Source organism: Protomyctophum parallelum (assembly GCF_964188405.1).
Source record: "Protomyctophum parallelum genome assembly, chromosome: 7".
NCBI classification, from domain to species: domain Eukaryota; kingdom Metazoa; phylum Chordata; class Actinopteri; order Myctophiformes; family Myctophidae; genus Protomyctophum; species Protomyctophum parallelum.
Genome location: NC_139705.1, coordinates 21,850,653 through 21,969,897, shown reverse-complemented (window position 1 = coordinate 21,969,897; position 119,245 = coordinate 21,850,653). Strand labels below are relative to the sequence as shown.

At 43.7% G+C, this 119,245-nt stretch overlaps 5 protein-coding genes across 13 annotated transcripts; 2 read left to right on the top strand and 3 right to left on the bottom strand.

Annotated features, from left to right (window-relative positions):
• Positions 1-977: 977 nt before the first annotated feature.
• Positions 978-6,599, top strand: dhh (desert hedgehog signaling molecule). The gene is made up of 3 exons (XM_083769181.1): positions 978-1,995; positions 4,995-5,256; positions 5,387-6,599. The coding sequence occupies exons 1-3, from the start codon at positions 1,687-1,689 to the stop codon at positions 6,169-6,171; spliced, it is 1,356 nt and encodes a 451-aa protein (XP_083625307.1). The 5' UTR covers positions 978-1,686; the 3' UTR covers positions 6,172-6,599.
• A 5,099-nt stretch (positions 6,600-11,698) lies between these two features.
• Positions 11,699-55,198, top strand: kmt2d (lysine (K)-specific methyltransferase 2D). Of its 6 annotated transcripts, none has more exons than XM_083770021.1 (55): positions 11,699-12,327; positions 14,774-14,856; positions 15,842-15,953; positions 16,077-16,279; positions 16,738-16,835; positions 16,931-17,093; positions 17,186-17,357; positions 18,084-18,198; positions 18,343-18,521; positions 18,641-18,957; positions 19,452-19,574; positions 19,727-20,559; positions 21,084-21,197; positions 21,294-21,410; positions 21,675-21,779; positions 24,703-24,884; positions 25,330-25,494; positions 26,300-26,409; positions 26,551-26,592; positions 26,696-26,887; positions 26,984-27,172; positions 27,291-27,413; positions 27,822-27,940; positions 28,640-28,763; positions 29,118-29,204; positions 29,577-29,657; positions 29,755-29,913; positions 30,052-30,121; positions 30,427-30,668; positions 31,123-31,196; positions 32,014-32,068; positions 32,206-33,827; positions 33,920-34,087; positions 34,187-34,323; positions 35,939-37,626; positions 38,014-38,134; positions 38,263-38,347; positions 38,459-38,525; positions 38,620-38,852; positions 40,025-43,093; positions 43,194-43,343; positions 43,600-43,764; positions 44,142-44,289; positions 44,493-44,562; positions 44,653-44,825; positions 45,430-45,557; positions 46,426-46,558; positions 46,681-46,802; positions 46,935-48,315; positions 48,412-48,548; positions 49,052-49,182; positions 50,165-50,450; positions 50,791-50,864; positions 50,952-51,060; positions 51,932-55,198. In XM_083770021.1, exons 2-55 carry the CDS (start codon positions 14,808-14,810, stop codon positions 52,022-52,024), a joined length of 15,204 nt encoding a protein of 5,067 aa, XP_083626147.1. In that variant the 5' UTR covers positions 11,699-12,327; positions 14,774-14,807; the 3' UTR covers positions 52,025-55,198. The 6 variants fall into 6 exon arrangements, with proteins under 6 accessions (XP_083626147.1, XP_083626145.1, XP_083626146.1 ...); XM_083770019.1 differs by having other exon boundaries at positions 27,807-27,940; XM_083770020.1 differs by having other exon boundaries at positions 26,548-26,592.
• A 2,041-nt stretch (positions 55,199-57,239) lies between these two features.
• acvr1ba (activin A receptor type 1Ba) lies at positions 57,240-78,182 on the bottom strand. Of its 2 annotated transcripts, none has more exons than XM_083770188.1 (9): positions 77,995-78,182; positions 64,761-64,997; positions 64,376-64,630; positions 63,875-64,105; positions 63,443-63,610; positions 62,297-62,468; positions 61,625-61,749; positions 60,394-60,524; positions 57,240-60,123 (listed from the first exon to the last, which is right to left on the bottom strand). In XM_083770188.1, exons 1-9 carry the CDS (start codon positions 78,059-78,061, stop codon positions 59,998-60,000), a joined length of 1,512 nt encoding a protein of 503 aa, XP_083626314.1. In that variant the 5' UTR covers positions 78,062-78,182; the 3' UTR covers positions 57,240-59,997. The 2 variants fall into 2 exon arrangements, with proteins under 2 accessions (XP_083626314.1, XP_083626315.1); XM_083770189.1 differs by having other exon boundaries at positions 62,297-62,453.
• Positions 78,183-80,142: 1,960 nt separating this feature from the next.
• Positions 80,143-100,663, bottom strand: acvrl1 (activin A receptor like type 1). 3 transcript variants are annotated; one of them, XM_083770029.1, is made up of 11 exons: positions 100,447-100,663; positions 92,730-92,801; positions 91,566-91,595; positions 90,765-91,007; positions 87,940-88,139; positions 87,689-87,788; positions 87,304-87,450; positions 86,524-86,799; positions 86,178-86,375; positions 84,233-84,363; positions 80,143-82,329 (listed from the first exon to the last, which is right to left on the bottom strand). In XM_083770029.1, the coding sequence occupies exons 2-11, from the start codon at positions 92,797-92,799 to the stop codon at positions 82,183-82,185; spliced, it is 1,542 nt and encodes a 513-aa protein (XP_083626155.1). In that variant the 5' UTR covers positions 92,800-92,801; positions 100,447-100,663; the 3' UTR covers positions 80,143-82,182. The 3 variants fall into 3 exon arrangements, with proteins under 3 accessions (XP_083626155.1, XP_083626154.1, XP_083626153.1); XM_083770028.1 differs by lacking the exon at positions 100,447-100,663 and adding an exon at positions 99,144-99,567; XM_083770027.1 differs by lacking the exon at positions 100,447-100,663 and adding an exon at positions 98,906-99,566.
• A 2,340-nt stretch (positions 100,664-103,003) lies between these two features.
• ankrd33aa (ankyrin repeat domain 33Aa) lies at positions 103,004-114,250 on the bottom strand. Its single transcript, XM_083768570.1, has 5 exons — positions 113,759-114,250; positions 109,301-109,676; positions 107,755-107,884; positions 107,281-107,421; positions 103,004-104,661 (listed from the first exon to the last, which is right to left on the bottom strand). The coding sequence occupies exons 2-5, from the start codon at positions 109,562-109,564 to the stop codon at positions 103,886-103,888; spliced, it is 1,311 nt and encodes a 436-aa protein (XP_083624696.1). The 5' UTR covers positions 109,565-109,676; positions 113,759-114,250; the 3' UTR covers positions 103,004-103,885.
• Between the last annotated feature and the right edge of the window lie 4,995 nt (positions 114,251-119,245).

Genomic DNA, 119,245 nt, shown 5'->3' with positions numbered 1-119,245 from the left:
TCAGCAGCAGGATGCTTGTCCAAACGGATCTGACTTTATGTCACTTTCAATATGGGCTATTAATATCTGAAGCCAGTGGTTCCCAAACTTTTTCACGTCAAGGACCCCTGAATTGACACTAATTAGCCTGCGGATCCCCCATTTGAAAATATATGCCAGGGACCGCCATAAGAGAAGATTTTTACGGCTCTAGCTGTGATTCTCAACCTGTTTAATTTCAAGGACCCCCCGGTTTGACATGCATTAGTCTACGGACCACCATTTAATGGCATTTCTATATCTGGGACCCCAAATTTATATTGTAAAACTCTGAGAGTGTACAAATGGAACCAAATGGACCACTCTCTGAGTTACAGACCCATGAGGGTCCATTTGGTTCCAAACTATCATTTAGCTGGGGACCCCCTGGAACTGGGGACCCCCTGGAACTCCCTCAAGGACCCCTAACTTTGGGAACCACTGTCTTAAGCACATGCATGGAGTCATGATAGTGACTGTGATGAACAAACAGACAGGGTTTAGTGGGTTCAAACTAAGACCTTTCTTCTGTTGACATAACTGATATCTGGGGGTTGTATGGACATAGAAGTAGGCTAGAGTTAACGCAAGATAAAATACAAATGCCCTATGATCTAATTTATCAGCTGTCACAAATCTCTGGAAATTATAGGACTATACTTGTATGACCTCTTTTGTTTAGCTAGCCAGTCAGTATGTGGTTAATGCCAACCACACTGAAAACACTGAAAAAGTCTATTATTTTCTTATTTAGCCACGCTTAAAATGTATAGGCTATAGGGGGGGGGGGGGGTAAATCAAAGCCTAGACGTAAAGTAGGTAATCATAATGTAGCTTGTTGTAAAGCTGAATTGGAGGCGTGTGCTGTCGCAGTGGGAGCGCGCAGAGGAAGGGAGGGCAATCTTGTCCAGACGCTAAAAGACCCAATGGCTGGAGCACGGTGGCCAGGAGCGCTGGAACGCGACAGGAGACGGTGGACTGACAAACACCACGCGAGAAGAAGCGCTACTGAATGGATGAATATAGGGTGACAATGTCACTGGAAGTGGAACATGAAGAGTGCTTTCAGAGGTAGTCTACGCAATCGGAGTCGGTGCGTGTGCGTCATTTCTGCCTTGCCATTTCCAAGGAGGAACTGCCGTCAGGTGCCAAATATAAGCGGGGACGCGGTATAAGTGAATGGAAGCCCCCGAAAAGCACCTGCGTCAGGAGTCAGGACAGGTACATTCGAATGAGGCACGAAGATGACTTGCAGTTTACCACTCAGTGAAGCGTTCGAACATCAACTGACCACTTGAATAATCTGACAGCCACGATATGCGTCCTTAGAAAAACGTCAGTGAATATACTTGTATAAAGTTCCATAGACTTTTAGGTCGTGATATCATATGACCTAAGGTCAGAATTATTTTGGAAAACAAGACATCAAAGTAATTTTTTTCCCCCGTCAAGATTGAACAGAACTAGGTCAAGAAGTCACTGCTGAATGTCACAATAATTCACATTTAGTCCGATTTATTTATTATTATAACCCATGATCTGGAATGGACCGAGATTTGACCCTCGACATTCAAATGCTATCACTCTCCTGGACCTCCTGGGTTGTCACCGCCACTGTGGGCACTGCCACTGTGGGCCTCTGATTCCACGGATCCAGAACTTTCACCAATGAAGCAGTACTCCCGGTGGGCCCGCCTCGGCCTGCTCGCTGTGTGTACATGCGCATGGCTGCTTGTTGTCCAGGGATGCGGACCCGGACCCGGTTATGGCATCCGCTCCAGGCCTAGGAAGCTCACAGCCATGCACTACAAGCAGTTCGTTCCCAACTTCTCCGAAAACAACCTCGGGGCCAGTGGGAGAGCAGAGGGCAAGATCACACGCAACTCGGAGCGCTTCAATGAACTCGTCTGCAACTACAATCCAGACATTGTCTTCAAGGATGAAGAGAACACCAACGCGGACCGCTTCATGACTAAGGTGAGACTGTGTGGTAGGCTATAGTGGTCACTGGTCAGTTAGGTGAAGTTCAAGTTACATCTCACATTTTGATCATCATTCTAGGTTATATGTTTACGCATGTATGCAGACAGTTACACATGCAGGTGGCTGTGGTACCACCAAACAATTCTTTCCGTTGGAAATCAGTTATTTTTGGGCAGCTACAATCAAGTAATTAGGTTGTAATGATTTGGGCTTTATCGAGTGGCTGTTGATACTTTATTCTGGAGGATGCTCTCCTCTCCGTCAAATTTAACTAATACAACCCCTCTGATAACCAATTAACTATTTCCCTGTGTGTAGGAGAGTAGGCCTACCTTTTACACTTCCAAAGCTATGTGCTATGCTTCTCCAACTCAAAGCTGAAATGCAAAAAGATGACCTGTTTGCTCTGCTGTACTCTTAAGTCTAAAACTACCTTTTCACACCAAGCTCTGTAACACATAAACAAATATTCAACACAAGGTCTCAGCGATTTAAACACACTTCCACTCCCTCTTCGCAAGATAAGAAGATCAGGATGTAATTCAACACTACCTTCCAGGAGACCAAGTTCCATTTCCTTTTAATCTTTAACCACACAGTCTTTGTTATCTGTAATACAATTTGTTTAGGAGGGAAAGGCAGGTGAGGCACTAAACATGAATCTGTACTGTTTATTGGACCAGGAATGTCATTTTAAATATAGAGTCCAGCAGAATTGGATCACTCCCTGGCCTAAATTAGTTTGCATCTTTTAATCAACATCCCTACTCTCTGAAATATACTGAGTGAGTCCTTTTAGATCAGGTGGCGATACCCTCCCTGGAGTGACATGACTGTGATTATTTTGTGATGTGAATCTGTGTTCCTTCTCCTCCCCGAGTGATTCTATGTGATGGAAATCTGTGGTTGCATATGTTTGCCCTTCCCGGTGCCCAGTGTGCGGATGTTGAGGGTGTGTGCGTGCGTGCATGTGCCCCTTTCTTGCCCAGATGTGAAAGACACTCTTTGTGCGTCATTTGGAGACTCAAGAGGGGTCGCCTATACAGAATTCCCGCCTGCTGAAGTAATGGCACCGTTGGAAAAGCCGCTATTGTAGTTCCGACAATGTAACGCCTCTCTTCAATGGCATTGCGAGAAAAATGTACCCAGTTTGTTTTCTGGCCCTCTCGCTTTCTCACTCTTGCTGTCACATTCCCAAGTGCATGCCCATACATTCCTCCCCTCTGCCCTCTCCCTTAGTCCCAACCTTGGCTCTTGACTCCCCTACTTCCTTCTCACCCAGCTTTCTCTGTCTTTTCTCACTCCTTCCTTCTGTCTCTTACCCCCCCCCCCCCCCCTGTCTCTCTCTCACACTCCATCTCTGCGTTCCAACTCAGCGTTCTTTTCCATATAATGGTCAAATGGTGAATTAAGTTAAAAGAAAGTTTCTATTCAGCAAGAGCAGACATCAGGCCACAAGACCTGCCAAGACAACACCAAGTCATGAGTGAATATGCTTTAAAAAGTCGACAATGAGTAGAGTGTAGCACCTTGGATGCTGACGTCATCATTTTTTGCCAGCTATTTTGTGACAATGCTGACAGTCTTATAACATTAGGGCCCACGGGGGTGTTGGAGTTGCTGTGTTAACATTTCTGATCAAATGTCTCAGGGGTGACACTGAGAAACTCATTCCTGGAACAGTCTGGAAAGAGAGAAAGAGAATGGCCTTGATTATTCTGTCACCCTTCAGAAAATGCCAAGGAATGTGCCAAACTCGCTACAGTAGCTTTGTTCTTGGTTGTTTGAGTAAGGAGCAGTGGAGATTGGCCTTTAGCAGAAGAAGGAGGAATTATGTGCGTCATCCGACAGACCTGGTCTACTGAAAATCCTATTTTTATTGTTGCAAATGTTGCTTTATTATAATTGTAGAGAAACAGGAAACTGAGGTCAGGGAGAAGGGAGACATGCAAGACATGACAGGAGGGTGATTCGAAGATATTCGGGTCCTTGGGACTTACTAAGAGCATGTGGATGTGCACTAACTGGCTGAGCCACCAGGTACCCCTTCTGAGTTAAAATAATACTCAGGATTTTGCAGAAGATCACAGTCAAGGATGAGGACTACAAATTGCAGATTCAAACATTAGTAGTTACAGTGCACTGTGGTGCAATACATAGTAGGTTAATTTTCGAGTCTCTGCTTTTCCATTTCCTAAGAACACAGTCGAGGCACTGCAAACAGTGCCGTGCACAGCAGGTTAATTTCTACTCTAGGCTGTTTCATTTCTTGATAATAACTGATGACGAGCATCTTCGTGATTGCCAACACCTTATTTTCCGTCATCATATGTTTCAGTCATCAGTCACATTGCACTTACACCAAAATGAAATTATGATGACCATCAAAAACACTAATAGGGCTATATCTTGCGCCACCCCTTACCCCTTATTCATAAACATATTTGCCATTTTTTACTATTTTGAAAAACCTTTTAAAATAGTCTACATGCTCACAACGTGTCGATGTAGATCGGCTAGTTGAACTATTTTAAAATATTTTTCGAAATAGTGAAAAATGGCAAATAAGTTTAGGGATCAGGGGTAAGGGCAAGATAGGGCCCTTTAAATGTCACAGCATTTAGTGTGTTTGAGCAACATTAAAAGTCACAGCATTCAAATTCATCATTCAACTACAGCTTAAATAATTACTATCCAGCTCCATATAAGACCCATCTCTGTCTGTCTGTCTGTCTGTCTGTCTGTCTGTCTGTCTGTCTGTCTGTCTGTCTGTCTGTCTGTCTGTCTGTCTGTCTGTCTGTCTGTCTGTCTGTCTGTCTGTCTGTCTGTCTGTCTGTCTGTCTGTCTGTCTGTCTGTCTGTCTGTCTGTCTGTCTGTCTGTCTGTCTGTCTGTCTGTCTCTGTGTGTATGCGTGTGTGTGTGTGTGTGTGTGTGTGTGTGTGTGCGTGTGCGTGCGTGCGTGCTTGCGTGTCTCCCTCTCTCTCTCATTCCAGCGGTGCAAGGACTGTATTAACAGGCTGGCGATTGCAGTGATGAACCAGTGGCCAGGGGTGCACTTGCGAGTGACAGAAGCATGGGATGAGGATGGACACCACCCCACTGACTCTCTGCACTATGAGGGCAGAGCCGTGGACATAACCACAGATGACAGAAAGACAGACAAATATGGTCTTCTAGCTCAGCTGGCTGTAGAAGCTGGCTTTGACTGGGTGCACTATGAGTCCAAGTACCACATCCACTGCTCAGTTAAAGCTGGTGAGTTTTTAAGGAGTACGAGCTCACTCAGAGAGAATTATACAGTTTGCTATGATGTGTTGAGTCACACTCATCATCACAATGGAAATGTTGCATTTTCAGTCCTTGTCTTGTTTGTTGGTGTTTTCAGATCACTCTGTGACAGTAGAGAAAGGTGGTTGTTTCCCAGGCTGGGCCCGGGTGACTGTTGCTGGAGGAGGGCAGAAGGCCCTGTCATCACTGGCTCCTGGAGACAGAATCATGGCCCTGTCTGGGACAGGTCATGTGGTGTTCAGCCAAGTAATTCTGTTTCTGCACCAGGACCAGGACAGCAGGTCCACTTTCTTGACTCTGCAGACAGAACAAGGCCATAGACTAACCCTGACTCCCCATCACTTGGTTTTTCTAGCCCCCCATGACAAACTCCACCACAGCGAATATCGGGCTTGGTTTGCAAGCAGAGCCAAGAGAGGTGACTATGTGCTCATCCATGGAGCAGGCGGTCGAATACAACCGTCTCGAATCGTCTCAGTTTCAATAGAGGAGGGAGTGGGTGTCTATGCACCATTAACAGAAGATGGGACTTTGTTTGTTGATGGAGTGCTGGCATCCAGTTACGCACTGGTTGAGGACCACAGCCTTGCACACTGGGTTTTTGGACCATTTCGACTTATCTCCTCCTTTTACCAGATGCTTTCGGGAGAGAAAACTATGACAGCTCACACTGAGACTCCATTGCAAAGTAGCACTTGGGTCCTGGACCAACTGGGTATATTTGGAAATAATAACAGTCTAAGCTGTATTGACAATATGACTTTACCTTTACAAATGGACGCTGAAGATAAGCAAAGACAAGCATCACATGTGCACTGGTATGCTAGACTGCTGTACAGTCTTGGGCGCACGCTTTTGGACTCAAAGTCATTTCATCCCTAAAAGCCTTCAGTTAATCACTGGTACATGTGTCCTACTGAAAATCGTTTACTGTGTAGATAGATTTACACTAATGCCTTCTGTATTCCCTGTTACTCTGCCTTTCAATAAATGTAAAGCACTGGAAGGGCTTGTTTGAATCTATCCTACTGGAATTAGCATTGTAATGTACAGTAATGAATTTATATTTCAGTCACATTTTTGAAAATGATGACACAAATGATCAGAAAAGCCTATTTGTAAAAACAAATACTCATAATTAATGTATTATAATTCATTTGTACATGTTATGTGTTTAAACTACTTCAATACATGCGTAGGACAAGTCATATTCTCAATTATTCAAATGTAATAAGAATGAGGTCTTTTTTTAAAGAAACAATAAAAGCTTTATTTTTGTACCATATGAACCATAATATATAAATGTTTCAATTTATAATTGTTCAATTAATTACATGTATGTCCTACCCTTTTATGTTATTAAAAGAAACACCCCACTACTGTATTTGTTTAGTTTGAGAGTAAATTGACCTTATTAAGGTATTGTTACTTTTTGCTTCGCTTGCGAAACATGCTGCTTGCTATATGAAAGTCTTAAGAAATATCACTGATCAGGATTATTTTAGGAGTCATTGATTTGAGTAATTGTTTGTGTAACAGAGGGTAAAAGCCCCGCTCCGTGGAAATGTAGACCAAAGTTAATAAAAAGCCAAGCCACATACTTAATATTCTTACACTGTACCCTACCACCATGTCTTTATCATAGTTATACTGTAGCTTGCCTTGTATCAGTGTTTCAGAAGATAACCCTTTTTACCCTTTCTTTGAACACAAGTATTTTTAATATTCCAAGATTGTGGGCAGGTTTTGGTGATGTGTGCTCTATGATTGGATCCGTTTTTATCTCCCTACAATACATTAGCTCCAAGGCAAGTTCTCCATTTGAACCAGTTGGTACAATTATTTTAGACATGTTCAAAACACTGTTACCAGATTTGTTACAATATGAAACTAGGCCTTTATTAATTATCCTACATGTCTTTTCTGTCTTTATAATAATAATAATTCAAACTGAGCATTCCCATATTTGTAAGAATATGTTAGGCAAGACAAGCAGAACAAAACAGTTGCAGGTTCCCGGATTGATACCCGGCTCCTCCTGGCTGCAAGTGTCCTTGAACAAGACACCCCCTAACGGCTCTTGATAAGCAGGTTGGCGCCCTGCATGGTTTCCTCCATCATAGTCTTGTGTGAATGGGTGAATGCAACTAATGACTATTGGAACTCGCTTTGGAGAAAGGCACTATACTCTGACATATAAATGCACCATTTGCCATTTACAAGAAGTAATATGATGTTATACACCACCCCCTTGTGGACATTATGCAATATGCCTTTGAGATGCGTTTGTGTAATTCCATATGAAAGGACATTATCAATATACAATTTAGTGGGAAAAAATAAACAATAATTATTATTATAATAATTATAATAATTTTATAATAAAGTTTAATTTGTATAGCACCTTTCAAAACAAAGTTACAAAGTACCACAGAGAATCAAAACAAAAATAATACACATCACAATATACTTTACACAGTATGTGTGCGTGTGTGCGTGCAGCCGTGCATGCATGCAGGTGTGTGTGTTTCAAATACACTGTTAATTAATCATATGTTTAATATTTTCTTTTATACTGACATTTCATTTTAAAGTGTAATCTCTCAACTGTTATTTTACTGGCCAATATGTGCTCAAAACACATTACGTAAATCAACCAAAGGCTGACTTGACTACTTTAGTAGTAGTAGTAGTTGTAGTAGTAGTAGTAGTAGTTTAGACTACTGAAGTAATAATTGGACTGTGTATTCTTGCATATACATTTATCAGAAATTCAAGGCATGTAGACAAATTAAACCTAGACTTAAGACAAAAAGTACATTTTATTGTTCCATTTTATGTGCTGTTGTAAACAGCTGTGGAGGTATTTCAGGGGATTATCCTTGAGATAGAGGAGGCAGATGGGAAAGCACCCACTCTCTTAACTGGCCAATGGGATAAGCATTGTGACCTAATACCAACCTCTATTTACATCCTTTGGCCAATCACTGAACAGAGAGTCACGGTCTTCCAACCAGTCTCAGCCCCCCAAAAATCTAATCCAATCTTGCTAAAGCTGAATGGGGAGTTAACTAATCCTGTCAGGGGCACCAGTAAACCTATTTTCTAAATTAAAACCTGTACACCCATCGATTGGTCCACGGCTTTCTCACAGATTTGATGACAAAAAAACGAATAAAATAAATTTCAAAGCCATCGTGCTTGAAAAATATAGCCAAAAATAGACACTCAACACTAAAAATAGACCTTGTAATCCTTAAAGCATCAGTTTTATTAGCATAAAACCAAACCAGGATATACCACTGTCCACAGCACAGTAGGCTCAACCTAGGGGTTCATTATTGCTGTATTTTCAACCATGTGAAATCAAGTGTAGGCCTAATTAAAATCTGGATCTTCTATATATCTCCAGTGTAATTCTACAGCTATATTTCTAGATCAACCAACACATTCCTTTGGGTTTGCTGCTGCATAATTGTGACAGAAATAAAGGCAGCTATTAACAAGTACAGCTGTCTAAACTCATGCTCTGAAACGACCACCATGAAATACAGCTTGGGGTGTTGGTGCAACTTGATGTTGTGTATCCAACATATGACCGTGGTCCCATATCATCCCCTAGCCACAGAATAATTTGCTTCTTAGAAACCATGGTGACTCTTTATACAGCAGTGAAGTATTACGAGTGGTTATTTATATCGTGACAATAATGCACACTTTTAGCCAGCATCATGCTGCATACTTCTAGTATCTTCTCTCTTGCAAATACTCATTTACAGGGCGCACGTGTGTGTGTGTGTGTGTGTGTGTGTGTGTGTGTGTGCGCGCGCGCATGTGCGCGTGCGTGTGTAGTAGACAGACAGACAGACAGACAGACAGACAGACAGACAGACAGACAGACATGTAGGTCTAAAGATCTAGGCTATATAGGAATCTATATAAACTAGACATCTAGGAAGTTCCCAATGTCAAGGAATATTAAGGCTTGCATAAAAGTTGAATCATTATTAGTCTTTCTTGAGACTGTAGGGCTTGGCAATCCTAGTTAAACATTGTATGTCACTGTAACCTCTTGTGAATTCAAAAGTCACGTAGTCATATAGTTTGTTTTGCAGCATAGGACTTTGGAATGCAAAGAACATTCACCATTTAAAAGATGGTAACTATATACAATCTATTTTAAATTCTCTCTCTACATAATCCTGTTTTCTTCATGAGACCCGAAACAGAACCTGGGACCCAAACTAGTGAAAATGGCAGATTTACAAGCTCACAACGCAAGCATGTAGATCTGCTATTTTCACTGCTTCTTCAAAAGTTTTATTACATTCATGGAATTCCTTTGGATTTTATTAATTTATTTTGAAAATAAACGTACAAATAGTAGTAGGAAATAACAAAAAAGAATACTCACGACCAATAACAACTGGGTGCGCGGCTCACAAATGAGTCCGACCCAGGGTTTGGGAACCACTGGTCTATAGGCTACTCTCAGACACAGAAGCCCCTACTCATGCATTGCTGCAGGAAGGTCACTGCCCAGGATCAGCTGCAGATCAGCCCACTTAACAGGTGCACATTCAGTGCTTCGAGTGCAAATAATCTGCTAGCCATTTGCTAAATTCTGACATAACCTTCTGTTGTTCCTGAGGATCAGTCCAATGACACCCAAGCCATGCCTTAAAGTAAACGGTAGATTCCATTTAGTTATACAAAATAATCCGAAACACATTTAAAATTTAAAATCATGCTGAGTGTCTTAAGAGTTTTTCTTACAACTGGTCTGGATGAGATTTTGCACACTTCCTAGTTCCTACTAAGAAACACTAAGAAACACAGTTTCTAGGGGAAGGCAGATCTCCCTCCGTCTTTAATTCCTTCACTCCATTCACTTGACCTATAAACTCTTGACCCAGTAGGCAGTATGTGACCTCTACGTGCAGACTGCAGAGAAATGCAACACTGTAACAGGAAAAAGTTATTTATTTATTTTATAAATGTGTGTTTTATATAGGTAACCTTATGTCACTTCACACCCTATTTGGGGACGCATGGATTTAATTAAAGGTATATTCAGTGATTTCACTTAATTCCAAATATCACTTATTTTTTTGTTTTGTTGTGATAATCCTCCCTACTATAGAGTGTGCTGGCCATATAAGGAGTTCCTCCCTGTCCCCAGTTAACCCCTGGGGGTCAAAAAACCTTAGGTTTCGTTTTTGACTCTCTATCCTGATTGGACGAAAGGCTGGGTCCCACAGCCAAAAACGAAACCTAAGGTTTTTTGAGTGAAATCACTGAATATACCTTTAAGAAAAGACTATCCACTTTAATATATTAAAATAATCTAATAAAATATCATTTTTTTTTACCTCAAAGTTGGCAACTATGATCCAATGTGTATAGCCTTCCATTTTTAAGTGGTGTAACCACTTCATTAAGTAGCTTTGTGTGGCTGCCTGGGTCTGAGCATGAAAATAGCATTTGGTTGGTTTTCAAAACCAAGTGTCAATGTTGTGCAGCCTAACACATACATATGAACTGTATATATGATGATTTCAGGTGTAACAGTACAGTACAGTACAGTACAGTACAGTACAGTACAGTACAGTACAGTACAGTACAGTACAGTACAGTACAGTACAGTACAGTACAGTACAGTACAGTAGAGGGACTCCCTGGGGACCCCCACACGGAGTTGCACCACTTACTTCACACAGGTGTGATTTTTAAGTTAGTTTAAGTTCTGTATCCCAGGTGGGAAATTTGGGGAATTATATCATAAACTGGTAACTGGATGGATGGATGTCAGCAAAGGGCAGGGATGGAATGGTGAAATAAGTTAGATATTTTATTTTTGTCTAGTTTTTCATGTTATTGTGTTATAGCCTACAGTTATTATAATGAAGTGACTCTTAATCGAGCTCAAGCATACATGCGCTTCAATGACATGGTGTGCAGATCTAGCACGCTGATGTTGCTTTGGTCCGACAATCATTACAATCTAATGAAAAATGGCTTCCCTGATTCTGAAAATCTAATGACAACTATCCCCACCAGTGGTCTCCAGATTTAAATATTACAGTATTCCATTCTACAACCATTGTTGTAGCCTACTATACTATACATTGCCGTCCTAACATTACCTGCACTGAACCCCGGAATAAAGATCCACTAATAAATAGTAAAAATACATTCTTGTTGCAGAGCAGCGCCCGTTTGCATGAATAAATATTTCACGTCGTTATTAGCTAGCGATAGCTGGCTGCTAACCACTTGGAAGAACACACTCGTGTGTGTGTGTGTGTGTGTGTGTGTGTGTGTGTGTTTTCGCACGCGTGTGCGTACGCGCGTGCGCGTGTATGTGGACGCACGCAAACGCAGTTCAGTGAAGTGAAGTGATGTTGATGACCCATACAAGGGTACCCATGGCAAAGTTGAGCTGCAAATCTAGGTAGATTCATGTCCGGGAACGGCTGAAACTTTGGTGGGGAACTATTTATTTATTGACATCTCAACTAAAGTTCGCGGATGGGATGTCAGATGGGGACGATTTTAATTGTGCAAACTTGCAGCGGCTTGCACGACCTCGAAGAGAGCGAGATTCCAGAACAGAGCTGGGGCTAGCTAGCTTAGTTAGCCTCCAAAGCTAGCCTCACCACAGTTGGGCAGTTGTTGAAACTTGGGGGGCGCAGCAACTTGAAACACCCCCCCCCCCCCCGGCCCGGGACGTCCATGGTCGGCGGCTCGCCCCGGAGGCGCCGAAGGATTCTACTGCGGGATTTGAAGCCGGTTTCGACGCGTATTACGCATGAGTTTGTCGCTTAGCTGGCTAGCTAGCTTAGTTAGCGCATTAGAGCTAACGTTATCCATCCAATATTGCACTTCCCCCCACTCTGCTCTCCCTCAAGCCGGCTAGCCACAGCCTCGGTCCCCCGGTAGATAGATGCAATGAGACGACAGGCAGCACTGTGGGGAAAAGCTGCGTGCTTGGCCGGTGCTGATGTATGAGGAGGACCGGACATTTCCACTGTAAAGGTGAGAAGATGCTGGGCTTTTATTGAAAACTTCTCCAGAGTACAGAGTAGTAGTACACACACACACACACACACACAAACCACCCTGACCTTAAACCGATGGAGGAGGGAGGGAGGGGGGCGCTGGGCAGGCTAAATAACACAGACTGTAAACACTTTATAGACGCTCGACAGCAAAACAACGCAGTTGCGACGCTCCAAAGTGTCGACGCGAGTCGTGTCGACACTTTGTTCGGTGCGACATGACGTGATTGTTCTTCGGAGCGACGAAGAATCACGAATATGTATCCTAAATCTACCCTCCGACATGTTAGCTCGTGCAACACCGGGTCGCGTCTACTTGCTGGGATACTAGCAGACTCCCTCCTTCCTTCCCCCGGTCATCATAACGCGCATACACACAACCTGCGAACTTGTGTTTCAAATGCTCGGTGGTTGTGTTGCTTTTGGTGTTTGTTTGCACGACTCGGGTTGTTGTGACCCGTTCGGGGTACGTGCAGTCAGTAGCTGCTGAAATCTGATAAATGGTCCTTCATTAGGCAACTGTCACAGTAGTACTCACTGGGCTGTAGGCTATCGCCTGGAACGGGACAAATCCTTTGATGTCGGTTGTTTACATTGAGCGACACGGCGATTAGGTTGCAGTTGTATCGCGTACACTCAACACTGTCTTCGTTGTGGTTCTTATGTAGTTGAAATGTGTTTTCCACCTTGCTGTTGTTTATATTTTTGCAATATAAATAAACATGGCAAACACTAACTTGTTGGTTGATTATAGCGATCGTTTTACCATGTTATTATGGAGGTTATAGCTAACTTCATTGTGACGCCTTGTATTAATAGACCTTCTTTATTTAAGCATTTAAATGGATACGTTTTGGTTGAGTGTATGTTCATTTGGAAGTGTGCTGTTACTGTGTTGGATCCGCCCAACTCGCTTATCACATAATGAAATCAGAAAGTCGGCACGACCATCTTAGATATTAAGGAGCATTAATTTAATTAGAATGTATGTAGACATGCAGACGCACAGAGTTGTTGTTGCACGTATTGTGTTAAAGAGTGTTATAACTGAACATTGGTCTTGCGTTCCTTTTTGCCAGTAGTATCAGTGAACATTTTATTGTATAATTTTGTGGGAATGGGAATTCACTTGGATACCAATTCGTTTTTATTGCAGCTATGATGACAGTCAAGTTGAACACATGCCACATCACATTACCAAAAACAACATTTGTACACCCCAAACTTGTATTTTTGTGATGTCAGCATCAGCAAGCAGCACGATGTTTTGGGTATGTGTTGATGGAAAAGAAAGATGGAGAGCCTGTGCATGTGTGACGTTGTTAGTACATTGGGAGATTTGATGGCGATCGACACTTATTTGGGGGAGATACTTGCTAATGTTCGCACTAGCTGTCCCGGGGCATAGCCAAGTAAAACATACCGGGGTGTATGTGAATTCATCAATTGAGTTGGTTGCTCTCTCTCTCCAGTGTATCGGTTGTAATTTGCCGCCGTTATGGGCCCAATAAATCGACATTAGCTTAGCTAAACCTAACCTACGTCAGCTGCTGGGCACAAAATGGTAATCTCCTTGTCCGCTATGGTCTCATATTCGGTATTTTTTTTTGTTAATGACTCGACTCCCGGCGGCGGAACGATGGTGTTGAATGGCCGCGGTTCAGTACGAAATGAGCACAGCTGCAACAGGAAGTTCTTTATACGGAAGTTGTATTTTCTTTGTGTATCCCGTTTTATGGTTGTTTTATTTATGAAAACAACATTTTAATTTCTGCCTTTTTTTCTATCGTCCATGCGTTAGCTGTTCCGGTTTGGATTATGCATTGCTGGGTAATCAAGTACCTAAATGGTTCAAATGAATTCTGCATGATTTGTGTGCTGTGACCCCCGCGCTATTTTCATGAGAGTTGGCATCGCTTTGCCCTGGTCTTAACGAGAATAATGCGTCGAAGCGGAATCAACTCAATTGAGGCCATAACAACCACATTTTGTATTTACATACATTCTGTTGTTGAGGAATAGACACGTGTTCTCGTTGCTTTTGGATAGCTCCTAAAGTTAGTGCATAGTTTTGTGTGCCATACAGGGACTTTAAATATTTTCCTCTTTATGTTTATTTTGTACTTAAATGTATGTAGTTAGCTATTTCATTATTTTTATGTTTATATGGTCATATAGAATTGCACATCACATAACTAAGTTAACTAACAAATTTGTGATGCGAATCAATCTAGATGTGATGTGATGTAATCCAATCTCCCAATCATTTCTCGAGATGTGCAGAGGTCACATCACTGACACATTTGTGACATGATCACTATAGAGATGAACCTATAATAATTCTATTTCTATGCCAGGAACAGTGTTTTTTTATTCAGTATTTAGTATTATATTTATTTAAATGTAACTCTTTAATGTTGCAGATCTCTCGCAAGGAGGTCAAATTCAGTAGAGGGGATGGACGAGCAGAAATCAAACTGCGAAGAAAATGACTCTGAACCTACGGGTAAGTTTGTTTGTTTTCACTTCAGTTATGCTGAGAAAGAACGGGCAGATGTGTTGTACGTTGTTGTACTCTGTTGAGTACGTTGTTGTACCCTGTTGAGTACGTTTTCAGATGTGTTGTACGTTGTTGTACCCTGTTGAGTACGTTTTCAGTACAGAAATCCTGACACGTTCATCCCCTGAGTTGCGGACGTTTTTTTTCTATGGAGAATTAGGTCATCTTAAAATTGTCTCGTATAAAGCATTGTGGTCCAAAAATAAACAAACTGTCTCAGCGATATCGGGAATGTGGCACTGTGTAGTTTACAATAGTCAGTCACTCATATTTGATCTATTTCTAGGGGAAATGTAACTAATTCGACGGCAGTAACATTAGCGATTTCTCACTGCCAGTTGATGCTTCATAGCCATATGAATATAACTGCCAGGTTTAGGATTAGGTATTTTTGGAACACAGTTCTTATTTGACGTGCTAAAGAAAAAGTCTATGGGAATTCAGAATGGGGGAAAAAAAAGCGACCCAGGTAGGATCATGTGTAAATTACTTCAGACTTTAGTGGTCTATAGTCTATACTAGTATACACCAGACAGTGGAGAACAGCAGTAGACTGCCCATATATGAAGTAACTTTCAAGGATATCCAACTCAGGCAGATATACTGTACATAATTATGTGAGATAAAGAGCAAGGAAGGGGAAATATGAATGAGTAGATTTGCTTTACTCCCATTCAAACTATGTTTAATTCATACAACAACATACAGACAAGTACTCTCAAGGTTCAAATGTGCAATAATCATTTTAAACATTATCATGCAACAGTAAAACAAATACATGGAAAAACAAAAACAAATTAGTTTTGCAAGCATGTAAAATATGAAAGCAGTAAAGCACCCTGATGGCAACAGAGAACACCTACTAAAACCCACAGCAACATATTACACATGCAGAATTTTAGTAATAATATCCACACATGCACATTTACAGCTGATGACAGAGCCCCTGCAAAGCAGCCTCTCTCCTCTGAGGTGGAGTCTGAAGCCCCTCCTGCTGTAGAGGATGTGTCTGATGCTACTTCTGCCACTCCCAGCACACCCGTGTAAGTATAGCTACCTCACAAATACCCCCAAGGCCAATATGAACAGTTATGCATTCATAGCCCCCAAAGGGAAACAAACAAACATGCAAAAAAACATGTTTTATTTTACCCGTGGCAATGCAGGGAGTGTGTGAGGGCCTGCGCGCTCTGTAACTGCGTGGATCGCAGCCTGCATGGACAGCGGGAACTCCGACACTTTGGGCCATCTTCCGAGCAGCCGACCCTGGAGCCCGCAGCTTCCTCATTGCCAGGGCCTGGGAACGATGACCTGTCTTCCATTGGGTTTTCCGACTCGTCCTGTTTGGCAACGCTCTTCGATGACTCAGGTGTGACTTCATCTCAAATCAATATCACGATTATCTCAAACCTTTGACTCAATTACTATAAATTATTAATTAACGTTATTATTTATTTATTGTTAAACGAAGTATAATACAGGGTTAAGCAGTTAATCCGTTTTTTTTTATTATGAGCTGAATCGTGTATTAGAATGAGTTTGTATCGATTTGTTGATATATAATATATACATGTAATAAAAAGCACAAAAAAACCTGCTTCTCTATTGATCGGTTAATTGCCCAGCCCTAACTCAGGTTGGTCTCCAAACATTATTTGGCAGTCATCTTCGGCACGATAGATAGATAGTGCATATGATACATTGCTGAATAGAATAGAGTACATCATTTATCAATTTTGATTTGTGATTATACAGGCCATTGTAATTATCAATTAGTATTATTTCCACCAGGAGATCACATTCTCATCATGGTTGTTTTGTGAACAGGGGGTTGTTGGGTCCATCACTGGTGTGCAGTGTGGTCAGACGGGGTGAAGGAAGAGCTGGAGAATGTGGACAAGGCTGTTATCTCAGGGACACAGCGGGTGAGTTCGCTGGATCCACAGAAGTAGGAGGCAGCTTGGATGAGTGCAAATATACAGTATTTGAATTGTTTTATATGTTTTTTTTTTCCCTTTAGCTTTGTGAATACTGCAAAAGGCTGGGTGCAACTATCCGATGCCATGCTGAGGGCTGCTCACGGTTCTACCACTTTCCCTGCTCTGCGGCAAGCGGATCCTTCCAGTCCATGAAGCAGCTGGCGCTCCTCTGTCCAGAGCACATAGACAATGCACAGGAGTTGGGTAAGGAGACCCAACTGATTTCACCAAGCTGATAAACATCCTAATTGTCGGTGCATCGTCTCTAAATGGCAAACGTTTTGTGTGTTGTATAGCTGGCGAGGATGCTTGGTGTGCGGTGTGTGACTCTGCGGGGGAGCTCCAGGACCTGCTGTTCTGTACGGGTTGTGGCCAGCACTATCATGCTGCCTGTTTGGAGATTGGTGCCACACCTATCCAGCGGGCAGGATGGCAGTGTCCAGACTGTAAAGTGTGCCAGACGTGCAGGTGAGTCCCACCTTCCATATGTTCCTGGACAGTTCATGATGTTTAACCCATTTAGACCTGAGCTTGATTCTACAAAATGCCTTCTAAATCCTAACCGTCTTAAAACCTCTGTGTCTATGTCAGTGGTTCTATTTCACGTCAGAATTATAATAATTTGGCCACGGACCCCCATCTGAAAATATGTTGTTCCAACTTCCAGGGACCCCCCCAGAAGCAAAGATTTGAGTTAAAAACGTTCCTCTGAAAGAATATATATTCAAAGATTTGCGCGACATTTTCAAGATTTTTCAAAACCGGTGACAACCTCTTTTTAGTGCAGAGCACCGACCTGTTGTTTACACATTAACACCAGCATTAAATTGCTCCATATGTTTGTTAGATGAACAAACTAGTCTCCCATCTGCTATTACCTTTCCATAATGAGTGATAGAATAGTGCCAGAGCCTTTTTTTAACAGGTGGGCACTCAGCGCAAACGTTAATTCTTTGCATAATATTTGCATTGCTGATTTTGAAAGTTTTTTTCCTATTTTAAAGGATTATTTTTCTCTCTACCTATTACAAAAAAATCACACCCGTGTGAAGTGAGGGGCGCTCTTAGCATCGTACATCATCATGACATAACGTGTCGATTTGCTCAGACACATACGATGTAAATTCTCATTCTCATTCATCCACTGTAAACTAATCATGTATAATTTATAATCATGTGTCCTTATTTATCCAGGCAACCAGGTGAAGACTCTAAGATGTTGGTATGTGATGCCTGTGATAAGGGCTACCACACCTTCTGTCTACAGCCAGCTATGGAATCTCTTCCCTCTGACCCATGGAAATGTAGAGTAAGTTCTTTTGATAAACACCTATCAACAAAAGGGTCCCCCTAGCAATTTTGTTAGTGTTTTTTGCCACTTAACATTTGAAAGGAAGGTGCTAGTATGTCGTATGTGTGTGATGAGTCTTTCACTCTTTCATGTCTATCTCAGAGGTGTCGTGTGTGTACGGAGTGTGGCGTCCGTGGACTGGTCCTCCCAGGCTCGGCCCAGTGGTTTGACAACTATGCTGTATGCGAGGGCTGCCAGCGTCACCGCAGCTCTGTGTGTGGTGTCTGCAGCAAAGCTGCCAACCCATCTGCCTCTCTGCAATGCTGCAGCACGTGTCACAGGTCAGCAGCGCAAAACCGGAGAACAAAGAGCCTTCATCAACTTGATATAGGCGGATGAAATTTACATTTTCGCATTGAGACTTTCGCATCTCAAACCCTGTTTCTTTCCAACTCCTCAGGTGGGTGCATGGTGAATGCGCTTCTTCAGTGACACCTCCAGAAGAGAAATGTGTCTGCCTGCTCTGTCAGGAAGCCCAACAGCAGCTGGCTGTCACTCAAAACGGCACAGGAGAGACGCAAACCAGAGAGGCGTGTGAGGAGGACACTGAAGGACACGTGGATTCGGTGGATGAGATGACAATCCAGACAGAGGCCGTCGAGGCCAACACAGAGGAGGCGGGTCCATCGGAAGTGACAGTCGGACAGACTGGGACGTCGGAAGATGAAGTCCTGCTGGCTGAGGCCGTGGCTGATTGCGAGGAGCCCATGGAGTTGGGTGAGTCTACATTGTCAGATACTTGAATGTGTCCTTATATTATCACCACTTTACCAAAATACAGCTGAATGGAAGTTAGAAGGTTTTTGACCATTAATGTGGAGATAGGTATTCTTTCCGTCTGATTTCGTCATTCTAATCAAAGGGAGACAAACCAACTCCACAAGTTTAAGTTAGGTGATTTGACCGACGGTGTCAGAAACCAATAGAGTTGGGAGGTTTAGTCAGAAGCACTTTTAGATACTTTTCATTGGTTCAATATTTGGAAAACACACACACACACACACACACACACACACACACACACACACACACATACACACGTAAAATGTGTTCAATAGCACTGATTTATAAAAAAAACTAAATGTATAAAAAAATAGTTGAAAAATTACCAGTAGCTGGTTTTTGCCCGACAGCGACCAATGCCGACTATATGTATGTTTGTATGCATGTACACATGTGTGTGTAAGCAAGTGTGTATTCTATGGATTTAGGGGTGGAGGCTGAAGTTGTTGAGACTGTAGAGGTTGAGGAAAACACCATGGAGGAAGGCCTGCAGCAGTTGGAAACGGAGCAAGCCATTTCAGAGATGGCCACTGGTCCACCTGAGTCTACAGGTAAATACTCGTCCCATTATAGAGATAACATCATCTTTTGTAATGAACCTGTCGCTGTAGTTGATAATTTGATGATAGCGTACGTAATGATAGATGCACCAATGAAAACACTAATCATCCCGCCCCCCCTCCCATACATTCCTTCACCCCAGAAGAAGAATGTGGAGAGGCAGAACAGGGGACCTCTTGTCTACCTGTTGCTGAGGAGAGAGCAGGAGAGGCGGCCAGCCAGCTGGCCCAGGCCAGCCCCCCACAGGACTCCATGGCAGAGACCCAGTCTAATGCTTCTAAAGCACGAGCACCGCCGGTGTCACAGCAGGGCCTTGAGAAGATGGAGCAGCAGGAACCCTCATTAGAACAGAAGTCAGGGGAGTTATCAAAAAGCAACTCTGAAGAAGGCACGTCTGCAACGGAGCTGTCGCTTGATGAGGCTCTACCAAAGCCCTCGGTTCCACCCGCCTCCCCTGCAGAGGCAGACACTGTGCTCATGTCGATGGATGAGACGGACCAGGCGGACGGCGCTCCTTGTCGGGACGCCGGCTCTCCTCTCTCCCCTTCTTCTCCCACACCACCTTCCCCGTCGGCGGACACACAGGAGGCCGATGCGGAGGAAAGGCTGCTACCTCAATCCGAGGAAGAGGAAGAGGAGGACGAGGACGATGAGCAGGTGAAGGAGGAAGCAGAGCACAGGGACGTGACGATCAAGCAGGAGCCGCGGGACCCCCAGGAGGAGCAGGACGTGAAGCCGGACCTTCTGCTGGACGACACGTCCAACATGAGCCACGGAGACGAGAGCAGCAGTGGCTTCCTGGGCTCTCCGGCAGAGGCTGACCCTCAGCTCTCAATGGAGCTCGTACCTTCCACCCGCTCGCGTGCCGACTCCCTGCTCACTGAGACGGACGACTCGTTGCCCTTCGACACCTTAAAGTGTGACGGAGATAAGGTGAAGCGGAGAGGCTCCCCGGGTCGTTCGCGGATCAAACAGGTAAGGTCTCTAATGTTTAATGACATTAGCCTATTGTTTAAATAGTGAAATGCTCCTCAAGGGCCGTCCATACTATCTACGACCATCAAACTTTTCGTCGGAAAGCTCCGGTACAACTACAACATGACGTCACTCGCAACTTCTGAAACGCATTCCTCCGAATTTTTGTTCTGAAAGCTGCACTCCCATATGATGTGACTCTCCGAACTCTACTTCGGAGAAGAAATTAAAGTCTGGTCTTTCCGACGAAAAGTTCGGTGGTCGGAGAGAGTATGGACTGCCCTTTAGTGTTTGACTCTTGATTGTAAAAATGTGTGTAATTGATTAAACGTTTTTTCAATGAATTAAATTGCTGCTAGATAACACATTGCACTCTGATTGAGGCAAATGAAACCTGAGGATTTAACTGAGTAATCTCCTTTCTTCAGTTGTATCGTATCTGTTCCATCCTAGTAGCATGCGATATCCAAAGGTCATGAATATGCCAATTCTAATCACTGCCAATAATGTGGCCTGACTTTCAGGGGCGGAGCAGCGGTTTCCCAGGGAAACGGCGGCCTCGAGGGGGTGGTGGAGGAAGGGGCCGTGGCGGGAGGTCAAGACTGAAAGCCATGGCCTCCTGCATAGATGCCTTCTTGGTACGCTGAAACACATGCAATGTATCTCACTGGTGAATTAATGTCTTTGCATGTGTATCATGTTTCCCAACTGAAATTCTGCCTGCAAACCCGCAGCTAAGCATGACCACAGAACCTGGACTGAGTAGTAAGGAGGAAGAGGAGGAGGAAGATGACACCATGCAGAACACGGTGGTGCTCTTCTCCAACACTGATAAGTTTGTCTTGCTCCAGGTACAGCTTCCCTTCCTTCTTGACATTTCCACTTGCCCTGTGGCATTTAAAACCCATTCGTACTTTGGCAGCGTGCCAAATATAGCCGATCAACAAGCGATGTTGTGAGCTTGTAGATTGGCTAATTTCATCGCGCAACCCAAAGTATAAATCAAGCATGACTTAACCAAGCACCACAGGTGTTGGCACAATTTTGTCTTTAACGCAAACTATTCTCTTCCTTGTCTTTTTTTCCCCTCCCCAATCCTCCCTCTGATTTCACAGGACATGTGTGTTGTGTGTGGCAGTTTTGGAAAGGGAGTGGAGGGGCAGCTCTTGGCCTGCGCTCAGTGTGCCCAGTGTTACCATCCGTATTGCGTCAACAGCAAAGTAAGTATAGGTCTTTTATTTATTCTTACCATTCAAACCAACGTGAACATCCGTGGGGTGAAATGTCATTATTAGAGAACGACTGATGCCAGATTTGTCATTCCGATAACGATTTTGGAGAGTCCTGGACCAGTGATTCTCAAAACTTTCAGGCTGCAAAATTTGGTATTAAATTGTAACTTTAGAAATGTGCAGATACCCTATGTTGTATGTTTATTGTTGAGTGAGAAAAACAATATTAAGCTAATCATCTGGGGACCCCCATATTTCTTTGGGAACCAATGTCATAGACCAGTGGTTTTCAACCCTTTTCATATCTCCACCAGGCCGAAGGCATGGGGAGAGAGTATGTTTTGCACTCAGTCCGTCCATGTGTCCGTCCATCCGTTACCAGCTAATCTCCGGCACCGTTTACTAGTGATCGACCGATAATCGGCCACGGCCGATTATCGGCTTCGATATTCATGATTTTAATTAATATCGGTATCGGTGCTAAAAACAAATAATCGAAAAAAAACGGCCGATTATTATATTTCTCATAAATGCGCAAACATGGTGAAACAACCACTTTCATTGAAAATCCGGTAGAGTACGGTTGTAAGGAAATGTATAGCTGCGTGTCTGTCGACTCCCAGTGCGCCACCACCGGAGGAGTAGACACGGCTTAGCGCCGCTCTACAGACTGACGTCTCCTCTCTCACACACACACACACACACACACACGGAGTCAGAGAGAGGGCCACTGAAGGGAGGAGAAAGGATTATAGGCTACTAACCTTGTAACCATAAAAAGCTTTGCTGTTTTCATCTTCAATTAACCAAAATAAAATCCACACGTGAGAGGACAGTCACAGAGAGCAGTGGTAGAACTACGTTAGCCAAGCTAGCTGCTGCCTGCTAACGCTGCAAAACAACAGCTGTAACAAGTTTTATTGATTGCCTGTTGTGTCCGTGTGTCCGTGTGCGTGTGTCCGTGTCCGTGTCCGTGTGTGTGTGTGTGTGTGTGTGTGTGTGTGTGCGCGCGTGTGTGTGTGTGTGTGTGTGTGTGCGTCAGCCAACTGAAGGACAACGTTTTTTCCCCCCATCCTGACCAGCCTAATATGATGCATGTTGGCTATAATTAGTTGCCAATAATTTTATTGTTGGCCAGTGTTTTGAGACATAGTCTTTTATTGCTATGAAATGAATGGTAAAAACAAATTCTACATGCATTAAAAAAGTGGCCAGTGATCTTGAAAGTGGCAAACAGGGTCACATGGCTTTGGAGAGTTTGGGCAGCAGATCTACAAGCTCTCAACATGTCATGCTGCAATGTGTTGTGGGCTTGTAGATCACCAATTTTGATAAACTAGTAGTGCCTCTACAGCCCATTGGGCACTGACCTACTTGGAACGATGCAAGTTGGAAATGAATGCCCCACCCAGTAATTATGTCTGTCTCCCTTTTATGCCCATATATGGAGTTATTTGTAAGGCATGCCCAAATAGGGAGTATAGGGAGCCAGCTTGTGGAGTTCTGTCTTCTGTGTCAGGCATGCCCAAATATGGAGTGCTGTGAGGTCAGAACAGGCCAGCTCCATATATGGATGCTGGGCATGGGCCCGGTCTAGAGCCCGGGCAGGGGCCTTTTTGGGGCGGTTCTGGACAATTACACACACACACACACACACACACACTTGGTGCATTCATAGATAAATATATAGGTAGATACATACATAGATACGCAGATAAGCAGATATGCTGCTACAGTACATGCAATTAAAAAAAAAGCTGCATTTGATGGAAGTGTTACTGAAACGATGTTGGTGCTTCTTGCACTTCCTTTTTTATAAGCGATAAATATCAATAATGCATTTCAAGGAATTCTTGTGTTGGAATTTATGTTACTGTAAAAACTTTTTTTTTTACTTAAATAATCGGCTCATAATATCGGCTATCGGCTTTTTGATTTGTCCACTAATCGGTGATCGGAAATATCGGCCAAAAACCATATCGGTCGATCACTACCGTTTACCCGATCCATGCCAAACATTGCACACACACTCCCTAGATGCCAACGATGAACGTCTGCCCAAAGTTTTCCAGAACGGCCTGTTATAGCGCCACCAGGAGGCCGACTTTTGTAAAACACATTTTTTGCTATTACTACTCCAGAGTTTGTCCAAAAATCCCGCAAATCGTTACACAGTATCTCTATAGTCATGTGCTCAAGACGGATCTGTCCAATATTTCATATTCCATCCTAATTGGCTAACATTGGCTTTCAAAGTTTGCAGGACTAGCCCGTTTTGAACAAAAAGCCTCAAATCATTAAGGCAGTGTGCAATTTATGTGAAATCTTTCACCCACTTTCCTACTAGGCTGAGGAATATATCCCACTCTTTTCACATTGGCCTGTTATAGCGCCACCAACGGGTGGATTTTTGAAAAACACATTAGCACAAATGGCATCCTTTTCACATTGGCCTATTATAGCGCCACCAGGAGGCCACAACCTGGTGGAGACCTGTGCCCCGAGGGACACTTTATCTAGTTAGTACATTCTCTAATTGTGTAGAGTAAGACGTTAAAGTTCTAATAAGGGTCCGTTTACGTTTATACCAACTCTCCATCATTTAGCTGGGGACCACCTGGAACCCTCTCAAGGACCACTGGTGGTCCCCGGACCACTGGTTGAAAACCACTGTCATACTCATAGGCCACTGATGACTGATTACAGATGTTTGCAAAAAAAATAGTAGATCTTTGACAAGAGTCAATTTCACCTATAATTGCCAATAGGAACGTCAGGTTGAAAGTAGTTACAAAATTGACTGCATAATTGCTGATACCGATGTTGTCCAAAAAAAGTCAAAACATGTCTTCCATATGGGACAAAGTGGTATATTGGTGTGGCTCTGGTCATGACATCTTTTTCTTTGTAGATCACCAAGATGATGCTCCGTAAGGGCTGGCGGTGTTTGGAGTGCATCGTGTGTGAGATGTGCGGGAAGGCCTCAGACCCTTCTCGCCTACTGCTGTGTGACGACTGCGACGTGAGCTACCACACCTACTGCCTGGACCCGCCCCTGCACACCGTACCCAAGGGCGGGTGGAAGTGCAAATGGTACAAAACAAAATAAACCCTCTTGAGGTGGGACTGCATTGCCTTGATCGGCCTTATACGCAGCCAAGTCCTCTGTGGTCATTTATAACCCGAGCGTGTACAAAATGTAACCAAATGGACCCGTAAGGGTACATGCACACTAGGGAGATAGAAGCGGATAAATGAAGACTGAGGAGTTTTTTTTTTACTGTGTAACTTTGAATGGGGTCAAATGGAAATGAATCCATCCCAATTTGCATATTATGTAAAATGTTTGTGCCTCAGCTCTTCATTGGTGATTCAGAGGCCCCAGTTCTTTGCTTCTTGTTACTGTAGCAAAAAAAAGGAAGAGAAACAAAATCCTGCTGCAGTTCTTCGTCTCCACATATGCTTTAGTAACTTTTGACATCCAATGGGGAGATGAAATGGGTTTCTCATGCATGTTTCCGGCGCTGCTGCGTTGCAGGTGTGTGAGCTGTATGCAGTGCGGCTCCAACTCACCGGGGTTCCACTGTGAGTGGCAGAACAACTACACCCACTGTGGTCCCTGTGCCAGTCTAGTCACCTGCCCCGTATGCAGAGAGAATTTCATGGAGGAGGAGCTCCTGCTTCAGTGCCAGTATTGCGACCGGTGGGTACCGCTCATTAACCCATTCTGACCTGAGATCAGATTCTAAAAATGTCTTCTACATCCTGACAGTTTTCTGAAAAAGCCATGTTTCTATGTCAGTGGTTCTTCGATTTTTCAAAAATAGCTGACCTACAAGCTCGTAGCGCGCCGGTGGCGCGCTATGAGCTTGTAGATCTGCTATTTTTCAATAGCTGAGGCAGGCAGAGTCTACAAATGTCTGTTTTCTGAAAAGCCTAATGTTGCTATGTCAGTGGTGCTCAGACCTTTTCATGTCAAGGACCCCCAAAAATGGTGTGAGTATTATGTATTTGACCGCGGACCCTATCTCAAAAAAGCTTCTGGATTCTGGAGTTAAACATTTTCGCCTTGGTCATAATTTTGCTCAATTTTATTATTGAAAGGATAGCAGCATCTCATTTTACAGGGGGTCCTTTAAAATATATATTGAAAGATTTGCACACAAAAAATCTCGATCTTTCAAAGATTCTTTCTACAAGCTTCTAATCTATGAGCTTGTACGTGCTATTTTTGAATAGCCAAAGCATTTTAAATCTAAAATGACACGGATGCTTTCCCGGTTTTAACAGGTTAAAGACGAGACGCACACGCACAACAGACAGAGTGGCTGGTGGGGGTTCATTATATTTCCGCTAATTAAGACTAGTGGGGAATAGATTATTTATGTTTGGAATCTTATCATAAATTATTCCATAACATCTTTCATATGAGGATGCCATTTACGATGTAACAAGAAGGATGCGTGTGTCATGATTGTGTGTTTATGTGTGCGCGTGTGTCTACGTAGATGGGTGCATGCTGTGTGTGAGAGTCTGTACACAGAGGATGAGGTGGAACAAGCCTCCGATGAGGGCTTTGCCTGCACATCTTGCACCCCCTATGTCCCCAAACCCGTAGGTAAGTGCAAGGCAATTTTTTTTGTTACTTTCGTGTTCCCTAAACAGTGATTTTTTTTTAAGTGTTATAGAAATGTTTACTGACTGCGTTGTTTTTTCCTTTTCTCTCTGCCCCCAATGCTGTCATTTTTGTTCACAGTAGTGGAGTCGACTATAATGGCTTCCATAAAGATTAAAGAGCCAGGTTTGTTGAGTGTTTTGTTTTAATTCATTACAACCAAATAACATCAAATTGACCTGCTATTTCCTGATCTCACTGAAATTTGCAAATGTGATTGGCCACACAGAGCCCCAGTTTTACCGGTTGGAGGGTGTGTGGCTGACCGAGTCAGGCATGTCCCTGCTACGCAGCATGTCCATGTCTCCTCTGCACAAGAGACGTCAGCGGCGCTCCCGTCTGGGCACCTTGTGTGGCGAGGGTGGTCCTGATGGCATTCTAGAGCTTAAAGAAGGAGAGGGAGATGGGGATGAGGGCAAAGGTGTGTATATGTGCACGGTTTTCACAAATTCATCAACGTAGGAAACGGTTTTGAAGTTGTTGTTTATCCTCTCGAACTTTTCCCTTGTCTCTTTAGCTTGTGGAGAGCCCATGGAATGCGAACCTAAGATGGAGAACCCTGGTAGCCCAGACAGGGAATGTGGTGCTGACAGGGACCTGGGTGCAGATGGGGGTATTGAGGGCATGGCTGATTGTGAGGGCCTCAAAGGGGGTGCAGAAGAGACGGAGGATAGCAAGAAAAGGAAACGGAAACCCTACAGACCTGGTATGTTTAATAAAAAAAGACACCAAATAGGCCATGAGCACAAATACTGTTGTGTTTGTTGCCCTGCCAATGTTAACACATTCATATGCACTATTTATTTTTGCCATATCTCTTCCAGGTATTGGAGGCTTCATGGTGCGACAGAGGAAGTGTCACACACGAATGAAGAAAGGGTTTTTCGCACAGCTGGCAGGGGAGACTACGTTAGATGGACAGCCACTGGAGAGAACCATTGAGGAAGGTAAGCGACGCAACCAGATTGTTTGCTTTACTATTGGACAAATTACAAATAAAAATGTTACACTATCATACTAACTAACATTGTTAGTACTACATTTGCATCTTCATCATACAGACACACACACACACACACACACACACACACACACACACACACACACACACACACAGTTAATGACAGCTCAAAACGTATCTTTTAGATCGCCTGCAGTTCAAGAGCATGTTGTGAGCTTGTAGATCAGCTATTTTTGTGAAAAGAGCTGACTTTTGAATTTCATTTGCTGCATATTTCATGCTGGTAATAGAACATCAAAATAAGGTGGCACCATCTTGTTTGTGTGGCTTGGCATTATGTGAATCACCTTATTTTGAAAATTTGTCTCCTAAAACGAAGGTTGTCTATCTATAGGACCCCACCCTGACACAGACAATATCATGGATCCCAAACCAGCAGAAGGGGAGGAACAGAAGAAACGGCGGGGCAGAAAGAAGAGCAAACTTGAGGACATGTTTCCAGCTTATCTTCAGGTTTGTGATTATATAGGGTTGGGAGATATAAAGTTTTGATCATGTGGTTGACCAATCGACATGACAATGGCCCATTGGCCATCACCGATGATGTCAAATAGCGAGGAGTTGACAGTTGAGTCATGTCCTGAAACTCACTGAAAGCAATGTACTGTGTGTCAGAAGAGTATACTCAAGGCACTGTACTGTGTCGACACAATTTCCTTCTACACCAAACCTCAAGAGTCTTCGCTGAAAATAGCCGATCTGCAAGCACACAATATGTGAGCTTGTAGATCTGCCATTGTTACTGAACGTTTGCCTACAGAATAGAGTCACTACTAGGGTTTAGGTGGTGAAAATGTGGAGGTGTGTATCTTCACTTTTTTTCTCCATTACTTGCGTTTCTCTACCTCCCTCAGTCACTTCTCTGGTTGTCATAGCTGTTTGCCAAGCAGCATAGCAGTGTCTTTGCAGGTCAATGGGACCATAACTATCATCGCAACGTCATTGTCCACGTGAGGTTGGAAGCATTGATGAAGAATCGTCAACGCCCAGATCGCTATGCGTCATCGAATCTAACATTTTCCACACCTCCTATTAAAATGTAATATCAGCAAGGACTCTTACTTAACATCTGCAGAAGGCCTTTGTAGAATCGGCCTCAGGTCTTAATGGTTTATAAAAAAAAACTTCAAAAATCTTGATCTACCCCTGCAGGAGGCTTTCTTTGGGAAGACACTGATGGACCTAAGTAAGAAAGCTGTCATGGTGCCCCCAGTGCAGAGGCCAGGAATGTGCCCCGTCAGACCTGCACTAGGGACAAGACCTTCTGCCCCGGAGGGTAAGACCTCTGAGTTGACCCCCCTACGAATGGAACCTCTCAGATGATTTGTCACATGGTTCAATACATAGTGTCTGCATGGATTAAAGTTCTCAGTTGCCACAACTGATTTGGATTAAATAGCAGTCAGCATGTCTTTTATGGAAGCATGAAACAGCGAAAATAGCCTATCTACGGTAGATGTGTAGTTTAAGATTAAAGCAAGTGGTCAAGCTAGCAATATGTTCAGATGTGCACAAATCACACATCAGATGTGCACAAATCACATTAGGACTTGGTCATGCAAACGTTTTCAGTCGTGAGAATTTATTTAGCTTTAATTAATGTGTCTGACTTGCATATTTGTGTTCTCAGCTGAGGCAAAGGATCGGGTGGTGGAAGCTACTCTGTTTCTCAAGCAGGAGGGAGGTGAAACACCCCTAACTCAGGGAGAGGGAGCAGGTGAGTCTGTTTTGAACAGTAACGGTGTTTTGTTCACTAGCCGTTATGATAATGAGGCTAGTGACCAACCTTACATGAGCCGATATAACACGCCACAATTTAGGCTAGAAATACATTTTATTGCAATTATGAGTTTAGTGTATTTGGGGAAGAAAGTTATTTTATTAATTTCCTTTGCGTCTTATAACTCCAGCTGCTGCAGTGTGCAGTTTTGGCTTCTGTAGACATTCCAAGTGAAATATTTTGAAATGGCTAATATGCCAAGTAATTTAAGGACAAGGCAGACGTGTTTTAGTATGTATTTCATATAAAGCAATAGAGATAAGCTTGTATTTGTTTTTATTATTCTTATTATTTTTCATATGTTTGTAGGAGTTTCTGCACCATCTTCATCTGTGATGGACCAGGCCTCAATTGATACTCACGACTCTGATACAGAAAAGAAAAGTGAAGGTAGGGTTTGGGGGCTTATTTGGAAGCACTACATTAAGAGAACAATTTCATATATAAAAAAATAAATAATCATTTAAATGTACACCGTATGCCCTAGGTCTTCCTCAGGGGGTGGAGAATCAGGACTCTGAACAGTTTTTCCGGAAGGTTTTGGGTGTGTCTGAAGTATCTACTTTGGAGGGCATGAAGCCCATTCTAGAGGGCAACAAGGGAGAGCTCAGCCGCAGTGCTTTGCCACAGAGACCTCTCCTCTCAGGTGAGCGTACAGGGAGAGGGATCAATTATTGAACCGGTCTGAAAATCATCACCACTTGTTGGGAGAACTTTGTATAATGTGGCAGACGTTTGATAGGTTTCAAGTAAGTTTGTCTTGACACAAAAAAATATTTTATAGGGTCCCTGCCCTCTGCTGGAGTGATGGACGGTTTCCCAGGCCTTTCTCAGTCTCCATTCTTTGACATGCGGTAAAAAAAGCAATTCTACAATGCTCCAAATGTCATATTGTTTTACAAAGGTCTCTCAGAGAGATCATGCAGTGTTTTGTACATAACAAATGACCCTTGACATGCGTTAAAAAAGCAACTCTACAATGCTCCAAATGTCATATTGTTTTACAAAGGTCTCTCAGAGAGATCATGCAGTGTTTTGTACATAACAAATGACCCTTGACATGTGTTAAAAAAGCAACTCTACAATGCTCCAAATGTCATTGTTTTACGAAGGTCTCTCAGAGAGATCATGCAGTGTTTTGTACCTTGCTGCTGTACAGGGACCGAGGAGGAGGGCTCTTCAGTCCAGATGGTACAGAGGAGAGCCCCTGGGCCACTCCCTCTACTCCAGCCACCCCTTCCACGCCACCCACCCCCACTGAGGCTGAGGGCGACGGGCTGTCCTACAACCAGCGGAGCCTCCAGCGCTGGGAGAAAGACGAGGAGCTGGGAGAACTCTCCACCATTTCCCCTGTGCTCTTTGCCAACACTAATTTCCCCACGCTCAGGCAGGATTATCCAGGTGAGTCTATGGCAGGGTTCCTCAAACGTTTTATATTTTTAAATGTTTTTCAGGCCAAGGACCCCCACTACATGTTGTATAAAATTGTGTTGCAGATTAAACGTTTTCATAGATTTTATAGACTTGTTTAACAACACTATCATTGTGTAGTGTTGTGTTGGATGCATGTTAATGTGTATTGTAGATCTGCCGTTTTCGGATAATGTTCCCCTCAGAATAGGGAAGCTAGGGTTCAAGTGATTGATGTAAAAAAGAAAAAGATTCTATCCTTCTGTATTAACTCTGAGGACCCCCTAGGGGTCCCGGACCCCCTTTTGAAGGTCTCTGGTCCATGGGAATTGACCTAAAGTTCTCACTGGCATTGGATTTATGCCTCTGACTGAACCAGCAATTTGACATACAGTAGTCCTTAAATCAACCCGTGATACAGCGCTTTGCGTTTACTCTGTTTCAGACTGGGCCAGTCGTTGTAAACAGATCATGAAGATCTGGAGAAAGGTATCGGCTGCTGACAAAGTTCCTTTTCTGGTAAGTTGTCTGAACTTTTCATTTTAAAAGCCATTGGGAAGTCATTATGTAATCCTTTATTTTTAGTGCATATATGTACTTAAAGGGACATGAAACCCTAGGCTGAGTGTTGTAGTATGTTTTCCTGCACAGTTTTAAAATTATAGACGGGTAAAATCATGGCAGGCTGACCCTATACCAAAGAAAGATCTTTATTATTCTCAAGATGGCCAATCCCACGACTCACGAGAGTGTGTTGCTGACACAGACGGGTCTTGAACAAAGATGATAATGGATGATAATGGAAATTATCTTTATACATTTATGTCTGAAAAATCCCATTTCAACGTCAACATCTTTGGAACATATGTGGCTTATGAAGAATATCCAATATTCCAGTCCAATATTCCAGTCCAATATTTCCTTAATTGACCATGGGGGAAAATAATCGCTGCTCATTCAGGCCCCTTTAATTACCTCTATCCTTAGTCAAGTTAGAAAGTTATTCTCTGACTAAATGAATGCCCCACATTCAGACACACATGCCTGAATGTGTGTCTGTCGTGGACACTGAATGTATTACTGAAGTACCAGCCCTCTCTTTCGGTTTACACTCGTATGGAATAAGTCGGTGGAATTCAAACGGTTTCAACTGATTTAAAGTTTTGTTCTCTGGCTACGTGGAAGTCAATACAAGCAGAAAATAGCCTATTTGTAGTGGATAATCGTGGCCTACACAAGAGTATCACACCACTTTAACAAAATTAACTTCACAGCAGCTTCAAGGGAAACGTCTGCAAATATTTGTAATTTCTAATGGTTGATTTTTCATCTTTAGCAAAAGGCCAAAGATAACCGAGCAGCTCAGCGGATCAACAAGGCACAGAAGGCAAGTGGAAGCTTCACCTTGCATTATGAAGAATGAACTGTACAAACTCTACACTGAACCGTGTAGAATTGTTTGTATCCAGGCCGTTCTTTTGATCCTTTTTCTTAGAGCTGTTTCTATCTCTGCTCCTCTCACAGCAAGCGGAGAGTCAGGTATGCAGGCCGATCAAGGTGGAGCCAGGGCGGGTGAAGACAGAAAGGCCCAGTCTTCACCTCCAGATCCCTCCTCCTTCAGGATCCGTGTCCACCCCTTCACAACCCAGCTCTGCAGAGAGTCCCTTTCCCTTTCACCCGGATTCAGGATCTTCTCCCGCCTTTTTCCCCGACGGTCCTGTCAAGACTCCGGGGTCGGCTGAAATCCGGACAGATCCCTTTGCCAAGCTCCCGCCTCAGTCGCCCCATCCTCAGTCACACCCAAGTAACGCCTTTTCCCAGGCCGGGGCCAGTCCCTTGCAGGCCTCATCCTCAGGTTATCCCCCTTCCGGCCCACAGGGTCCTCCTCAGGGACGTCCGGCCAGCCTCGGCCCTTTCGACATGCAACCAGGGACCCCGGGAACGCCTCGGCGGGCCCAGCAGGTTGACCCTTACTTCAGATCTCAGCTGCAGCAGCAACAGGGTCACCTGACACATCAAAGCTCTCAAGAGTCCTTAGGACCCCCAGAGAGCCCTCGGTCACGGGGTGGTGGGCATGGGGAATCACCTCTATTCTCCCCACCCCACAGCACCCACTATGGAGACCCTTTCAGAGGCCAGTCAGGAATTGGACGGCCAGAATATGTCTCAGCCGCATCCCCTTCCGCGGTGGCCTCCTCACCTGGTGGTATGGGGCAGTACAGGGCCGACATGAGTGCACCTTCTCCCCGCTCTTCTTCGGTCGGACGGCCTGACCTAGCTGCTGGCTCCCCTGCTGGCATGCTAGAGTCCGGGGACGGTTTGTTCAAGGCACCTATGACGCCACGGATGCACCAAGGGGAGGGTGGGGCACTTCATCCAGGAGCTTCCCCCGGCCACCCTTCTGAGAGTTATAGGCAGTCTCCCTCCGCTCCGTTCTCTGACCCGTACGGCCAGCCACCGCTCACTCCGCGACCTCAGTCAGGTGGTAGTAGCTCCCCTGTTCCCCAGAGACACGCTATAACCCAACCGGAGCCCTGCTCCAGGGTGCCCTCCAGCCCCCAGTCACAGAGTAGCTGTCAGTCTCCTCTCACCCCAGGCGGCCACTCCAATGACGCTTACTCAGTCCAGTCTCCTGCTACCCCTCGTTTTCAGTCTCCCGACCCCTACTCGGCGCAGCCGCCCTCGAGGCCTCAATCTAGAGACCCTTTTGCTGCTCTCCATAAGCCACCTCGTCCCACCTCTGCTGCCCCGGATGGAACTCCCAGTTACAGAGGCTCACCACATCACAATAATCCACCGCCCTCTGCTCCGCCCACCAACAACCCAATGGGTGATCCTCTTGCTGGGAAGCCCTCAGCTCATCCTTCATACAGTCGCAGTCCCAGCTATCAAATGACCCAGCAGCCAGCACAGATGGCTCAGGCTCAGCTACAGCAACCTCAGCAACAAGCACAGCAGGCTATGGGGGCAGATAACTTCAACTCCAGGGTGCTGCCGCCTGCTGGACCACAGGGCCCCACAACTGTCCGCCCTCCAGAGGCATCTCATCAGCCAGCTATGCCAGGCACTCAAGAAATGCCTGACATGTCAACAGTGCTGGACCCCGCCTTAGTGGGCCTCAGCCCCTCTGAATTGGAGAAGCACAGACAGGTATATTCATTCATACACAGAAGATCTATGAAAAGTCCATTGTCATTCAGGTTAAAGATGTGCCACTAATGAATGTTACATTTACCTTGCAGCGCCAGAAACTGAGGGAGTTCTTAATTCGACAACAAATGCAAAGGAACTCCCTGAGACAAGAGAAGGAGGCTGCTGCTGCTATCAGTGCTGCCCCTGGCTGGCCTGGAGCAGAAGTAGCAGGCTTTCAACAAGACAAGGCCCATAGGGCACCGCCACCTTATCCACAGGTACACATTTGTTGTTGCGACAAACATAACATTAAGCGTGTGTAGTTGATGTTTACTGCTGTTTATTAACTTTGACTATTCTATTGGTTACTCTTTTAGGACCGTATTGCTGCTGCTGCTGCTGCAGCCCAAGCTGCTCTGGCAACCAAGATACCGATGACTGTTGGCATGGAGGACAAGCACATTCGTCCTCCACCTCCAGGAGCCCCTGGGATGATGGATCCCAATGCACTACGGTAAACATGTTCAATTAGTGAGGCTTGTGTTATACTGTTTTATGTAGCGCATTGTCCTTTAAATCTTTGTGTAAATTATAATTCTTATTAAAAAAAAGGACGTATTGTGCGATGAAAACAGAAAATACATTTGGTGGCATAATACTTGGACATAACACACACACACACATTTCTTTTTTAATGAATTTAATACTTAGGACCCGAATGTAAACAAGACTGCAAGGCTATTCTTTTAGACAAAGTGTTTGACTGTACTCTGTTGCTGTTTCACATTTCTGTCGAATAAAGTATTCAATCAATTTATTAAGCAATCAAACCAAACATTTCAAGCGATTTGACTGTTGCTGACAGATTTCCAGTGTTGGAGTCTCTGACAGTTTGTTTAAAACAGGAAGCAGAAATGTAGGCTACAGTGAATGGAGAGTCCAGTCGACTGTCTGCAGAACTTTGCCATTCGTAGACCATTGTACTAAAGTATATTATAGTGTATCTCATTTCATAGATAAATGGCTGATCTGTGACTGTATTCGTGTGTCTGCTATCTATCTGCGATGAACCACCCCGGTCTAGGTCCGCAGGCCGCTCATCTGGCCAATAGGAATTTTGCTCATGAGCTCACTGAGCAACTCTTCTCATAAGACGAGTGACAGATGTAACTGCATTCGTTATTTCTTCCCAAGATACTTTTACATCATGTAAAATGATATCTTCTATGAAAAGAATTTGACATCTACTGAAACCCATCTAGCTTAATCAAAGCCTTCCAATGTGTGGTAGATGACGTGGAATCGTGTCAGACTCGATCCTTTCAAATGCATTTTCAAAATGACTTTGATCCGGTTTGGTGTACGGAGCAGCATAGTGTCTGTGCCGCTAGCGCTCCTTTTATATCCTTTTCCCGACCCAAACTTTTAATTGGAGGATAAACCCCTTGAGATGCATCGTCTTGTTTTCAACGGGGTCCTCGAGCACAACACACACACAGTGAGTCAATGAAAGGATCTAACACACACACACACACACACACACACACACACACCAATGAACATTACATCAACAAGAATATAAACATACACATAAGGGCTCTCCCACCATCCCAGACCACACTACAGCTGCTACCCATGTCATCAAAAGAGAGAACGAAGCCCAGGCCGTGGCGTAACGGTCTGGGCACCGGACTGGTAATCCAGTCGCAGTGTGCCGCGGGTTCGACTCCCGAGCCCGACACGGCCTTTACTGCATGTCATCCCCCCATCTCTCTCCCGTTTCCTGTCAGCCTACTGTCTGTCCCTTCAAAAATCAATAAAAAGGCGTAAGCCGCAAAAAAAAAAAAAAAAAAAAAAAAAAAAAGAGAACGAAAAACAAATACTCTCAATTGTATAATGTAGTAATCAAGGACATGGGGATTTAAGAAAAGCAAGCAAAGAAGTCTTGAAGATATGAAATGAGGTAATTGATCTAAGTAAAATAGGTTGCTTATTCCAGTCTGATGGTGCTTTTAAACTTAAAAGAACGTCACTGGCTGCTTAGTTTGATTCCTGAGACCTTGTTTGAGCATTCCTCAAGTGCGCCGTAATATATGTTTTACACATTTTCTTATGTATTTCTCTTACAGACCATCAGGGCCCACACATCCCCAGGACATGTATAGCCGTGCTCCATTCCCTCCTCAGTGGCAAGGCCATGCCCCTGGTGGTCCACGGCGGTTCCCACAGCCGGGCATGGAGGCTATGGGCCCTAGGCACCATCTGAACCCTGCTGTCAACATGCAGGCAATACAGGGCATGGCAAACCCTCGTACCATGATGCCAGGTTCAGGAGGAGAGGCCATGCAAGCCATGGGGCAGGGACCCCCGCCACAGTTCATCGAATTGAGGCACAACTCCCAGAGATTGGCCCTGGGACCCCAGTTCATGCCCAGAGGGCCCCAGGCCAGACCACGTCTCTATATCCCTCAGCAGGACATGACAGCACCTTACGCTCATCAGCAGCATCCCATAGCTCAGACTGTTGACACTCAAGTAGAGGGATCTAATGACTCACAGCTTGGTGGATTATCCATGTTACTGCCACAGCAGCAGCAGGCTCCTGGCCCCTCACAACAACAGCAACAAGTCCAGCCTCAGGTCACCAGTGCCAGCGCCAACACTCCTAGCATTCAACAGCAGCCTCCACCACCCAGTGCTGAGGCCCAGACAAGCTCAGTGGACCCCAGTGATGACCTCCCGGAGCCTGACCTGGAGGGACTGGGCGACGCCCCTGGAGACGGAGGGGTAGAAGACGAGGATGACCTGGGCAACCTAGACCTGGACACTGACAAAGGAGATGATGACCTGGGCAACCTGGACAATCTGGAAACCAATGACCCACACCTGGATGACCTGCTCAACAGTGACGAGTTTGACCTGCTGGCTTACACAGACCCTGAACTAGACCAAGGAGACCCCAAGGACGTGTTCTCAGACCAGCTCAGGTTGGTGGAAGCCGAAAGTGTCAAAGTGGAATTTAAGCCCAAGGTGGAACCAGGACAGAAGTCACTCACCACAGCCCCTACTGGGGGCTCGGCTGCTTCACAGCCGCCCTCTGCAGAGACTATAGGTAACATCAAAATCAAGCTGGAGGCTCCACAGACCACAGTGAAGGATGAAATGGGCGAGGCTGTGTCCATGCTACTTGGTGCGACAACGCCCAAGAAAGAAAATGGGTCTGCGTCACTCAGTTCTGTTCGGCTTGGAGGACTTCAATATCCTTTGCCAGGCCAGGGTGATCCCCTGTCTTTCACCCCGGCCACTCATCACTCAGACATGGGGAATGATCTGCCTGATGTCGGGGGCCAGCACTCCCCTGCTGTGGATCTGGCCAAGGTTGAGAGCTCTTTAGATGGCGAGTTACCTCTTCTGATCCAGGATTTACTGGAGCACGAGAAGAAAGAGCTTCAGAAGCAACAGCAACAACAGCAGCAGCAGCAACAACAGCTGAGCTCCCTCCACCAGGAAGGCATGGCTGCTCATATGCATGGCATCCCAGGACAGCAACCTACCCCACAGGCACCTGCTCACATAATGCTGCAACAGCACCACCGCCCACCACCCCAGGCAATGATGGGCCAGGCGGGGATGGTACCCCGACCACCACACATGCTGCTGCAGCAACAGCAGAGGCTCATGGGACCTCACATGGCCATGGCTCAGCAGCAAGCAATGATGAGGATGGGAGCGATCCATCCAGGTCTCAATCATCAACAGCAGCCACAGCAGATGCTCAAACAACCCCCTCTGGCCAACAACTTCTTTCCTGATAAAGGTAATCACAACTAGAAAGATTATATGTGGTAGTTTGCATATACAGTACCTCCAATGCCAATGCTACTCAATTGTCAAGATATGCCCTTTACAAATGTACAATATTCCAGCACATTTGTTCATTGGCTGGAAATAATGAGCTTCCCAGCACCCATTTTTGTTTAGGACAGTAGTAGAGGGTTTACCTCTATCTGCTGATAGGATGACATTTAATTGGTGTTATGGGAATCCATGGTGTTGTCTTAATTTTTGTGAGAAGCCAATCTAACTTCCCGCAAAAATTACAAATCGCAAAATATCCTTTTAACAGACTGTGTTAAAGACTGCCATCAGTGGCATTATATATACTAATTTGGTTGTGTTTCCCCCCTACTTGTATGTATTGCAGATTTAGACAAATTTGTTACTGACGACATGGATCCCATTGCCAAGGCAAAGATGGTAGCGTTGAAGGGTATCAAAAGAGTGTTGGCACAGGAGCCAATGGGTGTCCCACCAGGCATAAACAGGTACTTGTATTATATGTCTATTCTTTCATTTATATGACTTTTACTTTGGATTTGTGCTCATCATATGGTCACGAGAACCCCATACCAGTACAGCCATTTGTTCTGATTTCAATTGTGTTCTTTCCCAGGCAACAAGTTTCTCTTCTTGCCCAGAGACTGGCATCTGCCCCAGGAACAGATGCACAGAGTCAGCTTGCATCTGGACCACCTAAAGTATGTTTTGTTGTTTTTGAAATTATATAAGCCAGTCAGTTTTGCTCCTACTGAAACATGGATGTATTTTGTGGTATATGTGGTTGGTATATTTTCTGTGTGTGTTTCTAGGAGGGAGAAACCAGTGATCCAATGCTGTCAAAGCCCAATCCGCCCCAGTTTGTGCAAGGAATCATCAGTATGTTTTAGTCAAAATATGACTTCATTTGTCAGAATGGATTCCTCCATATTGTTTTATAAATGTCTCATAAACTGGTTCTCTTCCACTTCAGATGACGCTGAACAGCACCAGTATGAGGAATGGCTTCTTCACACTCAGCAGTTACTCCAGATGCAATTGAAGTTTTTAGAGGAACAGATCGGAGCTCATCGCAAGTCTCGCAAGGCACTGTGTGCCAAGCAGAGGACCGCTAAGAAAGCTGGGAGGGAGTTTGCAGAGACTGACGCAGAGAAACTCAAGCTGGTTACAGAAGAGCAGAGCAAGATCCAGAAACAGCTGGACCAGGTATGTAAGCAAGCACCGCAGTGCAATTCTTTAGGCTTCAAACATTCTTTGTTGTTTCTGAACAAAGCTCTGAATGTTTTCTTTCAAAAAATCACACCTGTGTGAAGTGAGGGGCGCTCTTATCGTCATGATGTAACATGTCTATTTTCTCTAATTGTCTATTGCTTCATTGTTAATGGGAATTTATTTTGTGTATGACCAAAATAGCCAATTTGCTCGTCTACATATCGCGTAAATTCTCCATTCATTGTCAATTGGGAATTTAACAAAAATACTGATTTGCTCATCTACATTCTACATATGATGTAAATTCTCTTTTAAAAATATATATATAATAATTTTTGTTTTTGTGGCTTTCGCCTTTATTTTATATATTTTATGGAGGGACAGACAGTAGGCTGACAGGAAATGGGGAGAGAGATGGGGGGGAAGACATGCAGTAAAGGCCGTGGGGATCGGGAGTCGAACCCGCGGCACACTGCCAGACTGGATTACCAGCCAAGGTGCCTGGACCGCTGAGTCATGGCCCAGGCCACATTCTCCATTCATTGTCAATGACATTTTGTTAGGACAAAAATACCGATTTGCTCAGACTGACACATATGACGTAAATTCTCCATTCATTGTCAATGACATTTTATGTTTGTGTTGGGACAAAAATCTATAGCTGCCCCTCAAAAATGTGTTTAAAAATTAGGAATAATACTTTTGCCCTTTCATAACCGCAAGCTGCAGTTCATCATAGATCCTGTGGGCGGAGACATTGTATAGCTTAGTCATGAATTTGAAGTTTTGACTTTCATATGCCCTTTTATTGAAAGGACCAATAACATAACCGTTAATTCCAACATTACATTTGATTGTGTCGTTATAAAATCCGGAGATCAGTAGTAACAAATATTTTAGTAGACTACAGCAATCTCAGCACAATACTTAAAATTATAATCAGTCAGACAAAGCGCACTCGCAAATAAAAATAGCAGACAAGAAACCATGCATGCAACTTTCTTAAAAAAATAAGTAGGCCTAGCTTGAAGTTAAAATGAAATATTGTCAACTGCAAATAAGACATGATTTTTTTTGGAAAGATTACAATGAAAGTATTACAATAATCAACTTTATTTTACAATCATATGTCGTATGTTCTCAACATTGTTTCACATGTGTTTTAGGTGCGTAAACAGCAGAAGGAACACACCAACCTCATATCTGAGTACAGAACCAAGCAGCAACAGCACCAACAGGGCTCAGGTCTCCTATCACCAGGGCCCTCCACGCAGCAGGGCCCGCCTCACATGCTCTCCAAGATGATGGGCCAACAGGGCGCTCCGATGATGGGCCAGCACCCTGGCATACTGCCACAAGGTGGAATGCCAGTCAGGATGCCTCAAGGACAGCCCTTCATGGGAGGAGGAGGCCAGCCCCAGCACCCTGGAGCTCTGGGAGCCAGAGCCCCTGTTCCTCCTGGCGCTCCTCCAGGGTTTTTCCCACAGGGGGCTGGAATGCAAGGAGCAGACCCCAGGCTTCTCCAAGAAAGACAGCTTCAACACAGGATGCAGATGGCCAAGCTCCAACAGCAGCAGCAACAGGTGATGATGGGTCAGCAACCGATGCCACACCCAGGCCAACAACCTGGCATGATGACTCAACCACAGCCTGGCATGATGGGCAACCCACTCATGGCCCAACAGCAACCAAACATACAACAGGGAATGCTGCCTAACCAGCCCAATCAACAGGGCATGATGCAGGTGTCCCAGGGCATAGTTGGTCAGCCTGGAGCCCAGCCCATGAACCAGCTTCCGGGCATGATGGCAGGTCAACCCGGAATGATTGGGAACCCACCCATTGGGCCTCCTCAACAGCAACAGCGGCCTCAGATGTTGTTGGGACAACAGGGATTGGTTGGATCTCCAGGTCATCCTGGCCTCAGGGGACCTCAGGCACAGCTAACGCCACAACAACAGAACATCCTGGCCCAGCGCATGCTTTTGTCTCAGCAGCAACAACAGCAGAATGCTGCTAAAATCCAGCTACAACAGCAGCAGCAGATGGCACAGCACAGACAGCAACCAACACAGGGCTTAATAAATCAACCAAACCAAGAGCAAGGGGCACTCTCTCAACCCTCTACCCCTCAGATGAGTTCCTCCCCTTCAGCAGGAGGGAATAGAGTCACACCGCAACCACAGGGTGGTGCTAACGAGGGCTCGCAGCAGGGCTTTTCCCAGGATGTTCAGAACTCTGGCCCAAAAGACGGAGGGATCCTCAGTCCTGGTCCTGCCACGCCGTTACAACACAGTGGTCCCTCCACACCCAGTCAGTTGAGCCAACCAGGCTCTGCAGATCAGCAGAATGAGACGGGACAACAACAGCAGCAGCAGCAACAACTGCAGCAGCAGCAGCAACAACAACAACAGCAGCTGCAACAACAGCAGCAGCAACAACAACAGCAGCAGCAGCAACTTAATCAGGCCCTAATGGCCCAGCAACAACAGCAAAAAGCTCAATCTGTACCTCAGCAACAGTCAGGTTTTGTTGGAAACCAAGTACAACCACAACATCAGCAGCAACAGCAAGTTCAACTCCAGAGGCAGATTTCCCTCAACGCTGACAAGACTGGGCTGGTCAAAGTCAAGGAGGAAGGGCAGCAGATGGAATTCTTAGTACAACAGCAGCAGCTGCAGCAACAGCAGCTGCAGCAACAGCATCAGCTGCAGCAACAGCAGCAGCAGCAGCAGCAACAACAGCAGCAGCAACAACAATCTGGTCAGAATGCTATGCAACCATCACAAGAGCCCAACATACAACAACAGCATGAAGGAATGGGCCAGATGCAGAATGTCATGGGGCAGAACCCCCTTGGTCAGACTCAGCCTGTTATGATGAACCATCCTAGTCCACAACAGCAAGCCCTCATGGCTCAGCAACAGAAGCAGCAGGCTATGATGGGAATGATGAGAGCGCAGCAGCAAGGGATGCTCCTGCAGAGGCCTGGGGTTCCATCCGGACAGATCCGCACCCCCATCAACATCCAGGCTATCATCGCCCAGAACCCCCAGCTCCGCAACCTTCCCCCAAACCAGCAGATCCAACACATCCAGGCCATGATTGCCCAGCGGCAACTCCAACAGGGCCAGATGCTGAGGATGTCCATGGCCCAGGCACAGCCGGGCCAGATGAGACCTCAGATGGCTCCGGGACAGGTGGGACAGCGGATGCCAGGCATGGAAGGGCAGCAGATGCCATATGGTCCCATGGGGAAACCGGGAGCATTGGGCTCTCCACAACAGCCCGGCATAATCGGACAGCAACCGGGTGTTGCTCCTCATATGCAGCAGGGATTGATGGTACCTGGGCAACAACAGCAGCATTTACAATTGGGGATGATGCAGCAACAGCAGATGATGAGAGGACAAGTACCTATGGTCAGGCCCATTTCACCTCGCCAACCGCTGCCCAACTCTCCTGGCGACCCTCAGCGCCATGCCATGGTGCAGGCTATGGGGATACGACCGCCCACGCCCAACCAGCAACAACAGCAAGCCCAAATGGCAGCTGCAGCAAGCCGCTTGCAGGGGTCTCCATCCCATTCTGGCTCTCCGAGGGGGCCAGTCACCCCGGGCACACCGTATTCAACGCATGTCTCGTCTCCTTCCGTTGCCGATGGCGGAGCTGGATGCGGGAGCCCGTACAGTCAAGTCAGGGCATCCCCACTCAGGTCTCCAATGGCCAAGAGTCCACTTGATAACCCAAGCCTAAAAGCAGAACCTCAGATGTCAGGAAATGAAATCTCTCATATGGCCCCAGTTCCTCCCAATGGGCCGCAGCAATGTGACAATGCCCAGAGACAGCCTCCACAGCACGGGGCCCACGCCGCTCGTCCACAGCCTGGTTCCAGAGAAGGGGACCTGTGTAAAATAACCCTGCAGAACATCAAGCAAGAGCCAAGAGAAGTGCAGTGCGATGGTGGAGGAGGAGGTGAGGCTAACCCCGGGGCTATAAAGAGAGAAGCCACTGGTGAGCTAGTGAATCCTACTACTGGATTTGTAGACGCTGGGCATCAAGGTGTGAGAACGGAGACTGGCCAGCAGCTACTCCAGAAACTCTTGAGAACTAAGAACCTGCAGCTGGCCGCTCAGAGGCCCTCTGAAGGCATCCACAATGAGATCAATGGCCACATCAACAGCAAACTGGCCATGCTGGAGCAGAAACTACAAGGGACCCCACGCAATATGGAGGCAAGTATTCGTCCATGCATTCATTCAATATTTATACTCATTAAGTTGATGGGAAATGTTCGGCGAATGCTTAATAAGCCATGTTCTCGACTCTTCACAGGATCTGCAGTCCATCACGAAAAGAGCTCCCGTAACAAAGGCCAAGCGCAGCAATAAGCCTGCTGGGGACCGAGGGCCGAATGCACGCAAGAAGAACAAGAAGGAAGAGGTTGGAAAGAGTGCTGAAGCCCTGGTGAAACAGCTGAAACAGGTCAGATCATTACGGTCTGCCTGCTTGTTTGTTTTAGGGGTACAACAGTTAATCAAATTGCCTTTTCTGCTATTTTCATGTCATGAAAGGTGCTATTTTCACTATGGCTGCATGACACCATTGTGCGACAAAGCTTCATTGAAATTTATAAATGGAAAAAGTAATGAATAGAATGATCGCTATGAAGATAATTTCTAGTTGCAGCCCTCGTTTGTTTGTGTTTGAGTGGTTGATTTGAAGATCTTTAACCCTGCAGGGCCTCTCTCTGCTGCCCCTGATGGAGCCATCGATAACGGCCAGTCTGGACCTGTTTGCCCCATTCGGCAGCAGCCCTGCCAATGGCAAGACTCAGTTGAAGGGCTCCTTTGGAAATGCCGTGCTGGATAACATCCCTGACTATTACTCCCAGCTGCTCACTAAGGTAGTAACAAGCCTTTTGTTGAATTACTGATGTGTATATAGCGACGTATAATACACATTAGGTATGGGACATTTAATAGGTTAGCTGTTTAATGAAGGACATTCTGGTTCCGGACTAATTGACAGAAGGTTTTATGTAATTAATAAATATGTCAATATGTTACAGAATATTCTCCCTACAAGCTTGAAGCTTCTTTAATCTGTTTTCCCAAATCATGTACACAATCTCCTGATTGTCACATGCCTTCTTTTTTTTTTGAGGACTACACAAGTTGCAAGTCTGAATAATATGTTTCAACCCTAACCCTAACCCTAACCCTTGGTTATTAATAGTTGTACTATTTGCAGAAGTACTGATGCTGCTACTTGTCTTTACAGAGTAACCTCAGCAACCCACCAACTCCCCCATCCTCATTGCCCCCTACACCACCACCCTCGGTGCAGCACAAGCTGCTCAATGGCGTTACTACTGTGGAGGACATGTCTGGGGGCCAGAAAGAGACCCAAACTACAGAGGATGCTATGGGTAAGACTTTTCCTTGTTCCTTATAACTTCGTTATCGGCAAGAAAACTCAAACCACAACGTGATGTTGTGAGCTTGTAGATCTGCTATTTTTTGCAGAATATTTGCCCATGTTCCTCAGACGTTCGCCCTTTTCTAGCAACCCAGACTAGGGATTCTATGTTCATGTTGTTAAATGTGCTCCAATTTGTCTTTTCTGTTGCAGAAGAGGTGAAGAGTGTGGACATTCTAGCAGCTCTCCCCACCCCGCCGCATAACCAGAATGAGGACATCAGGTACAATATGTAGCCTGTGTATTTCCATGGTATGATGACACTTTCCCTCTGCAGTGTTGCAGAAAACTCATACAAACGTCTTAATTTCAGGATGGAGAGTGATGACGAGGATGCCCCAGAAAGCATCATCCCAGCTTCCTCCCCTGAAAGTAACGTAGGTGAAGAGACGCCACGTTTCCCTCGGCTTAGGGAACCAAAAGAGGAGGAGACGGAGAGAGCAATATCTCCCATCATCCCCCTCATACCTCGATCTGCGATCCCAGGTAGGACGCTGACAGCAGGCTGTCTTAATGAATAGTTCTAGCCACAAAAATGAATTAACCACATGAACTCTAGTGTCCCTATTCAGTTTGTTGAGAATACGTTGCAACCTGACGCATTGTGAGCTTATAGATGAGCTATTTTTGCCAAAGGGATATCAGGGGTTGACACGAACGGTTGCTGACTGCCAAGTAGATAAATAAAACATTCAGGCAGGTGAAGTTTGCTTTCAGGTTGCCTGAAAGCAACTGTCTTTAGTTCACTGTAAAGTGTAAACACAACACAAGATGTCTGTGGAATTTTAAATAATTCATATTGTATAGCATAAATATTCAGGTATGTCCAAGTCCATACAGCACAGCCCCAGAATTAGCAAATTAAGTAAAAATGTAATTACCGGTATGCAATTAATAAATAATGATATTAATAATAAATAATAATATTTTACAGAATGAATATTCTCTCTACAAGATTGAAGCTTCTTTACTCTTTCCCCCCCCCCATAATAATCATGTACACAATCCTTCCTTCAAGAATGTCTGAACTACATCTGGCCATTTACCGTTGCAAGCCTGAATGATGTAACATTGCTTTCCTTCCGTTTAGCATTTCCAGAGAACAAACCGCTAGAAGCAGCTGATGGCAACAAGATGGTCTCCACATCCAACCACTGGGACAAGGCCAAGAACAACGAGGTGTCAGTCACCTTCACACTGTCATCTGCAGCAGCAAAGGTACAGTGAACAAGAACAATGAGGTGTCAGTCACCTTCACACTGTCATCTGCAGCAGCAAAGGTACAGAACAATGAGGTGTCAGTCACCTTCACACTGTCATCTGCAGCAGCAAAGGTACAGAACAATGAGGTGTCAGTCACCTTCACACTGTCATCTGCAGCAGCAAAGGTACAGTGAACAAGAACAATGAGGTGTCAGTCACCTTCACACTGTCATCTGCAGCAGCAAAGGTACAGAACAATGAGGTGTCAGTCACCTTCACACTGTCATCTGCAGCAGCAAAGGTACAGTGACTGCTCCCTGTTTGACCACTTTGATCTGTACTCAATAGTTGACATTGATTCATTCTATTAAACAGAAATGCAAACCGTACGGGTACAGGCTTTAGTTTCAACATACTATTGGTCCGACAACGACAACCTACCTCAAACCCTAACCTAACCATAACCGCAAGCACGGGAGCAGTGCATGTTCGCCAACCTTAACGAATGTTCGCCAACCTTAATCTGATCGTTTTCCGCATGTCCATCCTATGGTATGTCGGATAAGCGTGCACACTCCAACCGTACGGGTACAGTCGTACACTATGTATGTAAACAGGCAGTGAATGCCATCACCTTTCTATGAGAAGTGAGATTTACTTCCCCCTTTGGCCTACTGAAACATGGATCTTTTAGGCCTGTTTTGAAGGAAGCCACATTTTTAAGGGATGGTGTCAGGGCATTCCACACTTTGCTGGCAGTGCTGTAGAAAGATAATTTACCCATGTTTGTTCTATAGGTGGGTGTTACCAGATCGTTGTTGGCGTTCCCTCTAGCATAAGTATAACTCTTAACATTAACTTCTCTCTCTTATTCCTTGTTCAGAATCTGAACCATGTCATGGTGGCGATGGCCCAGCTACTTCACATACGGATGCCAGGTTCCTATGAGGTGACCTTCCCTCCCAGCCCTGGCACACCTGGCACTGCTATGCCAGGAAAGGGCCCTGAACAGCCAGGTATTTGTATAACGTGATGCAGACCCATGTATTTCTAGGACTCGGATGTTATTAAGGCACGACGATAGATTCAGTGAATAACAGTGTCCTGATGGTGACATGGTGTTTTATTTTTTTCCCAGGGGCGCTTTGTGTAAAGGACGGTGCTTCACAGAGTCAGGATGAATGGCTGAGGCAGTTCGATGTGTCCCTTCCAGGCTGCACTTTGAAGAAACAGGTCGATATTCTCTCACTCATCAAACAGGTCAGTCATTGCATAACTTTGCCGAACTCAAAGGTCCATATAATTCCTTATGATCAAAGGTGCTCTGAGACTAGCATCTTGTATGACACTCATTTTGTGGACTCTCATATACTGGTACTTAATTTTTCTCAGGAACTTTCTGAGCAAGAGGACAAACCGGTACAGCACTGTTACACCACCAATGTGAGCGACTTGGATGTGCGCCACCTTCCAATTATCCCCATAGAGGAATCTCCACCTCCTTCGCCCTCTCCTCCACCCCCTCCTTCGCCGTCTGCCCCAGCTCCCACTAGCGAAGCTGAAAATCCCACCAAGCCAGCTTCTCCCTCGCCTTCTCCCTCCAGTCCCTCAGTTCAGATCAAGACTGAACCTGAGCAGGAAGCTATTACTACTCCTGTTGATGCTGAACCAACAGATACCACGGAACCTGCTGCAGCTGCTCCAGAAACAAACACAGATACGGATCCAGTCGCTGCTGCCTCCACAGCTCTTGATCCTACTGCTCCTAGTGAAGATGCTTTAACCCCTGCTGCAACGGAAGACGACTCTGCAACCGAGCCAGCCCTCCCACCCAAGGATTCCCCAACCACAATGGAGGTGTCCCCTAAAGCCATCAAGCAGCGCAGGCCCCATTCTCCAGATGAGTTTGTGGTGCAGCCCAAAGTGAAGAAGTGGAAGGGGATTCGCTGGAAGCGCCTTCAGATTGTTATCACTATCCGCAGGGGTGGTTCCAAAAAGGAGAACAGCCGCGAGGTGTCGGAGCTAATGGAGCGCCTGCGCATTGCTCTTCGGCCAGACAAGCTGCCGCGAGACAAACGGAAGTGTTGCTTCTGTCATGAGGAGGGGGATGGAGCGACAGATGGGCCAGCTCGTCTGCTCAACATAGACGTGGACCTTTGGGTGCACCTCAACTGTGCCCTCTGGTCCACCGAGGTGTATGAGACGCAGGGTGGCGCCCTCATTAACGTGGAGGTGGCTCTGCGTCGTGGCTTGCGTACCCGATGCGCCTACTGTCAGAAAACGGGTGCGACCAATAGCTGCAACAGGTTGCGCTGTCCCAACGTCTACCACTTTGCCTGTGCCATACGGGCGCGCTGCATGTTCTTCAAGGACAAGACCATGTTGTGCACCCAGCACAAGTTGAAGGCCGCTACTGACGAGGAGCTTAGTACTTTTGCAGTTTTCCGCCGTGTTTACATCGAGCGTGATGAGGTCAAGCAGATCGCCAGCATCTTACAGCGAGGTGACCGCATCCACTTGTTCCGCGTGGGTGGCCTCATCTTCCACGCTATTGGCCAACTTCTGCCGTCCCAAATGGCCAATTTCCATTCCTCCACCGCCATCTTTCCTGTGGGTTACGAGGCCACTCGCATCTACTGGAGTACGCGCGTGCCCAACAAGCGATGTCGATACCGCTGTCGCATCAACGAGACCGATACTCAGCCTCTGTTCGAGGTGCGAGTGCTGGAGCATGGCATGGAGGACTTGCACTACCGCGACAACAGCCCAGAGGGTACGTCCAGTAGAACTGTCCCCGCACTCATCCGTGTTCATCAGAGAAGGTGTGACGGCCAGCATCTAACCCTGTCCTGTGTTGTTTTCTCCTCAGGCATCTGGGACCGGGTGGTCCAGGAGGTGGCGAAACTTCGGTACGATAACGGCATGTTGAAGTTGTTCACTGACCACGTCAAGGGAGAAGAGATGTATGGCCTCACCATCCACGCTGTTATGCGCATCACTGAGTCGGTAAGAATTTGAGAGCAAAACGCTGGTACAGTTATTTCCCTTCTGTAATAAGAATAATAGTTATTATGACAAGTATAATATACAAATACAATTTTAACTTAATCTTAGCCCATCAATAATAAGGTTTTAGGGCCTCTACCTGAAATGTAGTCATCACGTCGTCCATCCTTCCGTCCGTCCGTTCACTTATTTGATTACTATTATTCTTGTGACCACTGAAGGCAATATTTGGTTGACTGAAAGATGAATGAATATACATATTGTTACTGTCACCACTTAACTCTATATTCTAACTTTTTCTGTAAATTAACGCCCTACTTGATCATACTACAGTGTCACACAAAAGTAAAAGCTCCGCAAGCTTGTAGATCTGCTATACTTTTGATGCTTGAATTTGAATCCTGAACAGCAACATTTTTAGACGTGGGTGTTCCTCCCGAGTCCTAACGGAGACAAAATGCACGTACTGTATATAAAACTCATATATGTGTTTGTGTGTTTAGTTGCCTGGAGTAGAGAATTGCCAGAACTACCAGTTCCGCTACGGCCGCCACCCTCTGATGGAGCTCCCTCTCATGATCAACCCCTCTGGGTCTGCCCGTTCGGAACCCCGGGTCCTCACGCACTGCAAGAGGTGAGAACAACATCCTAACATGCTGTGGCACACAATGCTTCAAAGTAAATGACCCCACTTAAGACCTGTATTTAGGCCTGTCACAAATATTACATAACCGCCTAATCACAATTATTTGAGATTGCATAATCTGCAATCGGATCCTTGTTGAAAATATTTTTTTTCAAAAATGGCAGATTTGCAAGCGTACAACGTGTCACTTTGTGACGTGTTGTAAACTTGTAGAATCTACAATAGTTGATCTACAATTCTCCGCTCCCTCCATTGGCTCCCGGCCGCTGCCCGCACAGAATACAAAACTCTGATGCTGGCATTCAAAGCAAACAAAGGCATGGCTCCCCCATATCTCACAAGTATGATCGTACCCTACAAACCCTCCCGCGCACTCAGATCAGCCAACGCAGGGAAGCTGGAGGTACCTTCACTAAAAACGCCGGGACAACGCTCCACACGTCCCAAACTCTTCTCCCTTCTGGCTCCAAAACTATGGAATGCACTTCCTATCACAGTCAGAACTGCAGCCTCACTCCCAATCTTCCGCCGTAGTCTGAAAACCCACCTTTTCAGACTCCACCATGGCCCGTAGCACTTGCCCTAGCCTAGCCCCTTAGATAGCATTTTATGTCAACTTAGATAGTATTTTAGACAGACTTATAGCTCGTTACGTAGACAGCACTAGAATTGCATTTTATGTAGTCATAGCACTTTATAGTACACATGTATATTGTATAATATATAATATAGTATAGTATGTATAGTTGACATAGATACTCCACTGTTACGTTCTTAGTTTATACATGATTCATGATAACTACTTTTTATATATGTGATGTATGACATGCTTTTGTTTTTGCTTAAATGTAAGTCGCTCTGGATCAAGAGCGTCTGCTAAATGCCTAAATTGTAAATTGTACAATGTAGATCTAAAATGTGTAACCGTGACAGCCCTACTTGTATTCTCATCTCTTCTCTGCCTCCACAGGCCCCACACTCTCAACAGCACCAGCATGTCCAAGGCCTACCAGAGCACCTTTACCGGGGAGATCAACACGCCCTACAGCAAGCAGTTCGTCCACTCCAAGTCCTCCCAGTACCGGCGGCTGAAGACCGAGTGGAAGACCAACGTGTACCTGGCGCGCTCCCGCATCCAGGGCCTGGGTCTGTACGCCGCCAAGGACCTGGAGAAGCACACCATGGTCATCGAGTACATCGGCACCGTCATCCGCAACGAAGTGGCCAACCGCCGAGAGAAGATCTACGAGGAGTCGGTATGCTGACTGTCACAATTATTATGTAATCGCCTAATTGCAATTATTTGAGATAATCGCCATTATTTTTGCATAATTGTCATGAAAATGTCTGAACATTTATAAACGATTGGATACGATTATATGTCAATAATTTGTCATATCTGCCCTGTGCAATTATTTTTATTATGTAGGCTAAAAGACAAATCAAACAGAAATTAAGTATTTAATCATGTTATCTTCAATGTTCAATACCAAAAACTTTTAATCTATACAATTAATATCCACGTAACAAAGTTGTCTCCATGAATAATATGTGAGTATTATTCGTTCCGTTTTTTCTTCACTTCTCCTGCCATAGAACCGTGGGATCTACATGTTCCGTATCAACAATGAGCAAGTGATTGATGCCACTTTGACAGGCGGCCCAGCTCGGTGCGTGTTACTGCTTGATCTATCTCTATTTGATGTGCTTGTCCTCGTCTTATTCACCATTAACTTAATTTTATTTTTTTGCCACAGATATGTCAACCACTCCTGTGCCCCGAACTGTGTTGCAGAGGTTGTAACATTTGACAAAGAGGACAAAATTATCATCATCTCAAGTCGCAGGATCCCAAAGGGAGAAGAGGTGAGTGCTGTAGAAACTCGGACAGCATGGGGCATCCTCCACAGGGGTAAACTTCCTACCCAACACTGTGGCAACTGGGGTTCGAATCCTCCAAGAAGCGATTTGACGTGTATCAGATGAGACATATGGCTGTCTACTACGGCCTCCCATGACCAACCAGTAGGGACAGGGACTACATGGGGGATTAGGAATTGGCACAAACACTAAATTGGAAGAATACGGTAAAACATAATTGGAAAAAGAAAAGAAAGAAACGAGACAGTGTGAACTCGCATGTACAATAGAGCTGTCAAATAATGGTTTAATATTTGAACACCATTAAAATTCAACCCATTAGGGAAGAAATGGAAGTAATTTCAATGTGAAGATTGACATTCAAATGTGGAACGGATAAAGACAAAATACAGGACCTCGTAATAGCGTGTCTGTTCGTTTGAACTTCTGCATAACTAAAACCAAATCTCATATTTTAGTTGAAAACTTTAAGTCAAGGACAAGCTACAGATGGCCCACCTTTCCACAAAGAACAAAAGGAGGGCACTTCTCATAAACATGCACCCAAATGAGTGGCCAGATGTCTGGAGTCACTCCATTCAAACAGCCATGTCTCCACTCCACTATTTTGCATGAGCTTGCTACCTGTAACACGAGGCTTTTATACAAAGAAACACTACAGCCTGAGGTTGCTTGAATGTAGTTACACATTTGACTATAAACAAACGGATATCATTTTAAATGTTTGTGTTCAGAATATTTTAGTATAACTTTTGGCTATGGTCGATGACCCTAATAAATTAATTTTGCAATCATTTTGATGTTTTTCAATAATTGTTAGGCGGCAGTCTTCATCATTTCCATCTGCTTGTTTCAGCTGACATACGACTATCAGTTCGACTTTGAGGACGATCAGCACAAGATCCCTTGCCATTGTGGAGCCTGGAATTGCCGAAAGTGGATGAATTAACAGGAAAGAAAACGAGAGAAAAAAAGAGACTTCCCTTCTCATTGGTGCCAGAACACTCCTGCGCCAAAGCCTTTTTTTGAATCCTAGTACTTACCCAGTGCATAAGCTGTTCTGAAATACACGGAGGGAGACACGCCTCTATGAAAGACTATATATAGCGTTCACACCTGCAGCCAAAGGTTTGAAAGAGCATTAACAGATTTAAAAGATGAAAAAAAAGCAACCAACCACCTCCACTAACAGCAGCCTAATGGTGGGACAATCTTTTTCTCTTTGGACTAGTGGATTACTCTTTCCTCTGCCAAAAGCAACCCTCTTCTCTACTGCACCCTCTCAATAAACTTACTATGGCTGGAAACAATGCTCATCTACCAAAAGAATCGGATCCTCCTTTCTTCTTTCCAATATCAGTACTTTGAGAAAATCAAAAGCCATTTTAAGAAGTGAACTAATGCATTTTTATGTTTTAAGTCGGACCTACTTCTTCTCCTACACCCCTACCTCCCTTCCTCCCTTACCTCCCAGGAAAAAAGGACACTTTCCCTTAAAGTCATCAATGAAGACAACACGGATATCGGCTCGCTAGACAATCCTGATGTGGCTCTGCATAGAACTATGTATGATCGATGGTTAAGATGTATGATATAAGTTCAGATGCTATTGACCTCTGGCTCCAGAGGCGCCAGGTGTTTTTATGAGTGTCTGGAGTCTAAAGGTGGGTTTAGTTGGACCCAGTCTACCTCATTGATTTAGTGGGAAGTGACTGCTTTGTACAAAAACTGTTAACTGCTACTGTGGAACATGGGGAGGGAGGGGAGGGAAGGGGGTGTTTTTACAGGGCTTGAGCCTGATTTATGCATCAATGACAATGTTTTGTGATTTATTGTGCAACAAAAATGTTTTCATAACTGAAAACGCATCACCGTTGGCACTTTTTCAGCTGAAAATAAGTTTTTGTCAAGCGATATGCCACACTACACTTTGTTGCAGAAGCATAAATCACTCCTTAGCCTTCTCGGACAAGCAGGGAAACTTTAGCAGCAGGTTTGCTCTATCTACTCTATGCTGATGATGATTTACAATAATGAGCCAACATAATAATAATTATTATTATTACTCACAAGTTATTTATACAGAGGAAATATATGACAGTTTTGATAAGATATTGCATTAAGATCACAATCAGAAGCTTAACAGGAGTCCTGTAATGCCATCAGATCATCTTAGAATTTCATGTTAGCTTTTTTTGTTTTTGTTTCTCATTTATATTTATGAATTTAGAAATCATGCTTCATCTTGGTGTGTGAAAGCACAATAGCATCCACCTCTTTCTATGATCGCTTACAGACTAATGTGGGTGATAGCTTCCACAGCTTTAGGATCACAGATGGATACTGTAGTCTTGGAAAGACTATCAAAGTCCAACCAACCGCTTGAAGGAAAATTATGCTTCATTGTCACATGTGTTCAGGTCACAGTTGATTAAAACTAGCCGGTGGATGCCCGACTACTATCCCTTTTTAATGCTTTTCATGCCTACATCTCAATCTTCTCTCAACCTTGAACCCTGAATCATGTCATCTTCTAAACCATGTAATGGACTGTTTAAACTTTACTGTAATGAGTCTTTCTCTGCCGCGAGTACAGCCTACAGTGTATCTGCTTCCCTCTTAGTGTGTTTTTTTTTCTTTTTCTAGTGGTTGGTACCGTCGTCTTGAGGCTGAACCAGTGGCAGGGGAAGACTTGGGTTGTTGTTTTTTGTTGGTTTCTTTTTGTAAAGATAAGGGCATTTGTTTTCATTTCTCGGAAAGATGAATGACAAAGTAAATCTTTTAAGAAGGGAGCTTTACTAAGACTCCACCTTCCCTTATTACTTTGTTTCCTCTTCCTTCTAACCTAAGACCTCACATGATAAAAAATGCAAAAGTGTACAAACTGTATATAAATATATATACACATTAGGGGGGTGGGCGGGGGGACAGCAAACTCTTTATCCAACCCCTTTTTAATCAAAGTAAAAGATGTAGAGAAATAAAATTGAGACAATTCAACCACTGGATATCATTTTATCATAAAGATGAAGCTGTATATATATAAATATATGTAAAATGGCAAACTAATATCTTGATATGTATATGAACCAGAGTGTTTTTGCATTTACCTGTTTTTCTATTAGTGTTTTTTGCTATAAGCTTTCAAAGACAGTTTGTTAATTAAAAAACAAAACAAATGGTTATTTGAAAATGTCTGGTCTTCTCCAAAAGCTTGGGACGGGAAGCCAAGATAACGACAACATTAAGAAAGGATCTGTGTGGAAAGTCATGGTTATTAGATATGAAAGTCACTTATGGCGTAAAGCAGCAGCAGTACAAAGGTGCATAGTATTTGTGTATTTATGTAATATTGTTCATGTGTTTTTTTCCCCATTTTTATTTATGCTACTGCTTGTTGAGTACCAAAATATGTCCCTTAATTCATCGCAATTGGATTGATATACAGTTTGAATGGAAAATCTTGAATTCCCTTAGGATGATACTGTTCTGATTAGTGTTTTTTTGCTCCTTTTTCTTTTAAAATCTTCCCAATAGAAGTGAATGTGTTGGTATACCTTGTGAAATGGTTACTTGGCCTAATGTACGTTATGATGTAATACTCAAAGTTAATCCCATGCTTACCTGAGAATGGATTGCACTCTTGTAGTATATAATGGAGTTCTTCTCTAAAGTGGTAGACATTGATCAAGTGTCCGAGGCAGTGATATACAGTATATATATATATATTTTTTGGTATGTTTATATTGCAAGGGAAGACCATGACACGACATTTTGCCGCTCACTGGATTTTAGCCTGAATAATTTTTAACTTCTTTGGATCTTAATTTAAGTTCTCTGCATATCTTATAATTTAATAAAGAGTTTGCTCAAGTTGAAGTTTTTTTTTTTCTTTTTTTTTTAACCTAACCTACTTTTTAAAAAGATGTTGCATTCTGTACAGCAGAGATACTTTTAGGGAATATGAATAAATATAATGATCATTTTTATTGTATGTGGCATGTTTTGTATGGATGTTATTTTGAATTGTACATATTTTTTTGATGACGCCAGAGGTTGCATCTCTTTATATACAGCTTTTCCCCTCCCCCTACCCATCATCTTATTACTTTGTCTGCTTTTATTTCTTGTAAAGGAAAATAAAATGCATTTTAAATATAATGCTATTTTTCTTTTTTTATTGATGCCTGAAGTCTACAGCCTCGGGTTACAAATGACCTCTCGCTGGCCAGATTTCACAAAAACTAAACATACATAATTATAATTCTATGAGGCTATAATAAGTAATAGTAGAAAGAGTATTCCTACATTGTGGTATTTTACCTTTTTCCTGTGTTCTTTAAAAGATGCTTTGCTGTAAAGAGTGGTTAAAAATGTATCTTTTGGAAGTTTGGAACATTTTCACACTTATCTAGATACTAAGTAATTGGTTGTAACAAATACCTTGCATGCTTTTGTGGTCCTCGAGATAATAGATAATAGGCCAGTGCTTTGTAAACCAGTTCTTTGTAAAAAAAAAAAAAGGTTCTTTGTTCAAAACCAAGCATGAGCATTTTTTCCAAGTTTGTCAGAACTCAAAGAATAGCGACTCGCCACTATACAGATCGTCATTCTGCATGCAAACTCCACTTTAAATACTTCAGTGAACAGGTTGGAATCACTGCTAGAGCTGTAAAAATCCTCTCTTATGGGGGTCCCTGGCATATTATTTTCAAATGGGGGTCCACAGGCTAATTAGTGTCAATTTGGGGGTCCCTGACATGAAAACTCAGGCTGAGAAGTCTCTTGGTTCAAAAAAGGATGAGTGTTTTCCCCTCAATTTGTGCCTGGCTCTAATCTTTCACTGAAGACCACACAATATAACTGAGTAGCCTATAGTGGGGAAAATAAATCCTATAGTATTTTCAATATTTCTAATAGGATCTTATAGGATTTCGAAAATCCTATTAGAATCCTATCCTATAGTATTATGAACATTTTAAAACGTTCCAATAGAATTTCTATATGAAAGTCCTATAAGAATCCTATAGGATTTCGAAAATCGTATTAGAATCCTAATTCCTAAAGGGTTTTCCAAATTTCCAATATAATTCTATAGTAGGCATAGGCCTATTCTATTGGGACTTCTAATTATCCTAATTATATCTTTCAGTGTCACCTCTATCATAATGTTATTGAAATCCTATTGAAACGTGTTTTCATACAATAGTCATACAAGCATACACACATACCAGGAATCATATTTCAAATACATTATACACTGTAGTAGGCCAACGGCAACGAGTCGACACGTGGTAAACTATACTTCCTCCGGCGGAGGTCTAATAATGCGCACTAATACACAACACCTGTCATCTTGCCACTACCCTTTTCAGCGTCAAGGTGAGTTTCTCTGCTTGTTTTAGTTTAATTTATTCGCAAAATAAAAACAGTACAAAAAGTTAACATTTATATAAAAAGAGAAAATAAGTGCAGGTGAGAAAGGATAAAGGAAATTACCCATAAAGGGTTATTTGTAGGCTACATGTTTCTCACATAGAATAATAAACAATAATCAAACATAAGGTATGACAAAACACACTTGTGTGCAGCTGTCTTAATTCCTATATTTACAATAACATGGTTGGTTCCATTGAGATAATAGGCAGCCATATTATTATTATGGTGTTTGCTTGATGCCACCGCACCGAGTAGGCTAATGCTAAAAATAAAAAACGGGTTGGTTGGTGTCCACTCTGTGAACAGTAACACCAACACTCTTCTCCGTTTGTTTGTGTGTGTGTGTGTGTGTATCGGTTTACTTTAGGCCATGGTAATGATCATGCGTTTCTTATTTTACTGTCGAATTACAAGGGCCAAGTATTTGTGGACCATCTTGCTCCGTTACCATAAAAACATCCAATGTAATTACTGGCCCTGAATGTGGCACGTTTTTCTTTTCCCCTTTTTTACAAGCAGCATTTCTTTAATTTTACTCACCCCGACTACAAGATTGTAGATCAGCTATTTTTGCAATGTTTTGGCCCCCCAATAGACACTGGGTTCTATGGGTTACTCCCATCATAAAGCCTTTCCCTCAGAGACAACCAACATCTGAAGAGACCACTTAATACTACTTCAACAGAATCTGGCAAGACAACAAATGAAAGGGACAAAGCCACCAATAAGAAAAACAAAACAAAATGGTATTTATTGTATATCATCTATGTACACATTTTGAACAAAATCAGAAAAAGATTTGCATGACATGAGTTTTTGAAACCTTTTAAGTATTATTTATGAACAGGACGTCTGATGGTAAAATATACCCATGGCAACAAACCAAACATGGACAGGAGCATTTGACATTTGGTTCACTTTACAACAGTCTTCCATTGCCATCTGAGCACCGTCTCAGCTACGCTCTGCCTGCTTAACGTTTCCACCCATGTTACAGTAGCAGCAACTTGACTGGGGTATTCACGCCCAACAATCAAAAAAAAGAAAAGGGGAGGGGGGACGGGACGGGGGACAGACAGAAGTAAGTAGGCAGAGGAAAAGACAAAGTCTAAAGCCTAATTTATACTTTGTTGAGAATCACGTTGCCTTTAAAATCAAGTTTTCCGTGACACGAAACGAGTATAAATTAGGCTTAATCTACTGTAATTCACCACCTCAGTGGAGACTGAGGTCCCAGTGTTTGAGACAGCATGCATAACAAGGTATTACCATGACATTTATTCTGGTTGTGTACAGACCCCTGGTTCAAGTGTTAATAATAACGTTACATAATGCTAACATCAACCCAAATCCATGGGACAGAAAATAGTGCAGAGCCCAAGAATGACAAACTGCCAGTGTAATACTTTCATCATCTTGTCTGCAAACACAGCGTTGCAAGCAGTTAGAGAGCTGCAGACCACAATGGTAGCACGAGAGCATGTGGTTTCACTTTACATGTGTCAATCTCAGAAGGCAATGGCTCTGAATCACATTTCACATCCAACAACAGTATATGCTTGCCCTGATCGAAACTGTGACATCCATCACATATCCTTATTTAAAAAGCCATTGGCGAGATTAGAATGGAAGGTTACATTGCGGTCCTTAATATTCCAGTGTCAACAAAAAAGAAAAAAGGAGATAGCTACCACCCAGAAGACAGTAACAGATTTGGTTTTACGGAGCTCTGAAAAGAACTCAATTCCAACATATATATATAAACAAAAAGTAGCTGCAGCAAAATGAACTGGGATCAGTAGTACCACCAAACCGCTAGTGGAGTAGCAAAATGACCAAAAGAATCCAGCAGATGACAGTCCATTGCCTAGCACAGAAGAGAAACCATGCAGACGCATCAAGAAAACAGATGTCTTGTGTAGTACCATTCAAAAGTCACTGGTCAAAACAATCTGGTGCTTGTGACATAAAAAAAAAAAAAGTTTATATACAAATCATATGTACCCATCATCAGTAGTATCTAATGTCAAGAGTCGGAAAAAAAACGCAGTGTCATTTACACAAAATTATATAAAATAAAAAAATCAGTATATTCAATTGCCATTTCATACGCCTCTTATTTGCTCAGTGTGTATGATGCCATCGTCTATTGTCTGAGATTACGACGACATCCTTAAATTGAAATAGTCTATTTTTTACTTTGTCAACGTTCGGTGAAGATGTATGGAGTTACATTAAATCAGACACCGGCTCGTCACATCTCATCTCACAGTGTGTTCATCAGTTATGACAATAAAAATTATCAACAAATAAATAAGAAATAAAATCATCCCAAATACTATCCCTGCCACAATTAAAATTAAACAGGAGTGAACCACATCAAACATGTGAAAGCTGCAGGCGGCCGCTGCACATGTGATGCAGACGCTACGAGTGAGTGCAACACATTTCCGTTTCTCCGTTTCTGTGGTGCTGTTCAACGTGGGGAGAACAGCACCATCCATTAACCACTTAAACCCCAGCATCCTTATTGTGTGTGTGGGGCTCGTTGTGGCTCGTCAAGCTCACAACGAGCTTGTCAATCAGCCATTTTCAGCAAAAGCTTTCCCCCCACAATAATGAAAATTTTTAAATACACCAGTATAGAGCCCGGAGGGACTCCGGTCGCCAATATGGGGTTTAAGTGGTTGACGCTCATCTTGCCAAGTGTCCAATAAGGGATGTTTGTTGCACAAACGGCAAGCTATCCCAGATGGCGACTGGCGTGCCTGTGGTCTCTTTGAGACACAGTAGTCTGCAAAACATATGACGCCTTTTTACATGGACTGAAAGATCCCAGTAGTGCTTCAGCCTTCCCCTCCCCCCAACACATGTACACATTCACAACAAGAGAATGTGATGGTTGCCTGCAGGACAGGATATTCATTGATCTGCATTATTCTTCTTTTAACTTAACATAAAACCCACAAAACACATCTAGGAGTCTTCAGGACACGCTTTAGTCCATCGAGGTACTAATTCGTGAAATTCAGATGTAAAAAAGAATGAAACAGAATCCTGTCATTGTACAATAGCGATAATTCCTGCCATGGGAAATGAAAGAGCGGTGGGAGTGATGATGACATTAGCAGTGGTAGTGCTGTAGTGTTGAGGCCCATGGAGAAGGGTGGGGTGGAGGGCTGGGTAGGAAGAGGAGGCAGCAGTGGGAAAACACAAGGGATGGAGAAAAGGAAGAAGGGAGGGTGGTTCTCAGTAGTTTTGGCTAAAAAGGTGAGGTAGGCCTTGTCACAACTTGGAGTGTGGCTTTAAAACTGGCAGGGTTTTCACTTGCAGTCTTGTCTTTTTAGTGTTCTTTTTTATGTGTTTTTTGTGTTTTTTTCCCCCTCCTCTCAGCCCCTATACAGGAGTGTGGTGTGGTTGTGCGTCTCCAGCGTGCCTCGCTGCCCCGGCCGCTGTCGCCACCGCCCTGACCCCAACTCTCCCTCACATCTTGACATCCTCCTCCACGCTGAGCTGAGACAGAGTCTTCTTGATGCGCAGGGCGGTCAGTCTGGCTGCACCGTTGGCATACCAACACTCCCTCATGATCTTCCCCATCACACGCAGTGACTGCACAGGAGGGAGAGACAACATAAGATACACAAGCAGGTATGTTGTATGTTGTCCAGGAACTTTATTATAACTTGATCTAGGACCGAATTAGTTAGCATCTATAGACCAATCACAAGCTCAACTCCTGCTGCTGCTGCTGCTACGTGCTACACACATGGCTCAAGTTAGCACAGCATTGGTCACACAGTATGTAGGCAATGTTCAAGATATGTACACATCACTGTAGCTCTTGCCTCTGTTAAGGCATGAAGGAAAGCAATTCTATACCTCATAGCTCTGCCACCAATTGGGCACGTTGGGCCTTAGTCTCTGGTCACACACCACCTTCCTCATCTCCTCTATGGAGGGGTCAGAGGGCACCAGGTCAAAGTATGGCAGCTGGTACTCCTCGTGGATACCTGCAATTACAAGCAATAAAGCAAGTTCAAATCTCATGACATTGTCTGCGATTTGTGAGAACAGCGTGAAAGGAGACCCGTAGAATTATGATGTTTAGGCAATAATCATTCTAAACCAACACACAGCTAACCAGTTGAAGAAATCGCAGACGGAGGCTTTAACCATTGCTTTTTACGAAATATCTGAGACATTATGGTTTTCTGGAAGATGCTTCCGAAATAGCTGAAAATAACCGAAAGTAGCTGATCTATAGGTTCGTGAACCTATAGCCATTTTCGGGATGCGACATGCTTCCAAATGACCGATATCAGTCGAGGCGACTGATAACTTTAGTCCCAGTCGAGGCGACTGATAACTTTAGTCCATGTGCACAGTAGAAAGCCTGCTCAGTTCCTGGATTCAAGCTTCATCTTTTACCACTCCAGTCCAAGCAGATAAAGACAGGGTCCCCACACGTTTACCAATGAATTTTAAAAGGCCCTTCTGTTATTTTCCACCCCGTTTTCCGTGACTGTATCCCAAGTATTAGAGAGCCTTATCAGAAACAACATAACTTTAGTAACCTCTCTGTTCACCTGATGTCCAAACTGGTCTGACATATGCAGTTGGAACTTGGAAGATAAACATTATCAATGCATGCCATACTAGTATAAAATAAGGTTTTTGGCCAGGACTAGACTGAGCTATGGACATTGCTCTGTGCCCTTATGTCTCTATGCATGCAACTGTATTTTTATTTCAGTTTTTGTGTTATGTCAAATGTTTGTATATGCGTTTCATACAAGGCCGCTGGGTCTCAAGACAAATTTCAGTGCAAACTTACTATAAAGTACTATATCATATCATACTTCATTGAAATAATTAATACATAATTAATAATTCATCTAGGTTCATTAAGGCCTGGGTAACAAATGCATATTAGACACATTTTGGGATTATTCTGGGGGAAAAAACTATAATAATAAATAACACACACGCACACACTTCCAGAACTTTTCCAGGCCTGAGAAACTTTTTAGAATTTCATAACATCTCCAGGAATTTCATGACAGTGGAAGCTGTGTGTGCGCAAGTAAAACATTGTATGCATGTCTCTTACCTCCAGCATTGCAGCGGCGTGCTATCTCCCAGTACACCAGTCCCAGCGCGTAGATGTCGGCACACTTAAAGGAGTCAAAGTGCTTCATGTTGATGGTTTCATCCAGCACTTCTGGAGCCATGTACCTGGAAGGAGGTATGACACACAGAGTTAGGACATTCCTTTATTAATAAGGGCTCTGTAATTACAGTTAAATTGATGAGCTTGCTGATTTTGCGAGATAACAAGACCATTAACTAGTCATGATCACAACTCTTGATAATTTCGGGAGAAAAACAAAACAAAAACATATGTCCAAAATGAAATGTTCTACTGTTGCCGCAAAAACAAAACATGCAATTACGGTGTATGTGATGACAGCGCTAATATGGCACCATGCAAAATGCACTGGAGCTATGCAGAATTTGGCAGATCACAGAGTAATCTGTGTTTATGTCTGTGAAGGTAAACGATTAGGGCTGTCACGATTATGACTTGTCAATTAATTAATTGTCACTCAAATAATTGAGATTAACGTATGAATATAAAAAAATAAACACATTTCCGTTTGGCTTTAGGCTTCTTAAACAAAATAATAAATTGCAAAATGACTGCGATTATCTCAAGATAATAGTGATTAGGCGACTATGTAATAATAGCGACAGGCCTATGAAGGAGGAGGGAGAGCTGTACCTCTTGGTGCCCACACGCTGGTTAGGTGCGATGTCGATGGTGTCTGTGATGGACTCGTGGCGTACGGCGAGGCCCAGGTCCGCTATGGCACACATGCCGTTCTTCTTTACCAAGATGTTCTTGGACTTCAGGTCTCTGTGGGCGATGCCGGGCTTACCTGCACGAAAATGCACTGTACTGAAATTGTCAGTTTCTAAAAAACATTTACTACCCAAAACAAATCAACGGTCACCCAGTGATACAGGTACAAACAAAATGTGTTTACTGCATATACTTGCATTTGTATTGTATTTTTTTTCTTCTAGCCTCATAGTACATTGAGTTTAGACATACTCGAGTAGTTCACCCAAAAAACGACTTATTTTCGATCAATTACACATGTCATAAAGCCTTGAATTATGGAGACATTTGGAGACATTTTATTAACCCTTACAGCGCTAGCATTTAATGAAAAATTAGGATCCAATTAATATTTTTTTACCCATTAAAAAAAAAAGACAAATGGGGTTTTTCGAGTCCCAGTCCACCCGGACGGGGAATTAGCATCCACAACGTTACGTGCGTTATCGTGAACACACTAACCCAAATAAATGAATACATACAGAGATGCAATGACAGTTAAGTTGACCAAAGTTTGGCGAAAGCCCAGTGGCTGCTGCTTGCCCCCCCCAAACAGCTCTGGAGTGTAGGCTAATAATGGGGAGGAAGTTAGGAGGCCAGGGTTCCCCGTGGGATTTTATTTTTATTTTATGGGTTCACCATTAGCCGTTAGTGTTTGTCAGTTACCAATGTCTTAACGGCTAACGGTTGGACACCCCTACCTTGAATTCATGGATTTATTTTTGTTTTTGTTGCATTCCTAAGCCAATAAATTGATGACCTTGGGTGACTGCTCAGTAGGAGAGTCTCCATCATGTGAACTACTCCTTTAACAATAACAGTTTTATTCCACATTGAGCTTGAAAGCCGAGTGCACGCTAAACACTTTTTAATTTTAAGTATAGCGTTGTCCATTGTACCTTCCACTGTATACTGCCACGTAGTGGATGTCGAGTCCTGTTGTCAGTGACGTACTATTGCACTAGTATCAACGAAAGATAAGTACTACTGTCCTGGCTGGCAAATAAGATATTCTCATGAGCTTACCCTGAGTCCCGAGGATCTCCATATGCAGGTGTGCCAGGCCACTGGCAGCTGACAATGCCAGTTTGATCATGCCCTCGATGGTGACGGAGTAGTGGTTCAGGTAGTCAAAAAGAGAGCCGTGCTCATGGTAATCCGAGACCAGCCACAGCTGGGTCCATGTGCCATTATCTGACAAAGACAAAAGGGCAATGAGGAAGTCAGAGGACATAGTAAATGAACACTGACTACAGCAATTTCTGAAGCACAAGAGCCCTTTTATTTATTTATAGATAGATCTCAAGTAAAGTACAAATACCTCAAAATTGTACTTGAGTACATTTACTTAGTAGTTCCTTTCCACCACTGCGTATACAATTATGTCTAGTATCATACAGAATCACCAAAAAAGGTCCCAAGCACCTTTATTTCCCCCCCAAAATAAATGACTCTGACCTTTATTGTCTGCGGCGATGAAGCCGAGGATGTTCTCGTGGCGCAGCATGATTGTCTGGTAGATCTCGGCCTCTCGGAACCAGGAGCGCTCCTCCCTGGAGGAGAAGATCTTAACAGCTACGTCTCCACCCCTCCACTTCCCCCGCCACACCTCGCCGAAACGCCCCTTCCCTATGATCTCCTGCAGCACAATGGTCCTGGCCACGGTCCGCTGCACAAACAGAGGCAGACCTGTAGGGGGCAGTAAACGCAAACAGACACACAAAGGTTACTACTAATGACTTCCATGAATGATGAGATGCATGAAGAAAAATAAATCCATTTTACACGTTCACGGTTATAAAATAATCTGTCCACACAAAAAAAAATGAAATGGTAAAATTGCCAGCCTTTATACCTGCAGCATTAAAATGCAACAAAACAGCATTTTATCCAATAATGTCTTAGCTGCAGCAGGCCTACAGATTGACCAAGTCATTTAATTGTACTACAACTACTGACCAGAGCCTGAACCAGAGGTGGACATGTCGTAGATGAGGTCTTGCAGGGTCTTGTCCTTGGCCAGGTAGAGGTGGTCACAGGAAGGGTCCTCCACCTCCAGCCTCTGCCTGTGGCTGTATGCTCGCTGGTGATATTGGAACACAAACACGCCCACCATCAGCAGCACGCACAGGAGGAACACCGGCCCCGCGATCACGGCTACCAGCTCCACCGGCCCCCAGGGGCCCCCGGAAACCGACCCCGCTTTTGTCGGCACTGAGAGAGTTGAGAGATGGAGAAGAGGGAGGGCAGAGAACAAACAATGAAGGTGACTCACTCCAACAGATGGAAAATGAACTCTGTTCAGATGCCAGTGTTTCTGATGCGTTATTGCAGGGGGCCTCACCAGGGACCTTGAGGTCGACACTGTTGCAGAAGTCGGCGTAACAGCAGTGTGTGTTCAGCAGGCCCTCAGCGCTCTGGCAGAAAAAGGGCTGCCCAGGAGGAACGAGGCTGTCCTGGTTGATGCAGATGCGCATGTGTTGCTCCTTCCCGTCGACGTAATACGTGGAGGCCATGCAGGCACCGTCTGTCTCGCACTCATAGCCTGTCTTCTCACAGTTGGTGCAGTTACACCGCAAAGCTTTGGGCAGAGAGAGAGAGAGATAATGTTAGTGAATGAAGCACAAACAGAGCAAAATAAACTAATCACACTTGTGTGAAATGAGTGGGCCTTTATTATAAATGGGCAGGAAATGGGGCTAGAGACGGGGAGTGACACACAGAGAAGGCATTGGGATTGGGACACAAACCCGTGTCACGCTGTTGGGCTACATTGTAGCCTAGTCTGGACCACTGCTGCTAGTGGTCCAGGCCGGCCGTTTTGTCCCGCTGGATCGATTAAAAAAAGATGGTCATGTCTGTTGGTTCATCCATCAAACACCTTGTTCCTAAACAAGATATCTTGAAAACTACTAGCTGGGGTACTATGGAATTTGTTGTACTCTTTCATGCTCCAGGCTGGAAGATGTACCCTTGTGATTTTAGTGAGCCATGGCCTTTCCTCCAGCAAAACCCAGGCCACAACATCCACTTGCACACAAGTATCTCAAAATCTGCTGCATTTGATCATTTGTCTGTAAGAGAAAAAAAACATATACGCCATGATGTGTTATTTATCACTCCTGATTTATCATACTCGTTCCAATGCCTAGCAGTAGTGGTTATAAACCTGTACAGTTCTCAAATAGGTCCAGCAGGTGGCATGTTAACCCCACAACCCCAAACCTGCATCATGACAACTATTCAGTGTCCTGTTCTGTGGCACGGCATGTATGGCGTGCAGACACAGAGCCTGGAGTTTAGCAGCAGCCAGACAGCCCTGGCGGCCCTGAAATCAGATCCTCCACTGCAGATGAACCCAAACACACTGGGTGGAGATGGACCTGCCCAGTGGGACAGACAAAGTGAAACCCAACAAGGGGAGAGGGCTACTGCCAAATCCCCAATGCAGCATTTCTGCTCGCTTTCTCTCCTCCCGTCTCGCTCTCGCTCTCTTTTCAGACTGAGAGTGAGATGCCGCCGTTAATGAGACAGGATTTTATTAAAACACAAAACACACTCCTGCATGGGGACCTATTAAAGCTGACTCAATGGGACTCCCGCTGCCACCATAATAAACAATGGTGGTCTATCTACACACTTAAATGAGGTTAGAGTCAGTAAGTCTGTGCGACTCTGCTACATCTAAATCGGAAACAGAGTAGGTTGAGCAACTTAGGAGGGCACAGCGCTGCACACTTGATTAGATTTGGAGTGAAATGTGATTTTGAGTCATGGCGCATATGCTTCTCATTCAAACTAAGGTTAACACAAATGACTTCTTCCTGGATTCTCCACTCACAAATAAACTATGAAGCAAAGGCCAGGCAAGGATGGTTAATTGGTTACCGGGGGATAGCTTTTTCCATGGACAGAACTCCAGAATTGATCGATTGAAAACTGTCAAAAACGGTGTAAACGGCACGGAAGTACAGGAAACACTTTGGCTGAAAAAGGTTAACACAAACAAGTCCTGGGGACTCATTTCCATCATGGTCCTAAGAGGAACCCAGTGGTAAATGAACTCAACTGCCTGACTGATAACAGTGTCTTTGAGTGAAGTGTGATAGGGCCAAGAGCTGATCCTCATTCAGAACAAAGCCCAGACCACTCACTAATCACCCTCTGGACATGGCAAAGTCAAGACCGCAGAACAAGTGGCAACTGGCAACTCATTTAAAACGCAAGGAGGAGACAAAGAACAGGGTGGATTTTCTGTCCTCGTTTAACCCATTAAAACCAGGAATTGCGGGAAAGCATCTGTCATTTTAGATTTTTGCGTTGGCTATTCAAAATAGCAGATATATTATATAAGCTTTTTGAAACATTTGAAAAAATCTTGAAAGTGTGTGAACTACGGATTTAGAAGACATTTGTAGAATTGGCCTCAGGTCTGGGGTTAACAAAAAAAAGAAAAAAAGCTCAGCATTGGTTGGACCCTTGACAATCCATGGCAGTGAGAGAAAGAAAAGGTTTTTTCAGGAGAGGGAGGATTCCACTAATCCTCTGTCTTTTCCTGTGGGTCTCTGTGACCAGATGAGATGAGATCACTCGTCTCCCATTTGTCCCGAGCTAGCTCCTCTCTCAAAAGATCTCAATGGTTTTTCACCGCTGGCTCCTTGGGAGCCATTTAGCCGTCACACAGTCAGGCTTTTGTCTCTCCTACCAAAATCACGCCTCGCGCTCGCTTGGCACACAGATTGCACCATTGCCTGCGAGCAACTTCCAAGTGTCCAAAACCACAAGCCCTAGTGTCATCTGGGTGGTTCCCACACACTACAACTGTGGGAGTTTGCATTGTGGTGTGTGAGTGTATGTTTGCATGTAGTGTGTGTTTGCTGATGATACGTCTGTGCTTGTCCATCGAGCGGTAACTGGAATTATGAAAAGGGGGTGGAGGGGTGAGTTCATCAGTGTCAAGGGAGTTCTAATCTGTGTGATGGTTAACTGTGCGTGTGTGAGAGAGAACCAGCGTTTGTGTGTATATGTGTCTCTTTTTTGTAAATGCCTCTCCCCTGGACCCGAGCGGGAAAGTGGCAGGAACTTTTGGTGGAGCGCGTCCAAGTCCCCTACGGTTCGCATGCAGATGGAATTTCCTGCAGATTACAGAGAGGTGAAGCAGACAGGGCCTGATAAAGGGAGAGAAAAACAAGCCCTGTGCCACATCCCACTAATGTGCAGCCTAATGGAGCAAACAGTCTCACTTAAAAAGAAAAAGCAGAGCGGGACTGGATTAAGCTACACTACGCCGACTGACCGTCCAATCCGGAAGTCTCAACAGACGACCTCTTCGGTACAGCTTCTGTTTTCATGGCATATGTCCATTTACAGTGGACAGAGACGTTAAGAGCTGGGAAGTATATTATAAAATTGTGGATTTAACAACATTTAGAGGAAAGACACTATTGGACCTGTATTGAATAACGATGTCTGCTCCACAGTCCTCATACTGGAATGGAACACATGAGGTCACAAACATGCGGTCAGCTGAGATTATGATGGCAGTTATCATTCTTAAATTGCTCGCCAGCTAAGCTTGATCATCATTTCGTGGCATCAATATTTTTGGAGAAATACAAAGAAGAGGATATTTTTGATACAATATATTATTGATCCCCTCATCAGAAGAACAATGGGATTTAGGCTGAAAACAGGCATATTTTCCATTTACGTTTCCAACAGTCCCTCCTAGTCTACTACTAAAAATACATAATCTCCCCTTACTGTCTTAACTGTTTACTGTAGGCCTATTTATGCACATGAACACGAATCATTCTGTGTGTTTTGGACCCAGACAGTGGCAACCCTGAACATCATTCTGCATGGATTGGGCCCAAACAACGCTGATCAGTTCATGTCAAAAGACCCAAACTTCCACAGACACCAGCATGGTTCTGGGAAGCAATCTCATTGCACGCGTTTCTCACATGGCCGATTGCCATCTGGTGGAGGCAACAGCGGCTGTATTTTCTCAACTTATTCCCCCCCCAACTACTGACATAATAAAGCCATGAAATGACCACCATTACTCTGAAAGTATGGAAATGGTTCCAGATCATTTGTACACTCTGAGTTAGACCCACACTGTAAGGATCCATTTTGAACCCCCTCAAGAAACCCTGACGGACCCCACTTTGAGAACCACAGTCCTAGATTTTGTTTTAGGGGCACTAGCCCCTCCAACGTCTGGCTTTCAGAGACATGGCGTCATGTAGCAGCCAAGTCTATGGACCTTTAATATCTTATTCATGCTCCCCCAAACATCTGCAAGCCCCCAAAAATCAGCATGCCCCTCGTGACGGCATGTGGCCGATAATACAAGCCCCTCTCTTGACACAAACTGAGGGGCTATCGGATCGGTTCTATCAGTCGATCGACTCGACTGATAGTCAAGTTATGGGTATCGGAATTGGGAAGAAAAAACTGGCATCCTTAAATGGTGGCCAACAGTCGTGGTTCGAGAGCACTGCACAAAAAACACACGGAAACTACTGTATTATATAATGTTTAGAGAATTCTTCATAAAAGTTACTGCAGTCAGGCAGGACTGATCATCCTCCTCGGGTAGAACTTACATGCTGTGCTATTTGAAGAGGATCAACACAGGAGAAACCAGAAAGTGACAGAGAACACTGTCAGACTGGTAACTGTATCCAACCAGTCAAGAATTGCTCTGGCTTCTAATTCTAAACCCTGCCATCTCCTGTCTATGGATTGACACCCCACACAATAAATGTTGCTGTGCTCCATAAAGTAGTTACGTTATGGATAATTTGGATTGCGATATTAACATAATGTTAAACTTAACATGATACTGTGATATCCTCACAGTTCAAACAAATATATACCTTTAAAGTATATATTTACCCAACAGTGTAAAAGGAGCCGTTGTGTTAAAGTAGCTATAAGCAATAATATGTTAAACTTTTAATGACTTCTTCTGTATTCAGAGTCAGCAATGACTAAAACATTTAGTCTCTGACACATCTAGGGGCCACAATGTGCATTCAAAGATTTTCCTAGAAGCTTTGTCATTGGTCAAAGAAAACCTGGTCGAAATGATTAACCAATTAGGAAGTAGACAGGCCATGACAACGCTTCTAGGAAAATCTTTGAATGCATATTGCGGACCCTAGATGTGTCAGACAAAATAAATGTTGGGGAGCTTTTTACCCATTGCTGGCTCTCTGAATACCAAAAAAATAAAGTCATACATTTTTTTTGACATTATTGCTTATAGCAGCTTTAATAGAGAACAGGTTACTTATTAAATCAAACTTTTTTATATTTCACCATTGGCATCAGTGTAAATTAAAACCTAAAACACTAATAAAGCCAGTCGTCCATGCCATTTGACGTGCTGTGATGTAAACTCCCCCCAATAAAAGACCATAGGTATTTACTACTCCAGTAATGGCGTTTTGTCCGACTTCCTCAACAACAGGCTGTTCGTCGCAAATGCAAATCTCTTTCTCAGCCACAGCCTGGTTCAACTTTCCCCAACTGAAACAACATGCAGGCCAGGGCAGGTACACCGTCCGATTACCATAGTTCCTCCAACACTCTTAGCATAAATTGTATTTTGCAAGTTCTCAAATAGAAACGTCACACAAATCTATCTCATCAACGTTTTTCTAATTCAAGATTTCCTTTTTTGTTAAAAAAAAAACGTAACGGTGGGCAAGACTCTCCAACATCGGGATCGGACCCAAAACTCTGATCAATGGTCGCCGGCCGCCGGGCTCTAAACATCACTTTATCAACTCTGGCCTGATCAGAGCAATAACAAACATGAAGACAGACAGACTAGTGCTACACAGATCTCATTCAGGAGCAATGAGACTGTGTGTGTGTGTGTGTGTGTGTGTGTGTGTGTGTGTGTGTGTGTGTGTGTGTGGTGGGACAGATGGTACACAGGCAGACAGACCGAAGCCCAGGAAGGAAACCAAACATGGCTGAAAACACACATTCCCTTCCTCAAGTCTGCTGTGCATAGTTTGTGGTCTACCAAGAGTTTGGATTGTGGCATGTCATCTCTGTCTTCATGGCCTGCGCTCAACTACTCCATCCATGTATGCTACTTCCACACAAACCAGCAGCAGCACAATTCCAAAGAACATGATGTGATTTCATCGTAATGGCTTGTGCCAGAAATAAATGGAAACGGAAAGCTCTTTTCTGAGAGAAAGAACACTGGCATATCACCCATTCGAATAATGGGCAAATAAGGAATCATCACCCACCAGCATTTACTCAAATGCGATGTTGTTTGCATAGTGCTCTGCATATCTCACCGGATTCAGCATCTCTTGTAAAAAGATTTACAAAGCTCGACTTGCGGGACTAATATCTAGCCTAAATACACATGGATCTGAGGAGAGGACCGGCGTGTGGTTTTTGAGTGAACTCTGCTCTTGAATCCACATAATTGGTGGCCTTACACTGGGCCTTTGTGTGGAGATTAGGCCGACATGTGGAGGGATTGGACTGGCCCTGTCTGAACAAAGAGCAGAGCGAAGCCGCAGGGGTGGGTGGGTGCGAGAAGCATAAAGGGGGAGGAGCCACAACTCAGGAAGGAAAAGGGGGTAACAGTAACAACCCCCCACTTCTGTTTTAGGGCTGCTTATGGCCAGACAGGAACGGTGGTGCGGGTGTCAAATTTGCGACGACGACTGGTTAAGGGGGGGGGACGGGACGGGGGGGACCTTATGGCAACTCCCACCCGCAATAGGGTTTTGTCCCAAGTGACCAGCTGTAGCCATCATTAAAGCCCAGTCTAGACTTTGACTTAGGGGGGAGGGGGAAAATGGGACAAGGGAAAGGGGAACAAGAGAGAATGCAGCACATAGAGAAGTGGTTTGAGCTGCTAGTGTGAAGTTCCTATCATTCCGTTCGTGTCGAGACAGGAAATGGCAGACACAGTGAGGAAGGGATTAATAAAACATCATTCCCATAACCAGCGCTTCCCTAATTTGGAGGAGAAGAAAGCAGAGTGGGAGATGCTAAAAACCACAATAGTGTTATCTTTAAGCAGCCTCTGACCTCCATGACTGTGTTGTTAGGGTGTTACTCAGACCTACTCACATGGAGCAACTCTGTCACAACAGAGGTGAACCATCCAGTGTGATAAGATGAAGTCACTGGAAAATATTTCAAGGCCCTCTTGGTGCTGAACAGTGGGGGGAGGGTCTTGGTGCTGAACAGTGGGGGGAGGCAAGGTTACACAAACAGTGATTTTCCGGGGGCTAAGGGAGAGCAGCCAGGGAGAGGGAGAGAAACAGTCGCTGCATGCATGGCGTGTACCGGGAGCAGAGCACCATTACCAAAATGCATTGGCTGAAATTAGATCCATACAGATACCAGACTGAGAGCTGATCAAGACAAGCAGACGCCACCAGACTGCACGAGTCACGGACACACACACACGCACACATCTGCCCTAATCAATGCTGGGGAAAGAGGAAAGTCATTACCTTTGTCTGCATCCCAGGGTCAGATTACTGATGTGATTCTGATGTAAAGCCTCTGGGGCTGAGCCACTCGTACTATATCTCTACCAACCACTACCCTCAGGGCTACCTCCTTCATCCTGCCTACCCAACCCCCCGCCATGGCTGCCCGGCTGGATGAATTCAAAGGCATATCAGTGAAAGCATGGGCTCAAGCTAGGCTTTGAGCAGGTGTTCAAATTCTCAAACTGGTATACGGAATCGCCTGCAGAATATCCCGGCTATAGCTTAGTTAAGCTATAAAACTATATGTTTTTGTCTTCCGCATTCATCTTCACAAGCATAGAGCCCGTTTAACACTGTAAATAATACAGGTGAGACGGCTCGCTGTCTTAAATTAAGATTTAAGACCTACACATTTTGGCTGATACGATATGGTGTTAGTCTGGTAAGCAAATAAAACTAATTATATTTATATAAATGGGATATATACTTTTACCTAGAGAACCTTTAAGGAAAGCTAACATTTGAAATATTTCAGGTAAATATTCAGTTTCACAGATCCTGCCCTTCAAATGTATTTCTCGTGCTACTTAAATTTTACAAGCTAGAAGCATGTGAGCTCTTTGGAAGAACTGACAAAATAGATGAGGACATTGTATGAAATGAATGGGCACTGAGACAATCAAATCTGTATGGTGTTGGCAGGAGTGTTGACCAGAACACTACTTTTTAAACTTGAAAGCGTTGTTGGACATTTTCTCTGCAAAGCTCCACAGGTTGGTTTTCATGATACTATATTACAAATATGTTCTTTCAAAACAATGTTAAGATAGGTCCATGTCAAGTTGGGGGTGCAGCCAGCTGCCCACATCTATTTTAGTGTTGTGAATGAAGCATGAAATGCGAGCCTATTTATTTGCGTTTTGCTTCGATCAAAAATTCAAAAAGGGTGGCTCGTGTGGCAAGATTGCATAATAACACATACATAAGGATAGTCCTTCTTGCAGCTGACCCAGGTTCGAATCCCAACCGAGGCCGTTTGCTGCATGTCATCCCCTCATGACCTTCCTATCACTCGCTCACTATCAAAACGAAAGCTGCAGAAAATACATTTGCTTTTTCAGAAAGGTAATTTGAGAATTGTGAAAAGGAAGGGATGTCCGCACACCGTTTCACTGCTCCCAGGGAAATGTCTTTATTGGTACAACGTTTCGACCCATGTGGGTCTTCGTCAGGTTTGACGAGCACCTGTAGAATTTCTGGAGATGTGCGTGCTTCCTGTTGGATCCTATCTCCAATTTGATAATTGCCAACAAGCCAACATTTCTTTGATGTATACATTTGGGGGAATGTGCATCAGATTGAGTGACAGAATCGGTCTGGTCGACTCTGGTGTCTCTACTTATTAAGCCCTGGCTCAAGTATGTGTGTAAACGAATAGTATAATAATGCTAAAAACTATTATAGATTAGGGATGGGAATTATCGATTGATACGTTTTGATAACCTTATCGATCGATTAACCGGTTAGTTGATAAGTATCTTAATTTTCTAACATAATCTACACTTTGCTGACATAGTATATCAGATATACAGAAAGAATACAAAAGGCATATTATATTCTTAATCAAATATTTTATTTGACCATTTGCAATACAGGGCCAGGCAACAGCATCCTTGTTTTGAATTTGAATACAATTAAATGAAAACTGTCACATCACAAAAGCAGACGTTTCTGTGGCTACCAAGGTTTCTCTAACCGGCCCACGTGTGCGTTCCTCAACACGCGCAGACAGCACAGAAAACCACCCAATGATAGAACCGCAGATGTTTTTATAATTTATTAACAGTTAAGTTTAATTGATTAATTTCTTAACAGAGATTAATGATTAACTGTTACCATCCCTAATTAGGATTATATGGCCATGTTATTGGGATCGTTTTTGGGGGTGGGCTGGCTTATTTCTCTCACGAGAGTTGGCAACACTGTGCCAAACCCTGGATCTTGGCATTCGATGTAGAACAGAGGTAGACTGCACACCTTTCAGCACAGAGCAGGTCTAATCTACATTCCAATAGGTACTAGGATGATACCTTTAATGATTCAAAAACCAAAACAAACAAATCAAACCTGTACAAACTACAAAGACATGGAATGGAGGACAGGTATCAGGTTTAAGACATTAACTCGCATAGCTACCAGATCTGTCTAGGTGTACAGTAACCTAATTACATTAAAATAATTTCAGAAAAAAGGCGTACAGCATCTGCTGACAAAATGAACGCCCTTGCTTGCACAGTTGCACACCGACTCCAGCAAGCAGCAACAACTTCTACATTTTTTTTGGTTGATGAGAACAAAGTGGCCAGAGTAAATAAACGGCAAGGAAAAGTGGGACAAGCAAAGGTGACCGGTAGGCTCTGAGTTGTGGGAGGAACGCCTTGTGGTCCGACAGCAGCAGGCCTAATAGTGGAGCCGGGTCAGTCGGAGGCTATGATGTCTGCTCCAGCAATTAGGACCCCATGCCTCCGGGCCAGCGGAGGTCATTAGCCGCACTGGTCATTATGGGGTGTGTGTGTGTGTGTGTGTTTGGGGTGGTGAGACAACTCTGACCCAATGCTGGCCCAATGCCATGCAGTCCCAAATGCTGTTAAACAAACGATGATCATGCATTGGTAACTGAACATCAATGATAATACCACCACCACCAATTGGCAGAACACGAGCAACCGAAATGTTTTCACATGACTTCCTGGATGCTTGTGGGAGGCCTCTGTAGCTAAATTGTGGATAAAAGTATGAACAGCAAAGCTCCAGTAGCTAAAACAACAATATTTAGAGAGACGGGAATGGCACAGAACACACTCCAACCCCTGGAGCATAGTTGAGAACAGCAGTCACTTCTTCAGCATGTGGCAAAATGGTCTATTTATGCCCTCCTCTTTAAGAATTCTATTCTTCATACAAAAATTAAATACATTTTTCAATCCTTTACTGTACATTCCCTTTGCTTGATTCTAATAGTACAACACATTTATGACTTTTTACAGGTATACTATACAGCACTTCCAGGTTCCAGCTGAGTTGTACAGAATGCGCACCAGATACGGTTTTCCTCCTTACAGGTTTTGTAAATTAGGGACTTCTGCCTGGTTATACTCACTCACCTTCTCTTTAATTACACATTGGGGGAGTGACAAAAGGTAGGCAGGAGTACTGGCTGGAATTTACAACAGCCGGACTACATAAAGAACCTGAGGGAAAGCCCGAGTGTTCAACCAAAGAGCTTCCTCTGACCCAGCAAAACACAATCCGTTCTAAAGTCTTCCTCACCTCCCCAGGGTGACAGAGGGCAAACGGAAGCAGAAGTGGGTCCACAGATAACAAAGTACAGATTAAATTCTGATAATGCACCCAGGTCTATTGTATATGAGAGAGTAAAACGAGAGAGGCAGAGAATAAGAGGGACGCGCCCTGCCCCACGGCACTCGATGTAGTTTACAGTGCTCATATTGCACTGCTTCTCTGTTCAGTCCCGACTGCGTCACACAGGCATGTGTATGGCCTGCATCAGAAAAGTTGTCAACAGCACATGATAGATCTGTCAAACCTTATGAGCAAACTAGAATTCCCATGCCGTCATAAACTCATCAATAGGTTGAAATCTGTGTCCGCCTAAAATACTTTTGGGTTTTGTCTGGTTTCAGCCCCGTCATGGTGTAATCCATTATGTGGTGTGAAACTGTGGCTCCAGACAGACTCACGGGCCTCGTTGCACTGCACAGCAGCCTCGACCAGCTGGACAAACCCATCATCAGCCCCGTCTCCTTGGGCCACATAACCCCCCCCCCCACACACACACTTTCTCTCTCACACTTCACTGTAAAGTTGGAGAGTAACCCAGCCAAACAAAGTAACAGTCCACTATTGTGCGATTGCAGCATGGAGTCATGGACTCTCTTTATTTTCCCCATGTATCTTAACATGATTAATTGACCAACCTTGGTGGTGTACCGTGCCCTTATCTAAACCTAGCGGGGGAGGACTTCTTATCTCAAGATTCTTGGAAGGAGGATGACTCATCGATTGAGACACAATATACATACTAAGATGGATGGCACAACATTCACTCTGGATATTTACACTGGCTGCTAGGGTTAATTTCTTTTTTTGACATTTTCAGTTCTCACTTCTCTCCTTTGTGGCAAGTTGCAACAAGGCAAGGCAGCTTCAAATGCGAAGATCACAGGCAGAGCAGAAGAACGTCATGTCCCTGTGTCTCAAATAAAAACCCTTTGAGACTAAATGGAAAAGTGAGATGAACCTCTGGAGAAAGTCACAAATCAGTACAAAAACAACATTCCCACAGCAGTATGTGTCTGCGTATTAGTAGTTTTGGGCTTGTTTTTCTGTTAAGTTGCTTGTAAATATTGGTAGTTTGGGCTTGTTTCTTAAGTGTAGTTTAGTTTGAACCCACTTCCTAATGGTTAAACCAATGGTTCTCAAACATTTTCATGTCAAGTAGGCCCCCAAATTAATATGGATTTGTTCACCGACCCCCATCTGAAAAAATGTTGTGCCAGGGACCACCACCATACATCATGCGTGTATTTAAAAGGTTTCAAAAATAGGAATTTGTCAATTATTTTCTAGATTAAAAATAAGTAAATAGCAGATCTACAAGCTCACAGCGCATTTTCAAAAAGCTTTGTGTGTAGTTGCTTCTGTTGGGCTTGTTTTAGAGCTGGTTGCTCGTTTCTCCCGCAAAACCATATGCCTGTAATACAGATCTCTCACTTCATTTATTCTGTGGAGTTGAGCATCAGCTGTTCGGTGCAGACAGACAGGGGGAATGAGACTATGGTAGCCCCATAACTGGCGCCTGAAAGGACCCCACTTGCCACATTTCCATCACAATGAACCCAGACCTCAACTCCGACTTCTGTCTGGGCCGGCTGAATGCATGGTTGTTGTCACCCTATGCCAGCATTCACTTTCTGCTGGAGGCCACTAAAGCGCCCCTTTCTCTGGTCCTTTTTACAAATGGACACCCAATGGAGGGGGGTCCACCACTGCCACAGCACCACTGTTTACTTGCACAACCACATTTTGTCCAGTGAAGAGGGCCCCATTGAGTGGTTTCCCCCCTTCAATGCGACGTTGACAACACTGGGGAATATTGTGACTGATAATATTGGGCAAGATATCAGCCATATAGGCTTAGGCTTTACAAAACAATATCATATCGTCTTGTAGCCGCTACAAGACGATATGATATTGTTTTGTAAACATCAAGCACAACATCCCGGCCACAGATAACTTTGACAACAACAGAAGGGAGACGGCAGGCGTGTGTGTATGGATAATATTGCCCTGTTAGAAACACTACAGACTTTGTTTTCCGATTGCATCCAAAAACAAAGATACGGACGGATTACTTATTATTTATAACTAGCAGCCCGTCGGCAACGTGCATGTAGTATCGTTTATTATTTATTGTCCAGCACAACATTACATTGGGTAGATAATACTTGGACCGCAATGAAGCATTTTTGTTTACGACTCACACCCAGCAAATATAAAGCTTTACTACTGCTCTAGCGTACAAGTTAGATTAATTAGCAAGCTAGCTGAAGTTAGCTGCTGAAACCAAACAGTCCTGTGTTCGATCGCTGGTTGGCGTGGTGCCTCGAAACAAATGTTTTTGGTATAATAAGACACTTTTATGTTGATACTTCTAATTCCACAAGGCAAGTAGTAAAAAATGACATGAAAAAAAGGTCTCCAGCCCAGGAGAGTCACTCTCTCCGTCTCACTAACAAAAAGATTAACACGTTTAACGGGCCAAGACAGACAGACAAGACAGAACCGGACTAGTGTCTGATTTATGCTACAATCAGCAGTCGTTTAACGTGCACGGGGCACGGGCTAGCTTAGATAACGTTAGCCACCATATACATTAACACACAGAGCAGCGCCATGATGATGAGCGACAACAGGCGATGCCCGCCCCGGTCGGTGAAAACACCGAGACACAAAAGAGGTTAGTTCCTTCCAACCCGCCCCGGCGTCCAAAACTGAACTTACCGTCGCCGACGGCCGCCAGCCCGGCCAGGGCCAGCAGCAGCGCTAGGGTCGTTGGTTTTACAGTCATTTCTTCTTCTGAATTCCCATCTTCTTACACGTGAAAATGCGTTTTTTTGTATGTGTCTCTCGTTATCAACACCGCCGACGGAGCAGCGACCTGAAACACAACCACAACCACAAACCGACCACACATCTGATCTGATCACACACACAGCAGCCAACCAGGCCAGTGACGTCGTTTTAAGGGGGCGTGCGTGCGTTTTTAAAGGGGAGGTCGCTTGCCAAAAAGAGCAGATTTACAATCAAACAAACGCGTCGTGATCGTAAATACTACACCAATTAATGATAACTGTAATAAATAATAACGCTTTGTTTAGCCCCATTAAGAGGGTTGAAACAATATCATATCTGTCATTTGACTCTATACTACTCTATACTAATGACATTAATAAAATATTAATTTGATGATGGGATTTTGAGTGGAACTCCGAGCAGATCTTTTCAGTTTTCAGAGATAATTATAAAACTGAAACCAAAGAAGACGGAAAAAATCAGGCTCATGAGGACATTTCCTGCAGGGAAGAACAGATAAGCTCTGCTGTAACAGTTATGATGTTCACTGCACTGCTGAAATGTTTACCCAGTGCTGAATTAACTGTAATCAATTACCATGAAGAGAAACTCATGATTCTAATTTTTGCACGACCTACATGTGGAAAACTTGGCTTTTTAAGTCAAACATCACATGTTCTTTTATAATACAAAACGAGGGGGTGGGGAACTGGGGGTGGGGAGGTGGCATAGATAAATCTACCCTGATGTTTTACTAAAGAAGTCTGGTAATCAAAATTTACTTGAATCAAAATATACTTATATTAAAGTACCAAAGGTATACTCAGTAATTATGCAGAATATTTGTCCCATTTCACAATGTGTTATCATATAGGCGACCGGTATTGAAATGTTTTTATTTTTTATTTTTTTAGCGGTTCGACTCCCGATCCTGACGGCCCTTACTGCATGTCACCCCCCCGTCTCTCTCCCCATTTCCTGTCAGCCTACTGTCTGTCCCTCTATAAAAAATATAAAATAAAGGTGAAAGCCAAAAAAAAATAGCTGTATACTTAGGCTGCCTACTTGAATCAAATGCCTCTGATGGAAGATTTGGTACACTGCAGAACGCCACCTCTGACAGAAAGAGGACAGATAGATAGGCCGTTATGTATTGGGGTTGGGGTGCATTGGGGACTTTATCAGTGCCTGCTGTTATCACCTGCCCTCTCTTGGTAGTATATGGACTACTCTCCACTGCTGCCTGCCCTATCCCAAAGTCTAATTGGGTCTGCTTAGTTTCCAATAGCGGCTTTATATCTGTCCATTATCGGCCCTGTCCAATTTATCTCCACATTTCCTCAGCCGTGCACTGTCTGCTGCCCCCCAAAATCCCTTCCGTCTCACCCCCAAGCGTCTCGCTGAGCGATGGCGAGGGCCAAGGGGGGAAAGAGAGACAATTGAGATGGGACTCGCGTTTTCCGATGGGGAGTTGTTTGGCCTTCATGATACTTGAACAACCCTCAAAATAACCAGCCCTTCATCCGACTGACCAGACGGGCTGGGCTTCGAGGGAGTATTATATCTCTGGAGTTTGTACAACAACCAGACACACACACAAAACGTGCACATGTACACAAACAAAGATTCACAATACACACATATTGCAGTGTACTGGATATAAAATCTGCCTTGTTGTCAGTAATGCAAGTTTACTAAGGACACACACACACACACACACACACACACACACACACACACACACACCCCTTTAACCCTAAATAGGCCTACATTTTGTTTTATATCAATGCATTGTTGCATTGAAACAAATACTAAAGTACAGATACAGATACAATTTACTTAAGTCCTACAGTAGGCCTATTCCAGTAAAATATGGTCTTCATCATTTTGTGTTCACCACTGGACATCTGTGTGTGCACTAGTGCAGAATTATGCTATACTTCACAAGTAAGCAAATAGATCAGGTTAACTATTCTCTGATGACCTCCATTGGAAAATGTGAGAATTGCACATACAGTATTGGCTGTGTCAACCATACAGTATTGTAACTTCATATTCAACACAGCAGCAACAGCATGTGAGAAATACATTCTTTATTCAATATATACAATGTGATGTTTGTTTTGTTTCCCTTTAATCGATTTTCTAAACTGCATGATGATGGGTTATGGTTAAATGGGAATAGTAATTATGTGGCACATATAAAAGTAAATGTGTATATAGAAGATAATCAAATATCTTAGATACAAAAAAAGCTATCATATTTACATTACATCAAATACTAATATAATAATCTACATTACAACATAACTGTTCTTAGAATATATACAAATAGCTCAGTATACATCGGAGGTGTAGATCTCTAGTTACTAGTTGTACAAGTATGGCTGGCAGTATTTCTGATTAGATAATTTAGATTTAGGACATTTCCCTCACAGCACCAGGGCCTTTCTTTTCACTCATTAAAATCCACCGTGTTCATTTATCTATTTGTTACTCCAAGGGCGTACAAATGTAACCAAATCACGTTGGTTACTGTCTCTCTCTACACACTATCAAATCCTGAGTGTTAATTTAACTTCTGAGAATGTACAAATGGAACACTCTGTGGGAGTTACAGAACAACAAAGGGGTCCCATTTGGGTTCCTATTACTAACTATGAATCATTTAGGTAATTTAGTTACCCTTGCAGATCCATTTGTTTCCATTTTGTACACTCTCTAAAGAGTTAAATTATAACGCTGCAGATGTAATTTAATTTCAGACAAAGTCCAGGAGGATGATATACAGTACTCCTCCTCTCATCTTTTCACAGGAAGATAAGCAATTACACTGTGTGGGCTTGTCCGCCCCTTCAACTCTTCAAAGTGGAATTTACCTCATTACTGTCAAACTTATTGTAGGCATATATGTGGGAAAATAGAGTCCAGCAATTAGGCCTCTGCCTTTCAGGTGGATTACCGGCCAATCCAAATGCTTGGCAGCAGAACAGACGCAGAAAAAATAATGAAAGAAAAGAAATTGCCAAATTCTTTTACTGGAATCCAAGGGATGACTTTGTCCTCAGAATTCTTGGTTTTAGGCAGTGGTTTTCAAAGTGCAGTCCGGGGACACCCAGCGGTCCTTGGGGGACTATTAGGAGGCCCCCAGTTAAATGAGTAGTTAATTTACTTAAGTATAATTCAATTCGCCAGAAATCATTATAAACGTACAAAAGAAAAGTATGACTACAGCTTGTTTCAAATCACCACTATTATGGTAATCTATTATTCATGTAAAATTATAACATTTAGATAATTTTATTTAAACCAAAAAAATATTTTTTTTTTCATTTGAAATAGGGGTCCATCATACGACAATTAACTTGTTTAAGGCAATAGACTGAGGTATTGCAGATAAAAAGTAGGCTGGACAAATAGAAAGGCCCTGAGGGCTAGAGCGTCTAGACAGTGGTACTGAATGCGTATGGATTTAATAGAACACAGTGGCTGCAGCCAGCATTCTCTAACTGAAATATAGGCTAATCATATGCACCTTGTGCAGCATGAAGATGGCACAAAACAGTCTTGTGTCCTTGTGTGAACCTGGTGCTCTTCTCTAGAGAAGTGGTTCTCAATGTCAGGTCCAGGCACCGCCAACAGTCCTTGAGGAGGGGGTTCCAGGGGCTCTCCACGTAAAATGACTGATAGTTAGGAACCAAATGGATCCCTAGGCTGAATTCACAACAGCAGCTGCGCGTGAATATCCGTAGTGCAGACGTTAGCAAAACACAATGAAATGTGCACGTCCGGTTCCACTGTGGACAGCAACACAGTGGAACTTTTCTCAATGTCAACACTTTTTTGCACATTTTTGCTGGCTCCATCACCTGCCATGGCGGAGAAAATGGCGGTTGCTCCCCTTGAAACCTCGCTGCTTTTCAGAAGGTGGCGTAAAAATACCACTGCTGGTGTGAATTCAGCATTACGGGTCTATAACTCTATGATGTAACATAACACAAAGGAGTTTATATTGCAGCTTAGATTGGGTTCCCAATGATACAAATCATGATGGGGGCCTAATACATATCAAACTGGGGGGGGTCCTTGAAATTAAAAAGGTAGAAAATCACTGGTCTAGAGGTCCTGTTTGAGTTTCTCTATGCTGTAGTCATTATCCAGGTCTAGTTTGGAGAGGGTCTTCTTCACCCGCAGGGCAGTAAGCCGTGCCGCTGGGCTCTGGAACCAGCACTCCTTCATGATCTTCACAATGGCTGACAGGATCTACAAAGACATACACATGGATTAAAGCAAAATAAAACCTCATGACTGAAAAACTATTGTTAGGCCAATTCCTAATATGTGATGCATGAAAGAGCCCTCACACACACTAGCAATATGTATAATTATTTTGTTTTAGTAGACATACAGCCAGACTGTTGAATAAATTGTAGATTTATGCTAAAGTCGGCCTGAAGGTTAACCTTTGCTTTCATGAAATATCCGAGATTATTATGACTTGGAAGATTGAACATGTTGCTAGTTTGACCACTACTCTTTGAAATAATAACCGAAAATGGCCTATTTTCATGCCATAGAAGACATGCTGACTTCTATGGAATCCTAATGACTGAAATCAGTCATGGTTACTGAGAACTTTAATCCATGCATACATTATTATAAATAATGTTGATGTTAGGCACGGTTTCAAATACTGCAGTATTGTATGTGGTGGGGTTTCTCTCTGTCTACCCCGTAAAATTCAGAGAGTTCATTTAACTCAGAGAGTGTACAAATGGACGGGCCCATTTGCCTCCATTTGTTCACTCTCTGAGTTACAAACCCATTAAGGGTACATTTGGTTCCTAACTATCAATCATTTAGCTAATTTAGTTACTCCTACGGGTCCATTACCAGCTCAGTAGCATTGTGGTTAGAGTGTCCTCCCTGAGACTGGGAGACTGAGGTTCAATCCCAGGCCGAGTCATACCAACGACTATAAAAATGGTACTCAAAGCCTCCCTTCTTGGCACTCAGCATCAAGGGTTGGATTAGGGGTAAGTGCCTGCGTCATGTCCAGGCGGTGTACTTGTACATCAAGCTGCCTCACGCTACAGAAACAGGAGATATCCTCCTAACCTATGTGTCCCATGGCTTGGGTTGGTTCCCAAGGCTACTTATGCTGGTCCATTTGGTTCCATTTGTATCCTCTTAGAGTTAAAGTATCTTAACACTATCACAAAATATATTCTTCTATGTGTGAGACATAAAGTAGATTAAATATATGTTATACACAATGCAAAATTATACGGCTGTGTCCTGTGGGTGCATGTGACTGAAATGAATTCCAATATCAAATATGATAATACTAATTGTTAATAAAATATGGTTCAATGTCTGGTCATCACTGTACAGTCTAATTTCCCCTCGGTCTATGGGATTTAAAATAGATTTAGTTTTTATAATTTGCGTTTGAATTTTATGTGCATGCGTTTCAGTAATGGAATGAGTATAACCACTTGAACCCTAGCGTCTCTATTCTGGGGTGAACATTTGGTGAAAATACCCAGTCTACACGCTAACAACTTGATGCATTGCCAAAGATCCTTGATATATTACCAAGATAACGCAATGCCAATCTCATGCCCCGCCACTAAAATGGTTGGTGGTGCGTGGTCTCCAAAGTGGGCACTGTCGGTCACTCTACATGCATGTCAGATCTTGTGAACGTCCTATGATTAAGTGTTGTTGCTAGATCTCGAGAGCATGTGGCTGACACAGAAACATGCTGTGTAATCATTTCCTCCCGATTTGTCTGTCTGAAAAAGACCAGAATGTTTGGAACAAATGAAGCTTGTGGGGAATGGTCCGGGTCCAATATTTAGGGCGAAAGATTCGGTCATAATCTGAGCTCATGATCACTTCTCCTACAAGTCCTACTCACAGTCTCTTAAACCTATAGGAAATCAGTCGAAGTTTGGAAGTCTTGGTTCTCCCACCGTCTTTGGCGTTGTGGCGCATTGTAGATTGGCTATTGTCCGCCCCGGTTAAGTGATTTGGTATTGAGGGTAAAAAGGAGTAGACAGACCTAGTACAGAGGTCTGGGCGACCCTGGTTAAATATAAGTATATGGGGTTTAAGTGGTTTAATGTGTAGTGTGTGCATGTTGTGTCCTCTGATGCCTCACCGGGTGGGAGTGCATCCTGTTGTGCAGGCTGGGCCTATGCTGGTCCACACACACCACCTTCTTCATCTCCTCAAAGCTGGGATCCGACGGCACCATGTCAAAGAAGGGAGGCCGGTACTCTTCCACGATTCCTAAAACAAGAGAAAAGAACAAATAGTCAGTGTCCACCGTTTTTCTTCTCAAATTCTGTCCGGAACAGAGCATATGCCACTGTAATGAAGTGATCGAGAACAGTCACGGCAGTCTACGGTCCAATCTCCTTCGCAAACAAGCTAACACATACGCCCTCAATCCAAGGGTTCATCCTAGGCGGTCTTTTTCAGCAGCACTGTTCACTCTTCACACTACACACTCACAGCACCGTTCCTGCAGCTTGTCAGTGATCAAACCCCATCCACCTCCCCAGCCCCTCCCTGTGGCATTTAGTCCTTCAATTTACAGTACATTGTATGAATTCTATGGATTCCCTAAAAGGGACACGGTGGAGAATTTATTTTAAGGATTGTATGAAGTATGACATCTGTGTTTCTTAACTTATGTCCTTGAAAGGTTCAAAGCTATTTTCATGTAATAACTCTGTATATTATGCTCTGCTTCAGGGAGGTTAGTGATCTCAGCTCTTGTGTCACATTTACGTCAACAATCTGTAGTATCACAGGAGCAGAGTCGCAACGCCAAAATGTAATGCAACATCATTGCAATACATGGTTTATCTTGACAAAACTGTCTGACAGAACTGGCTTATGCTTGATTTATACTCGGTTGCACATCGGCGTTACGCGCTGAAAATCGGTCCTGGGGAGGAGGATTTGGTGAGAAATAAATGTGGACACTGTGTCAGCGAGTTCGGCATGAAATATGAAGACTTGAGAGAATAATCATCAAACTGAGAAAAAGCATTGACCTGTTTATGTATATCTCCTCGTTGTGTATAAACAGAATGTAGATTTCACAGCCTGCCGGACTGAAATAGCACACGTTATAACTCCTGATAGGCTGAAGTGGGAGTTCTGTAAAGTATGTTGGACAGAACGAGAGCGGGGAAAGATACTGGTTCCCTGGGGACTGAACTGGGATGAAGCCCTACAAGCTCTGCTGAGTGTGTGTGTGCTGGAGCGTGCACGCATTTGTGTGTGTGGGTCTATATTAATTTGCTGCATATATTGACGCACATGCATGCGTCTGTGGGGGGGTGTGTGTGTGTGTGTGTGTGTGCGCGCGTGTGCATGTTCATCTGCATGTGTCTGTTCACACGGGCATCTGGACTATGTGAGAGCGAGTGCTGACACCAGATAAGACTGTTTATAATTACTGAAGAGCTAATCATTGGAGAGGATAGTAGAGGCAGACACAGACTCAACTCAAGCATACGAATAGCCAGCTAGGAAAACAGTGGAGCGCGGAGAGAGCTGAGGCTGACTGCCTCCTACACATACTCTAACAGAGACATGGAGACACCGTGACAGAGATGACACATTTTCAACATCACGTGCTTGAATGCATGGATAAGACATCCATGGATCCATGTAGACCCCACGAAAAGCACATCTGGAATGACTCTCTCCCTTGGATCGACAGTCATTGGGTGAATACATATTTTGGAAACCACTGCCATAAACCAAGAGATCCTGGAAAAAAATACCATGAATTCCAAAAAAAGTATTGTGCTATTTATTTCTTTTTCTTTCTTCACTTGTGCTGCTGTCAAGCACAAATAGACATGGCGATGACAGTATGTGTCCAAAAATGTATGTATGCGTTTGATTTTGTGTGCTTGCATTTCAGACAATAGCAGATCTACAAGCTCACGACATGTTGCATGTTGACACATTGTGGGCTTGTATTGTATTGTGAGCTACTATTTTATACCTCCAAGGGACTCTAAGGGTTGATGAAGTATAATGAAAAGACATTTCTGCCGGCTAGTTTGGCTAGTAGTAGGTACCATTGACGATGGTCCTGCGAGTGATTTCCCAGAAGACCAGGCCGAGGGCCCAGATGTCCGTCTGCTTGTAGGACTCAAAGATGTCCATACGAATGGTCTCATCCAGCACCTCGGGGGCCATGTAGCGCTTGGTGCCCACACGAGGGTTGTTACCCACATCCAGATAGTCATTGGACTGAGAGTGTATTACTGCCAGACCTGAGAACAAAGAGCAGAAACACAAGAATGTTTTGCATTTCAAGACATCATCCAATGGATTCTCCACAGATTCCATGACAACAACAACGATGAACATGCTCTACAATTTTCCATTTCCATGTCCTTCCCCTCTCCAGCGCTCTCTCACCCAGGTCAGCAATGCAGCACTGTCCATTCCTCTTGACCAGGATGTTGCGGCTTTTCAGGTCTCGGTGGGCGATGGCTGGTTTGCCCTGGGTGCTGTGGATCTCTGTGTGCAGGTGCACCAGGCCACAGGCCACAGACAGACTCATCCTCAGGCAGCTCTCAGGGTCCAAGCTGCTGTACTGCAGGAAGTCATAGAGCGACCCCAGCTCGTGGAAGTGCGTGACAAGCCACAGCTGGGTGCTGGAGTTCTTGGACGTCATGTCGGAGGCTATGAAACCTAAAAGAAAACAAAGTGTTTGTGTCACAGCATAACTGCATTGGGTGATGCAGTTTATGCATTGGGGAAATCATGGCGCCGGTGCCAGAAAAATGCGTGAAAAATCAAAGAAGAGCCCTATGGACTAACCAGGAAGTGTAGCCCCCACAGCTGTTGTTGTTGTTGCTCTAAGAGGAGCAGCATCATCATTAGCTTAGCTTGTTTTCAAGTTTTATAAGGTCCTAAACATCCTAGATTGTCTCATTTTGAGCAGAAAAAGGACAAATAAGCGCGCGAGCCGCGTACACGTCGGATCTGTATGTAGGCTGTCTAACATGTAAAAAATGTGAGTAAAAAAAAGGAAAAAAAATATTTATTTTGAAATATTTTAAATTACTGGATTAAATTACATTAATCCAGTTTCCTCGTTCTGGCAAAGGCGGGTTGTGGAGAGAAAAACGAGGTAAAGTGTTCTTGGCGAAACAGGAGAGTGTATTGTCATGAAGAATTATTTGTGTTCAGTACCGAGTATGTTGTCATGTCTGAGCTGTACAGTGTTGTAGATCTCGGTCTCTCTGAACCAGGACTGCTCATCCCTGGAGGAGAAGATCTTCACTGCCACGCTCTCCCCCATCCATGTTCCCCTCCACACCTCACCGTACCTGCCCTTACCTACAGAGAACAGTAACAAAACATTATGAAAAATAAATTTCTTGCGTATCGTTGACGCTTCCCATAAGATATACAGTATGAGTCATTTCTTAAAAATTTGTATTAATATTTTAATAATAGAGACAGGAAACCCAGTGCAGAGAGAGATAAGTGCTGCAGATGGAACCTGACTGGGGATGCCCTGACTATGTGGTTGATTCACTATCTGGTTATCTACCAATGAAAGAAATCAACTGACCGACACACTCCACCAGTGATATCTGTCTGGCCATGGTCCTTTGCACCAAATAGGGGAGTCCTGTCCCACTGCCCGATGTGCAGAATTCATCATAGATGTCCTACATATTCAAAACAGACAGACGGACAGCGTAGAGAAGAGAGGTAGAGAGAAACACAGATAAAGTGAGTCATAAATAAGAAAGGTTCCAAGTACCCTGCCTTTTTATGAACTTTTTAATGTGTTTAATGTGTCTCTCTAATGGCTCTCACCCCATATGTCGGGTCGTCCCCATTTGGGACCTTAATCATGGTGAGGTCGCGGTCGTCAGTGCTGCCCAGTCTGCAGTGTGTCTGCCGCGTTCGAAGCCACAGCACCAGGCCACACGTGCCCACCGCTACGATGACCAGCACCAGCACAGGCACTGCCACCCACAGTACCAAGCCGCCAGTTTCGGGAGGTGTCGTTCCAGCTGGACAAACATAAACGCACAGTTGAGAGCACAGACAGGGTCGGCCCTAAGCACAGGCGGTACAGGCTACTGGTTCTCAACATTGGGTCCTTGAGGGGGGTTCCAGATGATTAATAGTTAGGAACCAAATGGTCCCTTACAGGTCTGTAACTGAGGGGGCACTGGTGCCAAAGATGTTATTTTTCTCTTCTTTTTGGGTCGAAGATATATTCTTAATAGAACACAAAGCACAAATATGCCCCTCCTCCCCTCGCCCCACCACAGGAGTCTGGACATGTATGCTAGTTAGAGCCATATTAGTTAGCTTGGTAAATTATCTTTTTTTTGTTCCATCTGACCCATAAATCTCAAATGGTAGTGTACATAAATTGGCAGGTGAGACATAACCACATCCAGCTCATCTACCTCTACTGACATGTAGTCTGCAGAAAGTGAGTTGACTAATGCGGCACCTATTAACCCACGAGCCATGTCTGATGAGGTAACAGAGTTCGCTCCTATGCCACCAAAATGTGGAACGCACTACCAACAGTCATTAAGACATGCAAAACCGCTCTCAAAGGGCACCTACGGACAGCTCTAAATGTTCTGATGAATTGAAAATGGTGGACCCTATTGTAAACAAGTGTAATGCTTTATGGTGTCGTCCACAGTTAACAGTTTTTGTATGGAGTTGTGCTTGAAATGTACTGTAATTCTGCAAACTGTTAATAAATACTTCAATCAATCAATAAGAAGAGGACCCTATCAGATAGAATCAGAATTAATTTATCAGAAAAGAGAGGATGGGAGAAGTTGCCACCGCCCACCACAACATAGGAACCCAGTAAAAGAGAAGCTTTCTTATCTTATGTATTCAAAGAACAAGAGCCTCCGCACTGCTATTAATGCAAGCTGTTCTCCCAGAAAGACTTAACTAATCAGTGCGGGAATAAATGACTCAAATTGGTGGCAATTCTAGCTGTAGTGGCCGTAGCTGAGTGGGCAGAGACTTGAGAGAATGTCTGGTAATCAGAAGGTCGCCAGTTTGACACATGCCCACCCTAGTCTAATTACAGAAGTGCCCCTGAGCAAGATACTATACCCCTAACTGCTCTCTGGGTGCCGTAATGGCACGTCCCCACTGCTCCTAATAGATAGGCTAAATAAAGAGGACAAAGTCATAAATACTACAAAATAAATGAAATAAAATACTCAAGGGGACTACATTTTAAATGATTATAAATGCACAAGAACGCCTCAGTGTTGTTCCCTAGCCCACGCTTTGGGCACCATCTATAGATGGTGTCTAGTGATAGTAAAAGGCTTTCACAATCTTTCCTTTATTTATCTTGAGGAAGCTGTAGGGAATAATATTGTTTTAAAACTGGACAACAAAGTGGTATACCATATCATTATGGACTGGGCTTCAGTCCAATAAGTGGGCTTGAAATTACATTTACAGTAACCGATCACAAGGGGGCAGCATTTACTGATTTTTCATTGGGAAGCCTCACTCCAGGCATCCAGAGATCACAATCACTTATGGCCCATTTTACACTTTGGCTATTTGAAAATACCGATCAACAAGCTCAATGTGGGGGCACGTTGTGAGATCTGCATTTCTTTTTTAACTGTGTGAAACATTTTGATTAAAAAATAAAATAAAAATAGGGACACCACACCAGGCATGATGTGGTTAATCGTGTGCAGAGGGTCACGTTGGGACGTTGGGTAAACCACACCAATGCAAATGCAATGCAATGGTGTGGTTTACCTTAAAAAACGTTTTGTCCCAACGCGACCCTTTGGTGTGGTTTGGGCTTAAGACTGAATTACACAGGTCTGCGTGCTCGGAAAGGGACGGCCCTAATGGTACACATCCAGGATGCTGAGTTATGCACATGGTCCATTCTAATGGGGCCCACAATGGTACTAATTCACTTCTGCAAATTGAAGGCAACTCTTATCTAAATGAGAGGCTTCAGGTCAGTGATCCTCAACGTGTGGGCCGAGGCCCACTGGTGGGCCATGAGGATATTGCAAGTGGGACCCAAATTAATTGGCAAAACACAAGATTTTAATAATAATATAACATGATATATAATATTAATGAATCGATTGATTGATCATTCATTCATCCTTTATTTAAAATTCTCAGAGAGATCATTGAGGGAGACCTTCATTTACAATGATGCTGAGATTACACATATAAATAACATAAGAACAACGAAGAAAGAGAACATGTTTACAACAATCAGTTGAAACAGTTGCATACAAGTAATGAACGGCTATTATGGAAATACATTTGAATCCGTTAGCTAGCTCTGTGTCTCATTAGTTGTTGCTTTACATGTAGCAACATAATACATTTTCTTACATTTTTGAATAAGAATTTGAAGGTTTTTAGAAACATTAGGTTAGGTTTTAGAAGGCGTTTTTAGAATCGGCCTCAGGTCTCGTTGCAAGACGTTCCAAAATCCAGATGCACTAATGTTTAAAGCGGTCTTTCCCAGTTCAGATTTGGCACGAGGAACCTGAAGGACCAGCCATTCGCTAGAGCGAGTGATAATGTGACTAGGGTTCTGACCCAACATGGATGAAATATTATGGTGGAACAGAGAACCACTGCTTTTAGGCACTGACCTGGATCTGGAGGCGCCGTGGTGAAGGCATTACACTGGTCTGTTTTGCAACAGTGGACGTAGAAATTGGCGAAGGACGTGAAGCACTGCTCCATGTAATTGACCTGGGAGAAACATCCTCGCTCCTCGTAACCGTAGACCCTGGTGTAGAAGCAGATGTCTCCCCTGCAGGTCCCGTTGACGCATGTGTGTTTCTCGTTTTCACATGCGCACAGCAGCTTGTCGCTGTCCTCGTCTCCGGGGACTGGGGGGACAACGCGCACCCTCAGTGTTTGAACAAAATACAAATAGAGTTCTCTTTCACTGAGTTAGGGTCTATGACACGTATCACAAACATATCTCTTTTTTACGTGTTAAGTTTAAAGTGTGTTGTTGTGTATTTTGAAGCACATCATATGGCGGCTCTACGGCTGTCATGGAATGTGCTATATAAATACATTTGACTTGACTTAAAAGGTGCTGTAAGTGTTTTATTAAGTGTTAAATAGCTCTATATTCCCCTAGCAACATTTTTCAATATGAAACCTGCCTGAACATGTAATTCCTGTTTACTAAAGAGCTGGGGAGACAGGGAGAACCCTGTAACTTATACTAAATTATTTGTAACGGCAAAAAATTTCACTTACATCACCTTTAACTTGACTACAGTTACACACAGTAATTATTGTACACACACACACACACACACACACACACACACACACACACACACACACACACACACACACACACACACACACACACACACACACACACACACACACACACACACACACACACACACACACGCACACACCCCTACCTTCTGACGATGACACCATTGATGAATCATCTAGATGAGCCAAGACAAAATGAGTTACAAAGAGATGAGTTCAAAAGTCAAAACAGTTCCTCTATAGAGCTTTCTTACATGGATCAGGAGTATAATACGTACACTCGTAATGGGACCTTTAACTTCCTGGAGGGGAAACCCCAGTGTAATAGTGAGAGATATGTTCACGACATTTCCTGCCAGCTGCATGATATTGTCAGAGAAGGGCAAGGCTATACAGTGGCTGTTTGGTTAACCAGGAAAGGTATTTTTGGTGAATTGGTGTGGTGTGAGTGAGTGAGTGAGTGAGTGAGTGAGTGAGTGAGTGAGTGTGTGTGTGTGTGTGTGTGTGTGTGTGTGTGTGTGTGTGTGTGTGTGTGTGTGTGTGTGTGTGTGTGTGTGTGTGTGAGAGAGAGAGAGAATGAAAGAAAGAATAAAGGTTTCAGCAAGAAGAAAAGAAAAGATAGCGGTAGAGAGTGTGTGACAGGAAATATAGAATGAGAGAGAGCGACACCCACCCCCGAACCACCCTCGGCTCGAGTCCCCTTTTCTCAGAAGCATCTTGGTACTAGGATCCCTTTAGTCTCGTTGACTTAAGAAGGGACCTGACTATATCAACCGGAATAATATCAAGGTGCTTTTGGGGGGGAAATAACAAATTAGGAATGTCTAAACTCACTGGCACAGCAGGAAGACTCACACTTCCTCTCTGCTATTGTTCCCAATAGCAGATGTGTGCCAGCCTGTCTCTCTTGTGTACCCACAGTAGGGAAAACAAACGGCACACACATACACACAGACTAAAGTGGTCACACCTAGCCAGTAGCCACAAAGTGTCATGTGCACAAACAAGTAATACAAGCAACACAGTCACACATCACACACACGTAGGTATGTACGTACGTCTTACGTACTCACAAGTAGCTCACAAGTAGCACACACAAAAAGGGATACAGCCTCGCAAACCCACAACACATGCTTTGAAACAGACAGCTGCATACTTGTCTGAAATGCATAATTAAAGGTTGACTGGAATGGGTGGAATGCTACAGTATTTATTTACTGTTAAGTGGCAGCTTTATGCAACTGCCATCTCTGCTGTGTGGCTGAGTGTTGCACACATCTTGTCTTGTGTGTATGTGCGTTTTAATTCACCTGCATGGACAGCAGAGTTCCACAGCAGTGCTCCTGCCAGCAGTACTGCAACCAGCGTAGAGCTCCCCATCTCTGTAACACAGCAGGACAACTGGCATCATTCAAACTGGCATGGTTAGAATCAATGTGACTTAACTTAAGCCCTGTATGCTTCGTCGCATGATGGTGTTGTGCTGTGATAATAGCCGATTGACAAGCTTCAAGATCAATCAATCAACTTCTTTGAATATGTTTGAAAGTGCTTAAGCCGTCATTAGAATAATGGTGGCACAATCTCTGTGAATGTTCAATTTATAACCTGTGGTGTGGTTGATATTACAAAGGGGTGGTGGCGGGGTGGGCGGCAGTGTGCCATGCAAGTCTCTCGAGACAGACTGTTGACTATGTCAAGTTCAAAGGAAAAGAGAGCGCCGTTTTACCTTTATTTTTTGACAATGGGTTCTCAGATTGGTGTCATGTGTACATGACAGCAGCGAGCACCCAGCAGAACCATGACAGTCCAACGGAGGGCGCTATGAGGGCTAAAACAACACTGTGCCAGGACAGGGACCCCGCCTGTCTGCCGTCACTGTAATTGTGGTGGGTGGGAGAGAGGGCTTTAGGGAAAGGCCACTCTTCCCAAGCAGCCACTTAGTGTTTATGTTGATTGCGTGTGTGTGTGTGTGTGTGTGTGTGTGTGTGTGTGTGTGTGTGCGTGCGCCCGTGCGTGTGTGCATATGCGCGCACGAGAGAGAGAGAGAGAGAGACCATGTGTATTGTAGCCCCATGCTACCCAGTCTCCAGGCCTGTCTGATCCTAGGCTGCCCTGCTCACAGAGTAAATATTGATGGATATGTTTCCTGCCATTGAGGGGCCGCACCCTCGCTGGCTAGCCAGACTCAGGTCTGCACATTGTTTGGGCCCCGGCTGCCACGGGTCACACGAGCAGGAGGGCTTTGAAAGCCGGTGGACTCACAGTGCAGTACACTGTATTCTGCCACTTCGACGCAGAGATGTGCTAATGTTGCATAATCCTAATGTTCAAAGTCATTCAGATAAAATAGAACGGGGGCAGGAGGGTTATCACTGGAATGAGGAACTTAAATGATTACAGAAACATCTAAAGACATGGATGTTCTCACGTGCCGTGATAGAAAGCCCATTCTAACTCTGCATAACTTCATAATTTGACACATTGCAGCACATAGCATGAAGTATATCCTCTCCAAACCCGGGATCTATTCATAAGGGAAGTTGTTTCTCAACTCATGCATGATAACACGGCAAAATACAGTAATCTGTGCATATGAAATAGCTGAGTAATCACAATGGTATGTGGGGTGAGTGTTATTTTTGTGATAATCACATAATGGCATACTGTAAACTCTGCAAGTAAACAGAATATTCAAGTCACGTACGACTTTCGAAATCCAAACGTGATAACAAACTATCACATAATCAAGTGTGGTTTAACTGGCCCAGGCCGTAGCGTAACGGTCTGGGCGGTGGTTTAACTGATGAAGTGAATAAAAAAGAGAGATGGAAAGTTGGCTTTCAACTTTTGAAAGCACGATGCTATAGATTGATCTCACCTCTGTCAGAGCTATTAAAGTTCAAACCTTTTTCTCAATACTCAAGGACAAATTTGCTTAATTCTTTTCACTTTTCAAGTGTGCACATTACCCTGAATATGATCCTTATTTGCGTTTATATGAACGTTGATGTTAGCAAATAGTCGACAGTTAACCACATGAACCCGTGCATCCCTATTCTGGGCATCTCAACGTCAACACATTAAGTGGCGAAGAGATTTGGTACCGTGTAGAGGGGAAACCGTGATACCCCCCCCAAACAACACAACTCCAGATAATCAAATGTATTTTTCCAAAGGTTGTATTTTGTAATTATGATAGTCCTTCTACTGTAGTGCTCTTATTGCGACTGAAGGTCACAGTTAACTATGGAATCGTGCATTTCCCGTCAGTGTGACGGCCACGTTGACATCATCAGGGATGGAGCACGTGACATCATCAGGGATGGAGATCCCTGATGTCATCAATATTAAGCCCATATATGGAGATCACTGATGTCATCAATACTCTACATCGGACCTCAAACCCTTAGATCTCCATATATGGAGCTGACCGGTCTTGACATTCCATATGTTGATCCTTCCCCATCCATCCTTCCTCTTCGATGTCTCCCTTTTGACTGATACCTGTCCATTTACACTCTAGACGGGCCTGCCCCAAAGTTATTAGTGCAGCCGTGCCTGGCAGCCGGCGAAAACTCAACAGTTCTCAACAGGCCCGAAAATTAAGATTTTACCCCTCAAGCCAAAGCACCAGCGCTCGCCCAGCAGTCTGCTGTCACCCAGGCGAATATGTTGATCTGACCCCCCATTCCAAAGCGCCAGTGCTCGCCCAGCAGTCTGCTGTCACCCAGGCGGATGCGTGCCGTGCACGCGACCTCGCCGCGTCTTACTGGTGATAAGATCTGTTTACTGTGTGTGTGTGCGTGCGTGTGTACGTAGTTGTGGTAATAGATGGCAGGATGTAGTGATGTATTATTGTTGACTAATAATCAGTCAACTGATTTGCCGATTATAATAATACGTTATTTTCAATATCTGGTATATCAATATGGCTCAGTATTGTATGATACTGAGGATTTTCAAAAGGCAGAAACATCTGTCTTATTTGTTCATATAAGATGTAAGATAAGGATCATATGGTTTATACAATTATTAATGGTATGATAAGAATATGATGCTCAGACCTGACGAAGACCCACAGTGGTCGAAACGTTGTCATACTTTTTTAATACATTTTCTACTGGGAGCTGAGTTACAGAGTGCAAACTTCCCTTCCTTCTTCTCCATTAAAACATATTTGTTATTTTGTAGCTATGCAAATTGTCCGTCTGGGCATATTTATGTGCATCTTCAACGGACGGTGTGTGGATCTTCTGACTGCCCTATCATTATACATCCGTCAACAGCTCCCATAGAAACTACGATGATAAACACACATTTCCTACAGTACAAATGACGGTAACTCATGAAACACACAAGGGTATTTGTCTGTTGAAATTCCACACATCAGCACAGAATCAGGAAAGTCCGCCTTTGGCTTTTAACTGCCTGAAAAAACCAGAACAAACTACAGGAAACTTTTAAAATGTAATCAACCATAACGGGGACACCGCCATTCCGACTACATGGCTTCCGTGTGTGGTTAGGGTTAGGGACAGGGTTAGTAATGAGCGAGTCACAACAACTTACGTCAGTAGCCTACTGGTTGAAGAGTATACACTATACACACTGATGTTTGATGCCAATAAATGTTATGTACTACTTTTGGTGTGTGATTAAAAAAAATATATTTTTGACATACAGGCTTCACTGTGAGAACATTCTGCCAAATGATTTTTTAGGCGTCAAATCAAGACATCACTAGTATGTTCTTGCTGAGTTACGTTCATCTAGGTGACTAGGCCTTAGTTACAAAATGTAAATAGGCCTTAGCTACATTTGTGTATTATTTTACATGCAACATCTACTGCATATACCAGTGGTTCACAGATTGTGGTCCAGGGACCCCCAGGGCTCCTTTGGGGGGGTTCCAGCGGGCCCCCAGCAAAAGTAGTTAAAATTGTGTCACCATCACTTTAATCCATTTATACACTGGCTTACATGTAAATACTTGCAACGTGGCACTTTAAAATAATGTAATAATGAAATGTATATCTTCTCTTCAGGGGGTCCCTGGCACAAAACCTTTTCAGATATTTGTCTGCGGCCAATGGGGCTCCTTGACATGAAAAGGTTTGAGAACCACTGGCATACAGTCTACATACAGTACATATAGGATGAAAGGTCGACTGTCGGGCAACTGTTTTTGGACTCCAGCTAAGCTTATGAGAACAGATCATATAAACATACTAAAACCACAAGACATATTTTTACCAAGAAAGACTAAGTAGGCTATTTCCTGTATCATGTAGCGTTCATGTCAGCGGTGGTTAATCTGTGGGCCCAGCGGAGCAGTAACATAAACACAGCTCCCCCACACACAATCGCCTTATTCTCGATGGAGGGGGCATAAACTGTTTTTTTTTCTGGATGTTTCCAGACATTACATTATCTTCTGTTAGGATCCTGGGGGTAGAAGAACGGGCCGTAATCACATCCTATATCATACACACTGACAACCTTAGTCTCCGACACACTTCCTCCCTCTCTGCATTCTCCTGTTTGTCTCATATCTGTCAATGCTACACTCGGCGTGACCCATGAGGAAAGGGGCTGCCCCAGCATGGAGGAGAACCATTGTGATCTCTTCCTCTCATCTACATAGGTTTGACTTTGGGGAGAGAGATCTCTCATTCCATCTGGATGATGTGTGGTATTTTAGTGGTGGTGGTGGTGGGGGTTACAGACTGCATCATCAGGTGGCCTCATCTGGCTCCTTCTCTGGAAACAAGTACACCAGGGGTCAGGTCATACTAAGCTCCCTCCTTTTTTCCCCCCTCTACACAGTACACACCAAATCCCTTTGCCAAAAAATAGCCGATCTACAAGCTGTGAGCTTGTAGATCTACTATTGTCAATCGTTCACCCCAGAATAGGGACGATAGGGTTCATGTGGTTATTAAGCAAATGTAAATTACACAATCATGCGTCTCAGGTGGCAAGCTATCCAAAAATATTCACATTTAGTGTGTGTTTTATGTCATTTAGTAAATAAACTTTAAATCTTTTATCCTCTGACTGTTGTGAGTTGTGACTGGCTGCTTTGCTGTGATGACAGACCGGCATGTCTGATTGCATCTTCGTTGCATAGACAAGGCTAGGCTTTTAGCTTTATGCCTCAGCTACTGTGAGCATGCTCTCACATGCACTGGAAGTTCTGTCTAAGACACAGGACGACAGATGGTTTCTGTACAAGTCCATTTGTTTTTGCGCTGCCCAAGTGCCCATTACAGCTGTGAACGTCAGACTTCTTGCTGATAATGATTTATGCTTATAGTTTGACTGTTAAAACTGGTGTAGCTGATTTGGTCATTTGGTTTTTCTTTTCTTGCTGTGTTGGAATGAGACCTGAGAGAAGAGGGATATTGTTTGATGTCACAGATACATAGCCATTAAACTGCATATGTGTGTGTGTGTGTGTGTGTGTGTGTGTGTGTGTGTGTGTGTGTGTGTGTGTGTGTGTGTGTGTGTGTGTGTGTGTGTGTGTGTGTGTGTGTGTGTGTACCGGTATGTATAGTACATCCATGGGGTATGTAGAGTATATTGATAAAATATTGTATTGATATCCTAGCACCTGAAACATCATGCCTTGCCTCTCTCTCTCTCTCTATCTCTCTCTCTCACACACTCACACACACACACACACACACACACACACACACACACACACACACACACACACACACACACACGCACACACACACACACACTTTTATGTACATGTTGCATTGGTCCATGTGTGTTTGATGGGGTTTAAGAGAAAAGACAATTATAGTGAGATAGATTTATAGCAACTTGACCCTTGCAGCCTCTTTAGCTTATCTTAAAGCAAATATTTTGATTAAAAAAATAATTTATTTATAGTTTATCCAGCAAACCAGCTCATCATCATCATTCCTCTTACAGCAAGTGTAAGTGATGATAGTACTGGCCTATGTCCCCAAAAAGCACAGGATATTATATTAAAAAACAAAATATCATCAATTACATCTGTCTTTATGTATGGCATAAACATTTTAATCAACAAGGGTTTAAAACAATTTGAGAAGAGAGGATAATTTGTATAACACAATTATTATCAGGCTAACGGAATATGCAATAGCCTATACAGCTGTATAGTTGATCTGTTCTAATCTGTGGACAATACAATTCTCAAAAAGAAAAGAAAAGAAAAGAAAAGACAATATTAATTGAGGCTGTCTTTAGTTGGCGCCTCTTCAAGAGCAGCCAGGTAGAGACTCACTTCAGCACCGGTTGACTCACTAATTATCACCTGTGTGCTGCTGACATTCTGTTCTGGAAACACGTGGACGTTGAGTCACTTGCTAAAGGTAATTTTACACTGAATTGGGCTACAGAACAAACTACTTTGTGTATTATATAACATATTATAAATAAAATACATAAAAATCACGTTAAACTAACAGCCGGATTGATACATTACCTATATTCTTCCAGTCGCGTTTTCAAGTAGACAAATGTATGTCTCCCATGATAGTCTAGTCTCGTATCCGTTTGTAGCCCCGGCCCTAACTCTTTCCAAGGAAAAGAAAAATACTTTTTTAAGCCTACACAGCTACACCCGCGTCAGCATTTCACGACCGAACCATTTACTTTTGGCCCAAAGAAGAAGAAGCTAAAAGCCTTCAACTAAACAGCTGTTTAAAATCCAGAAATCTCACATCCTTTCCCAGTCTCTTCGTTGCGGATCAACCAGTGTTTTACGCACACGACACGGGGCTCCCACCAAGTCCAGGCAGGATTCGTCTTTCTTTAATTCTCCTTTATTTCTCCGATAAAAACAGACGGGACTCAATGACTCATTAATCCGTGACATCTGCGACAAGTTCAAAGCAGTTCGAGATGACTCGAGTTAACCGGGGAAACGCAGCCATGTCGCCGGTGGCTGGAAGGCGCACTGGAGGAGCAGCCGCGTATATCTGTGCCCAGAATCTGCACTGATAAACCCGAGAACACGAAACAGAAGTTTTGGAACATGACCAGACTTCTTCCGCTTTGAGAACTTCACAAATTGCGTCTCCTCGTAGGTCCCATTTCGGTAAACTACGCACAAACTTTGGCCCGTTCCCGATCCAGGGGCAAGATTACAGATTTTAAATAGGATTTCGTCCCACCCCTTATTGTCTCTTGCGGGGTCTGGCTGGAATGTGTTCTCATAGCGGCTTTCCTGTTGCTTCCAAACCTCTCATTTTCCTTTTCCCCTGCTGGTGCCTTGTCTGCCTATACAGCACACTGCATGAGGAAGAATGCACTTTTAGAGACTATGCTGTGATGTTCAATGATAAAAATGTATAGAAACTGCATGGATCTGATATCCCACACCTAGGAAAATCCCCTTAATTTTTGCAAACTTTATTAATGAAACACTGGTCTTCAGTGTCAGACAGCACAGTGGAGTAGGCTATACTACAGCTGGTGATGATGTTTTTTTAAATCTTTAAACCTTTTCCATCTGCAAAGACTTTTCTCCCTCTGTTATGAATTCCCTCCAATGTAGCCTACTCCATATTCTGTCTCTATAAAAGTATGTTTTTAACAATGTGCTGCTGTTGGGTTCTTGTAGCAGGCGCAGCACTGTCTTCTCTAATTGCCTGTCAGAATATGGACAATGGCAGAAAGGAGGCTGACCTGTACTTGCCATGCCCACAGGGAATGGATCCGAACACCGTTCCCTGAACTTGACGCCTATCTCGACAGAGTCGACACCCAGACAACAGACAACTGTGGGATGGAGGATGACACAGATCTGTGGTCAGTGATACTCTAATGCGCTCTCTCTCTCTCTCTCTCTCTCTCTCTCTCTCTCTCTCTCTCTCTCTCTCTCTCTCTCTCTCTCTCTCTCTCTCCCCTTTTGCATCGTTCAGTGCATTATCAATGCAATGTCCCTTACTCCCTTCTATTTACATGTTATCGTCACTCTCAGTCGTGTGGAAGGTTAACCTCTGTAATATGTCCAAGACTTACCTTGGTTTCAGGATTCAAATTCAAAAACAGCAAAAGTAGCAGATCTACAAGCTAAAAAAAAAAACGGTGCTTCGTGGCATGTTTCATGCTTGCTGATTTGCTACTTTTTGTGTGACGCTGTGATCAAGTAAAAGGCATTCATTTTTATGAAAAAAAAACAAAAACCAAAAAAGTTTAAAAATAACAATAATAAGAGGTTTCTGCCCGCCAGAGAGTCTCTTCTTTGTCAAAATTCACCAGAGACTGAGCAAGATGTCCTCATGTCTGTGGTAAAGAAATCCCCCTCCTCGTTCTCAGGCTTTTAATCTCTGCTCTTCTTGGCCTGTGGGTGCAAAGACACAGCTGGGAGTTTTCACCATCATCAGCTCTCTTGTAGAGAAGAGAGCAAAATTGTTCAATTTTTTTTTTCTTGATCAGCATTTAAATTTCCTTCCTCATTAATCTGTGACCTAAGCAGCTGTTTTTCCTCAGTGTTCTTTCAGCAGCAGCTTGTTCGCTTTAAGGCTTAAAGCGAATAGGCTCTCTTTTGTCTGTTTTAGACTGTTTATTGTGTAATCAAACAGAGGACGAGGGGGGAATGCTGATGTGGGTAAATACTGTTTCAATGAAACCATTATTTAGCATCTATTTATTATTCAAAAGTTAGAAAAATATTGATAAAGAAAGAGAACACTTCTGTTTAGTGTTTAGTATGAATTCCAAACCATTACTTTATCCATATGAACCCTTTGTGTCCCTACTCTGGGGTGAACATTCAGCAAAAATAGCAGAATGTACAAGTCTACAACACATGGTGTTGTTGTGAGCTTGTAGATTGGCTATTTTCTGTGTAGAGATTTGGTGTAGACTGAGGGGGGAAAAAGGAGTGGACCAAGTATAGACCCCTGGGGGGCTTCGGTAAACTTAACAGTTTAAGTGGTTATGTCATGCATACTAAGCAGTCTTAAAATGCATGGATATTTTAGGCATTTTGTCAACACCGACAGTAAAGAGAACGTAGTGATGGCAAGCGACATGCAACACGCTGTATTATTGTGCCATCTTGGATGTTGGCACAAATGCTTAGTTGATCTACAGTATGTTGTACGTATGTTGTTGTTCAACTTCACAGTCACATACTTACGCTTAAAGAACAGGGCAACAGACTGTTTTAAATGCTGGAAATGCAAATTATGTGGAAAACCAGAACCTGACTATAATATATTATTAACATATTATGTTAATAATTTGGCCTTCACACAAACATGTTATGCATACTGTACATTTTGGAAAGCTGTGTTTTTGACCAGCGAAATCTGTCTGCCCCCAAAGTTCAGAAAACGTTGAACAGTGAATAACAGTTTATGTCAGGTGTGGAAGGAGGCCGTGGAAGTGTACCTTGGTAAACTCACACAAGCTCCGTGTAAACAAAATAAATACAAGAATACTTGAACACAAGAATACTTATATCCGTGGAAAGGACTCAGGATGCAGACACAAAAAGCCACTGAAATGGTTTTTAATTCACAAAAGTGAGGGGTAGGCAAAAATCAAAAACAGTGGAATGCAAAGGGCGAATCCAAGGGCAGTCAGCGAGGGCAGAAGTACCGGCAAGGGCTTGACAAAATCGTGGTCTAGAAAAAGCAAAACAGATATCAGAAAGGCAAAAACGTGAGCAAGGCTTGAAATGTGCTTGGAAGGGTGCTTGGAATATCACAAGACAATCTGAATGATTGCAGAGAAACTGGGGCTTAAATACTGTGGGCATGATTGCAGGTGGTTCAGCCACACCCACACACCCACTCAGACTGTAACAGTATCAATATACATTTAATTTCACACTTAACACTGTTAACAGTTGAGGTACTTCTAGAGCATTGCAAGTATATCTCTCAACTCTCCTCTCTCTCCCTCACCGAACTACAGTAATTGTTTCTTTCAAAAGCAACTAGTAAATCTGCAACTGATGTTGTCCCTTATATGTTGCCCATACCTTTACCTGCAGTGTAGTAAGAGATGAATTGATTTGTGAGACTTTTACCTTTGTTGAAAGGTAAGCATAGTACTGAAATACTGAAAACATTTTCTTCATAATAAGCCCAACATGAACGAGCTTAAAGGTTGTCAGGCGTTCTTTTACATGTGTACTATCGTGATAAGAGGGATACATTACCCACTGGCACCACCCTGTTACAATCTTTAAAATGCAGTTTTTCTATTATTAGTATTTGCATTAGATAATCCAAATAATGAAAATGTATTACTGCATGCATAATGTATTCACGTCTTATGTCATAGTTCTGACACATTGATGTCTATTCTATTATATCTCTTTTGACCCCAGGTGAAATAACTCATTATGTAAGGACACATGGCAATACTTTAAGCCATGGTCATTTGCCCTCCCATGTCATGATTCAAGTACTCTTTACGACCTCCACTAAAAAGCAAAATGGTAACTTTATTATGGAAGTAAATCTACAGTATCAAAGTTACACGAAAGACAAAAATCACCACAAGCCACATCGACTGTTGTTAGGGAAATGTTTTATTTATTTTTCTAGTATACTTATTTTCCATTTAATGTTTTCATGCGAGATATTTCAAATATCTTGGAGTCACATTTGTATATTAATCATATGTAATTATTCACGACTAGATGATTCCTATGGATGTCACCTTTCACAGTGTGTACAAGGCAAACTGCACAGCAGATTAACCTTTTTACATAGTTTGGATGTTCATTTTCTGGTTTACAGCATCTTGACACTGATGTCCTGTGTTATTAATCCAGTCCTGAGCAAGTTGAGGTTGCATTATATACCGTTATATAGTCGATTTCTCTGTAGTGCAAATGTATCTGAGCCTCACAAAAACAAAAAAAACGGTTGCTGCCAAAAAGCCAGTTCACCGTTTTGAGCGATATTATAATCCTTTATCAGTTTGTAATATCGAGGTAGTTTGCCTCCATTCCTGGAATCTAATTTATTCACTAAATGTCATTAGTCATAAGAAATTAACTATTTATTGGCTATTGCTTAGGTCTCATTGCATGTTGGAGAACATACCATGATGACACTCTACTGGAAAATTGTGTAGAGTTCATGATCTCTGAAACATTGTCTTTCCAGAAAAAGATTCCCTGGTGTCCACTTTAAAGAGTTTCACTTTTGGACATAATTAAATCTACAAATCCACAGTTAGATGAACATCCATGTCCAAATAGATTCTCAACACATGGCTTTCTGAAGATGCTGGAAAATAGCATAGTATTCCCAGTGAAGTTCAAGCGACTACCGTTTATTTTTTGGATCCCAGAGTGCAAATTCATTTATTCATCTCAGATGTCGGAGACCTCCATAATCTGGAGGTATTGTATATGACCCACATCTCCTATGATCCATGTAAATGGATTCCACTCTCCACTTCCACTCTCTCTCTCTGTGGATTACAGATACCCTTACTTTTTCTTACTTTTTACTTTTTTCTTCCTTTCTTCCTTTCTTTTCTTCTCCTGCTCTTCCTTTTCCAGTTCCAGCTTCGCCTTCTCCTTCTTCTTCTCCTGCTTATCTTCTTTATACTTCCAGATGGGAGGCTCCAGGTAGCCAGGTAGCATGTGCTTGTTCTTTTTCTCCTTCTTCGGCGTCGGGTCCTCAGCACATGTAAACTCGAGCCTGGGGATACGGCTGGAGGGGAAGACGACGTTCTTCCGGGACATGAAGCCTCCTCTAGGAGCCACACTCTCCCTGCGCCCCGGCTGCTGGCAGCAGGAGATCTGAGACACAGAGGCGTGGCTCACAGAACTCTCCTCCAACTCCTTGGCGCTGTGCTTTGCCATTAGCTCGGGAACGGCCAGTCTGCGCCTGCCGATCTCCGGGGGGCTTGTCGGACAGAGCGGATGGCAGCCGGTGGCCACCAGGGGGCTGTGGACGCTCGAGGTGATTCGTACCATGTGGTCGAACACGCCGTTGTCTTCTGGGTCGTGAGGTAGCGTGAAGCAGAGCTTGTCTTTTAAGCACTGGGTGATCTTCTGGGTGGCCGATTTGGTGGCAGTGGCTTTGGCAACCAGATGCTTCAGGTCAGGCCACTCTGGAACGTAGCCGTCACAGAACTGCAGGGCGATAGGATGCGCTTGCATGCGCCGCATCCTATTCAGAGTCTCGTATCTTCCTGTCTTAAGGCACCACTCCTTCATGTCTCTCCCTCGGACGTGGTCCATTGCATTTAAGTCTGCACCTGGACATGAAATATGAAGAACAAAACAGAAAATAAGGAATAAAATAATATTCCTTGATGTACTGTAAATCTGAACTCTGTTGATGCCACTTATCCAATTAAACCAAACCCTATATACTTGCTGACCGGTGTCCCCCAGGGGTCTCCCCTCGCCCCCCCCCCCCTACTATTTTCGGGATGCACACGCAGATTAGACACACCAAGGGACCGACATGAGTCGGGAAACAACAGTCGGACATGCGGTCGAACATGCGCTGCTGCCATGCTTGTGGTTAGGGTTAGGTTAGGGTTTGAGGTAGGTTGTCGGTCTAATGACAGTCGGACCTAAACTAAAGCCTGTACTAAACTAAAGCCATTTTCCCATTACACTAGGGGCCTCATCTTTTACCATCCCTTACCCCTTATACCTAAAATTATTTGCCATGTTTTACTATTTTAAAACATTTTAAAAATTGGATTTTTGTGAATCCGGTACCGGTTCCGGTTCTGCTTATCGATTTTGGTTCCTAACGGTTCCCTATTTCGGTTCCAAATGGTATTAAATAACTTAATAATAATGTTTATTAAAAATAATAGGTCGAATTATTATTTAACAAAAAGTTTTATCCCTATTTATTGCCTTAGTCAATTTAAGACATGTAATGAATAGAGTAACATATCCATTATTCAACCGTATGTTGAGGATAAGAGTGAGAATAAGAGTGACAATAACACATTTTGACAATAACAATCCGACGGTGTGCCGTGTCATTAGTCAGAAGGTTAATTGTTCCGAAATTACTATCCCTATCTCTAACCTAAACATAACCGCAAGCATTGGAGCAGTGCATGTTCGCCAACCTTAATGCATGTTCGGACTAATGGGACTAATGGGACTCAGTTTCCAATCTGACTGAGAAGCACTAACACACACACACACACACACACACACAAACTTTTTTTTAATATCATTAGGCCTATATTTAATGTATATTATGTGCGTGTGTACAATTCAAACTGTGAGATTGGTTATTGTCACGGACAGAAGTGATTCTTTTCCTTTTCCATGTCACGGACAGTGTGTGTGTGTGCGTGCATTGGGAACTTGGGAGTGCAGTCAGAGGAGCCATTCATTAGCAACTCTGTACAGCTGTGATGTACAGAGTGCCTTTGATGTGTCGGTGTGCACGGCCGTTCGCTGATCACTCAGCTACGTGCTACTGTCTCACTGATTGACTGGCTGAGGCGCAAACATTATCCCCAAACGATTCCCCCAACCTCATGTCCCCCATCAATGCTGCGAGAGAGAGAGAGACGCTCCTTACTTACAACAGTGTTTCACCGGATTTAGCTGTTAAATGAATAATTAGCGCGTGACTGTGCACGTCTGTAGGAACCGTTAGTTAGAACCGAAATTGAATTATTGTAATGGTTACCCGGTACACATGCATGTTCGGTTCGGTACCTGCTTGGTCCCGAGGTTCTGGACCCACCCCTAGTCAGGGGTGGCGCAAGATATGGCCCTAGATTTCTTTCACCTTAAGTAGCATCGATACAGCAACATGACTTATTGTGAGCTTGTAGACCTGCTATTTTCACTGAATGGTAACCCCCAGAATAGGGATGCTAGGGTTCATGTGGATAGAGATGAATTCAAACCTTCTTGCACAGCATAGTAAAATAGGATTGTTTGGATTGTTGGGTGAAAACAACATACCGGTACTGAACCAGCCCAGACTATGTCTACTCTGGAGCCACAATGTTCTGCTTTACAGTATGTGTTTGTTTGCTTGTGAATTGTTTAACTGCAGCGCTTATCGGATATCTGGGACTCAATCATGTCTAATTCAGAGCTTTATTATTAACAATCAAGGCTCTGGATATACTAAGGAAACGACACACAAATCTATACACACAGCTTGTTAGCGTTGGCTTTACTGGCTTATGATGTAATAATTACAATTACAATTTAGGCATTTAGCAGATGCTAGTTCTTGAATACTATAGGACCACAATGGAAGTCCCCAGAACCTTTTTTGTGTTATCCTTTTAGCCTATACGTTTTATTGTACCTCTGTGCTGTTTTCCTTTTTTCCCTTTTTTTTGTAGTCCAACATCAGTGTTTTTAGTCTGCAACTAAAAAAAAAAAAAGGGGAGACATAAGGCTAGATTGCGGTGATGACCTGTTTGCAGTCCCACAAAAGGCCTCAAGTAGGCTACCCGCTGCTATATTATTGTATCACAACATAATGTTATATCATTGTCATTGACCGTATCATTGATCCTGGTGACGCACGGTTATAGATTCACTGTCGGGAAAACTTGGGATTCCCTTCTCTGCACTTTAACAATTATTAATGGTATTTCTATTTAGTCGTAGTACTCGATCAGTGGTTCGCAGTGGTTTTCAAGTTACAGACCTGTACTGTAATGGTCCATTTCTAACCCCCACAAGGAACCCAGAGAGACCCTGGACCCCACTTTGAGAACCACTGTCCAAGATTGTTTTTTATTACGGCACTCGCAAAGGAGAAAATGGTATCGGTACGTCTCTAATAAAAATATCTGATTACAATCTGGTTAGGCCAAAAATCTGATATGGTCTCTGCCAGTCAGAACACGGCGACCTTGAGCACTTACCATGCATTAGCAGGGCAGACATGCATTCTTCACGGCCCTGTAGCCCGGCCTTGATGAGTGCTGTCATCCCACGGGGATCTCTCACCTCCATGTCAACCTCAGGGTAGTAGTTGAGGAGGTAGTTTAGAATGGTGATGAATCCTGCGTCGGGGGAAAATGATGCATGCTTTAGCTCAGCTGACTGGAATTAGTTTGGTGAGCTAGATATTATGTGATTATGTGGTGGGTATAGATCAGTATTTCCCAGACAATGTGCGAGGCCCATTTTTGTGTCGTGGACTTATTTTTATGGGTTGCTGCTAGTATATCTTTTTTCTTCATTATAAAATATTATAAAAATATCAAAAAATAATATATATACGAAATATATAGTAAAAAAAAATGCTGTTCACTATTAAATGGTGCTTAATTCATAATCACAGTTGAAAAGGTTTGGGAACCAATGATGTAGTTAGTTAGTAGATTGTAACGTACCAGCCTGGGCAGCGATCATCAGGGCACTGTTGCCATCATTGTCCTGGTGGTTGACGTCTATGTATGGACACGTGTGAAGCCCGTCGACGATGTCTACGAAGCCCTTGCTCACAGACACCATCAGGCCATTCTGATTGAGAGAAAGTTAGAAACTAAACAAGACCTTCATGACGAGGCTACAGTGCACTATTGTTATAGCGGATTCAAATGGACTGTATTTATTGACCGTGGACCGTGGACTTGGCTTAAAAAATTGATGATGTATGATGATAAGAGCGCCCCTTATTTCACACGGGTGTGATTTTCTTTTACAAACAAATGGTAAACATGTCTCCCCCACCTCATGTTGTGGAGTTGGGAAGAATTTACTGAATAATAAACTTGAACCAAATGATCACATTTCTCCACAAGAGGACATTTATTGGCCCAGAACCAATACCTTTTAACTTTATTTTCTGTTACTGTGGGGAAAACTTTCACTGAAAATAGCAGATCGACAAGCTCATAACTTCTAATACATGTGTTGGAGGGAGAGGGATGGGAATCAGAGAGAACCTTAAGGTGTGTGTGTGTGTGTGTGTGTGTGTGTGTGTGTGTGTGTGTGTGTGTGTGTGTGTGTGTGTGTGTGTGTGTGTGTGTGTGTGTGTGTGGACACACTGGACAGGAGATCAAGCTGAGACATGAACTCAGTCTGGCGCCCTCCAGTGGAGGGAACTGGGGTTGTTTCCTAATGGTACACACTACTAGTCTCTCCCAGTAAGTTCCATTCCCTGCTGAGGGCAGTACAGTACAGGCACCCTGACCAACATGAAGGAGCTGCTAGTACAGCGACATGCACGGACACAACACAGCTGATTGTGTTTGTTGGGGCGTCTGGCCAAGCCAGAGGCGCCGCGGGGAATATGGAGCACTTTACCAGACGCCTCCCCATCTGGACTTCCAGGCCAGGGATATGTCATTGTGACCTCAATATTTGAAAGAACAAAAACTGCCCATGGGGATATTATCTTAACCACTTAAGCTTTCTAAACATCCTTGTTCGACACAGTGAAAACAACCCCTCCACAAGATCACAACATGTTTCACTGCAATAGCATAGTGAGCTTGTAGATTAGCTATTTTCTCAAATTGTTCTATTCTTCCCAAAATAGGATAAATCAGGGTTAGGGTTAACTTTTTTTTAAATTTTTGGGGGGAGGTTTCTGCCCTTATTTAAGTACAGTAAGCTGACTAAGCTGAATTGGGGGAGAGGGATGGGGAGTGTCACGCAGCAAAGGCCGTCGGGAACGAGAATCGAACCCACGATAAGCTGTCAGGCTGGATTATCAGCCTAGGTAGCTAGGCAGACCCAGGCCTACATAGACTTTTAAATGTAATTGTTAACTGTGACCTTATCAAACATAAATATATATAAAAAACATCAGTGTTTAATTTAGTCTGACCAGAAGCGCCAATGAAACACATCCCCACCGAATATTACAAAACAATGACCAGAGGGGGGATGTAGTAGTACAAAAAAATGTAGAATGTCAGTCTAGTTTCTCACCCTGCCATTGATGTCCAGCTCCATGGCCTCTTCCCTGGTGACGCCTCTCTCCAGGACCCTGCGCAGGCTTGAGGCTTCATTCCTGATGCAGGCCTCGTACAGGGTATTAGCCGTGCCCACAACCCTCTCTAACCGTTCATAGTCGGGCAACACAGAGTCCTCTGAAAGCACGCTCCCCGAGTCTGAGTCATCCAGCGAGTTGTCGTCGGCGTCGTCGTAGGACGGGCCGGCGCCCAGTACGGGGTCATGGCGTGCAGCCGCCATGGGGCCTCTCCCCCCTGGCCAGAGATCACACCTGCTGGGAGATGGGACTCCTGTCACGCCCCAACCACATCATGCTGGCTCTCTGTAGAGTGTAGAGACACCTGTGTCATCACTGACACAATGTGTGAACAACCAAGAAAGCAGAGATCAGGTTTCAGTCACAGAAACATCAGTCACATAAAGTCACGGGAAAACATTTGATTATTGTTGCGCACGATGACCTAATCTTATCAACCCATGGGCCATATTCCTTTTATCCTAAAAGAATATTACACTCATCTAGCGATGAGCAGCTAACCATCAAAGTAACATATAGTGGCTGACTCTGAGGTCAGCATTTTAAATAGACCGTGGTGACTATAAGAGGATGAGGCAGCCTTCCTGTCAATGGGGCTGATCTGAGAAACTATGATTGACGGGTTAGGTTATAGGTAAGCCCATTATGCAACAGGGGGAGAGAAGAAGTGCAGTCTACCTCAAGAATGATTTTCACGATAACTGATAAGCGTTCATTTTTCATTAGATTAAAAAGTTTAGTCTATGGAAATTCTATGAATGAAGTGTTTGTGTGTGAAATTGCTGTTAGAGCATCTGTTGTGGTATTATTTGACCATTACACAAGTCTGCAGTTGTGTGCAATTCACATGTTTGCATTGTCTGTACAGCACAATGTGGTATAAAATAGGACTTCAGCAAACATTTCAAGTCGCATAAACCTGCAGTGATATCCATTACTAAGGAAGAAAATTGTGTTCCAAGGAATGGCTAAAGGAAAGGAAAGGTACTATGTTTACCCAGGGTAACTGGACTAAGCTCAATAACTTGTTTACAGCCTGCAGGCCCTGCTCATAGAACATTTCATGGTAGAGGTTCAATGCCTTGTCCAAGGGTACTTCAGCAGTGGTAATTTTAACGTGCCGGTCCGGGGATACGAACTAGCGACCTTCCGATATCAAGACCGCTCCGCAAACCGTTCGGCCACCGCTGCCTCTAAATGTTGTGAATCTTAGTTTGATCTCATGCATCCCAGTCAGTCTGGAGAGCGAGCGAGAGAGAAAGCATGTCTGCATGTTCTTGTTTGTTTGTGTGTGTGTGTGTGTGTGTGTGTGTGTGTGTGTGTGTGTGTGTGTGTGTGTGTGTGTGTGTGTGTGTGTGTGTGTGTGTGAGTGTGTGTGTGTGTGTGTGTGTGTGTGTGTGTGTGTGTGTGTGTGTGTGTGTGTGTGTGTGTGTGTGTGTGTGTGTGTGTGTGTGTGTGTGTGTACAGTATGTGTGTAAGGAAAAACATTCACATATAAATGGATATGTCCCGTGAGGGCATGAGGCCCAAACTGCCCTTAACCATCACTCGGTGGACAAAAAACACACATAATCACATTGTCTAGAATTGGCTTAAAGCGGCTCTATGTAACTAGCCCCTCCAACTAGGCCAGGGGTCGGCAACCCAAGATGTTGAAAGAGCCATTTTCGACCAAAAATAAATTCAAAATCTATCTGGAGCCGCAATTTTTTTTACACATTATAATGCAGCTTTCCAAACTTTATTATCTCCCAGGTTGCAACGAAATTAGCAGCAGTGGTGGAGTTTGAAGTCCACGAACTGTTAAATCCTCTGTTTTCGTCGGCTATCTTTCTTTTTCTCCCGGTAGAAGCCATAGTAGCGTAGCAGGCAGCAGCCTCTCACACCCACCGGTTTGTTTATAATTGACACCTGGCTGGCGCGGCGCAGAGTGTGTCGCATGCTATGACGCAAATTTTTGTTGACATATGTGTTGAAACTTAATATTTATTCTACACATTTTTACAAAATTGGAAAACTTAAGAGTGTTTGTCACGTTTGGCCTCCTACAGAAACCATAAATGAAAAATAAAAATGTGAAATAATAACATTATACATTTTCAGCAATTTTTTTTTAATGCTACAGGGAGCCACAGGGAGCCACTAGGGGTGTGCTTTAGAGACGCTTGCGGCTCTAGAGCCGCCTGTTGCAGACCCCTGAAATAAAAAGTCTGGCTTTCAGAAATTACGTCATGTGGCAGCAAAGTCTTTGATTGATTGAAGTATTTATTAACAGTTTGGAGAATTACAGTACATTTCAATTACAACTCAATACAAAACACCATAAAGCATTACACTTGTTTACAATAGGGTCCACCATGTTCAATTCATCAGAACATATATATATATATAGCCTACATTATATATAGCCAAAAACAGGATATCATCATAGAGGACGTAAAAAGGGGAAAAAAACATATACAGTTAGGGGAAAAAAGGGGTGGGTGGGGGATTCAGATTTTACGGGGGCCAGTTTTCAATTGCAGCCGTTTGAGAGCGGTTTTGAAGGAGTCAAGGGATTCGCACGTCTTAACAAGTTGACGCAGAGCCGACCGCAGACTGCCGAGCCGGTTGTAATGTGACACACGCTGGATTCACATCCTGTTTAGGCGGCCATCTTAGCTGCTAAATAAATAGCGTCAATACTAGCGAGCTAAAATGAAGCCAAGCCATCCAATCGGAATCACCGGATAATCAGCAAAGACCTCCGAACATCGCGCATTATATCCAAACCATGGAGTGCTCTGTAGAGTTATTCAGCTTTTTAATCCGCCTGTATACAAGAAGTGAACGGCACTGCGGATGCGCAAACCCGCCAAGGATCACTAAAGTAGGAAAGGCCAAAACAAAGAAAGAAATCAATAATAAAGCTTATCTGATGGAACGTTGGATTCTACCTGGCGGAACGTTCCGTCACGAGCAGTTAATTGGTTAATGAGGTAGGGCGTTCCACATTTTGGTGGCATAGGAGCTACATGAATTTAGTCCCTTGTTTGTGCCTGGGTTGCACATGGTTTGTTGAACTCTCTCTGGTGTTGTGGGTGTGGACTTCGTTTAGACGTGGGTACATGTGTATCTTGGTAGTGTATCGAATCTTGTAGACCAGACCCATTGCAAGATCTATGGACTTTTAATGTTCACTAACATGCTTTAAGCAGTGGCAGCCACAGTGGACACCCCTCACTTCACACAAGTCTGACTTTTAATGAACTGGAGCGGTGCCCGTTGGACACTGGCCTACTTTTATTTATTTATTTAAGCTGGAAATGCATGCCCCACCCAGTTATTATGTCTGTGTCTATATATGGAGTTATTTGTCAGGCATGTCCAAATATGGAGTCTATGCTGATGTCAGAACAACATTGTGATGTCAGAACAGGCCAGCTCCATATATGGAGATCTAGGGGTGATCAGGTGTGATCAGTTGGCTAATTTGGGCCCTGTCCAGAGCCTGGGCAGAGGCGTTTGTAGTATTTTGCATATTTTCCTACATAATGCCTCATTTGCATGTTTAAAAATGGAGGTGGAAAAGGGGCCACAGAGACTTGGTGCATTTTTAGATAGAAGATGGATGAAATGTAATTTTGTCCAATCTGTACAGTAGAGTAAGTTAATGCAATATAACTTATACATTGGGGTGGTTGTATTTTGTCTCCTTGCTCTTCTATTGAGACATTTAAATTGTGTCAAAGGTCATGTCTCACCTAATAAAACGTCTGGGTTTCCGAGGCTATGTCTCACCTAGAAACAGGACCTGACACGATTCTTGACCTGAAGGTCAAGATTCAGTTGTCCCCTGAGCAAGCAGCCACTACATATAGGCTAGTGCAGCTTTTACAACCACTAAGTGGACAAAAAAACACCCATAATCACATTGTAGCATTGGCTTAACCTACAGTGTCTAATACATACCTACCTGGAGTCATTGCAACTGTTATGATTTCAATGTTCTACCCCTTTAATCTCACAAAGGCTATGTTTTCATTCCAGCTTGTTCCTTTCAGAAGAATGCAGATTGCTATCTCATAAACTGCTGACCCCCCCCTCCTCCTGTTGCACAAACATGCGAGACTCCTTCGCTTTTAGTCTGCCATTGTTCCGTGCACTCCCACTGAGCAACATCAGACAACTATCTGAGCTCGGGGCAACTTCCTCTCTCTGAACTCTGAAGTATCAAGAGTATGCTCTCTGTGGTGTATCTCTAAGGTATATGTGTGGGCCCAAGTTACACATTTACAAACACAACAGAATTGTATGCTACCAGGGTGAATGCCCACCGGCGAGAACACAGAATGACATCTAAGTAAAGACTAATGTGTCATTAGAATTAAACACCGCCCATGCCACCAGTATCTCACCCTGGAAAGGTAGGAGTGCAGTCAGGGGGTTGTCCTCTTCTCTTTTTCCTCTTCCTTTTTCTGTCTTTCTTTTCTTAAGAATAAATCCCAGTCTTGGAGGTTAAAGCATCAGTGTGTGATTGTTGGTCATCCTCTTCTCTCCTGCGCTCGTAGTATAAACTGGCTACGTTCCCAAAGCTGATCCCCACTCTTGCTTGCCCCCTCCCTCCATTCTCTCCTCCTGGCCACTTAGGCTGCCAGATCGGCCCGCAATCCTCCCAGGTCCCAACATAGACGCCTAGCTGCTTCCTAAGTCAGGCAGCATGCTCTCTACCTCTCATCCCGATTACAGGAGATTTGAGGATTAAAGAGGCATAAACAGCCAGCAGCCAGCATTGCGCTCCTTGCAGTCTGTTGATGTAGTCTTTACTGATCTCTCTCTCTGCGTGTCTCTTTCTCTCGCTTTCTCTTTCTCTCTGCTTCTGTCTTACTTCTGTATCATCATAGCTGTCCATCCCCAATTCTCTCTCGCGCTCTGTCCATCCCCAATTCTCTCTCGCGCTCTGTCCATCCCCAATTCTCTCTCGCGTTCTATCTTTTGCTGCCTGTTTCGCCATCTGTTCCGTTGTTGTGTCAGAACAAGTCTGTCCAAAGATGAGCGATGTAATTGATTCACACGAGATATGGGTCCACACCACAATCTGTTGTGGGAACAAGGGCCTCCTGTCCCGTCTGTGGCTGAATAGTATAGTGTTTGTGTGATGGGGACTAAAGCCTTGACTTTGTTTTCCATGGAAAATACATTTGCAGGGACAACAAACTAACCCTGCTGTTACAGTAACACTAAGCCAGGGAAGCCTTGACGCACACATGCATATTCATGCCGACCCATGCTTGAAAACATGTGTGCACAACACAGTGCAAACGCACACAGTACTCACACACAAGACACTGCACACAAACAGAAGTAGCATGCTTACATGACCGACTTTAAAACAAGCTTTTACAGAATCGACCAAGAATTGTGCCTAGTGAACAGCTCTGGAAGAGTTCATAATGAGAGGCATGTTTGTGTTACTTTCAGTGTTATATAATACCTCATGTCCATTAAGGGGAAGTGTCCTGCCCCCCTGTGACAAAATGGAGAACAACAGTAGTTGCAGATGTGTGTCTTGCGCTCTGATAGTATAGTTACAAGTCAGTGTCTTACACGTTCGAAAATAGCAATGGCCACGTATAGTATCTGGAGACGATCTGAGCCTGTTTAAAAACACACCAACAGTAATTACATTAGCGTCGATAAGACCCAGTAGCCTCGGCTGAACCTCTAAATATAGTTACATAGTTACACACACACACACACACACACACGTGTAAAAAGCAGCCATTCAGCCAAGCTGGAGACACCTACCTGGTTGTTCCCAGGAAATGAACCAGAGCCTGTGGTCAAGTCAATTTGATTTATAAAGCATATTTAAAAACAACCAAAGTGCTGTACTGTAAATTACACATTGCACAATATAAAAACTTCACATATTACACAACACATCAAGGTTATAAAAACATCAGAAAACACAAAGAGTAAGGGCACCATACATAAATAAAGGCTTCAAATTCAATAAAAATGAAGGCATTAAGTAAGCCAGTAAAAATTTTTTTTACTGGCTTACAATTTTCAGGTAAGGATTAAAAGGCCTGGGAGTCTGCTTTTAAAAGTGTCCAATGAGGGTGCAGACTGCAGACCTAATAGTTAAGGGTAGGTTACTAGGTTGTTCCACAGGTTTGGAGCAGTAACCTTTTGACTTAAGCTTAGCTTTCTCTCATTTTTATCTCACGATTTTGCAACACATATTTTCACCCAGTGTCAATTCTCTAATGTAATCCCTGGCGCTACACTTCCTCTGCCAACATGGGGGGGGGGGAGTTTCACCGTCAGGACGTAGTGCGTGGAAGAAACACATATTCCGACCAGTTCCTTTCCCTTGCATCAGGCGCCTCGGCTGGCCAGGGGGAGGTAGTTTAGAGACCAGGATTACTGCATGTTTTTTGTGAGGATACCTACCCTAGGAGACACGGGAGAACATGCGAACTCCACACAGAAAGGCCCTTTTTCCAACCCCACCTCAGGTATGGGCACTGAGGACGTGGAGGAGAGAACACGCCCACAGCGTCCCCAGTGGGAATCGAACCTAGGAAGTTAAACTTAGTACGTGGAACCTTGAGGAGCCCCTGATCAGTTGACCTAAGTGTCTATGGTGGTGAGGGTTTGACCTCTGCGTCACCCAGATGCACGAGGAGGACAAAAGGTTCAATCCAATCAAATACCACCAACCAAATGCTTATATTAAAGATAATTCTGCTTTGCTGTATGCAGTGGTTTTCAACCTTTTTCATATCAAGGCCCATTATTTAATTGATGTTTGAGCCACAGACCACCCTTTGATGAGATTTAGCCTCTCAGCCCCAAAACTTTGAATATTTTCTTATCGTTGGATAAAGACTTTGTCCACAATTCCATGCTGTGTTGATGTGGTACAATTCTTCTACATTCTCTAATTGTGTAGACTTTATAAGTTATTATAGTAACTAAATATAGATGTTTAACAACAATTTAAGGCAGTCCCCAGGCACTTTGCAGAGAAGAGAATACAATGTTTTGACCCTTGTGGGTCTTGTGGGTCTCCCACAAGGGTCGAAACGTTGTATTCTCTCTGCAAATAAAGTGCCTGGGAGCTCAAGATCAGTGTGCGGAGGCACACTGATCAGGCAGTCCGCACTGCGGACTGCCTTCCCTTTTCACTGTATCTTTTGTTCAGCACCTGTTGAATGTTTTGAGATGTGCATGCTTCTATTTGGATTCTAAATCTAACAATAATTTAACTAGTGAGAGCGTAAAATGAAACCAAATGAACCGTCGTCCATTTGGTTTCATTTTACACTCTCAAGAGTTAAAGGGGAATACCACTCATTTTCAACATTTTACTATGTCATTAATATACCTTAGAGTTGTTGTGTGGAAATAAAAAAAAGTCCCCCCATTCTGTGTTGCCTAGAACAGGAGGTCTGAAAGGTTTTTCTCAAAGGTATAATTATGACTTAGTAAAATGTTGAAAATGACTGGTATTCCCCTTTAATGATCTAATGGGGTCCATTTGTTTATCTCTAGATCATTTAGCTGGGGACCACTGGTGGTACCCGCCAACCGGGACCACTGGCTGTATGTATTGTACAGTCAGATCTATTGTATGATATTAGCTGTCCCATTCAGTTAAATTGACCTATTTTAGGACAAATGAAGAAGGAAAAGCTAGTAAAAAAGCGATGTTGACTCATCATTACGGACTTGTTCTAAAATGGTTTGATAGCAGGCATCCATCTGCGCTATACAGGAAGACGCGAAACAAAGCACACCGAGATGGAAGTGACATGTCTTACGAGAGGCTGACAACAGAAGTGAGGTTGAGAGGAAGTGAGACTGAGGAAAGGGAAGTTGGCTTTGCACGCGGAGAGGGCAGGGATGTGAAAGAAGAAGAGCACAGAGGAGATTCACTATACTACATCTAAACTTGTTGTGCAAGACAAATGACGGACGTACGGGTACGTCTCCTTACACTGTGACTTGTACAAAGTACAAACTGTTTATTTTCACAGAGAAGCTGTTCTAGCCGCTGAACCAGTGGAGGGCAGCACAGCTCACACAACAAACTCCCCACAGTTTGCTGTGTTTATCTTCCCAAAATATCTGTTGCCATTATGCTGGCCGCCTGTTGAAAACCGAGATAGATTTCTTCATTTATTTTTTATTATTCTATTTTGATAGGCAATGAAAGAACACTTCGTTTAGATTCCCAGAACCTTGATACTCAAGTTACCCAGAGTTCTCTTACCACAGTTATTATCTAGTCATTGAGAAAATAAATTATAATCTATTCTGGGACCCTTTTGCATGAAAGTATTGCAAGACGCGGACTGGTTGCTGGACCCAGTCCATTCACCCGTATGTTTGATTTATAGCCCACTTAGTTACGCAGCGGTGTTGTGCACCGCAAGAAAAAGCAGAGCTACAAGCTCACAATGCATTGCATCGCAACGGCGGTGTGAGCTTTTAGATCGGTTATTTAACTTATTTTACAGTGGCGTGCGACAAAGCATAAATCACCCGTAAACCACCACAATACCGAGCTGTGGTCAACGAAGAGGAAGTAGAGGTCTGGGGGAGTAGGGGGCTAAGTTTAGCCAGCAAACTGATTCTAAAGAAGCCAAGAAGGGCTGAGCTAATATTAGCTCCCTGGCAGAGTCTTTTCCAGGATGGGTCTTAATAGCGCTTGGCTCTGGCCTCTGCAGCGTTATACTGGGCTCTGTGGCAGTGAAGCAGAACTCTTTAGTTTCTTATCCTGAACAGTCCGTACATCTCCGGCCTCCATTAACCACGAGGAATGAGAGACATACTGCTGCCGGTAGAAGCACACCCAACTCTGATCACGCAAGCCGCAGCAGGGAGGACGGGGGTGAATAAGTGTGTACACGTGTGTGTGGACGGGTGGGGGGGTGACTGAGCGACTCCACGGCAGGTGAATAAGGAATGAGCAACGATGCTCTAATATGCTCTCCAGAGGGGATCTTGTCAAAAGAGATTAATCGACTGTCACAATCCCATATGCACACACACACACACACACCTGCAATCGGCACAAAAATGCATTGGGCAGGGGGGTGGTGGTTGGTTGATGGACAGCTCATGGCCAGAAAATGATCATGTGATCAATTATGCTGGATTGCCCTTTGACTGACCCATGTGGTGTGTTCCCATTCATTGGTTTGTGGTTATAGGATACAGAGCAAAAGAACAGTGCTATTCTGAGCTTGATGGTTTTAGGCCAGTGGTTCTCAAAGTGGGGTCCAGGTAGCCTCGGTACCAGGCTTTCATTTTTGTTGGTGCAAAAATTGAAAGCCTGGAGGAACGCATTGGCCGCTCTGGTCTAAAAGTGGAGTCAACCCTTCCGGGTGGGCGTCGCTCCAAATTATGTGACGTAGCGCTGCACTAGGGGGGAGAGGAGGGGCCGGGGGTGACGGACAGATCGATGAGATCCAATCAGGGCGCGTGCAAATCTGAGCCGTGACCCGCCCCTCTAGACCAGAAACCTAACACGTTAGCTCAGGCTAGGGTCCAGGGAACCCCCCCAGAGGTCCTTGAGGGGGGTTCCAAGGGGTCCCCAGCAAAATTTGTGATTCATAATCATTTTACCCCTTTATCCATATTTTATATGTTGGCTATAGAGGGTATGCGCATGCTTAAAGCGAATGGCACATCGAGTGGCAAAGCAACATGCAAAGTGAGTTTAACATCAGACCAGTGTGTGTCCGGCGGAAACCTCGTATGAATCTGATCTCAGGTCAGAATGGGTTAATGCAATCAGATAGGACTTTTCTGTTTGGATGCATGGGTTGTCAACGCCAGAAAGTAGTTTTTTGCCAGTCAGTAGGCATTCCAGCAAAACTTCCGGGTTT

Excerpts from the sequence above, each read along its gene's own strand:
- dhh (XM_083769181.1), top strand. The coding sequence starts at position 1,687 with ATGAAGCAGTACTCCCGGTGGGCCCGCCTCGGCCTGCTCGCTGTGTGT. Across the intron at positions 1,996-4,994 it reads CGGACCGCTTCATGACTAAG|CGGTGCAAGGACTGTATTAA; the intron begins GTGAGACTGTGT and ends CTCTCATTCCAG. Across the intron at positions 5,257-5,386 it reads CCACTGCTCAGTTAAAGCTG|ATCACTCTGTGACAGTAGAG; the intron begins GTGAGTTTTTAA and ends TGGTGTTTTCAG.
- kmt2d (XM_083770017.1), top strand. The coding sequence starts at position 14,808 with ATGGACGAGCAGAAATCAAACTGCGAAGAAAATGACTCTGAACCTACG. Across the intron at positions 24,885-25,329 it reads GGCGGGTGGAAGTGCAAATG|GTGTGTGAGCTGTATGCAGT; the intron begins GTACAAAACAAA and ends GCTGCGTTGCAG. Across the intron at positions 38,853-40,024 it reads TCCAGAAACAGCTGGACCAG|GTGCGTAAACAGCAGAAGGA; the intron begins GTATGTAAGCAA and ends CATGTGTTTTAG.
- acvr1ba (XM_083770188.1), bottom strand. The coding sequence starts at position 78,061 with ATGACTGTAAAACCAACGACCCTAGCGCTGCTGCTGGCCCTGGCCGGG. Across the intron at positions 64,998-77,994 it reads GCTGGCGGCCGTCGGCGACG|CTTTGCGGTGTAACTGCACC; the intron begins GTAAGTTCAGTT and ends CTCTGCCCAAAG. Across the intron at positions 63,611-63,874 it reads CATCGCCGCAGACAATAAAG|ATAATGGCACATGGACCCAG; the intron begins GTCAGAGTCATT and ends TGTCTTTGTCAG.
- acvrl1 (XM_083770029.1), bottom strand. The coding sequence starts at position 92,799 with ATGGGGAGCTCTACGCTGGTTGCAGTACTGCTGGCAGGAGCACTGCTG. Across the intron at positions 91,596-92,729 it reads GAACTCTGCTGTCCATGCAG|ATGATTCATCAATGGTGTCA; the intron begins GTGAATTAAAAC and ends TGGCTCATCTAG. Across the intron at positions 87,789-87,939 it reads GGGACGACCCGACATATGGG|GACATCTATGATGAATTCTG; the intron begins GTGAGAGCCATT and ends TTGAATATGTAG.
- ankrd33aa (XM_083768570.1), bottom strand. The coding sequence starts at position 109,564 with ATGGCGGCTGCACGCCATGACCCCGTACTGGGCGCCGGCCCGTCCTAC. Across the intron at positions 107,422-107,754 it reads GATGATCGCTGCCCAGGCTG|GATTCATCACCATTCTAAAC; the intron begins GTACGTTACAAT and ends CCCCCGACGCAG. Across the intron at positions 104,662-107,280 it reads GTCTGCCCTGCTAATGCATG|GTGCAGACTTAAATGCAATG; the intron begins GTAAGTGCTCAA and ends TTTCATGTCCAG.